Genomic DNA, 144,179 nt, shown 5'->3' on the forward strand with positions numbered 1-144,179 from the left:
TAGCCAAACCACCCTAGAGGTACACCCTCACGTGGCCTGCTGTCGCGCAATCGTGACGAAACCCGTGCGCCACCGCCCTCGGGCCGGGGAGAGGGGCGGGGCCGCAGGCCGGGCTGGCAGGCTGGCCGGCCGAGGGCGGGGCCGGGGCCAGGGTCCAGCTCCGGGCCTCCGCGGCCATCGCTGCCTGCTCGGTTCCTTACCTTCGCCCGGCCCCAGCCCTCCCGAACCGAGTGGAGCCGGTTGGCGTCGGCAGCGTCGCCCCGAGGGGCACCGCGGCTTCAGGGGCTGGGCCTCCGCGCAGCGCAATGACAGGCGGCACGAAAGCTCTGTGAGTCCGAGGCCGCGGCCGTGGCCCTGGGCGGCGGCGGGTCCGGGCCGGGTCCGCTCATGGTGCCGCCACGACACCATCCCGGGGCAGGAAGGCCAGGTAAGTAGGCACAGGAGGGCCGCGAAATCACTCGGAACCGAAGCCGGGGACCGAGGGCCCCGAACGGCCCCACTCTTCAGCCTCTGGTAGCAGCCGAGGTGCTCTGACCGAGACGGCCAGTGTCTGGGGACCTATTGAGGGGAGGCTGACAGGGTCGCGCGATCCCAGAGTAGACTCTGGTAGTTGAGGAAGCTGCCCGGCGCCGCCGCCTCAGGGCTTTAATCTCCTTCTCCCGGGAGACGTCACTGCCTTAACTTTTTTTTTCCCCTCCTCGGAAAAAGGAAGATTCCCTGGAACAGCTGTTTCCCCACCCACCTCGTGAATGACTATTTCAGATCGAAATAGTAGACACAGTGACGGGGGTGGGTGGGGGAAGCGTGGAGGATCCTTCTCTTGACCATGTGAGGTGCTTGGAAACGTGCCGTCAATACTCAAAACAAATCACTTCCTCTCAAATCTGCCAAGTCCACTCAAGATCAGGGACGGAGACGACACTTAGAAACAGGCGCGTGTCTAGACACTGTCCCAGGGTTGGGTACCTCTGGAGAGAGTAGCAAGAGCGGCGAATCCGGTTCTGTCTTTATGAAACTATTATGAAGCTGTTCTTCACTAGTTAAGTATTCTTAAATATGCTGTTTGTTGAATTTTGCTTTTTTTTCTTTGTACCGTGTTCTTTGAGTATAATTTGAAATGTATAGTACATAACATAAAAGTGTAGAGAAAAATGTCAGTTATATTTCACATACTTTGATATTCTTTCATTGGCTTTCATTTTAAAGATGAAGAGTGAAAAAGAGCTTATGAGTCTTATTTTGAGTGGTCGATGTTTTCACAAGCATTATTCTGTGGTGATTTTTAGGTGCGCTGAGTTCTTCACCTCCGTTTAGACTCAGATCTGCTAAGTTTTCAGGCATTGCTCTTCAAGATCTCAGAAAGGCCTTTAAAATAAGGTAAATTCAACACTTAAAATAAACCAAAACAAAAACTATATGACTTTGAACATTAGCTTAACAAATATCATACTTCTGTTGTACTTACATTCTCATTTTTACATGGTTATTTTTTTAAAGATCCTTTCTAATGTGATCTGTATTTTTCTAAAAACAGACTGCAAATGGTGTGTGTGTTTATCATGAACCGAATGAATTCCCAGAGCAGTGGTTTCACTCAGCGAAAGCGAATGGCTCTTGGGATTGTTATTCTCCTACTTGTTGATGTGATATGGGTTGCATCCTCAGAACTTACTTCGGTATGTAAGCTTTATCTAGGAATGATGCTGTGTTACTGAAATATCATCATATCTCTAGCCATTACTGTCTCTCATGCCCACTTAAGTGATATTTTGAATATTGATAAATTTTCTTTTATAACGAACTAGCATGCATTGGAGAAGGAAATGGCAACCCACTCCAGTATTCTTGCCTGGAGAATCCCAGGGATGGAGGAGCCTGGTGGGCTGCCATCTATGGGGTCGCACAGAGTCCGACACGACTGAGGTGACTTAGCAGCAGCAACAGCAGTATCAATTCAAGTTGAAGCTGAACAGATACTGTTTTAATTGTTTCAGTTTTCTTAAATCCTTAAAAGGAGATTATTTAGAAAATGAGATACATGCCTATTTTCTTAATATTTGTGGGTTTTATGTGTTTTTTTCCCCCTAAATTTATTTCCTTTTTAATAAATACTATTTTCTAGTGGAACAACTATCCAGGAGTCACCATTTAGTAGAAAGTGAAAATACGTTTGGACAAATGAGCGAATGTGATCTGAGTTTTCATGTATGGTCACTATTATACACATACATGGGTTCATGGACATTTATGTGTTTGCTGCTTTAAACGTTCTTGTGAAGTATATGTATAGAGTGATTGCCTGTAATTAAATTTTCTTTTGTTTTTATTGATGACCTATTGGTAGTAATGTGATATTTTGAGTTCACAAGCTAGTTTTTCTTTCCACTTGTACAGGTACTTTATTTACTTTGGTTAATGATCCCTGCAAAAATTTATTTTCAGAAATTACTGTGTTTCAACTTACATGTTGCTATCTTAAGGCAAAAGGAAGAGTAGCATTTATAAAATGAACTTAAATGTCAAAGGAAGCAGTGTGATACTGCTGGTCATCCCACGTGGTAGCTAAGTAAATAGTTGACATTGACATTGTATCTGATGAATAAATTTTTAGCCTTTTTGGAATTAGACTCTGGAATACATTAGGCCATTGATTTTTCACTCTTCTACAACCTTTTTTTTTCTTCTAAGATTAGCATTCTGTAGTTTAACTACAAAGAACTCTCTTTAATGTTGATAGGGAAATAAGCTTATCTTTAAAATTTTATTTTAGTTTTAATTAGTTTGGTTTTTACTTATCGTCTTGGTTACTTCCTTTGACATCACAACATGAGGCTGGTAATGGCTATAAGTCTTACTTTGGGTGATGCCAATTTGAGCGCTGTAAGTTCCTCATCAGTCTTTACGTAGTTGTTGAATATCCATGTGATTATTGTCCAGATAGAGTATTTAACTAGAGGTTATAAAATGTTGATTTTTCTAAGGGTCATTTCTTCTGCATTTATTAGTTGGGATTCTTTAAGGAGAACTTTTCTGCAACTACTATTTTGTTATTCTGAAACATGGTTCATATAGGGAAGTTTGGATAAATCTTTATTCCTATTCATTTTAAACTAATGTTACCTAGCAACTTCCAGAAATAATCATTGAGCATTTTTTGTATATCATTATACATTTATGGATTTTTGTATGTTTGATGTGTTTTAAACATTTGTGGTTATTAATTACTATATGTAAAATTAGATAGCCAAAGGAAATTTGTTGTATTTGCTATATGACACAGGGAGCTCAAATCCACTGCTCTGTGACAACTTAATGGATGGGATGGGGTGAGAGGTGGGAGGGAGGTTCAAGGGGGTGGCGACATACATACATACCTAAGGCTGATTCATGTTGATATATGGCAGAAACCATTACAATATTGTAAAGCAATTATCCTCCAATTAAAAATAAATTTAAATTTAAAAAAGAAATAGAATTGTGCTTATTATCCCTTTGATGCTTAAACTGCCCTATCTTTGGCCAGTGGGAGCACCTTTAAATTGTCTCTAGTGTCCTTTCAGTAGGACCCCATCCTGTTTGCCTTCTGACACAAAATGTCCTAGACTTATCTCATACATTCCTGCCCCATACTTGGATTTGACCCTTTCTTCAAGGATCAGTGGTTTTTTTGTTTTCAAAATGGCACAGATTATCATCTGGATTCTTGAGGTGCTCATTTCTTCTGGGTTATTTTTTTCTAGGGCTTTCAATGCACATAACTAGGATTTTTTTTTTTTAAATAAAAATTATGAGTTCTTTCTGATATTTTCAATTTAAATGATGATTACAAGGATATCATATTAGCGCAGGGAACTATATTCAATACCATGTAATAACTTATAATGGAAAAGAATTTGAAAAAGAATATATGTTTTTATATATATATATACACACACACATACACACAAAACTGAATCACTTTGCTGTACCTCTGAAACTAACACAGCATTGTAAACCAACTATACTTTAAAAAAAATCAAGCAAAAATGATAATTGCAGGGTTTTTTTTTTTAAAATAACTTCCTAATAACTTTAAACTTCATGCAGTTTTCTTATTAGCCCATATTTTCTCATTGGCTTTCTTTGTGCTGTTTCCTCTGTTTGGGCTATTATTTAGCCTTTCAGATATGGATCAAGAATAGCTTCTTTTGGAAAACTTCTATAACCTTCAAAAGGATCTTTCTTTGGTACTCCCATGGTACTCGGAACGCCGCTGTCATGGTATTAGCATATTACACTGTGTATTTTTCATATCTATATCTATCTATATATATAAAATCTGTATTTTTATATCTCCTCTCAGGAAAGCATGTCTTATTTTGCCTTAGCCCCTAGTATAGATACTGTTGCATAGTAGGTTTTCAGTTAAACTGAAAACTTTTTATTGCAAGTTGTTTAAAAATATTATGCTTTGCATGTAAGAAAAAGACAATATTCAGAAATGAATTCAAAGTATTTTTGTAATCTCTTTTGATCTTTCCAAACAAACATTTAGAGTTAAAAATCATGTAATAATCTTATTTTATTGGCAATGAGTAATAAGGTTTGTCTCATAGTTTGTGTAACTGTTTTCCTCCACAGTATGTTTTTACTCAGTACAACAAACCATTCTTCAGCACCTTTGCAAAAACGTCTATGTTTGTTCTATACCTTTTGGGCTTTATAGTTTGGAAGCCATGGAGACAACAGTGTACACGAGGATTTCAAGGAAAGCATGCTACTTTTGTAAGTTTTAAATTTCCAGTGTTTGTTGGAGAGGATGTTTTCAATTTTTCAAAGTACTAGTTTCTTGAAAGATGTCAGATTTTAAGTTGTTCAGTTAAATGAGTGAAAATAGCATGATATAAGAAAAACCTACTTTTGTCCATACCTTAAAATGTTTCTAATTAGCATGGTGTCAGAATATTTTGTGAGAGATCAAAGGTACATAATCAGTTTCTTTCCCTTACCTCATGATATCCCCTGTGTTGTTAAATACTGTTTAACTAGCCCAAATCAATTAATATGGAGAAAATAATGGAAGAGAAGGGATAAGAAGAGTATCTAGAGTTTTGGTCATTTGCAGACTAGATGAATATCATCTAATTAGTTGATTATAGAAGAAAAATAATTCAAAGTTTGTATGTTAAAATGAAAATAACATATTTCAGGGCATTTTTCAGATGTTTGGCTAATCAAATCATATTCTTTCATTAATGTGACACAACATACTTGTCTTTAAGTGTTGGAAAAAATTACAGTTTATATAGTGATATATCTTCCTTGTAGTGGAAACTGAATTTTTGATAATGAAGAATATAAAACTATCTCTTACATTAATTCTTTTCTTTTTTTTTTTTTAGATTCTCTATCCCTCTCTTTCTTTTTAGAATTGTGGTAACATATACATAACATCCAATTTACCATTTTAATCATTTTTTTATTTCACCCTATTTTTTATTGTACTCAAATATATATAACATAAAATTTACTGTTTTAACCATTTTAAAATGTGTAGTTCAGTGGAATTAAGTTCATTTATTTTGCTGTGTAACCATTACCACTATCCATCTCCAGAACTTTTTTGTCATCCCAAGCAGAAACTCTGCTTGAATGCCCACTCTTTCCTTCCCCCAGCTCCTGGTAACCATTGTTTTATTTTCTATTTCTATTAATCCTTTTCTTTTATGTGTACTACTTTTTGTGAATTAAAACAATATTATTCCTTGTCTTACCTAATGAATGCATGCTTGAGAAATGAACTTTTTAAATTTTTATCAGGCTTTTCAGTAATTTTTGAGGTAAAAACTAGAAATTATACTCCTGTTTACAAAAACTTACCAAAATTATGAATGTGTATATTCCTTACTTTGTAAAAATTAAGATGTATACTTTATAGAAATGCATGTTCATTGTAGTATTACATGTAGGAATATGTTACATGTGTATTAATACATGTACATTGTTGAAAATTTTAAAGATATAAAGGAACAAAACAAAGAAAATAATAAATTCTACCATTCAAGGAATAATCACTGACAGTATTTTGGCATATATACTGCCATTGTTTTACATGTGTGTATTTTTATTTCACTTTTAATAAAAATGAAATTGTACTGTTGCATCTTGCTTTTTGTGCTTGATAGTGTATCACAAACAACTTTTTATGAAACTTAACATTGCTGTAACATTTCTCATTGTTAAGTATTTTTTAATTGCAATAGTAATAAAGTTCATTATTGGAGACAAATTATGTTAACAGGAAGAATAAGAATAATCTATTCGTACTCTTACCATTCTAAGACCACTATAAATATTTGATACTATCCGTAGATATCTATTTATATGTATATATTTAAAAGGATTTATAGCAGAAATAGGTTTGGTCTATATATATTGCTTTCTAACCTGACTTGATTTTTCATTTACTATATCATGAATACTTTTCCAGACTAATAAATAAGCATTTGTTATCAATGTTTTGTATTTTATTTAACTAACAATTTTTAGAGTGTTGTCACTTTCTCTTTTGTTGTAAATAAATAGGAATGCCTTTGTGTTCATATGTAGTTATTTACTTAGGCTGGATTCCTAAAAGCATAATTGCTAGGTAAAACACTAGTGTCATTTTATAGCTTTTGATTCCTTTCACTAAATTAGCATCTATAGTAGTTTCACTTGATTCATGTCTGTTAGCAGTGTATAAGATTGGACTATTAGCAAAACCCTGATGATTTGCCAGTAGGATAAGTAGGCAGTGGTATCTTTTTTAATTTGCATGTTTTTGGTTACTTTTTTCATGTATTTGTTGCATAGTAGAATTCTGTGAGTTGTCCATATCTTGTCCATTTTTCTACATTGACTCTTCCTTACTGATTTGAGCTGTGACTCACATCAGTTCTACTTTGTAACATGAGTTTAATTGAATTTTATGTCTTATAATTCGTAGTTTGCAGATGCTGAAGGGTACTTTGCTGCTTGCACAACAGATACAACTATGAATAGTTCTCTGGTAAGTGTTTCTTTTCTCATCAGGGAGAGACTGGGTGGAGTTGACCATGGCGGGAAGGACCGAAATAGCTGTGATAGCACCACAGCTATGTTAAGATAGTTATATCTCCATGTTAGGTGCTCTCCACAAGAGTTGTAATTTGGTACTTTCTTTCCTTTGAGATACCTGGGGCCTAGAAGCAAGCAATTCAGCCACCTCTAAGGGGAGAAGGGAAGAGGAAATTAGTTAAGGAGTGAAAAGAGAAAAGGAAGTCCCTTGTTTCTTACCAGCTTTGCACATCATGTTTGTTATATTTTATCACTTAGAAGCAAATGCATTTACTTGAAACAGACTCTATAAGCAGATTGTATATTCATTTCACAAATTTTTAAGAGCGTTTAATATGTTAAACACTTCTTCTAGACTCTTGAAATACAGCTTATGTTCCAGTGTGTGTTTGAGGAAGGGAGAGAGACAGATAATAAAGAAGCTTAAAAGGAATTAACATAGTCACTCTATTTAAGCGTTTATAATCTTGTTGGAGACAGTATGCAAAAATACTCTTCTTAGATCATTACTAGGGTATCTATTTAAAATGTATCATTCCAAATGTGGTATTCTATTTGAGAAAGATTTTAAACTTACTCTAAAATTTAATACCAATTTATGAAGCACTAGCTTGGTGACATTATTGACAGTACTGTTTTTTAGTTCATCTGGCTCTTAGAACTATGGTTGCTTGCAAGATAGGTTACTTGATGCAGTGTAGGGTTTGTTAAACTTAGAGAAAGTGTCATTTCTTTTCTCTCTGGGATCTTTAGTGCCAACAAGACTAATGATTGGGAATTCCCTGATGGTCGAGTGGTTGGGACCCTCTGCTTTTACTACTGAGGGTATGTGTTTGATCTATGATCAGGGAACCAAGATCACAAAGCTGCACAGTGCAGCAAAAAACAAAACAAAACAAAAACAAATCACAAAATAACAACAGCGAAAAGAAAACTAGGGAGAGAAAACACAAGACTGTTATCAGTTGTCTCTGTCAGTGTAGAAGACAGAGTTGAAATGGCAGCCTACTCTTCTACTCCTGCTGTGCTGGGCTCAGTCGTGTCTGACTCTTGGGACCCCATGGACTGTAGCCTTCCAGACTCTTCTGTCCATGGCATTTTCGAATACTGGAGTGGATTGATCTTCTTGATGTACGGGTCAAACCCCATCTCTTGTGTCTCTTGCATTGCAATATTGCAGATGAATTCTTTACCCTTATGCCACCTGGGAAGCCCTGCTCTTTTGCTAATTTTTGCTGTTATCTGTAAGAGAGACATGTCAAATTGTTCTAGGCCAAATGCTGTAATGCAGCAAAGAGACTCTATTTCCAAATCCTGTTATCACTTCATTTACTGAATATTTTTAATTGACAGAGTCTGTATCAGGAGTTAAATAAAAATAAAAAATATTTTATGTTTATTTAAGAAACAGTGTGTTTGAAGACTGGTACCTTGAATACAGATCATCTGAGAAACATTTGCAAAAACAGTTGAGGCATTTAGAACTACTTAAAAATGTAGAAAGAAAGCTGAGCACTGAAGAATTGATGCTTTTGAACTGTGGTGTTGGAGAAGACTCTTGAGAGTCCCTTGGACTGCAAGGAGATCCAACCAGTCCATCCTAAAGGAGATCAGTCCTAGGTGTTCATTGGAAGGACTGATGTTGAAGCTGAGACTCCAATACTTTGGCCACCCGATGCGAAGAGCTGACTCATTTGAAAAGACCCTGATGCTAGGAAAGATTGAGGGCAGGAGGAGAGGGGGATGACAGAGGAAGAGATGGTTGGATGGCATCACCGACTCAATGGACATGGGTTTGGGTGGACTCCGGGAGTTGGTGATGGACAGGGAGGCCTGGCGTGCTGTGGTTCATGGGGTTGCAAGGAATTGAACACGACTGAGCAACTGAACTGAACTGAACTGAAAAATGTAGATCTTTAGAGTATGGTTAGACAGACCTGAATTTAATTCTGTTGTCTACCACTCAATTATTTTATATCTCAACTTCTAGAAAAGTTCCTTTAAAATTCCACTTTATAAAGTTGTTGTGAGGACTAATGAGAAATATAAGTTGACCTGCTCTAGACATGATAAGTAAGAACTGATAAGAGGAAGCTATTTTTCTATCTATTATTCTAGTTAAGATTTTTAGGAGTTTTTGGTGTTAGGTGACTCAAGAAGTAAGGGGAAGCAATTTGGCAAATTTGTATACATATTATACATGTGATTATCTGTTCATTGTCTGCCTTCCCCATTAGACTGACTGATCACTGAGAACAGAGATTTTGTTTCTATTCACTGTTATATCCCCAGGACCTAGAACAGTACCTGACACAGTAGGATCTCAATATGTGTATCTTAAACGAATGAATGAAAAGGAAGGGAGATAATCTCTTAGCTGAGAGAGGTCTGTTTTTTATGACATTTAAATGTTAAATATCATAATGTGCCAGTGCTGTCTGATTACATTTCTAAACTTTAAACTTGTTCTTTCTGTCTTTGTACCTGAGTGGGTCATTTGAGTTTCTTTTTTAAGTCTTGAAAATGCATTTTGGGAAAATTATGCTGTATAAGCATAGTGGTAAAAGGCTCTGTTTTGGGTGGTATCTGTGTCTATAGACCATTCACTTAAATTTAGCCAGTGTATATTATACTTGCTGTTTATATTTGTTTCTGTTTTTGCTGTATTCCAGAGTGAACCTCTATATGTTCCTGTGAAATTTCATGATCTTCCAAGTGAAAAACCTGAGAACACAAACATTGATACTGAAAAAAGTAAGCAAAACTTAGAATTTCATGACTTAGAAATGAATGAAAATTTTAGCTTTTCATTCAAGCCATTCCAAAACTTAGTGGTTCTGTGGGTTGCCTGAGATCACCTGGCAGGTCTTCTGTTCCATGTGGTATTGGCTCAACCTGTAGTTGTCTGGTAGTTTGACTGGAAATTTTCATTAATTCAGTGGCAATAGCTTCCAAAATACCAGAAATCTCTATGGTGTTATTATAAACATAGATTTATTTTTTAATGAACAATATCTTCTTCAACAAGGTCATCAAAGATGTTGATAGTGAATTATGGGAGTTTTGCTAGTTGTGAACGTGATAAGGAAAGCCAGCTTCAGTGTAAGGTGCAGAACTTATCCATGATATTCTCTTCCAAGTAGTGGAATTGTAGAAGAATGTTCTGCATGCTTGACTAGGAAAATAATGCTCATAAATTGAATATCTATGAGGAAAAATCCAGATAAGGTTTTACTATAAATGCCGGGCTGGATGAGTTACACGCTGAAATGAAGATTGCCGGGAGAAATAACAACCTCTGATATGCAGATGATCCCACTCTAATGTCAGAAAGTGAAGAGGAACTAAAGAGCTTCTTGATGAGGGTGAAAGAGGAGAGTGAAAAAGCTGGTTTAAAACTCAGTATTAAAAGTTATGATCATGGCATCTTGTCCCATCACTTCATGGCAAATAGAAGGGGAGAAGATGGAAGCAGTGACAGATTTCCTCTTCTTGAGCTCTAAAATCATTACTAGGTCCTAGTCAGAGTCAAAGGTCTTAGTCAAAGCTATGTTTTTTCTAGTAGTCATGTCTGGATGTGAGAGTTGAACCAAAAAGAAAGCTGAGTGTGAAAGAATTGAAGCTTTTGAACTGTGGTGTTGGAGAAGACTCTTGAGAATACTTTGGACTGCAAGGAGATCAAACCAGTTAATCCTAAAGGGAATCAGTCCTGAGTATTCATTGGAAGGACTGATGCTGAAGCTGAAACTCCAATACTTTGGCCACCTGATGCGAAGAACCAACTCATTGGAAAAGACCTTGATGCTGGGAAAGGTTGAAGGCAGAAGGAGAAGAGGGCCACAGAGGACGAGATAGTTGGATGGCATCAGCGATTCACTGAACAGGAACTTGAGCAAACTCTGGGAGATGGTGAGGGACAGGGAGGCCTGGCATGCTGCAGGCCATGGGGTTGCAAAGAGTTGGACATGACTTTGTGACTGAACAACATAAATGCTAAAATAATATTCATACTATATCCTGAATCAGGCAGTTGTGTGTGTATACAGTTGAAACTTTATTTGAATATTGGTCTCATTTAAAAATCTTCAAAATGGTTTATAAATGGAAACATTTTTCCTGCAAACTCTTTTGAATAAGCAGAGCTGTCCCATATAATAACGTAACTGGTTTTTTTGGACTGTTCAAATGTGATCATAGATTTATTAAATTATATGCATTTATCATTATATTAAAGCTTGTGACTTTTGTTGGGTGTGAGGGAAATGTTTAATGATTTTGTACTATGCTTTTCCTTTTAAGTTCCCAAAAAGTCTCGTGTAAGATTTAGTAATATTATGGAGATTCGACAACTTCCATCAAGCCATGCATTGGAAGCTAAGTTGTCTCGCATGTCATATCCTACTGTGAAAGAACAAGAATCCTTACTCAAAACTGTGGGGAAACTTACAGCAACTCAAGTAGCAAAAATTAGCTTTTTTTTTTGCTTTGTGGTAAGTCTTCTCTTTATTATATGTTTGGAATATGAATTTTAAGACAGTATACATACCAACAATATACTATGGGAATGTAAGACAATTTAGGTTGCTTAATCACAGCTAAACTTAGTTACCTGTCATCAGAGGGAAATTAAGAGTATTAAAGTTAATAAATACTAGTCATATGTGAAAGAATTTAATAAATACTGTACATTGCAACTACTCGTATATATTTAGAATTTGAATAATGACTAGTTGTTTTATACTATGATATATGTTAATACAAATGCTAGTAAATATCCATAGAAGAGTTTGCATTGACTGCATTGATTTCTTCAAATAATTGCTTTTGTAGTTTTACTTTAAATTCGTATGTGTGCTGTCGCTTCAGTTGTGTCTGATTCTTTGCGAACTTACAGACTGTAGCCCACCAGGCTCCTCTGTCCATGGGATTCTCCAGGCAAGAATACTGGAGTGGGTTGCCATTTCCTTTTCTAGGGGATCTTCCCAACCCAGGGATCAAACCCAGGTCTCTTAAGTCTGCTGCTTTGACAGGCGGGTTCTTTACCACTAGTGCCACCTGGGAAGCCATATAAATGTGGTCAAAATTTTACAAGCATTCATAGTAAACATTTTTTCAGAATATTTTATTATATTATAGCTTCTCAATTATTTTGATATAGAAACCAAAAAATATGCTTAATGTTTCACATAAAAAATTCATTTAGCAAATAAAATATTATTTTAGGCTAATCTTGGGTTAGAAAACTTGTCTGAGTTAGTAAAAACTCTGATTTACAGTTTAAAATGAATTTTAATGCTCAATGTATTCCAAGGTGGTTTTGTATGAACCTTTAGGATTTAAATATATACTGAGCATTTAAAAACACTAGGTAGTGATGCAGTGCTAATGTCAATATTATTAGCCTGATTATTAGATTTTTTTTTTACATTACAGTTTTACTTCATATATACTGCATAGCCAATTTTTCACCATCCTCTGCCTGAATAACCTCTGTTTTAGTGATACCTTGATTAATATATTCAGGAATGCAAATCAAAGAATCTTTGGGAGTTGTAGTATGGTAACTACACATGTAATAAGGTTAACTTAAAGGCTCATGTATTTAGATTATGCTATTATGATTTCTGTTACCTTGTTTTAAATGTGTAAGGCAAGACTAAAATTAATTAATTTTATCTCTTAACTTTTAAAGGAGACATAAGGTGAAATGCAAAGACTCTATATAGTAAAAGTTTGAAAGGGGGAGGGAGATGAGAACCAGATTAAACAGATAACGTCTGTATGGGGGCAAACCGACTGTGGAATGGGTTGATTGTGTCAGGAACTTCACTGAGAGGAAGCACAGAGTTTATCTCTAGACAGTTTGACAGAAAGGGGAGAAGGAAACCTTTCTGATTTACACAGCTTGTTGGCTATTAAAAAGAAGTACTTCTCTTTATTGATAAAGTTAAGTTTTCCCAACTCAAAACTGAGAGAATAAATTTCATAGGCAGTAAGACATTGTTCTGTATCGCAGATTTACAGGTAGATATGCACCGATAATAACCTTTTAGAAAGATTGAAGTAAAATATATATATCACAAAGCTTACTATTTTAATGATTTTTAAGTATACAGCCCAGTGGCATTAAGGACATTCACACTGTTTTGCAAACATCTCCAGTGCCTGTCAGGAGAACTTTTTTCATCTTGCAAAACTGAAACTCTATACCCATTAAATGATAACTCCCCTTTCCCACCTCCCTCAGCCACTGACAGCTACCATTTTATTTTTTGTCTCTATGAGCTTGACTGCTCTGAGTACCTCATCTAAATAGAATTATACAACATTTTCCCTCTTGTGACTGGCTTATTTCACTTTATAATTTAATAAATTATTCTTCAAGGTTTATCTTTGTAGCATGTGTCAGAATATTTTTCTTTTTAAGGCTATATAAAAGTCCATTCTGTGTATATACCACAGTTTGTTTATCTGTTCATCCATTGATGTACATACACTTGGATTGCTTCCACTTTTAATAGTCTTTTTTGAAAAATCAACCTTAAGTAAATTATTAATATAAGAGCAGGGAGCTATGTTAATCTTGAGTAAAGGCATTTCTGTAGGAAGTCAGAGTAGTATAGTCCAGGAATTCAACTTTTTAGAAACCTGACTCAATAGAGTGATAACCTTAGTTGAGGTCTAGAGCAGTGCTATTCAGTAGAAATATAATGTGAGCCTCAAATATAGGTCATATATGTATTTTTAAATTTTCTAGTAGCCACATTAAAAAAAGAGAAAGTTATTTTTTTCTTGTATCCTTATTTGAGAATTATTTGAAATTTTAGGTGTTTTAGAATTTTGCCAACCATAAATGAGTTTTTGTATTCCATCACCTCCGGGGCCCATAATGAGGCTTTGTACTTAGTATGATGTCTTTCATCCTTGGCCTTTGAAACACCTTATGGGCCTTAATAAATTCTTTGTTTTTCTTTTACTGGAGTATAATTACTTTACAGTGTTGTATTAGCTTCTGCTGTGCAGAGTGAGCCAGCTATATGTACACACATACCCCTCTCTCTTGAGCCTCCCTCTCATCCGCTGCATCCCGCTCCTCTGGGTCATCCAGAGCACTGAGCTGAGATCCCTGTGCTGTGTGGCGGCTTCCTGCTAGCTGTCTGTTTTACACGTGCTAGGGTATGTACGTCAGTCCTAACCTCCAGTTCGCCCCACCCTCCCTCCTGCTGCATCCACAGGTCCGCTCCAAGTCTGCGAGTTTCCACCCTGCACGTAGGTTCATTGGTACCGTGTTTCTAGATTCCGTATTATTCGTCAATATATGACATTTGGTTTTCTCTTTGTGAGTTACTTCACTCTGTGTGACAGACTCTAGGTCCATCCACACCACATAAGTAAAGTTAATTTTAATACTATATTTTTATTTAATCCACCGTATATAAAACACTTCAACATACTATTGATATAAAGATGATTGATGAGATAGTTTGCATTCTTTTTTTGTACTAAAATCTTCTAAACATTTAAATTTTTAAATATTTCTTTTTCTATTTCATTTCAATTTCTGTTTTTATTTCAATTTCTAAACATTTCAACTCAAGCTAGCCACATTTCATTTGCTTAATAGTGACATGTGCCTACTGGCTAGTGTATTGGACATTGCAGTTCAAAAGGAGTTAATAATTACTGTATTTGCCAACCCTCCTTTAATTCTTTTGTCTCATTAGGGCTTATGGTGTTACAGCTTTTTTTCTGTAAAATATAATTTAGGTCTCACAGGCTTTTACGTTAGTTTTAAAATTAATTACTGCTCATGAAATAATGAAGTATTATATAAATTATTTGTGATAGCTCAATTATTCGTAAGTGGTTATCCTCAACTCTGAAATAATGAAGAGAAACATTTTAACAATAATTTTTACTGGAGGGTAATTGAGGTGGTCGTCCTTTGTGATGAGGCTGCCTTGAGTTTGAGAGCCAGAGAATGGAGTTTGGGGAGAACTGGAGAGTGGGAAGGTTTTTCTGGAAAGAGTTCATAGCTTATGAGTAGTTAGAATCTTTGAGTTTCTACCATCTAAATGGTCTGATTAAATTTCTTTATCTTGCATTAGCAGAGAGCAGTTAGATTGTTTGGAAAATGAGCACAGTATTTAAGTATTAAACTGGTAAGGAAAGTAGGTCAAGAAAGCTAATTATCACCTGATAAGCATTACCTATTCTTGCAGAAAATCTCCAAAAGATAATTAAAGGGCAGAATCTTCTGCTTCTTGTTTAGTGCATCAACTACAAGCAATTGTGGCTCCTATTGCCACATATATTTGATATTGCCCATCATACCAGTTGCTAACCTCATTTTGTTATTTAGATAGTCAAGTGAAATTAGGATGTCAGAAGACTACAGATGGAATCAGAGTCTCTGCTGTGCTTTCAGTCTGGCTTTAGCTTTGAGTACAGTGTAGACTGAATGGAGACTTCTAGGCTCTCAACCATCTGCTGCCTCTTAGCAGTGTGCTAAGATCATGTGTCTATACTGCTTCTTTGAAATATAAATGCTGATAATCATACCACTCACTTAACTAAAAGTTCTGAAAGAGATCAGGAGATGTCCCTCCTTAACAGAGACAAGTCATTGTCCAGCAGAACATGATTATCCAGTCCTTCTGTTTAAGCAACAGAAAACAGGTAGACAAGCAGTTAATTTACTTAGACCAACAATCTGCTTCTTAATGTATGCTACATTAGGGACACACATGCACATGTGTCCCAGGAGGCATATGCTAAAATGTTCTTGGTAGCATTGTTTGGTATAGTCAAAAAATGTCCATCAACAGAAAATGGATAAGTTGTTGTAAATTGCATTAGAATATCTGATGGCAGTGAAAATAACTTTATATGCACATACACACAAACATCAGGCTTCATCAAAAGAGGCCTTATTTCTTATTCTTTAAATCAAAATGGGCCCAGCATTGGGAATATAAGGATACTCTGGCCTTGATGAGCAAAAGGGAAGAAAGAAGGGGAAAAAATTCCCATAACTGGAAAACCTCCTTTATTATATCCAAAGTTATGAGAACTTTTGGTATTATGTCTCAAAACTGAGAATCAGAGAAACAATCACAGTTAGCCAGTAAATTCACAGTATTCTTGGACATTCTAAAATTTCCAAAGTGAATACAGCCTTTTGTCTGTATCAGTCTGGCTAGTTCCATCCCCTTAAGCATCACCTGTTCAATCGATTTCTCTTAAATTTGATTTAGATAAATTTAATACTATCAGTGCTTAGAGAAATCAAATCTCAATGTTGATTTGATATTCAATTTATCCTAATATTTAAAGAAGCCTGAAAAGTGCTAATTTTTAACCAATTTGTTCATTTCTTAAGGAAAATTGGATAGCAAAGATTTTTGGTCTGATGTAAGTGTTTGTCTTCTTTTTAGGCCTGTGATTTTTCAATGCAAAACAAAATTGAAACTTCTTATAATAGTATTTAGTGGGAGAAAAGAAGGAGGGGACTATAAATTATAATGACAAATACAAATAAGTAATTTATTAGGTTTCATTATTTTCTGTTTCTTCAGTGGTTTTTGGCAAATTTGTCATATCAAGAAGCACTTTCAGACACACAAGTTGCTATAGTTAATATTTTGTCCTCAACTTCTGGTAAGAAATTTGTCTTATCTGTATTATAACTCAAGGCCTATTTCTGATATATATATGTAAATATAAATATTTTTATCTTGTTATGAATTATTTCATTCTTTTTAACATATATTAATGTATTATAACTACTACTTAATCTTTAAGTTTAGTACCATAACCTTGTACTGTTTATATTCCTTCTAATACTTTACAGTATTTTCCATGCAACAAAAATACATTGTATATAAAGTTTTACAGGCTGACCCTTTGTATTGTAGCTATCTTTCCTTTCACATATTCTTTCTAAGGATATTTTTTTCGAACCTTTGGCTAAATATGGTTGCTTATTTCAGATCTATAATTTGCCCTATGAAAGGTGTTTTATTTTTAAAATTGAATCACCTTCCAGGTCTAGAAGATAAAAAAAGGATTTTTGAACTGTAAAAGTAACTTTAGCACACATGCTTGATTATGATGAGGTCAGAATGTTACTCTGAATGCTGAGTCTAACTCTCTTAGTAGTTTTAAAATAAATAGGACTGTACTTGATCTGTATTGGTGAGATAAACAGTTTAATTTGGAGACTGTTTCCATGTATGATCTTTGAACATTTCAGCCTAGGTAGCTGTAGTTGTATTCTTAGTCATTTAAAAATGACAAGATTTAAAAGTTAGATAATAAGTAATTTACTTATTTAAGCAATCAAGTTGGTAATAAATAATTTTGACAGTATTTATTTAAGGTAATGTATCTTTTTAAAAATCTTTTTCTTTCCACAGGACTTTTTACCTTAATCCTTGCTGCAATGTTTCCAAGTAACAGTGGTGATAGATTCACTCTTTCTAAACTTTTAGCTGTAATATTAAGGTAAGAATATAGTATAATAGCTAGTTTGTTCTTCTTAAAAATGCAGTGTTTAAAGCATTTCTGGTAGTGATAGAGGACTGTTTATATTATAATATATAGGCAGAGAAAGATGAAGATAAAAGAAAGTTTTAAATGAACATCAGCTCTGCATCACATCCTTGGCTAGTTTTAGTTTTCAAAACCTTCCTAGGGTGCATAACTGAAGGGAGGATCTTAAAGGGGCTTTGGTTCCCATTCATGAGACTATGAACTAAGTATTATGCTGGCATTCACGTTTAACTGCATGTTATCCACCCTCATAACCTCCCAAATTTCTGTTTCCTTTTCCTAAAGCAAGCTTCCCTTTTTCTTTAGTTTTTAGTTTTTACTTCTCCCATTTATAGAAATCTAACATGCAGTCTTCTCTGATTGTCTCAGCCTTAATCTTTTAGTTATTTTCTGTATAAACCATCTGGCAAGTTTGTATTACTATTTGTGATAAAGTACATAAGTACCATTAGTAACTAATTTAAATCTTTTCTTTTTATTTGACTTTGTATTTATTTGTCTTGTCTTCCCTGGGAGCTTGTAAACCATTGAAGGCTAAATCCTTGTTTTCTGCTTCTTTGTGTTACCAAAGGCCTAGCATAGGGCTTTGCTTATAGTCAGTACTCAAAAAAGATATATTGATTTGATGAAACTCTTGTTTTTGTAAGAGAAAATCAGAGATCAGAGAAGGTACCAGAATAATTTACCAGAAAGATTAGTGTTTTTGAGCTATCAGAGCTGGCTTTGAATCAGAGCTCTGTTTTCCCCTGGCCACTTCCCCTTAACTCTCTGAGAGGATTTCCTTGATGACAAAATGATGATAGTATCATCTAATTTACAGTTTTGTTTTAAAGTTTGGAAGGATCTATATAAAAAGTGATTATTATAGAGACTGGTTCTTGACAGTCACATAAGTGGTGTTTCTCTCTTTTAGATACAAGGGCAAATTGACAGTGGTAGTTTTCATGGGCTGTCTGGTTGAGCCAACTGATTTACCATTTAGACTTCATGGATGCTAGAAATTTATTCTTTTACGTGACTGACTCATGATTTAGCCAGATGAATTTTTACACTAGGAAAATACAGTATATTTATATCAGGGAAGTAATGAGGTTTATCCAGCTTTGTTCACAATTCATGCCTATTTCTAATTTTTCTTTGCATTGTCTCAATAAAAGTAGAAAGATGCACAGAAATAGAAAGACACTTGGTGGGAATGCAAACTACTTGGTGGGAATGCAAACTAGTACAGCCACTATGGAAAACAGTGTGGAGATTTCTTAAAAAACTGGAAATAGAACTGCCATATGACCCAGCAATCCCACTTCTGGGAAAACACACTGAGGAAACCAGATCTGAAAGAGACACGTGCACCCCAATGTTCATCGCAGCACTGTTTATAATAGCCAGGACATGGAAGCAACCTAGATGCCTATCAGCAGACGAATGGATAAGGAAGCTGTGGTACATATACACCATGGAATATTACTCAGCCGTTAAAAAGAATTCATTTGAATCAGTTCTAATGAGATGGATGAAACTGGAGCCCATTATACAGAGTGAAGTAAGCCAGAAAGATAAAGATCATTGCAGCATACTAACACATATATATGGAATTTAGAAAGATGGTAATGATAACCCTATATGCAAAAGAGAAAAAGAGACACAGATGTACAGAACAGACTTTTGGACTCTGTGGGAGAAGGCGAGGGTGGGATGTTTCGAGAGAACAGCATGTATATTATCTATAGTGAAACAGATCACCAGCCCAGGTTGGATGCATGAGACAAGTGCTCGGGCCTGGTGCACTGGGAGGACCCAGAGGAATCAGGTGGAGAGGGAGGTGGGAGGGGGTATCGGGATGGGTAATACGTGTAACTCCATGGCTGATTCATGTCAATATATGACAAAACCCACTGCAATGTTGTGAAGTAATTAGCCTCCAACTAATAAAAATAATTGGAAAAAAAAGAAAAGAAAGACAATATAAGGCTCCATGAGGACGGGAATCACATCTCTCTTGTTCATTGCTTAACACAAACTATTGCTCAATAAGCAACAGTTGAATGAAGAAATAACCTCTGATTTCTCTGCCTCCTTTATTTGGTCTTATTTTATCCATTAAAATGATGGAATTATTTATTTAAATATTTAAGAATAATTTTATTATTAATTTTGATTTTACCTGGTGGCTTGGTGATAAAGAACCCGCCTGCCAATGCAGGAGATGCAGGTTTGATCCCTGGGTCAGGAAGATCCCCTAGAGTAAGAAACGGCAGCCCACTCCAGTATTCTTGCCTGGGAAATACCATGGACAGAGGAGCCTGGTGGGCTGCAAGCCATGGGGTTGTACGGTCAGACACAACTTAGTGACTACACAACCATAATAATAGCAAGAGTTATTACTATTGCTAGGTTTATATGGATTTAATACACGTACATTTTAAAAAAAAGATTGAAGGAGGGATGACAAATTGACTTTTTCCTAATTGAAAGGCAAAAGATAGCATAGCAAGTTAGGAACACTAGACTCTGGAAGTAGACTGCCTGCGTTTCAATCCTAGCTATGTGATTTTGGTCAAGTTACTTCATTTTTTTGTGCGTTAGTTTTCTCATGTGTAAAATGGGGATGGTAATGATAATAATACCTTCCTTATAAGGTAATGTCAGTCATTTTATGTGGATTAAATTAATTAATACAACTACAGCACTTATAGTATGCGGATATTATTCAGTATTAATTAAATCATGAATTCTTTGATGGCTTGACCTAAAGTTAAGATTAGTCTTTATTACTTGTAAATAACTTTATGATTAGTCTTTTAAAGGAATTTATTATGTTACTCATCAGTAATGACTGTTATTTCTCATAGCATTGGAGGTGTTGTGCTGGTAAATCTGTCAGGATCTGAAAAATCTCCTGGAAGAAACACAATAGGTAAGTATCTGACTCTGAATTCTTCCTGTTAGAATATACAAGAAAGACCTGTGCATATCATCGTGCGTGTGCACATACACACACTGCATGCATATGCACACATGTGCACACACATACACACAGGGTGGGCACTAATAAGGTTTTATTAAAAAAGTTTTTCCTTTGGAAATAATGTAAGAAAATTAAAAAATAGAACACAAAACTCTCATATAACCTTCACTCAGATTCTCTTAACTGTTTATAACATACATAGCTACAGTACAGGTTTAAAAATCAGGAATTAACAGCTATTACAGTCATTTTTATTTAGTCTGTAGGTTCTTTTCAAATTTCACCATTTTTTTCCCACTAATGTTCTTTTTCTGGTCCGAGATCATTTGTTGCATTTAGATATCATATCTCCTTGGTTTTCTTTAAACTGTGACTATCCCACTGTCATTTTTTGTCTTTCATAGCTTTAATATTTTTGGAGAATACTGTCCCCTTTTTTTGTAGAATGTCCTTCAATTTATTTTTCTGGTATTTCTTTACAGTTAAACGTATATTGTGCATTTTTGACAAGAATACCATGGAAGTGATACTGTATCGTGACAAATCCATCATATCAAGAAGGCTCATGATATTTATTTGTTCTATTACTAATGACATTAATTTTAAAGTGATGTCTGTCAGGTTACTCTAGTGTAGTTCCTAGTTTTTCCCTGTGTAAGTAGCATTTTGTTAGAGATACGGGGACTATACATATATCCTGCCCATCATGCTTGCAGCCACTAATTTTGTCATTCACTTCTGATTTTTACCTGAAACAATTACTACTATGGTAAGCACTTAGTTTTTGATCCATTGTTTAGATTTAGCAGAAGAATCCAGCTTCCTTGGTTTCCTTCTGTATACTTTCTTTAGATATTTAAAGTCCACTGAATAGAATAATGCTTTCTAAACTATTCCTGGATAGTGCCCAGGGAGCTGTGTCTCTTGAACTGTCTTAGCTCTTTCTCACCTAGAGTAGCTCTGTATGTTTAAAACAATGTATGTGTTTTGTGTGTGAGATTTTGTTGACAGACTTTCCTTTATAGCATTAATAAATAGATTTATTGAAACGTTGAACTTTTGGATAATTGATTTAAAGTATTGAATGTGGTCACTTGGCAAATAGCACCTTATTATAGGTGTTTTTAAAGGCTTACTTAAATGTTTTTGAGAGTGAGTTAATATATTAAAGAGAATCAATATTATGCAGGAAGGAACTGCTAGTCGTACATTATGTTAGATATTTTAGAACATTAAAAAGTATAAATTATGTGTTTGCAGTTGTCAAGAAGTTTTTTCTTTTAATCGATATATATGATTGACAAAATGAAACCCCTAGAGAATAAAATCATACTACATTCAACTGTAGTATTAAATTGTCTAAAATAGAAGACAAGCAGGATGGAAGTTCAGTGGAGTAGAAGGAGGATGCTTGGTGACAGTGTGGGACTTTAATAGAGTCTTGAAGATGGTGGTAGAATGTGTATTAAAATGATACACGGCAGAGCGGAGAACGATATAAATAGCCTAGAGTGGGAGAAAACATTGTTAAGTTGGCTATGTCAGATTTCAAAATTGTTTATGTAGGGGAAGATAGGAAGTATGCACTTCAAAATTAAATACCAAAGTGTTGGTATTATAACATGTATAACTGATTGGTTAAATCATCAAGGTGAATGATTTTGTATTTGTTGGTTTATACTTTAAAGTCCTTCCTATATTCCTGGAGGACATGGATAAGGTGGGTTATACTTTATCTTTTCATATTTGAATAGCACTTATTTCTTGAAATAGGACTTGACTGTGCCAGATTTTAATTATGTGTTGAATGAGTTCATTAACAAATACTTTATTATATTGACTTTTACAGGTTCCATTTGGTCTCTTGTTGGAGCCATGCTCTACGCTGTTTATATTGTTATGATTAAGAGAAAAGTAGACAGAGAAGATAAGTTGGATATTCCAATGTTCTTTGGTAAGAATATGTTTAACTTGTTGAGGCTATGTACTCTGGATGATTAACTTAGGGTTTTGTTTTTGTTTTTTGGAGGGAGTAGGGAAGGCTCCCTTCCCTCTCCCCCATGTAATTCTTTAAAACTGTTAGACTTTAAAGATTATGAAGTCCATTCTCAGTGTTTTTCTCTTATCTTGGTTCTGCATAATTGTGGACCTGGAGGAAATGTTCACTCTCCCAATGTGAGGTAAAAGAAATTCTTCTAATGTACCTTTTTCAGATTAATATCTTTAACCTGTAAATCAGATATTTTCCTTATTGATATCACTGGTTATACTGTTATAAGCATGTGAGGGTTTACCTATTGTGTTATACATTTTGCCATTTTTGAATTGTTAGAAGCATAGGATTGGGGAAACTGCCCCAAAATGATGTCTAATACTAGTTCTGTCTATGAGCTGATTTTTACTAAAAACTGTAGGTCAGTTGTGCTTTAAGACTCAGACTCTTTTATGACATAGATTTTTTAAATTACCCAATTATAGTTTCTGGCATCAATTCTTAATTTTGGTAAATGCCTAATATAATTTATGAATTCTTATTTGTCTGAAATGAGCTCAGTAAAGAAGTCCGATATCTAGGATTACAAAAGAAGAGTACATTGACATGATATGTTCCAACATCAATAGATAGTGGAGCCTAGGGATGAGAATTCAAAGTACAGCTTACAGGAAACCAGGAGACCTGGACTCTAGCTGTTGTAACTTCATTTATCTCATACTCATCTGAAAATGAGAAGATTATACTAGGTTAGTAGCTGATTTATGAAGGATCCTGGGAAGATTGGAAGGAAGTGGAGTTGCATGTGTGAGTTTGGTTCCCAGACTGCTCTGCTGCTTCTACTGAAGCAATTCTGCTTTGTTGTTTTTTAGCATTATAAATTAATTTGTAGAGATGATTTTTCTACTAAAAGTTTGAATATCTGCACCTAATGATTAACAAAAATAAAACCTTTGAAAACTCACCAGACTGGGTGATCACTCAAGTCCTTTCAAGTAGAGAATTCCTAAGTATACCTTAAATATGAAGGTAATTTTAATGACATCTTATTTTGAAGTCATAGAAAAGTCCATCTGGAATGAATTGAAATGCTAACATTTTGCAGGGTTTTTTTTTTTTTTTTTTTTTTTTTTTTTTTTTTTTTTAAAGATTGGCAGCTTTGAAGAACAATTGCTTCTTTACTCTTACTGGAGAGTATGTGTAGACATACGCCATGATATGTAAAGCGATATGAATTTGACCTGGGCTTTAGAATAGACAGAATTAGAGAAGAAGTAGTTAGAATTGGGATGTGGAAAGTTCTTTGGGCATCACGGTGTGAGCAGAGCAGAGCAGGAAATAGTGAGTAGATCCAGTGTGCTGGAGCATTCAGTTGAGGAAAGAGGAGAAGCATATGAGGCGTATGAGACTCTGCAGAACTGGTGAAGTGATTTGGACCTTTTATCTCTAGATCCAAAGGTTGTCACTTCATGTGGAATTTCACAGGCTTCAAGTTCAGGGAGCAAGAAGAAATCTGCTTCTTGATAATGCCAAAGTGAGAGTGAAGTTGCTCAGTTGTGTCTGACTCTTTGTGACCCCGTGGACTGTAGCCTACAAGGCTCCTCCATCCATGGGATTCTCCAGGCAAGAATACTGCAGTGGGTTGCCATTTCCTCCTCCAGGGGATCTTCTTGACCCGGGAATCGAACTCAGGTCTCCTGCATCGCAGGCAGACGCTTTACCCCAAAGTTTGGTGTTTTAACTACAACGATTTTTTAATGTTATACAAGCCTTTTGTGTGTGTTTTGTTTATTTTTATCACTAGGTATCTTAAGTCGGTTTTCCTAGAAGCAGGATATGAGACAGTAATTTGGTGTGGGAGATTCATGGAAGGGATGCTCTGCAGGAAAGACTGACAAGGGAGAGAATGAAGCAGACCAGAGAGGGGGCAAGAACCATGTGATCTCTGGTGCAGCTGAGGCTTGGCCAGCTTGTCATAGGTCCCTGGGCAGGGAGCATAGGGGAGCAGAGGCAGTCCTCAGAATTGTCCTAGCCTAGAGCCATTAGGGTTTGGTTGCAGAGGGTGTAGAGTGGGGAGAGGGTGGGATCTTTTGGGGAAAGACAGACTTGGTCACTTGCTCTCCAAGACAGTCCTTCAGAGAAGGCAGGTACTGTAAGTCTTAGTGACAGATAGAGTGGGTGTTCCAGCCCTATTACAATTTAACTAGGCATCCTAAATACAAGTTTATTATTTAACAGCAAATATATAAAATATATATCTACTGTAATTTAATTTTCTTTTAGGAAAGCTCTATAATTACCTTTGGATCTCACAGTGAAATTGTGATGTTAAATTGTATAGAAAGTCCAATAAAGACTACTATAAAATTATAACATTTGTGTCTTTACATTTCCATGTGTGTAGTCATATATAAACTCACATTTCTATATTTAAAATAATAGTTAGCATTTGTTGACTGTTTACTCATGCCATGTATTGTGTTATATTTTTATCTAATCTTCCTAGTAACCTAATTAAATATTATTTTATACTTGTAGATTGGAAATCCGAGGTTTGCAAGAGGTTAGCATGTTGCCTAAAGATTACAGTAGGAGTGAATGGTAGAGTGGGACTGGATCCCAGGGCAGTCAGACTGCAGAGCATGCATTTAACCACTAAATGGTATACCCTTCCTTTACACACAGTCCATGCTTAGTTCATGCTTACATAGCTATTTGTGTGTGTATGTAATCTCACAGACCAGCTTATGAGCTCTAGGAAGGCAGGAAACAAGAATTATATCTTTTTTTGGAACCTTCCTCCATTACCCCTAGCATAGCATGGGTGCTTTAAACATAAATAGAGATTGAATCAGAAAGTAAACAGTGTATGCAGTTCCTCATAATAATTTATGCTGAACACATGTGCACACACATATGCACAAGTTACTCCTTCTAAGTTCCAGGACACTATATTATCATAATCTAAGGTTGACAGCCAATCTTTTTGAATCACTGTAAATGTTTTTTCTTCAGTAGTTGTTCTATGCAGTAGGGATAGTTGAACCTTGAAGACTCCGTGATTCCCAGTCACTTGATAAAGTTTTTGCTTGTGTTCATCTCTCTGCAGGACTTAACTTAAAAACAAAAGTAATAGAACTTTCAGTTAAGGAAACCTAATGAAGCTCATTATGGGAAACCTAATGTTTTCTGATTGTAGAGCTGCAATTTTGAAAGATTGAAGTAAATCACAGTTACTAACTTTTGTCTCTTTTATATGTGTTTAGGTTTTGTAGGTCTCTTTAATCTGCTGCTCTTATGGCCAGGTTTCTTTTTACTACATTATACTGGATTTGAGGACTTTGAGTTCCCCAATAAAGTAGTGTTAATGTGCATTGTCATTAATGGCCTTATTGGAACAGTGCTCTCAGAGTTCCTGTGGTTGTGGTATGTACTGTTTATTACCCCGTGATTTATTAGTTATGAATTTATTGACTTTTGGCTAGTTTAAGCATTTCTATTTTCTGTCTTCTGATGGCCCTTCCTATGCACTTTCTCACCTTATACACTTACAACTTAACACAGTAACTCCGTTAGAGCAGGAACTTCTTTTTTTTTTAATTTATGTGTTCCCATTGCATAGAGTAGTGGCTTGCATATAGTTCATAAACCTTTGTTGAATGATTAGATGAATATGAATGACCTATATTTATAGAACTGCTTTATAAAGTAGAGTGTTATGCAGATTAAAGGCATCATTTTCTAATGGACACTCACACTTAGGAGATGTGTGTTCCAGGTATGCTACGTGAGTTCTAAGTGAGAATCTGGGAACTTTGCTTATTCAGGCATCTTTGGAATGTCTGATTGTTCAGACTTTTGTTTTGTTTATTCTCAGGACTTTTCATATGAGTGAGGCAGATATATAAACCCTAAGCTTTAGGGTTTGATTAATTTGAGATTTTAACATACTTTGATGTAATATCAACTATGTTGATATGTGATAATAATCTTAAAATAGTTTGAAGACAATATCATATATAGTGTTTAAGAAAACCTTCAAATATGGAGCTTAACACTTAGTTCTATTTCCATCTAATAGAAACTTAGAAACACAAATTGTACTTAACCTCCTGAATGAATTTTATTACATACCATTTAAAACTACTGATTGGTTTTCCCTTGCAAAAGACTGCAACAAAAACAGCCTTTTCCATGAAGTCCTGCTTAGTGCTCTGCCTGCACTTCTCTCCCTTCTCCAGTTAAGGAAGTATCTCTTTCCTTGATGTCCTCCACTCTCACTCCCTTTTATGTAGTACTTAAAGGTTTAGTTTATGTTGTAGTAATTCATGTAATTGAGTTTTCCTGATAGCTCAGACAATAAAGAATCTGTCTGCAGTGCAGGAGACCCAAGTTCAATTCCAGGGTCAGGAGGATCCCCTGGAGAAGCGAGTGGCTACCCAGTCCAGTATTCTTGCCTGGAGAATTCTAGAGACAAAGGAGCCTGGCAGGATACAGTCCGTGGGATTGCCCAGACTGAGCGTGAGGTTGTTAGGCTGAGTAACACACACACACACACACAATGTATGTAATTATCTTAAATTCCTTTGTTGATCTAAAACCCTTTGGTATCAAAATCTATTTCCTCATTTGTTCAAATTATTTTAGGTACTCATTATTTTTTTTTAACCAGAAGGACTTGCTTTTTTAATGTGTTAATATGTATCATATGTCTTGTTCTTTTATCCTATCACTTTTGTTAGATCATTTCTCTTGTCTCTTTCCACTCTTGGTTCTGGGCTGATGAAACTACTTACTGGTGATGTTTTGAGTTTACTTGGTTGAGCCATAAGGAATTGTTGATCTTCAACCATTTTTGATGGCTGTTTGAGAGGGTTCAACTCAGTGAACCCTATGCTTTAAATGATTACGCACTCGCTGTATTTTAATAGAAGTTTATATTCTGTACTAAGTTTAGTTTAAATTAGAAAATTTCAAAGCAAAGAGTTCTTACATATTTGAAAGAAATAATTTAAAAAAATTTTGGATATTAGACTAGAGAAAGGTTTATTATATGGTTCACATTACATTAAGACTTATAGTAAACATGGACAATGCCACTTTCAAATATTAAAATACTCATTCCTTATTGAGAGCTTTATTTTAATAAATATATAGAATAGAGTTCATTATGCCAGCAGATTTTAATGTAGGCTTTGAGAATGAATAAATACGAGTTGTGACATATGTATGGAGAAGGCAATGGCACCCCACTCCAGTCGCTTGCCTGGAAAATCCCGTGGACAGAGGAGCCTGGTAGGCTGCAGTCCATGGGGTCGCTAAGACTCTAAGAGTCAGACATGACTGAGCAACTTCACTTTCATGCATTGGAGAAGGAAATGGCAACCCACTCCAGTGTTCTTGCCTGGAGAATCCCAGGGATGAGGGAGCCTGGTGGGCTGCCATCTATGGGGTCGCACAGAGTCGGACACGACTGAAGTGACTTAGCAGCAGCAGCAGCAGTTACATATGTAAGCTCTCTTATGTCAGCATTCTAAGTTTGCACACTTGGAAAATTTTACTCTTAAATAATAAAATAACATGTTTTGAAGTATTCTTTTTTTGTTCCATTTATTTTTATTGGTTGGAGGCTAATTAGTTTACAGTATTGTAGTGGTTTTTGCCGTACATTGAAAACATGAATCAGCCATGGATTTACATGTATTCCCCATCCCAATCCCCCCTCCCACCTCCCTCCCCGCCCCATCTCTCTGGGTCTTCCCAGTGCACCAGCCCCGAGCACTTGTCTCATGCATCCAACCTGGGCTGGTGATCTGTTTCACCCTTGATGATATACATGTTTCGATGCTGTTCTCTCAAAACATCCCACCCTCGCCTTCTCCCACATAGTCCAAAAGTCTGTTCTGTATATCTGTGTCTCTTTTTCTGTTTTGCACATAGGGTTATTGTTACCGTCTTTCTAAATCCACACATATGCGTTAGTGTACTGTATTGGTCTTTATCTTTCTGGCTTACTTCACTCTGTATAATGGGCTCCAGTTTCATCTATCTCATTAGAACTGATTCAAATGAATTCTTTTTAATGGCTGAGTAATATTCCATGGTGTATATGTACCACAGCTTCCTTATCCATTCGTCTGCTGATGGGCATCTATGAAGTATTCTTTTTTATATTTAACTTTTTTAAAATTCAAGAGAGTAATAAATTTTTTAAAATGTAAAAAATGGATTATAATGAAAAGATAATCTTTCCCTTCTACCCCAAATTTCCATTTCTCTTTCTCAAAGGCAACCACTGTTAATTTCTTAGCCTTCTACAATACAGAATTATCTGTACATACAGAAGTGTGTATCAGTCTCTTGATCCTTCCCCCTCCAATTTGTTTTATTTTTAACATGCAAACTATGGGTATCATTCTATACTTTTCTTCGTTCCCACAAATTGTTGTCTTGTAAATCCTTAAATATCAGCCACTAGATTCGTTTTTTAAAGCCTGTGTAGTATTCTAATCTGTTATGCTCCAATCCATTATGTAACATAATGCATAGAACATAATGTGTTTTACCAGTTCCTTCTTGAGCGACGTTTTTGTTTGTAGTCTTTTGCTTTGAAAGTAATATGGTTTTAAGCATCCTTATATATGTTTTTGCATATGCATGTAATTATTCTATAGGATAAATACTGAAAAAACTGAATCAAACACATGGACTTCTGATTCTGATAGAGAGTTACAAAATATTCTCCACAGAAGGAACACAGTTTATGTTCCCAAGTGTGTATATGAATCTTTGTTGTTGAAAAAACTGGACACTCAAAGTCATATATTATGATCAAAGCTATTTGGGCTGGATTTTTCAGGACTTCAAAAAAGTTTTATTTTTCAGATATACTTCTAAACTCAAGCACTTAAGAGTACTTTTAGTAACAACTCAGTAGCAGTAAGTTAATCTGTAATGGAACAAATTTCATGTCCCTTAAATTCTAGGTGTTATTGTAACTCAAAACAATTATAAGAAGCATATCTATATGTTTTATATCATTTTATATCTTAAAAATGATTAAATTACAAGTCATAATCTACATGTATGATGATTTCTTTCTTTTTAGGAAGGCAAGATTATCATATGTTAACTATAAATAGACAACTAACTTTAGCATATATAATCATGTACTGAGTAGCATACTAAAGATTTAAAAGTGCAGTTGTAAATTTTTTTGGAAATTAGAGATGTGTACTTGTCACTCATTGTTTATTTAAAAAATTTTTTTCAAGTGCACCATTAACTCCATATACTGTACTGCTAGTGTAGATGTGAGGTTATCCACCTAGTCCTTGATCTCAGCATTTCCTGAAGTGTACCGAATGGATAATAGATCAAATGAATTCAGCCATCAGCTAATTGGGAAACCTGCTATAAGTCAAATGGGTTTTTTAATACTTCATCTCAGACTCGATCTGATATTGTTTTGCACTATGAATCTCTAAGAACAAATGTATTTTAAAAACTCAGGACTTCCCTGGTGGTCCAACAGCTAAGAATCTACCTTCCAATGCAGGCAGTGCGGGTTTAGGGTCCCTGGTCAGGGAACTAAGATCCCAAATGTTGTGGGGCAACTAACCTCACATGCCACCTCTAAAGAGCAGCCCACATGCCGCAACAAAGAGCCTTCGAGCCACAAAGAAAGATTCCACATGCCGCAGCTAAGACCTGACACAACCAAATAAATAAATAATTTAAAAAAAACAAACCCTCAGGGACTTCCCTGGGGATACAGTGGTTAGAACTCAGTGCTTTCACTGCCAGTCCAGGCCTTGGTTCTGGTCAGGGAACTAAGGTGCTGTAAGTTGTGCAGCCAAAAAAAAGAAAAGATCAGTAATAATTTTTTAAACCCAATATTTGATCCCCAAATACTCTTTTCACAGAGAAACTTATGAATTGTGGGCTCTCCCTTGAATTCTGTTTACACATCAATAAGAACTAATTGTCCAGCCTCTGTTGAACACTTAAAGTGACACACTTTATCAAGAGTCAGCCTCCTTTATTTCAGGACAATATTTTTCACCCTAACAGCTAGAATTTACTTACCTATAGTTTCCATAGTTCTACAGTCCTAACTATATATATTATGGCTTTATAGTTAATTTTTATACATTCAATATTCAATACAGTGCTTTTTTTCATTTTTTTATTCAGTTATATAAAATTATATGCAGTTGATATGTCAGACTTTGATACTAACATTGATAACTCAATGTGAGAATAAAATGAAGAGCTTATGTTTTGGTTATATCAATTACTAGAAAAGTGAAAAACAGCAAGGAAATATCCTTAAAAAATACTCAGTTCTTTTTTTCTGATACTAAGCCAAACCAAAAGAGCAACAAACATCTAAAGACTACTTAATTTTTAATAAGGACAAGATATTTTTGCTTTAATGACAGACTCACCTGTTGGTTATCACTTTCTTACTGTGTTATAAGTTATTGTCCTGAACTTTTATTATAGCTGTTTCTTTCGTTATCTAAGTGTCATTATCATGAAACTAAGAATTTTTCTGACAGTTTTATAAAAAATGTTAACAAAATATGTTATACATCCAAAGTTGAATATTTTCTGTAAGCAGATTTAGAAAATGGTATAACATCTTTTGAAATTTGTATATTTATATATTGGATTTTTAATATTTGAAGATGAATTTTAAGAATTATCCTAGTAACTTTATTTTTTATTATGTTAGTCCATCCTAAGCTTTTATCCTGATCTCTCTTGCCTATATGGTAGGATAATTTTTATTTTTTAAGACTTTTTGGTTGTGAACCATTTTTAAAATCTTTATTGGATTTGTTACAATATTGCTTCTGTTTTATGTTTTGGAGTTTTGGCCACAAGACATATGGGATTTTAGCTCCCCAACCAGAAATCAAATCTGCACCGCTTGCATTGGAAGGTGAAGTCTTACACTGGACCATCAGGGAAGTCCCCCTAGGATAGATAATTTTTGATCATTGTTTTTCGTTGGTTCTTTTGTGGTTTTGGTATGGAAATGTATATTTTCTTTCTTTCTTTTATTTTTTTAGGGGCTGCTTTCTTACCTCATCATTAATAGGCACACTTGCACTAAGCCTTACAATACCTCTATCCATAATAGCTGACATGTGTATGCAAAAGGTAAGGTAAACTATTTATTAGATATTTTAAGTATATTATTAAATCAGAGCTAATAATGAAAGTTAAGGGATGTGACTAAATTATAAAGATGACCATGAATAATACTTGGTGCCTTCTCTTCCAAGCTGTTTTACTACACAGAGATATAAAAAGTACCAAAGAAATGGTCATCTTTGTACTTTAGTCGCATTTAGTTTTTTATTTAAAAAACAATTCTTTGTTATTTAATTTTGTTTTCTGATTCAGTAGATTATTTATTTGCTGTGGAAATCTCTGTAATTGAGAATTAATTATTCTACATATACCATGATTTTCAAAGTGTGCATATTATAAAATATATATAACACTAAAATCATACATCATATCCAGGCCTTTCCACATCTTCAGGTCATAATCTTGAATATCAACTAAAATTAGTGAAACTAGGGAAATGATACTTATCAGAGGATTTTGGTAGCTGCTGTGTAAATGTACTTTACTATACTGATATTTTGAAAAATCAGTTTTTTTGCAGATTTGAAAAATTAAAATTGAAGGTTAATTTTATTTTTGAATTTTTTAAGAAGACCTGTAATAGCTAATTTAATTTTAGTAAATGATACTGTAATTTGTTCAAATACTTTAAGATGGAGGCAAAACAGAAGGGAAAATACATGTATATATAATTGATTAGAATAACACACCGACAGTCATTTCTTGATTGCACATCAGGCATTTAGTTAAATGAGTAGGCTGGGCCTTTGGTGGGAATTGAGGGCAGAAGATACATTCTGGAAAAAGTAGCAGGGTGTGTCCCAGAGCTGCAATAGAAACATGGTGGGAGTAACTTACTTTCTTAGGTTTTTTAAATTCTAATAGTCAAGCGTATTTATATATATCAATAGTTTCTGAAATTTTTGCATTCATTAACTTTATTTATTGTGCTTAAGATACATATTTTTTTTAACTTATTGATATTTGGTATAATAGGAAGCATCCTTGATTGCATTCAGACTTATATTCATATATATTCAGAAATTAGACTTTTTTTTGTTTACTTGGGCAGTTTTCATTTGATAAATGTCTTCATTTTTTTAAAAAAAATTTGTCCTCATAGCTTGCTGGAAATCAAATTAGAAGTTTTTTATTATTTGGCAACACAAAAATAACTGCATTGTTAAAAGTGAACTTTGCCTGTAAAAGTCATCTAGAGTTTTATCTACCTTTATGAAGTTTGGTTTTTTTCAGTAGGATTTTTTTAGTTGAATAGTCATGATATCATTCTGTCATCTATATTTGCGTTTTTAACTCTCATTAGTCATAAGTTTTTTTATGCTGTACTTTTTCTGTTCTTGGGTCATTTAAATTAATCATGGTTTTTCTAGATTATTAAATATCCTGCAAATATTCCAAGAATATGTTATACCAATAGTTTGATAACAGTGTAAAGGGTTTTTAGTACTGACTGCTGGGTATTCTTAGGCTGACTCAGCCTGTGTGTATGTACCATATGAGAGGAATGTGCATGCTGAAATTTGTCAGTGGTTTTCCTTGGGTTTTCCTGGTGGCTCAGAGGTTAAAGCATCTGCCTGCAATGCGGGAGACCCAGATTCGATTCCTGGGTCGGGAAGATCCCCTGGAGAAGGAAATGGCAACCCACTCCAGTATTCTTGCCTGGAGAATCCCATGGATGGAGGAACCTGGTGGGCTACAGTCCACGGGGTCGCAAAGAGTCGGATACGACTGAGCGACCTAACTAACTTTCCTTGTGTTATGCATTATGAGTCCTTCGTAAATAAATAATTATTTTCACAAAACTCCTTTACTCTGACTAAAGCTAATATGAAATGAAATAGTATATGTTTCCCACAAGAGAGAGTCTTGCCTTTGATTCTAAAGCTCATTTCTTTAATACTTAGATAGGGTAAGCAGTTTTTTTTTTTCCTATTTTAAAGATAGGAGTTACTGTTTTTGTCATTTGAAAGCAAACTACCAGTGTGTTGCAGCTGAGTCTCAATAATTAATCAGTGTAGGCTTTTTTTGGCAATTGTTTTTGATCCTAAGTTGAATCTAGGTGGTAAAGGAAATAATTTTTTTTAAATAACTTTATGGGATCTCATTATTTTTAATTTTCTTGATGACCCAGGTAAAATGATGGTTTGGAGGGTTAAGATTAGCAATCTGAGAGCTCCTCACCACTGAGGCTTTGCCTGTCTCCTTTGGCTCACATTTCCTAGTAAAAGTATTGCTCTTTGTAGTCTTTATTTTATTTAGTCATGATTTCCTTTGGAATCTTTTTCTTTTCAAGCTATATTTCATCTGTAAATTGTTTGCCAAAGTTTCACTTAAGAGTTTCACCTGTTTTCAGTACTGTCATAAGAAAAGACCCATACCATAACACAGCATCACAGCTATAGCATAACTTAGTTTTTTATAGATGGGAGTTTTTTAAAAAATGACTTCAGAAACTAGAGAGGAAGAATCAACTTGAGAATAGTCAGTAAAGAACAAATGGGCAGTGTGATATGTAAGGCAGATGCTTAAAAATTTGTAATTCTGTTTCTGATGTACTCTGCCTAATAACTGAAAAGCATGCTTTCCTGTCTTTCCTTTAGGATATTTTCTAAGTAAGAGGTATTTATGTTGGTAATTGAAGCAAGTGATTAGTCTAAGTAAATCCTTATATTTAATAATAACATTCTTAATATATTGTCAGTGCTTAGTATTATTTTCTTGGTGTTTTAATTTATTTGTCCAAGTTATCACAAATAGAAAAGTTGTGTTTAAGGGAAAATTGTCTTAATGATAATTGTGGGTTTTTTTTCTTTTTTCCTATCTCTTATTTTTAGGTGCAGTTTTCTTGGTTATTTTTTGCAGGCGCTATCCCTGTATTTTTTTCATTTTTTATTGCAACTCTCCTGTGCCATTACAATAATTGGGATCCTGTGATGGTGGGAATCAGAAGAATTTTTGCCTTTATATGCAGAAAACATCGAATTCAGAAGTAGGTTAAGTTCCGATATAAATTTTTCAAAATGTTTGCTAAGTAAGTTGGGAATCATACCATGCTGACCTAGCTTTTAGAGATTCTGTGAAGAATTTTTAAAAGATTATAATATTATATATACAATGCTAGTTAAAAGAATTTGTTCAGATCTATGGGTGATAGGATAATTTCTTCAAAACTGCTGTTTTTAAAAAAAAATGTTTTAATTCACAGGTGAAATCAAAGTGCTTACAGTTTTGCTGTAACAAATTTAAATGTAGAAAACATTTATTGATGTGAACAAAATTCATAATAAAATATGGTAACATTGCCTCATTTTCTTTTTTTTTTTTTTTAAGAGAGAAAGCGTTTTATATTCTCTAAAACATTATATTACAGAATGGAAAGAACTTACATTCTGTAAAGAACTTGGGACAGTCTTGCTGTAGTCTTGGGTCTGACCTCAAGCATTAGCCAGTGGAATAGATCATTTGTAAAAGTTCCTTTCAGGTGTAAAGCTTTCCTAACTATTGTCTTTTTTTCTTTTTTTTTTTTTTTTAAGGGTTCCAGAAGACAGTGAACAGTGTGAGAGTCTCATTCCTATGCATGGTGTTTCTCAGGAGGATGGAGCTAGTTAGCTATAGTCCAGGTTTGTATGTTAGTGGACATTAGCACTGAATAAGATTCTTATTCTTTTAAAAACTGTATTTATTTTTATTTTTGGCTGTGCTGGGTCTTCGTTTGCTGTGCAGGCTTTTCTTTAGTTGTGAACGGGGACTACTTGGTTGCAGTGCGCAAGCTTCTCATCACGGTGGCTTCTCTTGTTGCAGAATAGGCTCTAGAGCACACAGGCTTCAGTAGTTGTAGCATCTGAGCTCAGTAGTTGCAGCGCCTGAGCTCTCGAGCACAGTCTCAATAGTTGTGGCACGCAAGTTCAGTTGCTCCACAGCTTGTGGGATCTTCCCAGATCAGCAGTTGAACTCGTGTCCCCTGCATTGACAGGCAGATTCTTTACCACTGAACCACTAGGGAAGCCCAGGTCCTTATTCTTGTATTGCTCAAATACAGAATCAATTTCCTAGAATTAATTTCTTTGAGAGTTGATACAGCTTAGAGGCTCTAAGAGTCAAACTGCCTGGGATCCAATTCCAGCCTTTGTGTGTACTAGCTGTGTGACCTTATGCAAGGTTCATAACCTCATTGTGCCTCAGTTTTCTTCTCTGTGAAGTGGGGTTGCAGAAGAACCTTCCTCACAAAGTTATTAGAAGTATTAAATACTTGGTAAGTTTAAAACACATGAAATATGGTACCTGACCCAAATAAGTGATTCCCAAGCATATCCAGTCCTTTCTTTATGCATGTGTGTGTTTACCATAGCTGGCATGATACATCCAACATATCCTGATTCCCTGACTGTGCTTTTTCACTTAACAATGTTTCGAGAACATTTTTTTTTTTTAATTTTAAGAAATAGTATCTTTTATATTTCTTACATGACAGAGTTTTGTTGTGTTTTGGCTGCTGTGTCTTCACTACAATGTGTGGGCTTTCTCTAGTTGCCGCAAGTGGGGGCTACTCTCTGGTTGCGATGCATGGGCTTCTTGTTGTGGTGGCTTCTTTTGTTATGGAGCACAGACTCTCGGGCCTGCAGCTTTCGTAGTTGTGACACATGGGCTTAGTTGTTCTATGGCGTGTGGGATCTTCCAAGACCAGGGATCAAACCTGTGTCCCCTGCATTGGCAGGCGGATTCCTAACCACTGGACCACCAGGGAACCCCTGATTGATCACTTTTTATTCTAGATTTTACTCTTAGGATGGCTGTACATGCAATAGTGTGAAGAGTTAAGAGTTCTACAGAACTTCTTGTTCAGTACAGCTGTCTCCTGCCCTGCCTATACTGCTCTCATTTTTTTCCCCACCCCGAGGAGTCCCTTTAAACTCCTCATTGATTCTTTCTGTATTTTCCTCTCCATCTAAGTACCATGCTTACACTTCTGCTTCTTGCTTTCTCAGTTTCAGGCATCTTCAGTTGATTTTCCCACTATGGCAGTATAAGATAGGTTACTTTCAGCTTCCCCCTCCTCTGCTCCCACTCCACTTGCCTGCCTTCCTTCCTCCTCATCATCCAGGATAGTTACCGTGTGGTTTGGATAGATATGTTATCAGTGTTTACCAAGTTATGACCATATCAATGTTATTTTTCCTGAACCGTGTAGGATTGTGCCTGGCATTTAACCAGTCTAAGACCCTTTCTTCCTACCCCTTTTAGAGGATTAACCTCAGATCTTCTCCTAGGATAGAGAAGAGGCACTTGACTAGCTGTGAAAAGTGAGGGGAGGGCATCTGAGTATCTAATTGCCTTTTTCTATAAACTTTGTACCAATTTTAATACATTTTTAGTTGTACATTTTTTTTTTGTTTTTTAGTTGTACATTTTTAGTTGATGCTGAGCAGGCTGAACAGGGACCTCAGATTGGAGAAGGCAATGGCAACCCACTCCAATATTCTTGCCTGGAGAATCCCATGGACAGAGGAGCCTGGTGGGCTGTTGTCCATGGGGTCGCACAAAGTCAGACATGACTGCAGCGACTTAGCATGCATTTTTAGTTGTTTCTTTACCTCTCCCTACAGAGATACCTGGTTGCATTTCTTCATTGCTAACTAAGAATTAGCTGCTATAGTCTTGTCTCTGTTCTTTGTCCATGTGGTTTAAACCTTTAAAAGAAAATCCCTTTATTGTCTTTTTCCTGAGGTTTTGGAGACAGTAGAACTAAATATGTATTTTGCCATATTTAAATTTTTTAAAAAGGCAAATAGGTATTTAAATCTTTTTTTAGAAAATATGTTATTTATTTACTTATTTCACTGTGTTGGGTCTTAGTTGCTACACCTGGGATCTTTCGCTGAGGCAGGTGTGCTTCTCCCTAGATGCGGCACATGGGCTCTCGAGTGCACAGGCTCTCTAGTTGCAGGGCACACCCTTAGTTGCCCCACAGCATGTGGGATCTTAGTTCCTTGACCAGGAATTGAACCTGCATCCACTGCATTGGAAGGTGGATTCTTAACCACTGAACCATCAGGGAAGTCCCTTTTTCAATCTTTTGAATGCTTTAATTTATGCATTTTCCCTCCCTGGTATGCTGTGTATCATTTTCATACTCACGTTCATACCCACTCTCACCCAGAAATTTTTGGAAGTGAGAGTGGGATAAAGAGAAGGTAGTGAAGACTAAAGAAGATAGACTACTATAGAGTAGAATAAGATAGGCCGGGTTAGAGGAGTCTTTGTCTCCACAGGGATAATGGTATGATGTATTATGAGTAAAACTGTTATTTTGTGATTTTAAAATAGCATTAGATGTCAGTGAACATGTAGAACTCACATAACATCAGTTCTTAGTACTCACCTCAAGTTCTAGTATCCAGTTATTAAGTATATAGACTGTATTTGATATATATTTCAATGTTAAGATAATTTGCTTTTTAAAATATAAATTAGAAAATTAAAGCTGACAGTTGTAATCTAATGATGATTATGTGTTTATTTTTATTTTTAGCTTGGTGATGGAATAGTATACAGCGAAGAGACAATCTCTGGCAAGTTTTTGTAGAAAAATGTTTCAGTGCCTAGTCTGAAAAATAACAGTTTCAGTTCTTTGGAACTCTAAAACATATTTTCCTCATATCTTTTGTCTTCATTTTCATAATGAAGTACTTTGCTATGTAGCTGTGTACGTACCACTACAGTTATAGGAAGTTTCAGTCTACAGTCCATCTAAAGGACCAACCTGCCTTATACATCTCAAGGAATTCAGCTGATAAAATAATTTGAACTAATCAAAGGATAAAATTTTAATGTTCTGGAGACTTTATTTTCACATATTATTTGTTAAATGCTGGACTATATTAGGAAAATGTTTTCAGAAATCACTTTAAGTATATAGATCAGTGTTTCTTACAGGTAAAATGCTCAAATAAGCTGCCTATAATAGGTACGAATTATATTTTTGAGTTTTGTAGAATATTACAAATTAACAAAACAAAAAATGTTTAATTTATGCAACAGATATGTTCATACAAATTTGGTAGGACTTTAAAAAGAATCAACGTTTGACAGATCTGTTTCATTTACACTGCATATACTGTATTATCCTTTCATAGCATTAGGTGCCTTGTACTTTAAATCTGTGACAAACCATGACGAATTTTTAAAGGGGAAGTATTACTGTAAAATGAAGAATTATGTATTTCTAAAGGCTGTAATGCTGTAAGTTTAATTGATAAAGCTCTGCTTATTTAGAGTTTTGAAGAAATATCCTCTCTTCAATTAAACATTTTCATAATGGAATGATGTAAATTGAAGTGATAAAGTATTATTAAAATAAAATGTTTATATATATGTGTGTGTGTGTATTATAGATCTACCAATTGGTTTCTGGTTTTTTCGTATATGAATATACAAAATTGTACTAGAACTAGATGCCTCTTTTTAAAATAACTTTAGTTTTCCTAAATAAATTTTTATGGTTAAAAACCAAAGACGGAAGGCAAGAAGAAATTCTACTTTAAAAATTACAGTTGAACTTTTCCTCTATCAAGATTAAATTAATTATAAAATACTCCTGATTTAACTCTTAGACCTACGTCCTTATTGTGCAGCTGCTCCTGGACTTTACTCACTGTAGACCTCAGAGGATGAATGTATGTCCCAGGATCCATTCAGTCTTTTGATTAATCAGAACCCATTTCCTTCTCAAGTTTTGTGAGACTAGTTCATTTCTCTTTAGAATTTCTTAAGAATTGAATTATGATTTTTATGAATATGAATTAAGAATATGAATTATGATTTTTAAGAATTCCCTTTGTAATGCTTAGCTTCAGTTTGTCTTATTCACAATCTTAAAATTGCTTTGGTGTTACTATAAGTCTAAAGTGAAGTTTAGCTTGTCCTGAGAACTTTTATATTACGTTAATTTAAAAGACTTGTTTCTTGCTAACATTAAATTTAAAAAATAGACATGTGTTCTCCTATTTGGTGCCACCAATAAATCTTATGCTGAAAACCATAATTGATTTTGTTAGCTTGACACAGGTTAAAGGCATGTAAAGAATGTGGACTTATAAGAAATTTTATCCTGGAAAGAACTACTGAAGTAACACTTAGGTTACTCAAAGGCTAAGTTTGGTTGAAGTTTGTTGTCTGTATGCCTTTCTACTTTCTATTTCTGCTGTTTTGACAGTTTGCCGGTACCTCTTGGCAATTACAGGATGAGATAGTTGAAACAGTGATGGTGAAATTAAAACTTTAAATTATTCTCTAAATATGGTAGGAAAATAAATTGAAGTCAGAAGTTTTTAGTTGTCCATGTGCTCTATGTTCATATGCCATACAGATCATGTGTTGTCACTCAGGATTCCAAGAAGTAGTAAACCTTGTTAATATATTGGAAAAATCTTGAGAGGGTCTTCTTCCCCTTGGCTATTATGCTTTTTATCAATGAACAGCCTCTTTAGAAGGAAGCTGTGTTATTGCTTACCTGAAAGTATGAATTACTACTGCTTTGCAGTATTATCTTCTCTCCTAGTTATATTTATCTTAATGATTTTTATATTTGAATACTGTAACCATGGCAAATGAGCAGTTGAGGACTTCTTTCCTGCATCTTTGTAGTTGAGGGTTCATCTTCTCAAGAAATAGTTATGGTAGATTACTTCCATGCTGTGATTACCTAGAAATCTAGGTGTCAGGGCTCTAGGGTGACAGCAGTCACATTGTGGACCTTTGTAAGTATTGGGAGAAGCTACACTGAAGTATTTGCTAATGTCCTTCATCTCTGTTGGAACAGTGTTGGCCTGTGATTATATTTTTCTGAATCTAAAGACCAAAATAGAGATTTCTAATACCTTGTTTCAGTCTTCTACTTTTCTTCCCATACATAATTTAAATCCCATTATTGTATAATGTTTCAAATTATGACCTTGATGAAAGGGAGTCTGCTGTTTTGTCAGACTTTCTGTTAAATGAACCTCAGAATCTTTATTAAAACAAAACTGAAAAATGAGGCAGCCTTAAAAGCTTAGGTGAATGCTTTTTGAAACTTAGAAAAGCCATTAGGGGTACATAAGACACCTATAATTATTCCTGTAAATAAATTTTGATTTTTAAAAAATTTATTTTTTTATTGACTTCTATCAGCCTGATTAACCCCTTAAACTGATTTTTCCACTGGCAGGGAATGAATAAAATTCATTGTTTCTATAGAAGTGAGCTCACAAGGTAAAATGAATATTCTCAGAGTTACACAGTCTTATTTCAGGAAGGATGCTAATGCCTACTTTATAGTCAGTTTTGCAGAGCCAGTTTGGGGATGTAAGGTATGTCTTCTACGGAATCCGAGGTTCTTTGTAAGGCACTTTGGTAGGGTCTGTAACACTAATTCTCAGTGTGCTGGCTGAGGAAACAAAATGTCCTTGAAGGATAAAGTAGGAAATTAATTTTAAAATATATTTCTGAGAATCATATTAGCAAATAAATGAAATGTTATTTTTATATCAAGCAATTCTAGTTGTTGTAATCCTGCATCATTTCTGCCTACTTTCTTTTTGAAATAGTTATTACTAAATAATATTATAGAAGAGTGAAAAAAAAAACTAAGAAATGACTGTTACCTGTGACATCTGCAGATGTAACTTAATATGGCTAACAACTGTGTGCTGGCTTTTCTTCAGTAGACACAAGGCATACGTGCAGAATTTGAAGGTAGGGTTCTACTTTAATATGTCATGTACCAAAGATTCCATTTAGATAAATTGAGGTACATTTTTTACATAGACTTGCAATTTTTAGACCCACCCCATTTCCTTTTTTGTACTGTTAGTTTCATTAATCTGTGGAAAAATTAATAACAAGTATTTCATAGTTCATACTCTATCTGTACTCTATAGGAAATTTCCTTTTAAATATTGGGAACCTTTAAAAAACTGGAGATAGAAAAGGGATTCATTATAAATTTGAAGCAAATAATGACCATTGAGAATTTACTGTTATATTAACATAAAACTTTTTTTTTTTTTGCCATAAGGCATCAAGATTACATGATAATTGAAATCTCTATTTTAATTTTAACTCATTTTAATGATTACCTTATTTTCATTGTGATTTTTTTGTTTCCTAAGAAAAAATTGTGCTTTATGTATCTTAGAAACTTATCTTTTAATGTCATTGCATTTATAAAACAATGCTTTCCTATAGAATTTCCTATATGAAATATGAATATTAGAATGGCAGCTAATGAAATCATTGCCATATATTTAAGGGAAAATTGCATATGAAAAGAAATTAGTATTCTCTAGTTAGGCATATTTGCCAAAATGCTAAAATGAAATGGCAAAATCTCCAATGAGAACATTTTGAATTTTTGTAACAAATGATTTTATTTTTCATATGGGGGTTTGGAGTGGAGAAGTACTCAGATGATGACAGGATTTCCTTCATGATGCTAATATTTTAAAGGTGGAAAAGAAAACCATCCAAATTGAAACTTTGCACAAGGTAATTCACTAAATTCCTACTTGGTTTTCTTATACCTAGTTTTAATTATGGAAAATAATAATAAAGTCAGGCACTGGTATTTGTTAACTTCAGTGGATCTTTGTAAGACAGGCAGAGATTTCTGTTTCAACAATTTTATTTATTTTAGACATAAGGTGAAACAGCCTCAGAATCTTACTGCCAGTATTTGTTTATTTAGAATAACTCTCAATTTTCTTTTTTTCTCAACAAAAAAATTGAGTGTCAATCAGATCATGTAACATCCAAAGCAAAATTTTGTTGAAGGCTATCTGTGTCATGATATTCTGGTATAAAGGGTAATACACTAAGTTCTTTTGACCTCTGCAGTAGTTTAGTGTAAAATTATATGTATTTTAATATATGTGTTCCAAGTAGGGTTTTTGAGAGACAACGTGCTAAAAGAGCAGTGGCTCTAAAGCTTGAGGATTTCACCAGCATCACTTGCAGGGCTTGCTGGTCCCCCCTCCACAGTTTCTGATTAAGCACTGTTAGAGAAGGCCTGGGAATTTGTATGTCTAACAGTTTCCAGGTAATGCTCCTGTTGCTGGTCCTAGGAATCATTTGTGAATCATTATCCTGAGGAAACAGTCTTGTTCTGATGGGTGGGGCCATGCTCAGTAAATCCAATTTTCTGTCTCCTTTGGGTGGGGCTGTGTTCCCTCCCTGTTGTTTGACCTGAAGCCAAGTGCTGTTGGAGGTAATGAAGATAATGGCTGCTGCTGCTGCTAATTTGCTTCAGTCATGTCTGACTCTGTGCGACCCCATAGATGGCAGCCAACCAGGCTCCCCTATCCCTGGGATTCTCCAGGCAAGAACACTGGGGTGGGTTGCCATTTCCTTCTCCAATGCGTGAAAGTGAAGTCGCTCAGTCGTGTCCAACTCTTAGCAACCCCATGGACTGTAGCCCACCAGGCTTCTCTGTCCATGGGATTTTCCAGGCTAGAGTACTGGAGTGGGGTGCCATTGCCTTCTCCAGAAGATAATGGCAACCTCTTTCAGAAGGAGGATTAGAGATTTACTGAGCATGGCCTCTTCTGCCAAGAGAATGCACTGGTCATAGCAAACACCCTCTTCCAACAACACAAGAGAAGACTCTACACATGGACATCACCAGATGGTCAATAACAAAATCAGATTAATTATATTCTTTGCAGCCAAAGATGGAGAAACTCTATACAGTCCGCAAAAAAAAAAAAAAAAAAAAAAAAAAAGCTGGCAGCTGACTATGGCTCAGATCATGAACTCCTTATTCCCAAATTCAGATTTAAGTTGAAGAAAGTAGGGAAAACCACTAGACCATTCAGGTATGACCTAAATCAAATCCCTAACAATTATACAGTGGAAGTGAGCAATAGATTTAAGGGACTAGATCTGATAGACAAAGTGCCTGATGAACTATGGGCAGAGGTTCATGACATTGTACAGGAGACAGGGATCAAGACTATCCCAAGAAAAAGAAATGCAAAAAGGCAAAATGGTTGTCTGAGGAGGCCTTATAAATAGCTGTGAAATGAAGAGAAGCCAAAAGCAAAGGAGAAAAGGAAAGATAAACCCATTTGAATGCAGAGTTCCGAAGAATAGCAAGGAGAGATAAGAAAGTCTTCCTTTTATTTCCAGTATTCTGGGAGGTGGGTCATAGAGGATCCTGCTGTGATTTATGTCGGAGAGTGTTTTGCCTATGTTCTCCTCTAGGAGTTTTATAGTTTCTGGTCTTACATTTAGATCTTTAGTCCGTTTTGAGTTTATTTTTGTGTATGGTGTTAGAAAGTGTTGGAGTTTCATTCTTTTACAAGTGGTTGACCAGTTTTCCCAGCACCACTTGTTAAAGAGATTGTCTTTTTTCCATTGTATATCCTTGCCTCCTTTGTCAAAGATAAGGTGTCCATAGGTTCGTGGTTTTATCTCTGGGCTTTCTATTCTGTTCCATTGATCTATATTTCTGTCTTTGTGCCAGTACCATACTGTCTTGATGACTGTGGCTTTGTAGTAGAGTCTGAAGTCAGGCAGGTTGATTCCTCCAGTTCCATTCTTCTTTCTCAAGATTACTTTGGCTATTCAAGGTTTTTTGTTTTTCCATACAAATTGTGAAATTATTTGTTCTAGTTCTGTGAAAAATACCGTTGGTAGCTTGATAGGGATTGCATTGAATCTATAGATTGCTTTGGGTAGAATAGCCATTTTGACAATATTGATTCTTCCAATCCATGAACATGGTATATTTCTCCATCTGTTTATGTCCTCTTTGATTTCTTTCATCAGTGTTTTATAGTTTTCTATGTATAGGTCTTTTGTTTCTTTAGGTAGATATACTCTTAAGTATTTTATTCTTTTTTTGCAATGATGAATGGTATTGTTTCCTTAATTTCTCTTTCTGTTTTCTCATTGTTAGTGTATAGGAATGCAAGGGATTTCTGTGTGTTAATTTTATATCCTGCAACTTTACTAATGTTCATTGTGGCACTGTTTATAATAGCCAGGACATGGAAGCAACCTAGATGCCCATCAACAGATGAATGGATAAGGAAGCTGTGGTACATATACACCATGGAATATTACTCAGCCATTAAAAAGAATTCATTTGAGTCAGTTCTAATGAGATGGATGAAACTGGAGCCCATTATACAGAGTGAAGTAAGCCAGAAAGATAAAGAACATTACAGCATACTAACACATATATATGGAATTTAGAAAGATGGTAATGATAACCCTATATGCAAAACAGAAAAAGAGACACAGATGTACAAACAGACTTTTCGACTCTGTGGGAGAAGGCGAGGGTGGGATGTTTCGATGCATGAGACAAGTGCTTGGGCCTGGTGCACTGGGAGGACCCAGAGGAATCGGGTAGAGAGGGAGGTGGGAGGGGGGATCGGGATGGGGAATACATGTAGCTCCATGGCTGATTGATGTCCATGTATGACAAAACCCACTGCAATGTTGTGAAGTAATTAGCCTCCAACTAATAAAAATAAATGGGAAAAAAAAAAAAAAGCCTTCCTCAGTGATCAATGCAAAGAAATAGAGGAAAACAACAGAATGGGAAAGACTAGAGATCTCTTCAAGAAAATTAGAGATACCAAGGGAACATTTCAGACAAAGATGGGCTCAATAAAGGACAGAAATGGTATGGGCCTAACAGAAGCAGAAGATATTAAGAAGAGGTGACAAGAATACACAAAAGAGCTATCCAAAAAAGATCTTCAAGACCTAGATAACCACAATGATGTGATCACTCATCTAGAGCCAGACATCCTGGAATGTGAAGTCAAGTGGGCCTTAGGAAGCACCACTAGGAACAAAGCTAGTGGAGGTGATGTAATTTCAATGGAGCTATTTCAAATCCTAAAAGATGATGCTGTGAAAGTGCTGCACTCAGTATTACAGCAAATTTGGAAAACTCAGCAGTGGCCACAGGACTGGAAAAAGTCTTTTTCATTCCAATCCCTAAGAAAGGCAATGCCAAGGAATGCTCAAAGTACCATACAGTTGCACTCATCTCACACACTAGCAACGTAATGCTCAAAATTCTCCAAGTCAGGCTTCAACAGTACGTGAACCATGAACTACCAGATGTTCAAGATGGATTTAGAAAAGACAGAGGAACCAGAGATCAAATTGCCAACATCTACTTGATCATCGAAAAAACAAGAGAGTTCCAAAAAAAATCTACTTCAGCTTTATTGACTATGCCAAAGCTTTTGACTGTATGGATCACAAAAAACTGTGGAAAACTCTTTAAGAGAAGGGTATACCAGACCGCCTGACCTGCATCCTGAGAACTCTATATGCAGGTCAGGAAGCAACAGTTAGATCCAGACATGGAACAACAGACTGTTTCCAAACCAGGAAAGCAGTCCATCAAGGCTGTATATTGTCACCCTGCTTATTTAACTTATATGCAGAGTACATCACATGAAATGCCAGGCTGGATGAAGCACAAGCTGGAATTAAGATTGCCAGGAGAAATATCAATAACCTCAGATATGCAGATGACACCACTCTTATGGCAGAAAGCAAAGAAGAACTAAAAAGCCTCTTGATGAAAGTGAAAGAGGAGAGTGAAAAAGCTGGCTTAACACTCAACATTCAGAAAACTAAATCATGGCATCTGATTCCATCACTTCATGGCAAATAGATTGGGAAACAGTGAGAGACTTTATTTTTTTGGCTCCAAAATCACTGCAGATGGTGAGTGTAGCCATGAAATTAAAAGACATTTGCTCCTTGGAAGAAAAGCTATGACCAATCCAGACAGCTTTTTAAAAAGCAGAGACATTACTTTACCAACAAAGGTCCATCTAGTCAAAGCTATCCTTTTTCCAGTAGTCATGTATGGATGTGAGAGTTGGACTATAGAGAAAGCTGAGCGCCAAAGAATTGATGCTTTTGAACTGCAGTGTTTAAGAAGACTCTTGAGAGTCCCTTGGACTGCAAGGACATCCCACCAGTCCATCCTAAAGGAAATTGTCCTGAATATTCATTGGAAGGACTGACGTTGAAGCTGAAACTCCAATATTTTGCCCACCTGATGTGAAGAACTGACTCATTGGAAAAGACCCTAATGCTGGGAAAGATTGAAGGCAGGAGGAGAAGGGGATGACAAAGGATGAGATGGTGGATGGAATCACCAACTTGATGGACTTGAGTTTGAGCAAGTTCCAGGTGTTGGTGATGGACAGGGAAGCCTGGTGTGCTTCAGTCCATGGTGTTTCAATGAGTTGGACACAACTGAACTGAACTGACCCTGAGGAAAGAGCAGTAACTTTGAAGGTGGTATCCCCTTGTTCTCCATTAGTGGATTTATTGGGAGGCATTTAATCCAGATAGGTCTGCATTTCCTTAGCTGTAAAATGGAGGTTAGTGCTACCTACCTGGGACTGTAGGAAATGAGATAGCCAAGTTGGAGATGCCCCGTCCCACATGCCTGAGACTCGATAAATGCTGATTCCTTTGGTTCATTCTTCCCTTCCTATTCTCAGGTGGAAAGTAAGGGACTAAACTTAGCATCTTCTAAGTTCCTGTGAACTCTCATGTTCTATGTGTCTGAAAGTTTTCTAGTTTAAGAGACAATGCCAAACAGTGTTTGGGTGCTTTGTAGAGTGGTGTGGTGGTAACATTGCATAGACCATAGTTTTGTTTTTTGCTTTTGTTACAGCTCAGCATCTAAACTCTAAAAGTTTGCAGTCAGATTTATAAAGCAGCATTGAAGAAGTTGTATCTGAACTTGTGATGGTTTCTGGATGCTGAGGGTATCAGATATATGGGTACACTTTTCTAAGTAAATGGCCTTGTTAAATCTGCACTATGTTGCCTCCTATAAGGCATTCTCAAATATATAGTTTTCATTATTTCCTTTATTTTCAGACAGTGTTAAATAAACTAGAAAACAAATTCAAGCTAAAATTGTAAGCATATAATTTTTACAGCATGAAATTGTTCAATGTTTTAAAAATAATTACTAGTGTATTATTCACTGTTGTGAATTTATAATCTGAAAACTTGGGGATGCTCAAAGTACTGGGCTAAAATACTATTAGGTGTGTTGTGCTGTTTAATTTCACCTTATTAAAGACAATAATCACAACTAGGGTCCTTTTGCCTCCCCTCTCACCTACCATCTAAATCTATAGAGTAAATATGGGGATGAGTACATATAACACAACAAAAAGCATATGCGGCTAATTGGTTGGAGTTTGGAGACATATGTGGAACTTGAATAAAGCACTTGCATCCATCCAGAATGGTCTCCTTACACTGCAGACTGCTGGGGGCCTGCAAGATGAGCACTGGAGACTGGGGTGGGAGAGCTTTCCCCTTATGTTGTAGGCTCCGACTGCATTTGAGATACCTATTTTTAAAAACGTGGGCAGAAAGAGGCTAGTAAGAATGCACATAGGACATTGAAATGCTAATTCCCTTGGTTAGTATAACATGAAGTATCTGGTAGTGGCAAAACAAAAAAAAAAGTCAAATGTCAGAATGCAATGTAAGGTAAAACTTCATCTAGTGTAATCTAAAGTGGGTCTTCGTATTCAGATTAGTGTTAAGAGATTAGGCAGCAGTATTTTTGTGGGACCAAGAATATGTGTTTATTTCGCATTGCTTTATAGTCAGCCTGGTACATTCTTGTGGAAGTTTGTTGTGCACCCTAGATATTTTCTATGCAGTTGACTCTTGAACAGCATAGGGGTTCACCTGCATGTAATTTTATCATCGCCTTCCATACCCGCGGTCCCACCACATCTGTGTGTTCACCAGCCGCAGACCTTATGGTCCTGTGCTGTGCTGAGCTTGGTTGATTTGGTCGTGTCTGACTCTGTGACCCCCTGGACCATAGCCCGCCAGTCTCCTCTGTCCATGGGATTCTCCAGGCAAGACTATGGAGTGGGTTGCCATTTCCCCCTCCAGAGTATCTTCCCAATCCAGGGATAGAACCCATCTCTTGAGAACCACCATCTCTGAAGTCTCTTGCACTGGTAGGAGCATACTTTGCCACTGGCATCACTGGGGAGCCCTTATAGTCCTGTAGTATTTACTGTTGGACAATATCCACGTGTTAGTGAAGCTGTCCAGTTCAGACCTGAACAGTTGTTCAAGGGTCAACTGTATTAAAATTTTATATATTATATTCTTAATCCCCTTTGGCTAGTAAACTAAAGCTGAAATTATCATGTGTCAACAAATTGTGGTTTGTATTTTTACATTAGACAAGAATGCATCGTTCTGGTCAAGTTGCCACATTTTTTTATCTGATAGTTCTGTATTGAGTGATCAGTAACTAAGTGCAAATACTCCCATTCCTATAGTAGAGATCATTTTATATAAAAGTCACCTTAATTACTAGAACCAGAAGGCCAGAGGTAATGAAAAGTACTTTGGGAAGATGAAATGTTAATGATAAATTAAAGGGAATAATCTTAGATAGATTTTCTTAAGTATAATTTAATGCAGACTTTTATCTCAGATTTGTTATTAAACTGATAATTTTATTCTTCCACCTGTTTAATAAAATGTATATTTTTAGATTTTCCAAACTTGGCATATTTAAAATTTAAATATAAAAATTAATTCTAATTACTTATGTTATAAATTCTGTTCTAATACAAGGTCAGAATTATCCCAATTTTGGAGGCAATTTGAAACATTGCTTATTTTTATACTATATGATTTGGGAAAGATTATAGACTGAATAACCTAATGTAAAATATATATGATTTATTTTAATGCATTTGTGTAAAATCATTTGTATATTCTACTTACAGTTTGTAGTTTTTGTTTCAGTAAAAATACATGAAAAGTTCAGATATATCCTTGTGAAAATCACTATTTGATTTCTAAAGTTTTTTTTTTTTTTTTACACAAGATCAATTTAATGGGAACAAACTTTTGTTTACAAAAGCATGTGCTGATCCACAGAAGAAAACATTGCTCTTACTTGGGTCTCAATCTAGAATGCACAAATTCTAGTAAGTCAGTTAAGTTTTCTTTTATTGAGACATTTGCACTTATTCTTTCATGCCTGAATCTCCAAGATATATCTCCTGTGATAAAGCAGATCTTCCTGTAGAACAATGTGGTTCAGCTTTAAGAGACCGAACATTAAGCATGATGAGTTGCATATTATACTTGTCAAGGTCTAAACCCTGGTGGCTCAGATGATGAAGAATCTACCTGCAATGTGGGAGACCTAGGTTTGATCCCTGGGTTGGGAAGATCCCCTGGAGGAGGGCATGGCAACCCACCCCAGTATTCTTGCCTGGAGAATCCCATGGACAGAGGAGCCTGGCGGCCTACAGTCCATGGGGTCTCAAAGAGTCGGATACAACACAGCATAGCACAAAGCCAACTCACGAGGCGACGTTTTTGAATAATTACTCTTGGGAAGGTTCCCTGTAGGAGAGCCACATTCTATCTCATAGTAAGGCCCTTCCAGTGAGTTTTCCTCCAGACTTCAAACAACCCACTATTTTACTGAGTATTATAACAATCATTTCCACCCAGAAAACAAAAACTACTCAAGTATTTTAAACAGGGAATTTAAAACAAGATTGATGCTCTTGTGTTAAAAGAGCTAAGAGAACCAGCAAAAGACTGAAGCAGCTTGGAAGTAAGCATCAGCAGGAAGCCAGTCCTCTCTCTAGGTTGGTGGGACAAAGCCTGCAGCCAGGTCTGCAGGAGAAAGGTAAACCTCAACAGAGAAGAGCAGGAGCTGTTCATGTGAGACAGCTAGAAACAAGGCAAAGACTCCATTTTCCCTTTTCTTTCTGCCACTGACTCCCACTGCAGGACTTGCCTGGGAGCCAGTTGCCACAAGAGCTTGGAAATTGGAGCCTTTGGATATCAACTTGTCTGAGTTAGAGAGCAGAGGTCATGCAGGCCAGAGTTGGCACAGGTACTAAGTAGCTGGCTTGCACTTGGAGGCCCAATTGTGTGGAAAACATATATCTCTAAAAAACAGAGTGACAGTACGTGCAGATGTCATGTACTGTGACAAAAGTACGAGAAACACTCTGAAACAGGATTGGTTTTGTTCATCTCAAGTCCACTCCAAAAAGAGGAATTGGGGGAAAATGCCTGCCCTGGACATCTGTCATCATTCCTGTCCCTCCACCTCAATTTCTCACTGCCATCCTTTCCCCTCTTCCTAAAAAAACTGGCTGCTTTAAAACCAAACATAAATATAGAACATGAAAAACATTTTTTTAGTGACTGAGAGTTTAAGAACTAGAGCATTCAGGATAGTGTATTCATGGAAGTGTTGGAAAGAGGAACTAAAACATTTCTTAATTTCTTGAAAGACTCTTGAAAGACTGAAAATAGAATCTTAAGGAGATAGTGTTTTCACAACTTTGCTCTATTTAAAACTCTTCATCTCAATTTTTTTTGAAAAGCCACTAAGCACTTGTCAATTCTCACCATTAGAGATAAATATTTTAAACTGGTTTGCTAACCATAGGATCATTGTTTTATAGTTGGAAGTTTCTCTACAGAATATTTAGTGATAGAATTGGGGTGACCATATATCCCAGTTTGTAGAGGACAGTCCTGGTTTATATCTGTTGTCCTAGCATAATCATTAAGAAGGCTCCAATGAAGAATATAATTTACATTCAGTTAATGATATGCTGGGCTTCCCTGGTGGCTCAGTGGTAAGGAATCTACCCGTCAATTCAGGAAACACAGGTTCTATCCCTGAGCTGGGAAGATCCTCTAGAGAAGGAAATGGCAATCCACTCTAGTATTCTTGCCTGGGAAATCCCGTGGACAGAAGGCTGGTGGACTGCAGTTCATGGGGTCAAAAAAGAGACACAACTTAGCAACTAGACAACAACGATTATATGACTGCCCTAATGTACTCTATGTTTCCTGACAAGTAGGCCACGGACAAATTTCACATTCTCTTTCTCCCAGTCTAGTGTCCGTTACTCTATATCTGTGTGCTTGCATGAAAGAAGCCATGTTGAGCAACGATCTTGGGTCTTTTGATCAGGAAGATAATTCCTGTCTCAAAGCAGTTTTCCTCTTTGAAAAGAATGCTAGGATACTTCATGGAGGGTAAGTGAAGAACCTGATTATCTGCTTGCTCTATTGGCCCAAATTGTTCTTTCTAGGGATTTAAACCAGTTATTAAACAAATTAACAAGCAAATTTTTATTTTTCAAATTTATTGAGGTATAATTGAAAAACTCAGTTGTATGTTTAAAGTGTGAGGATTTGATCCATGTATACATTGTGAAAGAATTTCTACTATAAAGTTAATTAACACATCCGTTACCTCACAGTTATTTATTTTTTGATGAGAAAGCTCAAGATCTACTCTCAGCAAATTTCAGTTATACCATAAAGTATTATCAACCATAGTCACCATGCAATACATTAGATCCTTAGAACTTAACTCATTTTATAACTGAAAGTTTGTACCCTTTACCAACTTCTCCCCATCTCCCTCAACTCCTAGCCCTTGGAAACTACTGTTCCACTATTTGTTGTTTTCTTTTTAGATTCTACATATGAGTGATACCATGCAGTATCTGTCTTTCTTCTGTCTGGATTATTTCACTTATCATAGTGCCTTCCAGGTTCATCTGTGTTGCAAAGGGTAGGATTTCCTTCTTGTTGAGGTCTGAATAATTTTGCATGTATATATTATGCACACACACATATATACAGACATTTGGGTTTACCTCAGTCATTGTGAATAATGCTGCAACGAACATGGGAATACAGATATTACTTTGAGATAGTGATTTTGTTTTCTTAGGATATATATCTAGAAGTGGAATTGTTGGGTCATATGGTAGTTCTGTTTTTTAATTTATTGGGAAACTGCTTTAATATTTTCTATAGTGGCTGTTGTACCATTTTACATTTCTGCTAACAGTGTACAAGGGTTTCCTTTTTTATATATATTTACCAACTTCTCTTATCTTGTTTTTTTTTATAAAAGCCATCAGTCTGTGAGGTGATATCTTATTGCGGTTTTGATTTGTATTTCCCTGATAATTAGTGGTGCTGAATTTCTTTCCATATACCAGTTGAACACTTGTATGTCTTCTTTGGAAAAATGTGTATTCAGGTCCTTTGCCCATTTTAAATTTAAATTATTTGATTTCTTTTGCTGTTGAGCTATATTAGTTCCTTTTATGTTTTGGCTATTAAAAAAGCCATTTTTGACAACCCCACAGCTAACTGCATGCTCAACAGTGAAAAGCTAAAGGTTTTTCTTCTAAGTTCAGAAAGATAAGGATGCCTATTCTTACCACTTCTATTTAACATAATACCAGAAGTCCTAGTCAGAGCAATTAGAGAAGAAAGAGAAACGGCATCCAAATCAGAAAGAGAAGAATTAAAATTGCCTGTGTTTGCAGATGGCATGGTCTCATATATTGAAAAAAACCCTAAATATTCCATAAAAACTGTTAGAATTGATAAATGCTTTCAGTAAACCAGCTGAGTACAAAAATTTATATGTAAAAATCAATATTACTAATTAGCATCCTTTTTTTCAACTTGAAGAACTCCCTTAACCATTTCTTGTAAGGCCAATCTAGTGGTAATGAACTCCTTCAGCTTTTGTCTCTGATATTTTATCTCTTCTTTAATTCTGAGGGATCAGTTTGCTGGGTAGAATATTCTTGGTTGGCAGCATTTTCAATATATCATCCCAGTCTCTCCTGGTCTACAAAGTTTCTGCTGAAAAATCCAGTGATAGTTGTATGGAGGTTTTTTACCTCCTTGATACTCCTGATGTGTGTAGGCTAACTGAGTCTGACCTTCAGGCAGCAGCTAGAAAAGTTAGGACTTTAACTATGCAGTCTAGGTGCTATCAGGAAGAAAACAAGAGCTGGGTGGCTTTGCTTGCTCTGTGCTAAGTCAGATGGAAAAGTCCCTGAAAGAGCTTGTGCACCCATATAGAACTGCCTACTTGTTTTGTGTGGTCTTGGGGACCTGGTGAATACTGAGCCCTGTCAGTTCCCAGAACCAGGTGACTTGGGAGCCAGTTCCTCAAGCAGTCATAATAATTGAATGCTAGATGTGTGGACGACTCCTTCCAGGAAGACGCTAGAGACTTGGTTTTACTGGGGAATGAGCCAGGGGAGATGGTGTGGGATGTACCTGCTGCTCTCTCAGACTCCTGGGAGGATCCTAGTTGACTTCATGCAGGCTGAATAGAAGCTGGATCCTCAGACAGCATGTGGCTGGGAAAGTATGCAGTCAGATTCCTTTCAAGGAGACACTGAAAGATGAGTACTCTTGTCTGTTCCCTCCATACTGAGCCTGGAGGGGATAACTGTGGAAAATGCTTGCTGCCCATTCAAAAACTGCTGTTTTGTTTTGTTTTATGTAGTCCTGTGAGACTCATGACTGATGAGTTCCACTGACTTTCAGAACTAGATGATTTGAGGCACCGTCTCTCAGAAGCCATAAAAAAGTTGTAGTTCTAGATGTATGTACAAGCTCCTTCCGGGGAGAAGCTGGCAACTTGGTTTTATTGTCTGAGCAAGTCAGAGGGAGACATGTGTGGGGGGGAAGTATCCCCTGGCACTGATAGGCTCCTGGGAGGATGCCAGCCAGTACCCAGATGTAGCAGCAGCTGGAATAGCATGCAGTCAGACTCCTTCTATGGAGAGAGTGGGAGATGGGCACTTTTGCCTGACCTCTCTGTGTTAAGTCTGGGCGTCTAGCCACAGGAAATGCTCACATGCCTATTTAAAACTGCTGCTTTGTTTACCATGGTCCTGTGGGACCTGTGAATGCCATGTTTGGTCAGCTTTTAGAGACAGGTGATTTAAGGACCTGTCCCAGTGTGGCAGCTATAAAAGTCGGGGCACTAGATATGGGTCCAAACCCTTCTCTTCATGGAGAAGCTGGTAGTTGAGGGTCCTCTCCTGATTGTAAGGCATTGTGCCAGGGGTGGGCTTTATGGCAAGAGTGTGTTTCAACCTTTCCTGCCCATTTTGTTGTATTAACCTCCCAGTGTATTGTAGTCACTCACCTAGTTTCTACATTCTCTTGGGGGGAATTAATCCATGTGTAGCTGTATGTTTGTTGCATCCATGGGAGGAGGGAAAGTTAGGAGCCTCTTACCTAGCCTTCTTGGTGATGTCCACAATGTGACATTCTTAAGGGGCCTTTGGGCTGCTCAGACATTCCTCTTGCCTGAGCATCTCCACTTGAATCTGGCCACACACATTTAGTTTTAAATTGGCTTTGAGGAGAAACATCTAGAATGAAATCTAACTACATAGACCCAAATTACCCCAAGAACTAAAGGAATCTAAAACATACAACAGGTACTGCTTTCATAAATAGTAAGGAAAAAAAAAAAAAGGCTTAACGGGTAAGTAACAACTCTCAAACAAAAAGCAGGTAATCATGCTTTTGTTAAATGATAGACTACTACATCATCTCTAAATGTCTTAGAGTATTCCAGAATGGCCTGGACCATAATCCAGATGGTGAGTTCTTAAAATATATGTATGACTTTGGTGAGTGCATTTAAAACTTGCTTTAATAAGGGAGCAGTTATCATTTCCTAGACCAGGAGACATTTCTGGTTTTATACCCCCAAAGAATGCAGATAGTTAAGCCTAATACAGAATGACAAACTCCATGAGCCTATGTAGGCTTAGAGTCTTACACGTAATGTATTTCATGAACAGTGTAGAGAATGTGATCAGATACTTTAAAAAACATCAGTTATTAAACTTCTATAAATATGACACAGAGAAAAAAAGACTGGTCTTGACCATTAGCATTAGTCTGAGCTGCACTAAACCCAATCTAAGAAAAATCCCAGAAGTTTAATCAAGAATGTATTGGAATATTTCAACAATCAAATTAAGGACACAACTATGAGACCTTTCCTTTTGGGTACATTTAATTCAGAACTATTAACCCTATTTTTCTGGATAGTATTGAGAAACCACTCAATCTTGGATGTGCTTGTATAAACCTGAATTTCCAACTCAGATCTTTTTCTTTCTTGACACTTACTTTAGATGGATTACTTAAACATACCCACTTGAAACTATTTCTTAGCTCAAGTCCTGCTGAATACCAGTGTCCCATGAGATTAATTCAGTGAGTTTTCTGAAAGAAAACAAAGCATAAAACCAAAAGCTAATTCCATGGTTGAATAACTTGGGAAACATGCTTACATGTCCCTGCCTCACTGCAGGATCATATGAAAGATTTAACATCCTATGTAAATAAAGACTTCCTGAAGGAGTTGAGGTCCAATTTGCAGTTTTCTTCAAACTTATTTGATCACTGATTCCCCCCACACCCACCCCATAAACTCTTGCTCTTTTTGGCTAAACATCTATGCCTTTATGAAGAGATACTTCCTTTCCACAGAATAAGGTTTAGAAATTGCTGATATTGAAGATATCAAATGATTGACAGGAGGTCAGGAATCTTTATGTATTTTTGTGTTGTTTGAGTTTTCGGTAGAAGAAATGTTTTCCTTGTGCGTTAATGAAGGTACTGAATGCACAGCATGTTTTCCTAGCACAGATGGCCAATTTGAGATCCTCTGGCAAACAACTTTGTGTCCCTAATAAACACAGAGTACTTTTACCCTCAGCTTATAGTAAAACCTCACACAGCATGAAATTGATAAGCAGTTCAAAAATAATGTCTCCTATCCTTTTAAAATTAGATTCATAAAAACCCAAGGAACCATTGCAATTACTGCCAAAATGTTTCAGAGAGCACTAGGTTAATAGAAGCTGGAGAGAAGTGGAAAGGAGATAGATGCTCGTCACCAAGGATAGGCCTCTATTTGCTATGAGGATTTATAGGGGTGGCACTTTGTTATTGGGTATTCATTTTGAAATTGGAATTGTATTTGTTGAATTTTAATCATAAGCAGGAAAATACATCTTCCTGAATGTAAGAAAACACAGTAGCTAATTTAGGATATAAATGTAAAATTTGCTCTTAGCATGTGGCATGCAATCATAGGAACACTAACTTTATGATACAGTATTTTTGTTTGATGAAATTTTGCTTTAAAACATGTTGGGTTTAGCAAGGGAGAGGAAGGGGATGAAGGTCAAGACCTGGTCGTTTTGCAGATGATTACAAGACACACATATACAAATGTGCACACTGATTCATTAAAATTTAACCTATATTTCATTCAGCAGGAATGTTTGATATTAGAAATAATTCTACTTGCATCTTAATCTTGCTTCCTCAATGAGTATGTTAAGTGTTTTGTAAAGTTTACCTTTAAAAACATCATAAATATATTAAACAGCAGTTCCATAGTTGAAAGTGCTCATTTAATTCAACAAATACCTGTGTGGATTCCTACTGTTGGCAAAGCTTCAGTGAACACATTATGAATAAGATCATCTTTAATCTCAAGGAATTGATGATGTTTTGAAGGGAGATGATGATGAGAAAAGTACCAACGGTAACAAAACAGGTTACAGTAGTAGTTTATGTAGGATTGAAAGGAAGCCCATCAAGCGAAAAGGAAAAGCTTCACACAGAAAGTGGCTCTTGAGATGGACATTAAAGGTTGAAGTCAGACTTTGAGAGATATAGTTAGTAGGCAGAAGATAACAAACGGTTATAGAATTGTTATAGAAGATAACAAACGGTGCATAGAATTGGAATAATTTGTGAATGAGGAAAAGCCAATCACCAAGTTTAGCAAGCATTGTATGGAATACATTTTGAAGAATAATGGGAAATAGAGCTAGGAAAGCAAACTGTGAAGTATTTGTATCAGTCAGCTTGTGTGTGCGTGTGCTCAGTCGTGTCCGACTCTTTGCGACCTCATGGACTGTAACCCACCCGGCTCTGTCCTTGGAATTTTCTAGGCAAGAATACTGGAGTGGGTTGCCATTTCCTACTCCAGGGGATCTTCCCAACTCAGGGACTGAACCTGTGTTTCTTGCGTCTCCTGCATTGGGAGGTGGATTCTTTATCAGTCGGCTGAAGGAAATGGCAACCCACTCCAGTATTCTTGCCTGGAGAATCCCATGGACGGAGGATCCTGGTGGGCTACAGTCCATGGGGTTGCAAAGAGTCGGACACGACTGAGCAACTTCACTTTACTTCACTTAGCAAAGTTAGACTGTGGTTAACAAAGGACTCCAAATCACAGCAATGAAGCAAGCTTATTTTTCATTTACATCAGTCTTCCATTGTGGGTTGCCCGTAGCTCTGCTCCTTGCATCTTTCTGCTGGGTCCCAGCTGAGAAAGCAGCCCTTCTATCAAGTATATTGGTTCTAGCTGAGGGAAAGAGAATATAGCAGAGCTCTGCAACAGGCCTCCCAGTGCCTGACTGAAAGAACCATGTGTTACTTCACATGTTCATTGGCCAAAGCACAGGATATGGCCAAGTCTGCCATCACTGGGGTAGGGACATATAATCCACTTACAGGAAGGGACAAAAGATACTTTGAACAATTTACCAAAGGCCTAAAAGTCAAGAATGGGTTTTTTAGACTTAGTTCTTTAAATGTTTAGGAGGTCTGGCAGGTTTCTGGATAAGAGTGTATAGTTTGATTTTTAAAAAATCAGGGCATTTTTTGTATTGCTCCCACATGTATGTGTGAGCATGTGTGTATGTGTGTGTGTGTACACATAAAAATTCATTCTCTGGGTACATGCTTGTTATAAAGGTGGGTTCCAGGATTCCAGAAGGTCTGATTCAGAGGGCCAGTAATCTGCATTTCTCGTTAATCTTTTATTTTTTATTATTATTTTTAAAATTTTTGATTGGAGAAGACTCTTGAGAGTCTCCTGGACAGCAAGGTGATCAAACAAGTCAATCCTAAAGGAAAACAACCCTGAATATTCACTGGAAGGACTGATGCTGAATCTCCAATAGTTTGGCCACCTGATGTGAAGAGCCAACTCACTAGGAAAGACCCTGATGCTGGGAAAGATTGAGGGCAGGAGGAGATGGAGACGACAGAGGATGAGATGGTTGGATGGCATCACCGACTCAACGGACATGAGTTTGAGCAGACTCCGGGAAACAGTGCCATTCCCAGGACAGGGAAACCTGGTGTGCTGCAGTCCATGGGGTTGCAAACTACGGATGCGACCGAACAACAACAGTTGCTTTACAACGTGGGGTCGGTTTCTGTTACACAGCAAAGTGAATCAGTTGTACGTACACATGTATCCCTGCTTCTTTGGATTTCCTCCCCATTTAGATCATCATGGAGTGTTGAGTAGGGTTGAGTAGGGTTTCCTGTGCTATACAGTAAATTCTCATTGTGTGCATGTTCAGTTGTGTCCGACTCTGCTACCTCATGGACTCTAGCCCACCAGCCTCCTCTGTCCATGGAGTTTTCCAGGCAAGAATACTGGAGTTGGTTGCCACTTCCTACTCCAGGGGATCTTCCTGGCCCGGTGATTGAACCTTTATTTCCTATGTCTCCTGCATTGGCAGGTGAATTCTTTACCACTGAGCCACCTGGGAAGCCACCGGTTTCTCTTTAGTTGTCTATTTTGTACATATTAGTGTATATATATCAGTCCCACTCGCCCAATTCATCCCACCTTCCCTTTTCCCCCTTGTTATTCATATGTTTATTCTCCACATCTGTGTCTCTATTCTGCTGTATAGATAAGATCATCTATACCAGTTTTGTCAGATTCCACATAACCATCTGAGCCACCAGGGAAGTAGTTATGTGCGTTAATATACAGTATTTGTTTTTCTCTTTCTGACTTACTTCACTCTCACAGTCTCCAGGAGTCTGTGTTTTAAGCAAGCTGTCTGACAAACAGTACGTGGATGGACGATGGACCGCCTTGTAAGAAACCTGGGACTGAGGAATGAGTGGGGAGAGCGCAAGTGCAGACGAGGGGGTCAGTGAGCGAGGGGTATCCGGTTGTCTGTGGGTTCAAGGCCGTGATGCACTTACGGTGCACGCAGTAAGCGGCCAGTCCAGAGGAAGACAGACACGCTAACAGAAGCAGAACTAGAACCACCCAAGAGGAAATAGTAAAGAGTCATGAAAGGGACAAATCGCCTTAGGACGTGAGATATCAAGGGATTTTGCTCTTCACTGAGAGAAAGTGAAGCCCGTCTGATGCAAGAAAGAGTTGCAAGCTAGAGGAAGGCAGAGGTTATAATCTGGAAGTCACAGGAAATGCCATGTTTTTAAAGAAGCTGTTGAAGAAAAATGTCTACTAAAACCTTAAACATAAATTTGTTTTTGCCTTAGGCCAGCAGGGGGCACTATGGTAGCACATATGCTGATACTAATAGTTGGGCTCAGCTTTCTAGACTCCCCCACCCCGCAACACCAGTTCTTACTGAATAGGATTTTTTTAAGATTTTTTTTAAATTTAAACTTTTTATTTTATGTTAGGGTATAGCTGATTAACAGTGTTTTGCTAGCTTCAGGTGAACCGCGAAGGGACTCAGTCATACATATACATGTTTCTGTTCTCCTCTCAGTTCCCCTTCCCTTGAATAAGATTCTTAGCCCGACCTATAGTGCAGTCTTTTGGGAGCTTCATTGATTACTTTTATAGCTATGAACCTTCATAGAAGGAATTTTTAAAGTTTCTCTTTAATTATTAAGGCATCTAGGGGTTTTTTTGTTGGTTTTTTTTTAAGCTGCCAATTCCCATAGTCAAAAAGAAATTAATTCTGTAGAGCTTAAGGGAATTATTACCCATTTATTGACTTCACTTGAGGCATAGAGTGGAGATTAGAAGAGAGAGGAGAAAAGACAAAGGAGAAAGAAAAGTGCATGACTCTTAGAAGGGGAATCTCTGGGTTACAGGATTCTTTATACATTTTGTTAGATGGTATCTGCCTTCCAGGGACTGTGCCAATTTATTTTTTTCACTAATAGTGCAAGGATCTTATTACTTAATATCTCTGAAAACCTGCTGTATAAATAAGCTTTTTAATATTTACCACTCTGACAGAGGAAATATGAAGTGTGGGGGTAGTTTTAAGATGCATTTTTTCTCTTGTGGGAGGAGAGATTTTTTCACATTTTAATCTTATTTTTACATTTTTTAAATGCACTGTATTTTCATGTCTTGTCCCCAATGTATTACTGTTCTTCCACTTATTGATTTGTAGAAACTCTTTTTATGAGATAAAAAGATTTAGTTGACAGTAAAATAAATAGTGCTTTTCCATAAATAATGATGAATGATTTTCAAAGCATTCCCTGACCCTACCTGCTCACTTGATTCACTAATCACATAACTTGTTAACAAAACAAGTTGTGTGTCTAAGACTACTGTGTTTTGTTTTGTTTTGTTTTTCTGGCTGCATCATACAGGCAGGCCCTCAGTAGTGAAAGCATGGAGTACTATGGGACTCCACTGGACTGCCGGGGAGTCCTCAAACTACTGTTTTAAGGCACCTTTGGGTAGTCTGTAGAATTGTTTTCCTGAAGACTGGCCCATTTCTTTCATTTTATAGTTCATTTTAATATGGAGAAAAGCCACAAGTTAAATGGTGACAAATCAGATGAAAATGCTGGTTGGCACATTTTTGCTGATTGAACATTTCCCAATGGCTGGCGGTGCTCTCAGATTCCCAGTGCTTCAAATGGAGCATTTTCAGGAAATGTCTTGGATGTGCTGGACCCACGGTGATGACTGTCAGGATTTAGCAGGCCCTCCCATAGATAACCATGAGAGCCTGGCTTTTGATATCCTGCCATGTCAGGTAACTAGATTCCTTCGTAATTAGATTATGTTATTTCATAGCAGCTTGAGATATCATTCATATGCCACCCAATCTACTCATTTGAAGTCCACAGTTCAGTGGTTTTTATTCATGGAGTTGTGCAACTATCACCATAGTCAATTTTAGAATTTTTCATCCATCCCTTTGATGTTCCCCTCCCATTCCCCTGACCTCCCTATCCTAATCAATCGCAAATCTACTTTCTATCTTTATATGTTTGCCTATTCAGGGCATTTCATATAAATGGAATCATAATATGTGGTGTGACTGGCTTCTTTCACTTAAAATAATGTTTTCAAGATTCATCTCTGTCATGGTGTGTATCTGTACTTCATTCCCTTCTTTGGCCAAAAGACGTTCCATTGTATAGAAATGCTACATTGTGTTTATCTGTTAAGCAATTGATGGACATTTGGGTTGTTTCCATCCTTTGGTTATTATGAATAACACTACTATGAATATTCATGCATAAGTTTTAGTGTGGATGTAGGTTTTCATTTCTTTTGGGTATATTCCTAAAAAGAAGAATTGTTGAGTCAAGTGGTAACTCTGTGTTTAATGTTTGAGAACCTACCTGACTGTTTTCTACTGTGGCTGCACCATTTTACATTTTTACCAGTAATGTGTAAGTGTTTCAATTTCTCTACATCCTCAACAGCACTTGTTTTTCTTCCTTCCTCCCCTCCTCCCCATTACAGCCATGTCACTAGGTTGAACTGCTAACTTATTGTGAGGTGTTTTTGTTGTTTTTAGGGTCTATGCTTTAATTTTTTTGTTGTTGTTGCAAAACATATATAAGATAAAATTTACCACTGCAACCATTTTCAGTGTACATTTCAGGGGCATAAAGTGTGTTCAGTTATTGTGCATGAGTGTGGCTTTGATTTGCATTTCACTAATGACAAATGATCAGAGAAGGCAATGGCACCCCACTCCAGTACTCTTGCCTGGAAAATCCCATGGACGGAGGAGCTTGGTAGGTTGCAGTCCATGGGGTCGCTAAGAATCGGACACGACTGAGCGACTTCACTTTCATTTTTCACTTTCATGCATTGGAGAAGGAAATGGCAACCCACTCCATTGTTCTTGCCTGGAGAATCCCAGGGATGGGGGAGCCTGGTGGGCTGCCGTCTATGGGGTTGCACAGAGTCGGACACGACTGAAGTGACTTAGCAACAGCAGCAGCAATGACAAATGATGAGCATCTTTCCTTGTGCTTGTCGGTCATTTGTATATTTTCTTCAGAGAACTATCTATGTAAGTTTTTTACTCATTTTTAAATTGTGTTATTTGTTGTGTTGCTGAATTGTAACTATTTTTATATTTTGCATAATGGATTTTTATGAGATATGAGTGCTAAGTTGCTTCAGTTATATCCTACTCTGCGACCCCATGGACTGTAGCCGGCCAGGTTCCTCTGTCCGTGGGATTTCCCAGGCAAGGATACTGGAGTGGGTTGCCACTTCCTTCCCCGGAGGATCTTCCCAACCCATGGATCGAAGCTATATCTCTTACATCTCCTGCATTGGCAGGTGGGGTTTTTTTTTGTTGTTTTTTTTTTTTAACCACTACCGCCACCTGGGAAGCCCCCTAAGTGGTTGGCAAATATTGTCTCCCATTCTGTGAGTTTTCTTGTAACCATTTTGATAGTTTTCTCTGATGCAGAAGAGTTTTAAATTTTTGATGGAGTTTGATTTATCTGCTTTTTTTTCTTTTGCGGCTTGTGTTTCTAGTATCATATCTAGGAATTCACTGCCAAATCTAAGATCATGAAGATTTACCCCATGTGTAAGAGTTCTATGGTTTGGTTCTTATGTTCAGGTCTTTATTGCATTTTGAGTTAATTTCTTTTGAAGATTTATTTCTTTGTGACTGTGCTGGCCTGCTTAGCTGCGCCCTGGCGTTCTCTAGTTGTAGTGAGCAGGGGTTACTCTCTGTTGCGTGTGAGGGCTTCTTATTGTGGTGCTTTCTCTTGCTGCAGAGCGCAAGCTCTAACATTTTGAGTTAATTTTTTTTTTTGGTATAGTGTGATGTAAGGGCATATACTTTTTAAAAATTCCATATTACATGTTAAAGAAATAAGGCAATTCCTATGAAAAGCAATTTGACAATGTCTATTACAAATGCATATCCTTCCCAGTTCCACTTCTAGGAATTTATCCTACAGAAACACCTGAAGGATATATGTATAAGGTTATTCATTGAACCTTTTTTAAAAAATGCAAAGCCTCATGACTAACCCAAATGTCCAGCAATAGAGACTGTTTACATAAATTGTGGAACAAATAGAATATTATGAGGTCATAAAAGAGAATGAAGGAATCTCTTTATTGACAATTTGGAAGGTTCTCTGAAAAAATAGTATTCACTGAGAAAAAGCAAGGTTTAGAACAGCATATCTTGTGTGTGTAAAAAATTGGGATAAGTATCTATGTGCATATTCCTAATATACATAGAAAGAAACTCTGCAAGTTTTTATAAAAATAAAAAATAGTAGATTCCTGCAGTCAAGGTGGACATTGGGTCCATAGGCAAGTGAGGGAGACTTATTCCTATTATATTGGATTTACTGTTAAAAGATGGAAATGTATTCCCAAACAATTGGATAAATATAAGTAAATATATATTTATTTACATATAAGTATATGCACCTTCTGAAGAAAAGGGGGATGGGGTAAGAAAGCCACATTGTCATAAGTATCACTTATGAAGTTTCCTGCAGTTGAAACACACAGACATTTTCTAACCTGGTTTTTTTGTGACTACTAACATATTAAATACAGTCAAACTGTTGCTTATTAAGTTAAGAGTTGTGGTCTGTGGCCATGAAATGAGCAGCATACTGGTCCCCAAGATGCTGAACTGAAAACTCTGACCTCATTCACACAGTAATCAGCCAGCATCACACAAAAGTTTTACACATCGAGGATTCCAAAGAGAAAAGTTGTCTGGAACCTCTGTCACTGAAAGAAGACAAACCTATATGAATACACAGCATCATTGTTTTACCAGTAAGGACCTTGACACTCAACTAGTTACATTCATGTCACCAGGCAATGGGTGGTGGGTGCCCTTGAAAAGCATAACCCTCCCTACCACATTCATGTCTGTCCTTTAGCCTGGAGAAATCAGAGATAAAAACCTCATCCCTGAAGTTCCAGCCATGAAATTAAAAGACTGTTGCTCCTTGGAAGAAAAGCTATGGCCAACCTAGACAGCATTCTAAAAAACAGAGACATTACTTTGTCAACAAAAGTCCATCTAGTCAAAGCTATGGTTTTTCCAGTGGTCATGTATGGATGTGAGAGTTGGCCTATAGAGAAAACTAAGCACTGAAGAAATGATGCTTTTGAACTGTGGTGTTGGAAAAAACTCTTGTGAGTTCATTGACCTGCAAGAAGATGAAACCAGTCAATCCTAAAGGGAATCAGTCCTGAATATTCATTGGAAGGACTGATGCTGAAGCTGAAACGCCAATACTTCGGCCACCTGATGTGAAGAACTGACTCATGGAAAAGACCCTGATGCTGGGAAAGATTGAGGGCAGGAGGAGAAGGAGACGACAGAGGATGAGATGGTTGGATGGAATCACTGACTCGATGGACATGAGTTTGAGCAAGCTCCAGGAGTTGGTGATGGACAGGGAAGCCTGGTGTGCTGCAATCCATGGGATTGCAAAGAGTCGGACATGACTGAGAGACTGAACTGAACTGAGGTTCTACCCAAATTGATTCTAATGGCAATTTTTGAGGACTTGCTCTTTAAAAAAAAGAAATTTATTTTGTACTGGGGTACACCTGATTACCTGATAAGCAAGCAATGTTGTGACAATTTCAGGTGAACAGCAAAGGGACACAGCCATTTATACACATGCATCCATTCTCCCCCAAACTCCCCTTCCATCCAGGCCGCCACGCAACACTGAGCAGAACTCCACGTACTGAACAGTAGGTCCTTGTTGGTTATACATTTTAAACATAGCAGTGTGTTTATGTTCATCCCAAACTCCCCGACTATCTCTTCCCCCACCTCCCCAGCAACCATAGTTTCATTGGAGAGCTTGCTCTTGTCTTTAAACATTTCTAAAATTGTCTCTTGGCAATTTTTTCTCAACTCTTGTGGTTGAGAAAAACAGTTGTGGTCGTATTCTGTTTTTGCTGAGAGAGTGCTCTCCTCTTCAATGTGGAATTCTCCATTGAAAATACAGTTCCCCTTTCTGACTCTTGTGGTTAGTACTGCAACAGGAGCAAAACTGCTCTCAGACACATGAACTTGAGGCAGGAAACTCCAGAACCCACAGTGGTGCCCATGTGCCTCTTAATTCTTTCAATGTGTAGTAGACCAGACGGCCTGTGGTCTCGTGTGCTTGTTAGAGATTCTGAAAACTGGATTGGCATTCTGGGAACAAATATCATACATGCAAAAGTTGGAGGTGCATAGTGTAAAGAAGGGGTGAGCCAAATTCCTTCCAGTTTTATTCTCCTTTGAGTATGAACCAAAAATATCAACTTTGTAAGTGGGAAATGATGAAAAATCACAGTCCTCAGAGAAGTTATTGGGGTAAAGGAGGGCAGGTCTCTAAAATAAAATCAAACTTGAGAAAGCAAAATAACTCCAGTAAAATGAAAGAAACTGATCTTAGAGCTATAATAAAAATACACTATACATATAAAATATTATATTTATAATAAAATACACCACAGTTCTTTTCTAATCTGGATAGAGAGACATCTTTAAAGAGACAAACTCCACAGTAAACCTGAGTCATCAGAAAAGCTCTCAACAAATGAATGACTTCTTTCAAAGACCTAGGATGAGTGAGCTCAACTATAACCAGCAACTGAGAGGAAAGCTGTCTAGCTCAGTGCAAAGATGCAGACCTTTTCATGCTGGAAGTTCTAGGTACTGTTCATCCCTGCTCAGGTGGCAGCGAGGTGAAAGGACTAGTGGGAGACTTTGAAGTCTTGGCTTACTATTACTAGAAGTCCCTTTTCTTCTCCAATGTGGCAGGAACTATGAAGGGAAAGGGACCTGCTATGAGACAGCTGGCAGTTGGGAGGTCCCATCTGAAAATCAGGAGTGAACTTTGGACAGAAACGAGGCATGTAACCCCACTGTGTTGTTCCCATCTTATGGTTGACCACGGGCGTCATTTCTACTCCAACTGGAAGTAGAGTTGGACTTTTACTTTATTATTTAAAAAAGGGTCATTCATTATACTTTCAGATTGGTGTCACTTTTACTAACTGCATTTCAACCTCTGTGTTTGAAACTTGGAGACAATTGAAAACATTTTGTCACCTCCTATCTCCATGTGTGTGGGTTTAGTCACTCAGTCATGTCTGACTCTGCGACCCCACTGACTGTAGCCCATCAGTGCTCTCTGTCCATGGATTTCCCAGGTAAGAATACTGGAGTGGGTTGCCATTTCCTCCTCCAGGGGATCTTCCCAGCCCAGGGACTGAAACTGTATCTCCGGTGTCTCTTGCATTGCTAGTGTATTCTTTACCCACTGAGCCACTGGGGAAGCCCCTATCTCTGTAAGTCACTAAAATGTAGCCAGTTTTGTCTTGGTGGAGTTAGCCTTTTACTTTCATTTTTGCAGGGGGCTTAAGAGGGAAATGGAAGGACTCTTGTTTAACCTGCTCAGTGCAGGCTTCTTCTTATCTTTCATAAGTGAACCACCAGCCTCTTTCTAAAAATCTCCAGAGATATGAGCTCACCTCTGCCAAAGGAAGTCCAATTCATTGTTGGGTAACTCTCTGGTTCAACGCATTTCCTTGCATTTCACTGATATTTGCTTCCTTGGTGTTGCCCCACTGAGCAAGGCCAGTTCCTTCTTCTCATGATGGCCCTTGAGATAGGAAAGACAGTTCTCATCTTTTGAACACCCTGTGAGCTATTTACAGTCTAGGCAAGTGGTCCTTTTCCTGAGATTGTGGCCCCATCTGCCATGCTGGTCTTCAAGCTGTCAGTCTCACCCGCAGTTAAAGTCTTGCACCTTGTTTCTGGGCTTCCCTGGTAGCTCAGCTACTAAAGAATCCACTTACTTCTGGATTTATCCAAAAGCAGCTTTACTTTTATCAGTCACTTGTTGAAAAATGAGCACAGGGTCCCTGTTCTATTAAAACCAATTTCAAGCCAAGGTTTTTTTTCCCAGTCAGCCCTCACTGGTCCATAAAACCTCATGACTCTGTCTCTTAACAAGTTTGTTCTGCTCTGGTGAGGCCAACCTGAGCAGTGGTTCCCCAACTCTGCCATCTGTGCTTCTGACCTGAGGCTTCTTGGTGGTTCATAATCCAGCAAGCTTCAAATTGGCTTCTCCAAGATCATAATTCTGTGTGGCCTTAAGGTTTTACCTTTTCCATAAACCCCATCCTGGACAACACTGGTTTACAACAATTGTGACATGTATTTTGAATTCTTTCTCGTAAGTGAACATCTCAGATAAGGTCCTCTGGGAAACAAACTTTGAGATGGAGATTTGTGTATAGGAAATTAATGGGGAATATTCTCAGACTGGGAGGAAGTAAGGGAAGAAAGATCAGACAGAGGGAAAATTTGAACTGTGATGCAGTGTCAACAAAGGCTTCAGCCAAATCATGGATCTGGGGTGGGCCTGCCCTCCTTGCAAGGCAGGGGCAGCCTTTTTTTTTTTTCTCTCTGGACCAGTCACTGAATGTAAGCTGTCCCAGGAAGAATCACAAGCCAAGCAGACAGCTTCATTGTCCTGAGAATAGTTTCTGGGAAGGGATCTCTGAGTCCTCAAGAAGCAACACTCCAGGAACTGGGAAACGAGTGCCCCAACCCTGAGGCAGAATTTAGGTGACAATCCATAGCATCTCTGCAATGTACAATTAATAACATCCTAGTTTGCACTTGCCCAGATACACGTGAGTTGAGGTAATTGCAAAGTACCCCCTGGTAAGAACCGCTGTTTAGCCCTTTGGAGGTGGCTCTTGGGGCCGAGAATTGGGATGTTCATTATAACCTAACACAGCAGTGCCTACTGAGAGGGGACTGGCAGATATGGGTCATAATAGCTAAAGAGAGTTAAAAATGTCACTAATATTGTATGCAGTGCAGATGAACTTTTTGCCTTAAAAATTAAGAAATTTCTATAACTTGATTGTAAGAGAAAAAAAATGTGTGAATAAAATTCAATAGATTCCAGACTTTGGAGAGTTAATTCATTTAATTTTACTGATATTATTACTGTGTATATTTATTGACAAACTACATACAGAAAAACACACAGATCCCAAGGGCACAGCTTGATAAACTTGGGTGAGTGCACTCCCCTATCCACTCCAGTATTCTTGCCTGGGAATTTCCACAGAGGAACCTGGTGAACTACAGTCTGTGTGTGCATGTGAAGTCGCTTCAGTTGTGTCTGACCCTTTTCAACTCTACAGACTGTACCCTGCCAGGCTCCTCTGTCTATAGATTCTCCAGGGAAGAATACTGAAGCGGGTTGCCAGCCCTCCTCCAGGGGATCTTCCCGGCCCAGGGATCAAACCTGCATCTCCTGTGGCTTCTGCATAGCAGGCAGAATCTTTGCCATGGAGCCACCAGGAAAGCCCAAACCACAGTCCATGGGGTCACAAAAAAGAGTTGGACATGACTTAGCAACCAAACAACAATTCAGTACCATATCATGAAAGACAAGTTCACCATTGCCCAGAAGTCCCCAGGTGACCCCTGAGAAGGACAACCTCTGTCAACCTCACCATGGTTAGTACACTTGCTCTAGATGCATTTATAAATGGATTGCACAGCGTGTAATCATCAGCATCTGCCTTTGTTCTCTCTATGTTTTGTTTGTGAGAGTCATCTGTGTAGTTGAGATCCACTCATTCTTCCTATTGTAGAGTATTCCATTATAAATATACCACAGTTTGTTGCCAACCAGGGTTCTTGGACTCTTTAATCAGTAGGAATTGATAAAAAGCCAGACAAGAAATTTAGACAAGGTTTTACTGGAACTGGTGCTGAACCAGAGGGGACGAAATACCAGTAAGAGTTACCCTTGTTCACTCCCTGAGTTGGGGAAAGAGGTCAGCTGGTCCCTTACATGGGATGAGGGTGGGGGTGTGTTCAGGGGGTGGGCTGGAGGGGTGGCTTAGGTGGTTCTCTCACCCCTTTGGTGGTGGTGTGCGGGGGGCATGGGCAGTTGCCCTGCTTTTTGCTCCTGACTCCGTAGAAGTAGCCATTGGAGTTTTGGTCTTTTTTATAGCTTGTTCATAATTTGCCCCAGCTGGGCATGCATGCAGTTGTTTTTTGTCCTTTATAGTCTCTTTGTATTCTGGTACTCAAGGAGATGTTTGTGAAGGTGCCAGCACCGCAGCAATTGGCCCCAGGCCCCAGCCTGTCTCCCATCCACTCTACAGTACCTGGACATTTGGTCGTTTCCAGTTTGGGGTTCTTTTGAATAATGACGCTATGCACATTCTTGTACCTATGTTTCAGTGAAGAATTACATACACTTCTGTTGGCCCTTTGTCTAGGAATAGAACTGCTGAACTCTAGGTATACATATGATTGGTTTTCACAGATAATGCCAGTTGTCCAAAGTGGTTGTACCAACTTGTAACTAACCAGCAGTGTATGTGAGTTCTAATTGCTTCACATCCTTGCCACCATGTACTTCTATCTGTTTCTTTCATTTTGGTTATTCTGATGGGTGGTCATGGTTTTAATTTGAATTTTCCTGATAACTAATGAAGCTGAGCATTCCTTTCATGTTTATTGGGCAATGCCCCTGAAAGATTGCTGAAGTCTTCTGCCCGCTTTTTTTATTGGGTTGTCTGGGCAAAGGATTCTTTGTGGTGTGACATCGAGAATATATACTTATTAACCTGTAAAGATACCCATGATAGAATAAGAGGAAAGCAAGGATTATAATGGTAATAATGCAGCTGATTTAGTAAATCATATTTTTAATTTGGGCTTCTCAGGTGGCACAGTGGTAAAGAGTCCACTTGCTAATACAGGAGGTGTAGAAGACATGGATTCAATCCCTGGGTCGGAAAGAGCCCCTGGAGGAGGAAATAGCAGCCCACTCCAGTACTCTTGCTGAGGAAATCCCAAGGACAGAGGAGAATATTGAGCTACAGTCCATGGAGTTGCAAAGAGTTGGACATGACTGAGCACACCCACATTTTAAACTTACAATTATATAAACTTGAAGGATAATGCACTAAATTATAAACCACAGCTCACTCTGGTTGGGAAGATTACAGATGATTTTAGCTCTCCACAGCTCCCCTTATTTGTTATTGTGTAAATTTGTTTCAATAACAAGCATGGATTACTTGTATTATCTGTAAAAACAACAAAGCTATTTTCATTGGGAAACAAACAATCAAACCCAAAGAGGAAACAAAAGATTGTCAGCATGTCCTGGTTTGGCTTAGCCATCAAACCTCCTTCCATCTGGGACATTTAGACGCACTGAGGGAAAGTGTCCTTTCTGAGCATGCTTTGAAAGTTTGGGTTAGAAGAAGAGAGTGTAAAACTGAAGGATAGTTTTCCCAGGCTAATAGCCATGTGCTCCCTGGCCCCCGCTGAGCCCAGGAGATGATCCTGCCATAAAGACTGGCTAATTACTTAAATTGCCTTTCTGAGTGGGAGTGAACCTTCCCAGCACCAGTGACTAAAAGTATTTGGTCTGATTGCTGGAGTCCCTGCTGTGAGCTGGGATGAGGAAAGCGCATTATTACACAGTTTAAGGGTAATGTCTTTGTTTACATTTTGCAAGGCAAACAGGGTTACTTCCAGTCTTTAAAGCCAGAGTTCTACAAAAACCAGGAAGGGGAACACGTGATCCTGCCTCCTTCCCTGTATTGTCCATTCATTATGTTTGGTCCTACTAACCCATAAACCAAAAACGTAATGTCAAACCAACCCACCTACTAGTACACAGCTTTAAAAATTTTGTGAAGCAATTTCAAATTTTTTAAAAAGCTGCAGGAAAAAAAAAATGCTCCAGGACTTCCCTGGTGGTCCAGTGGTTAAGCATCTGCCTTCCAATGCAGGGGATATGGGTTCAATCCCTGATAGGGGAGCTGTGATCCCACATGCCATGGAGCAACGAAGCCCATGCATTGCAACTAGAGAAAGCCTTCATGCCACCACAAAGACCTAGCAAAGCTAACAACAACAACAACAACAAATTGCAAGTATAGTACACATTTTTTGTTCATTTTTTCCTCTCAATAATTTGAGAATAAGTCACCCACAAGATTCTCCACCATTCCAAATATTTTAGTGACTGCCGAGAAGGGCCTCCTCCCACATAATCACGATACACACATTAAAGCTGGTAAATTAACACTGACATGTTCAGTTCAGTTCAGTTCAGTTCAGTCGCTCAGTCGTGTCCAACTCTTTGCGACCCCATGAATCGCAGCATGCCAGGCCTCCTTGTCCATCACCAACTCCCGGAGTTTACTCAGACTCATGTCCATCGAGTCGGTGATGCCATCCAGCCATCTCATCTCTGTCGTCCCCTTCTCCTCCTGCCCCCAATCCCTCCCAGCATCGGGGTCTTTTCCAATGAGTCAACTCTTCACATGTGTTACCACCATCCAAATTCAGGTTTTTTCAGTTGTTCCAATAATGTCCTTTATAGCCAAAAGCTGTGGTTAATTAAAGAGTTACACGTTTTATCACTGGGTTTCTGAGGACTATGTTGAAAACCTGCACCTCTTAAAGAGCAGAGCAGCTATCAGCCAGGTCTCTCTCCCCTTCCCCTGCTGCCTGCCCCTCTCCCCTCCTCCCAGGAGGGAGGCCACAGGCTAAACACTGGGCGCTTGCTCTGGAGGGTGAAGATGCAGGAAGAGGACTGTGTTGCTGTCCCAGCAAACAAGGTCAGTCTCTGCATGGGAAGTGGGGTCGGGATGAGGTGCCAGAGAATCCTCTTGGGGCAGGGACAACACCCAGCGAATGTCAGCGTAGCCCCATGTAAAATTCCCCATCTCCACCGTTTTCTCTTCTCCAAACACTGTAGTTCCCTCTTATCCACAGGAGATAGTTCTAAGACCCCTAGTGGATGCTGGAAACCACAGATAGGGCTGAACCCTACACGTGCTATGTTTTTCCTATAGTAACAGGCAGGTAGTGTTTACACCCTCTGTTCGTGGGACGAAAATTCACCTCCAGCTGGGACACCACAGGACTGTAGGAGACTTCATTACGTTACTCAGAACAGCACCATACTTTAAAACCTCTGGATTGTCTGTCTCTGGAATTTTCTATGTAATGTCGACTGCAGGTAACTGAAACTGCAGAAAGCTTAACCCCAGATGAGGATGGACTCCCGGCTTCTACTGTTGTCTCTTCTTCCCTTGACCCCTCTACTTGGTTCAGCCCCCGTTTTTTATTTTTACAAACTTTCCCACCATTTTACTAAGTTTCTCTGTTGCTTTGAAACTTCCTTCCCTAAGAAAACCAGGGAACTCTTAAAAGTTGTCTATGGAAAGGTGGGAAAGTGAGGAACACAGTTTGCTCTCTATGGCTTTTTAAAATGTAGTCTTTATTTTTTAAAGTTATATAAATGTCTTGCCTGCATGCTCAGTCACTCAATAATGTCTGACTCTTTGCGACCCGTGAACTGTAGCACTTTAGGTTCCTCTGCCCATGGGATTCTCCAGGCAAGAATACTGGAGTGGTTTGCCGTTTCCTTCTCCAGGGGATCTTCCCGACCCAGGGATCAAATCTGCCTCTCCTGCATTGGCAGGTGGATTCTTTACCACTGAACCACCTGGGAATCCCAAGTAATATAAGACAATATATAACAACCAAATTAGACTAAAACCAGACATCCCAGCTGTTTATAAGTCTACTTTAAGGAGTAGGTAAAAAGGGCAAAATCTATCATGTTTTCTGTCTTCATTTTATTAAAATACTGCAGTCTCGATGGATTTGTTGCCTGTGTTTCTTTGAGAGTTCACCAGCACTGGATCTTTCTGGCAGGTGAGTCTCATGAAGACATAGGAAAGATTTCTCTTTTTTTTAAATTGTGCCAGGCAGCATGTGGTACCTTAGCTCCTTGATCAGGGATGGAACCTGTGCCCTCTGCTTTGGAAACACAGAGTCTTAACCACTGGACCACCAGAAAAATCCCCTATTTTTTTCTTTTAAATTCTTTCTAACTCTTCCTCCTCAGGCTCCTTGAGGGTGGGTGTTCTATAAAAAGTTTTGTCCTGTCCCACTTGTTGTTAACTTTCTTATGATCTCATTCAGTCCCATGACTTCAAGCCTGTGCATGATTTCCAAATCTACATCCTTAAAACTGACACTTCTAGTTGCCTGTCAAACTCAACCAAACTTCCTATTGATGTTTTATACCCTGAGAACAGCTCAGCCTACCAACTTCTGATATATTTATCTTTCTGCATCCCTTCCCCCATCACTTCTTTCTTCAGCATTTAATAAGCATATATTACTTTTTCTGTTTCTATCCTAGTATATTTTTAAAATTTTTAATTTATTGTGAAGTTTTCTTGAGAAACAGTTCACATGCAAAAAATTCAACCAGATATACTGTTCAATTTTTTGCAAATGGAGAGATTTGTGCAACTGTCCAGTTTTTAGACATTTCCATCAACTCAAAAAGTTCCCTTATATCCATTTGCAGTTATTTCTCACTCTAACCTCAGACTCAGGCAAGCAGTGATCTGCTTTAGTTCTATAGATTTGCCTTTTCTAGAAATGTCATGCGAATGGAACCATACAATATGTTCTTTTGTGTTGGGCTGTTTCCATTTAGGATAATGACTTTGAGGTTAATCCATGTTGCAGTATTAGTAGATTGTTCTTTTTTTAGTGCTAACTAGCATTTCACTATACAAATAGACCACACTTAGTGTATCTATTTGCCAGTTGATGGACATTTGGGTTATTTCTGGGTTTTGCTTGTTATGAATAATGCTACTTTGAATATTCACATGTAAGTCTTCCTGTAGACATATGCCTGCCTTTGTTCCTTTTCAGTAGATATTTAGAAATACAACTGCTATATTATTTATAAAGTGTATCTTCAACTTTTTAAGAACTTTTCTAACCATTCCCCTAAGTGTACCATTTTAGAATCTTGCCAATACTTGATGTTGTCAGTGTCTTGACTGTAGTTGTTGTCATAAATGGGTAGTAGTAGTATCTTATTGTGATTTTAATTTGCATTTTCCTGATGAGTAATGATATTGAGCCATTCATGTGTTTTCTTAGGTGATACGTCTACTAAAGTCATTTGCATATTTTAAAATTGCCTTCTAATTATTGAACTGTAAGAATTTTTTGCTCGATCTGGATGAAGATCCTTTATCGGATACATGATTTACAGATATTCTTCCCATGGTTTATCCTTTTGTTTTCTTGTTGATACCTTTTGAAGAGTGAAAGAAAGCTCTACATATTGTTGAAGTGCAATTTGTCAGTATTTTTTTTTATGAATCATTTTGGTGTCAATTCTAAGAGTTTTATGCATAACCCAAGACCACAAAAATTTTATCCTGTGCTTTCTTTTAGACATTTTACGATTTGACCTCTACACTGAAGTCTACGATCTGTCTATTAATTCCTGTGTCCCCTGTGAGGTAAGGACTAAATTTATTATTTATAATTGCACATGCCTATGCATTATTTAGCACTGTTTGTTGAGAAAAGCTGTCTCTTCTACAGCAAATTGTCTTGGCATCTTTCTTTTTTTGAAACTAAATTGTAGGGTGATATTTCTGTACTCTTTATTCTGTTTTGTTGATTAATATGTCTATCTTTATACCAATGCTATTTGATTAGTACATTTCATATCAAGTTTTGATATGAGGTAATATGAATCTTTTAATTTTGCTTTTCTTATTCAAACCTATTGGCATGTCTAGTTCCTTATATTTTCATATACAGTTTAGGATCAACTTACTAGTTTCTATAAAAACAGCCCTGGTCTATTTGGATAAGGATTGCATTTGAACATACAAATCAATTTGAGCAGAACTGCCATCTTAAGAATACTGAGTTTTCCAACCTGTGAATATGATATGTGTCTCCATTTATTGAAATCTTTTAAAAGCATTGTTTTGAAGTTCTCTGTGTATGGGTCTTACTCTTATTTTGTTAGTATTTTGCTAAGTGTTTTATTCTTTCTATGACTATTACAACTGGAATTTTTTCTTATTTTCATTTGTAGATTGTTGATTGTATTCTTCAATTTTGGTAAACACTACTTTTAGTAGGTTTATTGTACATTCTATCAAAATTTTGACATAACATATTTTATGAAGAAGGACAGTTTTACGTTTTCCTTTCTAATCTGGTTGCCTTTTATTTCTTGCTCAAACCTATTCCTAGGTAAAGGCTTCAGTAGCTTTTTAAGTAGAAGTGGTAAGAACAGGCATCCTTGTCTTGTTCCTGATCTTAGGGGGAAGACTTCAATCTTTCACCATTAAGTATAACACAGTAGTAGGATTTTTTAGAAGCTCTTTAACAGGTTTAAGAAGTTCTGGATTCTGTCTGCTTTGTGGAAATTTCTTTTGTTTGCTTGTATTTTAATCATGAATGGGTGTTGAATTTTGCCAAATGTTTTTCCCATAGCTGCTGAGATGATCATGTGATTTCTTTTGTCCTTCATTCTACTAATCTGATATATAGTATTAATTGATTTTTAAATGTTAAACCAACCTTATTCTCCTGAGGTAATTCCCACTTGGTCATTGTGTGTAATTAAAATATATGTATTTAGTTTCCTAATCAACTTTCATGAGGGATTTTGGTCTTTAGTTTTCTCTGCTTCTGATATCTTTGTGTTTGATATCTTGATGATAATACTGGACTCATAGAATGAGTGGTGAAGTATTTGTTCTTCATTCATTGCTATAGGTTGAGTGTGTCCCTTCCTCAAATTCATGTGCTGAAGCACCAATCACTGATACTTCAGATTATGACCTGATTTGGAGATAGGGTCTTCACAGAGGTAATCAGTGAGATTATTAGAAAGAAGGTGTAAGTGTTAGTCCCTCAGTCTTGTCTGACTCTTTGTGACTCCGTGGACTGTAGCCCACCAGACTCCTCAGTCCATGGAATTCTCTAGGCAAGAATACTGGAGATTATTAGGGTGGACCCTAATGTAATATAATTGGTGTCCTTATAAGAAGGGGAAATTTGGACAGAGGGAAGACAGATGGTGACTGCAGCCATGAAATTAAAAGACACTTGCTTCTTGAAAGAAAAGTTACGACCAACCTAGAAACAGCATGTTAAAACACAGAGACATTGCTTTGCCAATAAAGGTCCATCTAGTCAAAGCTATGGTTTTTCCAGTCATGCATGGATGTGAGAGTTGGACTATAAAGAAAGCTGAGCGCCAAAGAATTGATGCTTTTGAACTGTGGTATTGGAGAAGACTCTTGAGAGTCCCTTGGACTGCAAGGAGATACAACCAGTCCATCCTAAAGGAAATTAGTCCTGAATATTCACTGGAAGGACTGATATTGAAGCTGAAACTCCAATACTTTGGCCACCTGATGTGAAGAACTGACTCATTTGGAAAGACCCTGATGCTGGGAAGGATTGAAGGCAGAAGGAGGAAAGGATGACAGAGGATGAGATGGTTGGATGGTATCACTGTCTCAATGGATGTGAGTTTGAATAAACTCTGGGAGTTGGTGACGGACAGGGAGGCCTGGCGTGCTGCAGTCCATGGGGTTGCAAAGAGTTGGACACAACCGAGCAACTGAACTGAACTGAAGACAGTGTGAAGACATAGGCTGTAAACCAGAAATGTGAAAGCTGAGAGGCCAGGAACAGACTCTTCCCTCAAGCCTCAAAAGGAATGAGCCCTGCTGAGATCTTGATCTTAGACTTCCAGTCTCCAGACTGTGAAACAAGATATTTCTGTTGTTTAAGCCATTCAGTTTGGGATACTTTGTTATAGCAGCCCTAACAAACTAATATATATATTTTCTGAAAGGGTTTGTGTAGGGTTGGTATTATTTCTTTAAATATGTGATAAAATTTACCAGTAATGGCACCCAAACCTGGGCTTTTCTTGTGGGAAGATTTTAAATTACTAATTCATTTTTTAATTTGTTATTGATCTTTTCATATTTTTAGTTTCTCATTGGGTCAAGCTTGGTAATTTTTGCCTTTCTAGAAGTTTATCCATTTCATTGAAATTGTGTAATTTGCTGGCACTCAGATCTTCATAATATTCTCTTCTAATTCTTTTAATTTCTGTTAATCAGAAGTTATTTTGAGTCCTGATTTTAGTAATATGTATTCTATCTTTTTTCTGTCAGTCTAGTGAGAGTTTTATCACTTTTATTCATCTTTTCAAAGAATGAACTTGATTTTGTTTTTTATTTTTATTTATTTCTATTCTGATCTTATTGTTTTCTTCCATGCAATTACTTTAGGTTTGATATGCTCTTCTTTTTACACCTTAGATTATTGATCTTCTAATTTAAGCATTCAATGCTATAAATTTTCTTCTAAGCATTGCATTAGCTGCACTCATACATTTTAGTATGTTTGGTTTTGTTTGAAATGTTTCCTAATTAACCTTGTGATATCTTCTCTGACTCATGGGTTATTTAGAAATATATTTTTCAAAGCTCTGAAGGTTTCCAAAATTTCTGTTGCTGATTTTCAAGTTAGCTCTATTGTGGTTGAAGAATGTATTTTGTATGACTTTAATCCTTTTAAGTTTCTTGAGATTTTATAATTTAACATATAATTTACCCTGGAAAATGTTCCATGTGGATTGAAACCATTGTGCAATCTTCTATATTTGTTATTTGGGTACAGTTGGATTATAGTTATTTACACCTTCTGTATCATTATTCATTTTATTTCTAGTTTAATTGCTGAGAAAAGGGATTTGAAATCTCCAACTATAATTAACAAATTGTTTATTTATGATCTGCCAATATTTGCTTCATGTATTTAGAACTCCTATTAGGTACCTATATGTTTAGAATTCTTATAGACTCCTGGTGTTTCAATCCTTTTCTCATTACGTTATGTACCTCTTTATCTCTAGTAGTATTTTTTGTCTTAAGTTCTATTTTTTATGATATTAATGTTGGTATTTGCAATAACTTTGCATAGTATATATGTTTTTCCCATTCCTTTTCTTTCAATCTATTTGTGTCTTTGAATCTAAAACTCTTGAAGACAGTGTGTATAGTTGGAACTTGCTTTTTTAAAGCCATGTTGATGATGATTGGCTTTTGGTTAAAGTGTTTAATTCATGCACACTTATTATAATTTTTGATACACTCAGATTTATATATGCTATTTTTCTTTCTGTTTGTCTATGTATATTTTGTTCTTCTGTTCCTCTTTGGCTGCCTTCTTCTGTGTTAAACAAATATTTTTAGCATGTCATTTTAACTCCTGTGTTTTATTAACTGTTTTTAAAATTAATTTTCTTAGTGATGCTCTAGGTTACAATATATATGTAAATATATTACAACCTGCTCTAGTTTAATGACCATTTTGGTACAACACAACAACTTGGTTCCAATATAGCTCAATTTCTTTCTCCCTCTTTTGTGCTATTATTGCCAGGTATATTATATCTATATATGATATATGATATATATATCCAGCAGTACAGAATTATAACTATTGCTTTATACAACCACTTGTTAAAGGAAATTCAGGGAGAGAGAATAATACCTGTTTATATAGTCTTTTATGTTTACCCAATATTTATAATTTCCAATGCTCTTCATTTCTTTCTGTGAATTCAAGTTACAATCTGACATCATTTTCTTTTTAGCTTGAAAATCTTCCTGTAGTATTTCTTAGGAGAAAGTTCTGATAGCTATAAATTCTCAGTTTTTGTTTATCTTTGAGTGACTTTATTTTGCCTTTAATTTTGAAAGATAGTTTTGCTAGATATATTAGTTAAGAGTCTTTCTTTCAGCATCTTGAATATGTCATTCTACTGCCTGTGGCCTCCATTTTTTCTGATGAAAACTCACCTGATGTACATGTTGTTCCCCTATATGTGATAGTCATTTTTCTCCTACTGCACTCAAGATTTTCTCATTGTCTTTGGCTTTCAGCTATTTGACTATAATGTGTGAATCTCTGTGTTTATCTTACTTAGGTTTGTTGGGTTCCTTGAACCCACCAATCAATGATTTTCAGCAAGTTTGGGAAGTTTTCAAGAATTATTACTTTTTTAAAATTTTTTTTATTTTTTCCATTTCTGCATATCAACAACTTTCTTTATTTCTGAATGTCACAAACTTCAATCAGAATACTTTAAAAAATATTATTTTGCATGCACTTAACAAATCTGACAAAGGACAAGGAGCAAGTTAACTTGCATTATGCTATGGAGTTTGAACTGAACAGCCAATGAACACATATTTAAAATCATTAGGCACAGATAACCATGAACACTTCACTGCATTAATCAGATGGCATCCTACCTCTATGCACACGCTCATGTAACACTGCGAGTAATTACCCTGCAGCAGAGGCAAAATGGAGATGGAATCTCCCTAAAAAGCAAGTTTAAGGGATTAAATAGTGTCGTCATCATCATCATCATCACTACTGAGAACAAAGCTGCTGCCTGTGGACAAGGGCCCTTCCTCCTTAACATTCCCTAAACCACCCACAGTCCCTCTCTCATCAGAATCTTCAAACAATTTGTCACTGGAATCGTCGTCAAACAACTTGTCATTGGAATCATCATCTTCAAACACCTTTTCATCTGTGTCTTCATCTTCCTTTATATCTCCATCTTCCTCATCTTCTTTTCCATTCAAATCTTCAAATACCTTTTCATCTGCATCATCATCTTCGTCCTTTTCATCAGCATCTTCAAGTTCCTTTTCTTCTGCATCTTCTTCATCCTCTTTCTCATCCGACTCATCATCAAATACCTTTTCATATGCATCTTCCTCTTCTTCCTTTTCATCTGACTCTTCGTCAAACTCTTTCTCAGAGCCTTCTTCATCACTTTTTCAGAGCCGTCATCTTCGAATTCTGATTTTTCAGACTCATTTTCTTCTAACTCTTTTTCTGGAATGTTTTCATTAAATTCCTTGTCGGAGGCATCTTCCTCAAAACCTTTCTCAAGGCCATTTTCTTCAAACTCTTTTTCAGAGCCATCTTCAAACTGCTTTTCTGAACAGTCTTCAGACTCTTGTTCTGAGTCGTCATCTTCAGAAGCCACCTTTTGGGGGCTGGCCTCCCCCTCAGACTCCTTGCCAGGGCCTTCTTCTTCAGACTCCTTCTCACGGCCGTTCTTGTCAGGATCTGTTTTGAGTTTCTTCTTTTTGGATTCTCTTTCAGGGACAGTCTCCTTTGACTCTTTGTTAGGATTACCCTCTTCACGCTCTTTCTCAGGGCTGCCTTCTCCAGACTCTCTCAGGGAAGTCTTCTTCATGCTCTCTCTTGGGACAGCCTTCCTTAGACTCTCCTTCAAGGCAGCTCTCTTCAGATTCTTCTTGGGGACCTTCAGCTTCTTTTTCAGGGCCACCTTCTTGAGCATCTTTTTCAGAAGCAGCTTCTTCAACTTCTCCCCCATCTTCCATTTTTTCAAACTTCTTTTCATCTATAGGTTTTTCAAATGCCATTTCAGTTGTGGCTGCTTGAACATTTGTTTGAGATGTGCCAGGGTGCTCAGAAAAATGCCTAACTCTAGAAGGCCCTGCCCTTTCTGGAGCACCGATGGAATTTGAACACTGCAGGCCTCTGTTGGCCTCAGGAGCATTGAGGAAAGCCTCCCATCCTCTCAGCCTCTCCTCCCTTTCTCTTGTGGTCTCCTCCACCTGATAATCTGTAGTTCCATCCCACGCTTGGGCAGTGATTTGATGCCCACCAAACCACCTTCCATTGAGGGTTTGAATACAATAATCAGCTTCCTCTGGATCCCTAAAGGACACAGAGGCCACATCATCGGGGTGTCTATCAAAGAGAAGGAGCTTCCTAATTTGTCCAAACTTTGAACACTCTACTCGAAGGTCTTCTCTGATTTCATTCAACACCAGTGGATCATCCTCAAAATCCACTGGATGAAATGTGTTTTTGATGATGACAACTCACTCATGGCGCATTCGGGATGGGCCAGCTCATCTCTCAGGTCTCCAATCCAACTGCTTTTGTTGCATAGACAGCTTTTTCTTGTAGTCTTTGCACTTCTTCTTCTTCTTTGAGGCATCATATTCTCCCTTCAACTGAAATTTTCCACCTCCATGTGTAACTTGTAGCCTCTAATTTCATCTTCATCCAAAAGTTTTAATGCCAGATCCACAGATTCTCTCTTCAAATAACAGCAAAGTCCATCTCCTTTAAGATTTCCTTGATTATCTTTGTAAAGCTTGACCTTAAATTCTTCTGTTTGAGGATCTCTCATAATAATGCCAAACTTTGACATGAGCTGTATAAATTCATCCACTGTAATGTCTGGAGGCAAACCAGACACGTAAACATTTGTATTTCTGTCTTCTTCAACATGAAACCATCCTGATTCAGCCTTTCTCTTTTCTCCCTTCTTTTTCGGATCACTGGGTTCAGGGGGTTGTCTTTGCGGAGGTTCTTCTGCAGGCCTAGCACTGACATCTTGGACACTTGCAGTAGAACTAGATGCACCATCGTTAGAAAAGCCATAATTGGCCTGATATGTAGCAATGAAATCTTCAGTGATCTTGGGGAACCAAGCCTTCTTGTCGAGGTCCCAGTCGTACGGGGTGTCAGTCGGCTGCTGCCCAAAAGAATCGGTTTCTGCACCGGGATCTTTCTCGGTGTCGTCATCCTTGGTGTCTCTGTACAATTCTTGCATTTGCAACTGCTCATCAAACTCGTCGTTCGCATCCAAGTTGTTGCCGCTCATGTTGGCCACTTAGCCTAGAGGCAAGCTCCGGTCGAGTAAGAATTATTACTTTAAATTACTTTTTACCTCTTTTTCTCTCTTCTCTCTTTCAGGACTCCGAATTCATATATGTTGGAATTCTTTCTGTTGTCGTAAGGGTTTTTATGAGTCTGTTCATTTTCCTTCTGTCTTTCTTCTCTGTGTTGTTCTCAAAGGATAATTTCTATTAACCTACCTTAAAATTTATGAATTTTTCATTCTGTCATCTCACATCTACTCTCAAGCTCATTTTTCATTTTGTTAATCTTTTCAACTCTTAATTTTCATTTGGTTCTTTTTATAGTTTATATTTCTCTTTTAAGATTTTCTATTATCAGTTGTTATTATAATTATATTTTTCTTTAATTCTTTTAACATAATTCTTTTTCCTTTAATTCTTTGTGCATAGTTTTAATACCTATTTTGATGTCTTTGTCTGGTATTTTTAATATCTGAGCACAGTCAGAATTAATTTGTATTGACTGCTTTTATTCCTGACCATGATCACACTTTTCTATTACTTTGTTTCATGATTATTTTTGAGATCTGACATCTTAGGTAATACATTGATTTTCCCCCTGAGATTTCTGATTGCTACCCATGAGATTTTCTTTTCTTTCTTTTATTTTTGTACTTTTCCTATAAATGGTAGTCTGTCTCTTTGTGGAATGTGGCCACTGATGTCTTTTTTTTTTTTTGGCCTGACTTCCTTGGGGTCACCTCCGTGTCTGCTTAGTGATCAACCAAAGATTTAGGCAGAAATTGTGCTCACCTATCTCGAGTCTGTAAATGTTCTATCTCTGCTAATAAATATGTTTGTGGATTGGAGAGTACATTGAAAGTTAAGCCAGTTTTCAAGTCTGCCTTGCCTTTCACTCTACATCAAGCTCTCCCAAGTCTCTGCTGTTCACATGTAGTTCCCTAGTTAGTCAAGGATGTGTGCAGCCTTTTCTTAGCCCTCTTAAAGCTTTCTCATTTCTAGAATCTTCTGGTAAACTCTTTGGCTGGCCTGCCACTTGCCCTAAATGAAACTACAACTGCAGACTAGCAAATCTGTAAGTGTTCTCCAGTCTCTTTCTTTTTTCTTTTTCTTATAGTTCCACTACTTTAGCTAACAATACTACTAGTGAGGAGGCATCATCAATGATTCAGCAGGCAAAGAAGTGTGAATGGGAAAGTGAAAAAGTTAGTCCTTCAGTCACGTCCAACCCTTTGTGATCCTAAGAACTGCCAGACTCCTCTGTCTATTGAATTCTCCAGGCAAGAATACTGGAGTGGGTAGCCATACCTTCTTCAGGGGACCTCCCCAGCCCAGGAATCGAGCCCAGGGCGCCTACATTTGAGGCAGATTCTTTACCGTCTGAGTCACCAGGAAGCTCACAGGTAAAGAATCCACCTGCAATTCAGGAGACACCATTTCCATTCCCGGATTGGGAAGATCCCCTGGAGAAGGAAATGGCAGCCCACTCCAGTATTCTTGCCTGAGAAATTCCTTGGACAGAGGAGCCTAGTGGGCTACAGTCTTTGGGGTCTCAAAGAGTTGGAACAATTGAGAACAATGTATGCCCTACTAGTGAGAGCTCTTACTCTCTGCCCCAAATCAAGTCTGCCCGCCTGCAGCAAGGCTGTAGATTTTCTCACCCAGCATTGCCCTTGTAGTAAAATCTACTATTACTGCCAAGTGAGCTCAGTAGGAGATCAGAACTCCTCAGGCAAGAAGCTTCAGATTCCTGCTGTTACTATGTTTGAGTAGGTTTTCATAAATAAACACTTTTCAGTTTCTTGGGGGAGAGTCTTTCAACCCTTCCAGGCCACATAGCTAGATGTATCATCTGTATCATGTTTATAGTTTTATTTTTTTGTTTAAATCCTTAATCCTTCTGGAATTTTAATTTTGTTTATAGCTTGAGATAGAGGTCTTAGTTCATTGTTTCCCCCCAGATGAATAGACAATTTTCCAAACAACTTTTGGTGATTAAACCCAGACCCACTCTCATTTGGTTTGTATATAATTTTTGAATGAGATTAATGCTTTTTAAGTTTGTGTATGTTGGTGTAGTTGTGGAAGAAAATGGCAAGTAGGTCCTCAAACTGAGTCAACTCAATATGTAAAGATAAAAGAATCTATATATGATAAATGAAAGTAATCTGCAGAAAACTTCCCAGAAATTACTACTGTTTAGACTAGATTTGGAGCTGAGTCATGTCTGAATGTGGTCCATTTGTGACTCTACTGATTTTGCTTTTACACATTGTCTACATCTTTTCCGGCATAAAACTTCAGTCCAACATTTTGATTTGAGCTTTTCTATTATCTGGGTATACTTTTGACAACCATGCAGGGTTCTTAGCATGAGAATCCAGCAGCTCCTTCTCAGCTATCTAGCTATGAGTTATTGGCTCAAGAAGAGGAATGAGATGAGCCTATTCTTTTTTTTTTTTTAATTTATTGAAGAGCATGGTTGATTTGCATTGTTAATTTGTCTTGTACAGCAAAGCAATTCAGTTATATACATACATTTTTTTCACACAATGCGAGACGATGTGATCCATGGTTTATCACAGGATGTTGACTATAGCTCCCTGTGATGTACAGTAGGAACTGTACAGTTGTTTATTCATTTTATATATAATAGTTTATATCTGTTAATCTCAAACTCCCAATCCGTCCTCCCCTATCTCCCCATCCCTCTTAGCAATCACAAGTCTGTTCTCTATGTCTGTGAGTCTGTTTCTGTTTTGTGGATAAGTGCATTTGTTCATATTTTAGGTTCCCCATATAATGATATCATATGGTAGTTGTCTTTTTCTTTCTGACTTACTTCACTTAGTCTGATGATCTCTAGGTCCATCTATGTTGCTACAAATGGCATTCTTTTTAATGGCTGAGGAGTATGGTATTCCATTGTGTGTATATACACCACGTCTTTATCCATTCATCTCTCAGTGGACATTGAAGGTGTTTCCATGTTTTGGATTTTGTAAATAGTGTTGCTCTGAACGTTGGGGTGCATGTATCTTTTCGAGCTATGGTTTTTTTCTGGATATATGCCCAGGAGTGGGATTGCAAGATCATATAGTATTTCTATTTTTAGTTTTCTGAGGAACCTCCATCCTGTTTTCCATAATGGCTATACAAATTTACAATCCCACCAACAGGGTGGGAGGGTGATGGAACCTATTCCTGATGCTCATAGAATCTTCCTCTTGGTCATCATGTTAAATGTCTCCATGTATATATTAATAAGAAATATTTCAATAGAGCTAGTACTTGGAAATATTTTTTTTTTCTCTTGAGGGGATAGGAGGATGGACTTACACTGGAGGCTTCATTCTTCTTTATTTAGCCATCTTTTAGGACCAAAGGTTTCTACTTGATTCCTTGCAAATTCTTATGGCCATGATCTTGCCTTACAGAGAGATCCAGAAGAGACCAAAGGCTGCAAAAGAGTGGGTAGCTTTGGAGACACTTCCAAATAAGTTCCTGTCTCTAATATTTTGAATGAGGTTGGTCTTAGTTGCTGTTGTGAATAAAATTGAGATGTTAGCACCACTGTATAGTAAGATGGGATGTATCTCTCTTGGCCCAGAACAGTTTCATTCCAAAAATACCATGACAGGGGCTTTCCTGGAGGTCTAGTGGTTCAGCATCCTGCCAATGCAGGGGACACAGGTTCCATCCCTGGCTGGGGAGGAGCTAACAGGTTGCAAAGCGTCTGGTCCTGTGCACCACAACTACTGAAGCTCTTGGGCCCCAGAGGCTGTGCTCTGCAACGAAAGAAGCAATGACAATGAGAAGCCTTCATGCTGCAATGAAAAGTAGCCCCTGCTTGCCACAACAAGAGAAAGGTTCTTGTGCAGCAACAAAGATCTAACACAGTTAAAAAGAAATAAAATAAATCTTAAAAAAAAGAAATACCAAGACAAAAAAAAAAAAAATTGTCAATCAAGTCCCAGTAGAAGACTGCCTAACTGCTTAAGTCTTCCCAGGAGTAACACACATTGTGATGAGATTTGTAAAAATGTTGCTACATGATGACACAGGCAAATTTCTCAGAATCTTACCAGATTATTACCTTAGACGTCATAACATACATTTTTTGTCATTAAATGTATTAATGACATTTTGTAGTTATTTAGGCTTAGTCAATATTTGAGTACTGATTCTCATATCACCAGTTCTGATTTTAGACCAAGCTTGTCAAATTCTTACAAATTTTTTAAAAGATTTATTTGCTTTTGTCCGTGCTGGGTCTTCACTGTTCATGTGGACTTGCTCTAGTTGTGGCGAGTGGGGGCTACTCTGTAGCTGTGTTGCACGAGCTCTTAATTGAGCGTGTGGGCTTCAGCAGTTGTGGCATGTACGCTCGGTATTTGAGGCTCACAGGCTCTAGAGCATGGGCTCAGTACTTAGGCACATGGTCTTAGTTGCTCCTCAGCCCGTGGGATCTTCAGGCCCAGGGATCGAATCCATGTCCTCTGTATTGGCAGGCAGATTCTTAGCCAGTGGACCACCAGGGAAGCTCTTTATATTAATACTTATGTAAGGAAAAATCAACTTTTGGCAGTGATCTTTCGTTAAAGACCCTCCCCTCCTGTGACAATTCTTTGTTCATATTTATAAGGATATGCTTAAGCACCGTGACTCAACGTGAGAATGTGTCCTAGGGGGAAAATGGGGTTTATCTCTTAGGCAGATAAGTCTATCTCCATGATAGTTAGTGACAGTGGACCTTCTTTTGTTGTTGTTTAGTCACTCAGTTGTGTTTGACTCTCTTGCGATACCATGTACTGTAGCTGGCCAGGCTCCTCTGTTCATGGGATTTCCCAGGCAAGAATACTGGAGTGGGTTGCCATTTCCTTCTGCAGGGGATCTTCCTGACCCAGGGATCGAACTTGTGTCTCCTGCATTGATAGGCAGATTCTTTACCACTGAGCCACCAGGGAAGCCTGACAATGACATGAAGCATATCATATATAACATATACTCAGTAAATGATGCTATCAATATTATTGTCATAATCATTATTATGTGATTATTATTTTGTGATGTCACTAATGTGAATTTGCTTCAAGGGCACAAGCCACCCCTAAATGAAATGGTAGGGTCAGGCTTTTGATTTTGTCAGCTCAGGCCCAGGTAGACCCTAATATATGTCACCTCATGTGCCACCACTACACTGGAGTGCTTGGCCCCAACCTGGAAGCCTAAGCCAACTTGACTCGTTGCACTGTTATTGGAGTTCAGTACCTAATGCTGAGAGATGTTGTGTGGGATAAAATAGGCCTTTCAGGGGGAGATTTACATCCAGCGCCATGATTTTCTAGCTTTCTGAACTTGGCAATTAGCTTCATCTCTCAGAGAAACAAGTCTCATCTGTAAAACAGGGATGATGGTACCTTGCAGAATTTCTGTTAAAATCTGAGATAATATGTAGAAAGTACTTGGTTTACTGTAAGTGCTACATACTGGCTTTATTTAAACACCCTAGTGTTTAGTTTAATGACCCCTATCTTGGCAGTTTTATGGAAGGATTTAAAGAAAAATATAATTGCAAAGTATTTGGTACATAATATACCCTTAACAGGGCTTTCTTGGTGGCTCAGCAGTAAAGAATTTGCCTGCGATACAGAAGACACAGGAGATGTGAGTTGGTTCCCTGAGGCAGGAAGATCCCCTGGAGGAGAACATGGCCACACATTCCAGTATTCTTAGAGAATCCCATGGGCAGAGGAGACTCGCAGGTTACAGTCCACAGGGTCACAGAGTCAGACACGACTGAAGCAGCTGAGCATGCACAGACCCTTAACAGTAGGTAGACTCTTGTGTAAATTACAAGGAATACAATTATTTAATGGGCTCCTTTAAGCGTAACTCAGTTTGGAGTTAAGGGACTTGTTTTAGTCTTGGTACCTAGTACTCATTAGCTGTGTGCTTTTGAGCAAAACATTCTGGGCCTCAGTTTCCTCACTCAAAAATGAGATACTTGGGTAAGTAAGAAAGTAAAATGTCCCTTTTTATACGAAAAAGGATATTTTCTAATGCCTTATAAGGAAGGAGCTTTGGGATCCTGGGGAATGTTCCAGAAGCCTAGCTAACACTAACAAGTTAGGGTCATTAACTTTGCCAGATGAATGAATTTGTTACAAATGAAAGTGGAAGCAAAATGGTTTATGCTCAGCCAGGTTAATTCACTGAGATATATTTTCTGTGCTCCTGAGTCCTGGAAAAAGTTGCACTGGGCTCTTCTGAGATCCTCCAAAAGAGATTTTTAATGGAGTATTACGTGTTTTGCTTCCTTCTCACATCAAAACATTCAGCATACTTTAAATTTAGAAGCAGCCTTTCTTCCTGGTGTTAAGCATGCAGTGAACACATCACCTCAACCTTTTTTCTATCTATGAAAGAGCAGTCTGAACCCACCTGCTGTTTTCATTAAAAAAATATATATTTATGGAAAACACCTTTTTGCTGGTCAGAAGATCAAGTTTACCTTGAAAGAATCTTTCCTTATAATTAAAAAGCTGATAATGACATGCTCTTCAAAGCATTTCTTTGAATTAAATACCAGTTGAAATGAGTTGGTGGTGAATGAGAAAGCTTTTCGGTTTGGGGAATTTTGAAATAAATGCTATTAATGGATTATTTAGATGCCTTAGCTGACAGCGACATTTTTTATGATTCACTTATTTGTTTTGGTATGCTCAGTGCCTGGCACTTAGTAGCTCTTGAAATGTTTGTTGATTAAATAAAGGAATAAAATATCTTCTCATGGTCTCCAATGAGAATAGCATAAACTGTCCTCTATGCATTAATGGTAGATTCTGTTTTTGATACAAATTAACTAGGCAGAGCACCTGGGCTTTGGGAAATTGGGTATGGGGGTAGTTAGGTTGGGATGACACTGGCTCGACCTCTAGGCCTCTTCCTTCAGAAAGGAGAACAGGATGGGATAGCGTGGAGGAGAGCTTATCAACCCATTGTTGTGGAATTTAGCATGAAGTCTTCAGGCCAAATAAGGCCTGTTGGTCACTTCTCTCAGTGGCTTGGTACTAGGTGGTTACGTTTGGTATTAGGTTTGGTTATGGGAGCTGTGTGGGATTGGCTGAACTATTGGAAAGAAGTGGAAGTCACAAAAGGGAAAAATATGAGACTGAAAATGCTTCTATATGTGGAATGGAGCAAGTGACTGATCCTCGACCTCTCATTTGGAACTTGATGCTGCTCTTTGTACTGGTCACTTTTCCTCTTGAAGATGCCCCTATGTTACTGAGTCCAAGCATGTATTACTTGCCATATAACAAGCCAGTAAATCAAAAGACAAAGTGAGGTGTTGGGGCTTTTTCTTCAGAAAGCCCACAGACCAACAAGATGGTGGACTAGTGTCCTAAAGAACCATTTTACCTGTGTTAAAATTCAGGCTTCTTTTATACTAAAAAGGGAGGGGGTGTGGCTGGTGTTTGCAAATTTCTTGGTCCCTGAATCCTCTGTTCTTACAGCTGCCCACCTAAGTCCAGTCACAATGTTTCTGTAAACCTCCAAATAAGACAGACGTTAGCCTCTGCTCTGCAACTTTTTGTCTCTATATGAATAGAACAGTGTTATACCTTTGATGGTCAGAGCCGTGAGTATGGACTGTCTTGCATATTTCATGCTATAGGCCACATTGTTTAACAAGAGATACAGAACCAGCATGACTAAGCACAGGCAATAGAGAACAAGGGTTATAGTCGAAGAACAGATCCAACATGGAGTCAGGTTTGTTTTCCTGTTGGAGAAGACTCTTGAGAGCTCTTTGGACTGCAAGGAGATCCAACCAGTCCATTCTAAAGGAGATCAGTCCTGGATGTTCATTGGAAGAACTGATGCTGAAGCTGAAACTCCAATACTTTGGCCACCTGATGGTAAGAGCTGACTCATTGGAAAAGACTCTGATGCTGGGAAAGATTGAGGGCAGGAGGAGAAGGGGATGACAGAGGATGAGATGGTTGGATGGCATCACTGACTCAATGGACATGAGTTTGAGTAAACTCCGGGAGTTGGTGATGGATAGGGAGGCCTGGTGTGCTGCGGTTCATGGGGTTGCAAAGAGTCAGACACGACTGAGCAACTGAACTGACTGACTTGTTTTCCTGTTATACCTTCTGTTCTAGAAGATCAAGAATGTCACTTTATCCTTAGCAGTGAGTATTGCTCTTGGTAGCACAAGGGAACCAGGGTCTGGATGGTATGAAGTATAAGGAAGAGTGTTATACTAGAAGTCATAGCTCAACTGGGAAGCTGTGTGGCTTTGGGGAAATTGTTTAACCTCTCTGGATCTCTGTGACAACATCTGTAAGGAGAGCAGTTTGAGTAGGTGATCTTTTTTATTCATCAACATATACTCTTCTCGGTGCCAGGCACTAGGCCAGCATGGGATCTCAAGTTGAGTCAAACACATTCCTGGCTCTCATTCTTGCTGCTAAGGGCGGTAAGTAGAGTTGATAAAAAATACCAACAGGTAAAGAGAAGGAAATGACTACTTCTGTTTGCTAAGGCTAGGGAGATAACATTTTAAGAGTAGAAATTCCCAGGACATTTATTAATTCTATCATCATTGATTTATTCCAGAAATGTTGACTGGGTGCCTACTGTATACAAAGAGTGGGAAAACAGCCTTTAAAAAAGCAAATAAGCTCTTAACCTCATTCAGTTTAATCTTAAACTGGGGATAGTAGGGGTGGTTGGGAAGAAGGACTAATCATAGGTAACATTTAGTGAACATTTTGTATTGTCTCATTTAACACTCCGCAGCACACCCACAGTGTAGCTTTCTCATACAGTGAGAAAACTGAGGCCCACAGGAATGAAACCATTTGCCAAGCTCACACTACTAAAGACTCAAAACCTATCTCCATCTGTCTTCATGGTTCCAGCATTTAACTATGACACAATTTTGAGGGAGGGGAGCCTTTGCAGGCCGCAAAGTGGTCACTTGTTTTGCTAGCACAGGCTACTTCTTTGAGTAACAGCTGCTCTCTTTGTAGGAGATCTAACCCCACCCATTGCAGCCCACGCATTTCATGAACAATCCACATCCCGCCCCCCATGTGCTTCAGGGAGGAGGTCCTGACTGGGATGTGGGCTATCGGAGCATGTGTCCTGGGCGCAGTGATTGGCTTAGCGACTGGTTTGTGACCAACCTGCACCAATTGGAATCAGTGTCTGGGCTTTTGCTGGAAATGTTTTTTAAAAAAAGGTCTTGCTGTTTTCCTTGGGATCCTTGGACTGTGGACTGTAAGCCCAGAGCAAGGAGGCGATGGCCCACTTCACCACCAAGGGGGGAGGGTGCCTGCCAGAGAACACAGTGGACAGACAGGAAAGCAGGGCAGAGCAGCATTTCCAGACAACATCATTTGAACCCTTGGATCTCGTTTTGCTTGAAATGGGAACTATTCCTATACTTTTCAGTTCTTTGAACTAAGAAGTTCCTTTTCTCCTCAGACCATCTGGGCTACTGTTAGTTGCAACCATGAGTCTTGAATAATATAGTTTCCCAGAGTGTGTGGAGAACATTTCTTTCTTTCTCCTTTTCTCTACCGACCTCACCTAAACTTTTGCTCCTGAGGGTTAAGAGAGTGTACTCTTTCCACTGAATCTTTTGCAGGGTGCTGTGTCTCAGAAGCCTCTCCCCAGGATCATATATTCCTACTCACGAAGGGATGCCAAGCTTCACACACGTGAGGATGGGCAGCCTCCCTCTTGAGCATAACCCAACATCTTTCCCTTTGTGCACCCCAGGACCTCTGCTTCCCAACTCTGGTCCTCTTTCTCATCATGCTGGGACCCTGAACACAGCTCCTCCTGACCTTGGGGTTTCACTGAGAGTCTCTATAAGCTCACTGTTGGTAGCAGTGAAGATGGAGGCTGAAGATGACCAGGGGGAATGGCTTCTTCTCTAGTTGTAGTATCCAGGCTCTGAATCCTAGATCCCCACCCCCAGAGAGCCTGCCTAAAGCAGCCCGGGTCATTAGAGCCTGAAGGGCCAAGGAGAAATCCTTCCCGCCTTCACAGCTTGGACAGGGGTCTCAGCTGTGAAAGATACACTGCTCTTACACGTGTTAAAGTGGTAATATTCAAGATTATTGCAATGGAGTTCAACTCTGTTGCAATGGAAAAGAGTGACTGAGCTCAAGTCCAAACACAACAAGAACAAGTGGGGTTTAGAGTCAACAAGCAGAGTGAAAGTGCCAGTGGGTGGGCAGTTACTAACAGGAGATGTAAAGGGTAGGGGAATTCTTACTGAACCGAACTGTCGGGATTCTTGCTGAAGACTGGCCAAGAATGTAGACACAAAGGTAGTTGATGAGAAACTTGATCAAATATTAAGGATGATCAGATACCAAAGGTGTGGGGATGATTTAACATGATCCTTTGCCAGGGCTGTCGGGGACAGGGCCCAATAACTAGACTGTGGGAAAGAGGGTTCAGAGGAGCCTAATTAAAATTCGGTCAGGGAGAGAGTCTTCGTCACAGCCATGGCCTTGGATGGTTTGGTATCCTTCTTGCCATCACAAGGTCTCTCCCTCTTCCAGTAGACTCAGGGTTGGAATTATAGCCAGTGCTTCATAATGGGATGCTCAGAATGATCTGTTGGAGGCTCCTGTGTCTAGAAGTTTCTGTAACAGAGTCACCAGCTGCATTATTTAATCAAAGACTTTGAACTCTACCTCTGTACAACTGAATTCCCAGCTCTGTGGCTCTCTGCACTCAGCAGATGCCTCTGGAGATCTCAGGCATTCAGTCCCCATCAACAAAGCCCCATTTAACTTGAGACCATTAGTGAGCCCACACACTGATCCTCTAAGATACTCTCTCCATCTTTTTGCCTTTGTCCCCACCTCCCTTGCAGCACGTAGTATGGTACCCCAGCCAGGGATGAAAGCCTTTCCATTTTTATGAAAGGAAACCCAGAAACGAGTCTCAATTTTTGGCATGGAGCTTCACAAAGCATCATTGATCGCTACTGCACTGTCTACCAGACGATGTGAATCTGAGCTCTGGGGGCATCCGCTGTAGCATTTGGGTTGAACCCAAACCTCCAATAAAATCACTCTAGAAGCCTGACATCCCTTTCTAGAAATGAAGCCATCCTTTTCAGAAATGTTCTGTAAAGGCTAGCTTTCAGGTCAACATCCATGATGTCTGAGAGAAAGCTCTGAAGGAAGTCCAGATTTAGGGAGGGTGGGTGAGTCCTGGGAAGAAGGAACATAGTGTGGCAAACCCTATTCCAAGGATAGCACCCTGAGAGTCACCCCGAAACTAGCTATGGATGGAGAGCTACATGTGTCCTGAAGGTCCCATCACGTTGAACCCCACAATGTTTAGAGTGCTCTGCCCCCTTCCTAAGTGATTTAGAAAAGATATGATCACTGGGGCAGGGTTCCTCTCCCAACAGGCCGGGTTGAACTCTCCCAGTGGCTGGCAGCTGCCCTGTGGGGAGGGAAAGAGCTGCAGAGGATGGATTGCTCAGGGACACAGGCTCATTGTGGAAGCACCAGACTCACTCATTACATGTGTAAGATACACCCTAGGGGATTCCAGGAATGTGTCAAACAGGAGAGAAAAATTCTGCAAGACCTGAAATTCTTGACTGTGCAACTTTTGCTTAAAGTTTAGGGAGATTCAGAGCTAGCTAATGCTAACGTGATCACATCAGGCTACCCTGGGGTGGCTGCCAAGCCTAGGTCACCCTGTGGCTGGGGAGAGGGGTGCTGGGGGTGTCCTGAGATATGTATTCATTCTTGGCAGAGTGAGTCTAAGATGCCAACTGTTTCTCTCCATGCCCTTCTCCTTTGCATGTTTTTCATACACTAGATCACTGAAGGATGGTGCCGGCATTGCAAGAGGACTGGGCTGAGAGCTCCACATCACTCATTATCAGAGAAATGCAAATCAAAGCCACAATGAGGTACCATTACACGCCAGTCAGGATGGCTGCTATCCAAAAGTCTACAAGCAATAAATGCTGGAGAGGGTGTGGAGAAAAGGGAACCCTCTTACACTGTTGGTGGGAATGCAAACTAGTACAGCCACTATGGAGAACAGGGTGGAGATTTCTTAAAAAACTGGAAATAGAACTACCATATGACCCAGCAATCCCACTTCTGGGCATACACACTGAGGAATCCAGATCTGAAAGAGACACGTGCACCCCAATGTTCATTGCAGCACTGTTTATAATAGCCAGGACATGGAAGCAACCTAGATGCCCATCAGCAGATGAATGGATAAGGAAGCTGTGGTACATATACACCATGGAATATTACTCAGCCGTTAAAAAGAATTCATTTGAATCAGTTCTAATGAGATGGATGAAACTGGAGCCCATTATACAGAGTGAAGTAAGCCAGAAAGATAAAGAACATTACAGCATACTAACACATATATATGGAATTTAGAAAGATGGTAACGATGGCCCTATATGCAGGGGAGAAGAAGAGACGCAGAAGTACAGAACAGACTTTTGAACTCTGTGGGAGAAGGGGAGGGTGGGATGTTTCGAAAGAACAGCATGTATATTATCTGTGGTGAAACAGACCACCAGCCCAGGTGGGAGGCATGAGTCAAGTGCTCGGGCCTGTTGGGCTGGGAAGACCCAGAGGAATCGGGTGGAGAGGGAGGTGGGATGGGAGACCGGGATGGGGAATACATGTAACTCTATGGCTGATTCATATCAATGTATGACAAAACCCACTGAAAAATAAAAAATAAAAAAATTAAAAAAAAAAAAAAAAGAGGACTGGGCTGAGCTGGGGTGCTCTTGGGAGGGGTGGAGGTGGGCAGGATATGGAGTTATATCCAGACCCCTAAGAGGAGGTGGTCTGCCAGGTATGCCTGCAGAGGGCCCCACACAAAGTGGTGAGGAGAGTGCTCAGAGCCACAGGGACACATGTCTTCTCCTGGGAATCTTTGGGATCAGAACATGAATGAGACCAGTGAGGAAGAAGACCCTGTCTTGTAAGTGTCAAGGGTGTCCTAATTTATTTTTCTTACTGGTCTCTCAGGAAACCCTGAAACTTCTCCACCAAGGCCTAAAAGGCCTCTATTAAAATGCAAATGAGATTTGCTGAGGGCTTCCCAACCAGCCCTTATCAACAATTGGCTGCCCCTTGGCTGCCCCTCCTGTCCAAGGAGGGAATTAGCACTCAGAAGGAGACGGAGGCAGCTAAATTTGAATCGGAACAGATGAGAAAATGGTCTTGTCTGGGTAAAGCTGGGCATGTGGATAAGTTAGGGAAGCCAAAAGGAAATGGCATGGGTGATTTTTAGGGACATAGAAGAGAGATGAAGAGAGAACTCAGACCAATTTTACCAGTTTTTGGATTCACTTGGGGTGAAACTATTTGTGTTACTTAGCACCAGCCCTTCTGAAGGTGGTCTGATGCAGTCTGGAGTCAGTTTCCCTTCAGAAACACAGATTTTCCAGAGCCTCAGGAGTCCAAGTTACACATGATCAAGTGTAGTGTCCACACCCCGCCTCTCTGCCCCCATCAGCTGTCTTCTTGGCCCTTTCTGATGAACAAGCTTTGTTCACATGCATCCAAAGATGCATTCTGGCTGACCTAACCGCATGATTGTAGCCTTGAACAGAAGGTGGTCTTTTTTTTTTTAATTTATCTGACCGGACTCAGTCTCAGTTGCAGCATGCAGGGTCTTTAGTTGCAGCGTATAAACACTCGGCTGAAGCACGTAGAGTCTAGTTCCTTGGCCAGGGATAGAACCTGGGTCCCCTACATTGGGAGCACAGAGTCATAGCCACTGGACCACCCAAGAAGCCTCTGAACAGAGGTCATCTGAAGACCCCTCATATAGAATCTCTGGCCTGCTAGCCAACTGCAGTAGGCCCTGTATTATAGACAAACCTTACTTTATAAACAAGTAACATGTGAAGTGTGGATATTTCCACCAGCAATGATTTTCAGACTCAAACTCAAATTACATTTTTAAATGTAGACTTCCTTTTGAGTTTTCTGAGCACTGCCCCCTCCCCCCGCCCCCCACCACAACCCCCAGTGTTTTTCATGAAGGTACATCTCTCTGTCTCTGATAGACACAGACACAGACACAGACACAGACACAGACACACACACACACACACACACACACACACACACACACAATGGTGTGGTTTTTGTGAGTCTCTGCTACTGGACAGTTATGCAAGAAAAAGTAAGGTATGTTTCGAACATTCTAAATTGACATTTCCCCCCTAATTTCAGGGCATCTAAATTGATCCTCCAATTGATTCTTAATTCTGCAAAGACAAATCAAATATTTAATGTTTAAAGTTGGCATATAAGTTTTATATCAAATTTACAACAGAGTTGTTTATACTCTACAGCATTTTATAGAACATTGGAGCCCATTGGATAGTCAATATGTTGTGTTCATTTATGATAGATTTATAAGGAAAGAAGCTTAATTTTGATCTTTTAATATTATAGATTTCATTATATATTGCTGGTTATATATAAAATTTAGTTGATATCAATTTCTTAGCAAGCATGATACCCTCTGGCTCCCTCTCCTCCATATCACACTCTCCTCCATCTAGCTAAATTCTGTTTTCTAGTGTTAGTGTTAGGGTGAAATCAAGGACTTCCTAGGTAATCAGCCCAAATTGGGATCCCTTGAAATACATGAGAAGTAGTGCATTTTGAACAACAGAATCCAAGAAAGTGATATTTTTGAGACATTCTTAATATCACCAAATATGAACAAATTCTTAAAATCCATCTCTCATGAATTCCAAGGGCCCTCAGCCTTTGGAATTCATCCTTACTGCCCAGAGTCTCAGGCCGGGAGAAAGCTGTGGCTATCTGGAATGCCACCTTTGGGCATCTCCTGCCTTGCTGTCCCTAGATTTCTTGTTTTTGATTTCTTTGGTTTGGCTTCCTCTGTTGTTTTCCAGAGTACCTGGTGGGTGCATGCTTGCAAGAAAGAGAAAATAAGCAGGCTTGGCCAAAACCTTAAAATTGAAATGAACCCACCCCTGAATGTGGGCTGTTTTCTGTGTGGTCACCTTTGAGCTTTGCTTCTGTTAATACCTCAGTGGGGATGCATGTCATAAGACGAGGGCAGTTAGAATTCTTTGTTCATCCCAGAGACAGGATAGGTCTTGAAGATCCTTGGAAACATGGATGTCATCACGTAACATGTTAGTCCTGAGGAATCAGGGCAGCTGTTGATAGATCTGAAATGGTGGAACCCTCTAGAGACTAAATTAGGGGCTGGTATTTAGCAGTGCAGAACAATACCAAAACACATTCTTTTTTCCCTTGAAGATTGGTTTGAAGTGGGGGAGACTCTTATGGGGACAGAAACCACATGCTAGGCTGTAATTGAGTATAATTATTGCCCTGTGTGCAACAAAGTGCTGGACTTGAGACATCCTACAGAATCCCATTAATTTCTTGATTGAGCTCTACAAAACAGTGCCCCCAACAGGGCCAGAAAGAGCTGCATTTAATCTGCCTGATCTTTAAATGAAGAAATCACTGGCTGTCCAGTTGGTTGATGTTGTTTCCTCCTAACTTTGGGGCATTGATCTGTAATCCAGGGCTGCATTGCCAACACACTTTATTAGTGTGTTTATCTGTGGTGGTATCTTCTTTGCTTTGGAATAATCCCACACAAGAAAACTGAAGTAGACAATGAGATCATTCATAGGAATGAGTCAAACACCCTAAATGCTGCCAGAATACAAAATAAGTCTTTTGTAATTATCTGGTTATTTCAGGTGAGAGGTGTGGAAACAGCTTAAATTATTTGGGCAATTACTTTCCCCTTTTTATTCAACATGTATAATGGCCCAGACTTCAGAAACACCACCCAAAAGGCTCTCATACATCCAGGACTCTGCTTTATATGGAAGAATGTGGGAATGTGACCATTCACTCCTAAATATCACCCTCAAAGTTTATTTCCCAAAGATAACTTAATCATGCTAAAGTGTTTCAAATATTAACATTAAAAATCTTTCCAAAATATTTATGTCTGGTGTCCTGCCAACGTACATATAATCCATGGGGCAGAAGTTAATTTTTACTGATTAAATTTGTCCAAACTTCCAAGGTCATTGTCTTAATCATTAAATCTCACAGTTCAGGCTGTCACTGTGAATAGGAATGGAACCTGGAATGAATGCATACTGTCTGCAAGATTTTGTTGGAAGAGGCACTTTCTAAGCAATTGAGCCTACATGTTAACTTTTGTTTTCTACTATATCTCTTTTGGGCTTCCCTGGTGGCTCAGACTGTAAAGAATTCACCAAAATGGGAGACCTGGGTTCGATCCCTGGGTTGGGAAGATCCCCTGGAGGAGGGCGTGGTAACCCACTCCAATATTCTTGCCTGGAGGATCCCCATGGACAGGGGGCCTGGTGGGGTACAGTCCATATGGTCGCAAAGAGTCGGACATGACTGAGCAACTAAGAACAGCTCAGATCTCTTTCTCCTCTAAGTAGAAACAATGCCAAATCTCTGGTTAACTGAGGGTCCCTTATCAGCTACATTTCAGTGAATTTAAGTGTTACTTAATTGTAGGTAAAAAAAAAAAAAAAGTCGAATGGCTATGTAGCTCCAATGTCTCCTGTTACTAGACCAAACCTGGGTCTTTTGGTCCATGTGCATAGCAAAGCCAATCTACTGACATCAGGTTGTGGTGAAGGAAAGTGCAACATTTATTGCCGGCACCAAACAGGGAGTACAGGAAGCTAATGCTCAGAAGTCCCAAACTCCTTGTTTAGTTTTGCATGTATTAGTTTTCTATTGATGTATAATTAATTACCATCAACATAGTAGATCTAAAGAACATAGATTTATAGATAGAAAAAACAAATGGTCACCAATGGGGAGAGGGGAGGGGTTGGGGACAAGACAGAGGAAGGGAATTAAGAGGTACAAACTGCTTATTGGGGTTGACCAAAAAGTTCATTCAGATTCTCCCATAACATCTTATAGAAAAATCAAAATGAACTTTTTGACCAATCCAGTATATATAGAATAAACAAACTATAAGGGTATATTGCATAGCATGAAAACAGTCAATATTTTATAATAATGGTAAATGGGCTCTAACCTTTTTTCATATTTTTCCCATTATGGTTTATCACAGGGTATTGCATATAGATCCCTGTGCTATACAGTAGGATCTTGTTGTTTATCCATCCCATATATAATAGTTTGTAACCCAGGTAGTTCAGTGGTAAAGAATCCACCTGCAGGAGACACAGGAGATGTGGGTTTGTTCCCTGGGTCAGGAATATCCCCTGGAGTAGGAAATAGCAACACACTCCAGTGTTCTTGTCTGGAAAATTCCACAAACAGAGCCTACTGGGCTGCAGTCCCAGGAGTGGAAAAGAGTCAGACATGACTATGCATGCCTGCCGGTCATATAATAGTTTGCATCTGCTAATCCCACGTTCCCAATCCATCAATGATACCTCTATAACAAATAATAAAAAACATCAATTTATTACTCAGCTTCCCTGGATTAGAGTCTAAGCAGAGCTTAGTTGGACCCTCTGCCCAGGGTTTCACAGGATTGCAACCCTGGTTTCTAGCATCTCATCTGAAGTCTAGCATCCTCTGCTTGGCTCCCATGGCAGAGTTCATTTTCTTGCAGCTATGGAACTCATGATGGCCTGCTTCTTCAAGGTCAACAGGATAATCTCTGAGACTTCAAGTCTCTGACCTCTAGATTCACTTCTTGAGGTATAACTGATTAGATCAGGCCCACCAGGCTAGTCTCCATTTTGATGAACTCAGAGTCATTGATTTGTGTCCTCAATTATATCTGCAAAAATCCATTTGCCTTTACATCCTAATATAAACTCATCAAAGGAGTGACATTCATTATATTCACAGATCCCACTCACACTCAAGGGGAGTACATTATACAGGGTTTGTATACTAGCAGCAGGAATCTTAAATGTTATCTTAGCATTCTACTACACTGTATTTTTCTAACTTTTGAGAGAATGTTTAGAGGTTAAATCATTTGTATGTGGTAGTAAGTAGGAATAAGAATTTCCATTACAACACACAATTTTCCTGAAAACCCTCATATTCTGCAAAATCATAAACTAAAAATAAAAGGGACCATGGGGAAAAAAAAATAAAGTCAAGGGACGACCACTCAAAACCTATGCTACTTTTTAACCAGAGCACTAAAAAGGCAATAGGAATCCTACTAAAGCTGCCCTAGTTTAAAAGGCAGTCCAAAAAAAAAAAAAAAAAGGCAGTTTAAATGCCCAATACATGATGATATATTACAACAAATATAGAACTCTATCTAACAAAAAATTTAGCATAGTCTAATAGAGGAGCAAGAAATGACGGAGGTTGCTAAGTACAGCAGTAATGGAACATCTGCAAAGACTGGGGAACCCCCACAACAGGCATGTTACTAGATTAGGCCAATAGAGAAATATGAACTGAACTCTGTGTACACAATTATCTTCCTTTGAACTGGGCTCTTTTAGCCTATTTTGCAGTCAGCTACAATTCTTACATTGCAAAACCTTGATCTTGCTGGGAAACATTCACAGTAAAAATGGCTTCCACATTACAGTGACCTGATGTCTTTATTTACCAATAGCGTTCGACCTAAGTCAGTTCAGTTCAGTCACTCAGTTGAGTCCGACTCTTCACAACCCCATGGACTGCAGCACACCAGGCCTCCCTGACCATCACCAACCTTGAATTTACTCAAACTCATGTCCACCAAGTCGGTGATGCCATCCAACCATCCCATCCTCTGTCGTCCCCTTCTCCCACCTTCAATCTTTCTCAGCATCAGGGTCTTTTCCAAGGAGTCAGTACTTCGGATCAGGTGGCCAAAGTATTGGAGTTTCAGCTTCAGCAGCACTCCTTCCAATGAATACTCAGGACTGATTTCCTTTAGGATTGACTGGTTGGATCTCCTTGTAGTCCAAGGGACTCTCAAGAGTCTTCTCCAACACCACAGTTCAAGAGCATCAACTCCTCAGAGCTCAGCTTTCTTTATAATCCAACTCTCACATCCATACATGATTACTGGAAAAACCACAGCTTTGACTAGAAGGACCTTTGTTGGCAAAGTAATGTCCCTGCTTTTTAATATGCTGTCTAGGTTGGCCATAGCTTTTCTTCCAAGGAGCAAGTGTCTTTTAATTTCATGGCTGCAGTTACCATCTGCAGTGATTTTGGAGCCCCCCCAAAATAAAGTCTCTCACTGTTTCCATTGTTTCCAAATCTATATGCCATGAAGTGATGGGACCGGATGCCATGATCTTAGTTTTCTGAATGTTGAGCTTTAAGCCAACTTTTTTGCTCTCCTCTTTCACTTTCATCAAGAGGCTCTTTATTTCTTCACTTTCTGCCGTAAGTGTGGTGTCATCTGCATATCTGAGGTTATTGATATTTCTCCTGGCAATCTTGATTCCAGCTTGTGCTTCTTCCAGCCCAGAGTTTCTCATGATGTACTCTGCATATAAGTTAAAAAGCAGGGTGACAATATAAAGCCTTTTCCTATTTGGAACCAGTCAGTTGTTCCATGTCCAGTTATAACTGTTGCTTACTGACCTGCATACAGCTTTCTCAAGAGGCAGGTCAGGTGGTCTGGTATTCCCATTCTTGAAGAATTTTCCACAGTTTATTGTGATCCCATATAATCAAAAGCTTTGGCATAGTCAATAAAGCAGAAATAGAAGTTTTTCTGGAACTTTCTTGCTTTTTCGATGATCCAGCGGATGTTAGCAATTTGATCTCTGGTTCCTCTGCCTTTTCTAAAACAAGCTTGAACATCTGGAAGTTCACGGTTCACATATTGCTGAAGTCTGGCTTGGAGAATTTTGACTATTACTTTACTAGCATGTGAGATGAGTACACTTGTGTGGTAGTTTGAACATTCTTTGGCATTGCCTTTCTTTGGGATTGGAATGAAAACTGACCTTTTCCATCCTGTGGCCACTGCTGAATTTTCCAAATTTGCTGGCATATTGAGTGCAGCACTTTCACAGCATCATCTTTTAGGATTTGAAATAGCTCAACTGGAATTCCAGCACCTCCACTAGCTTTGTTTGTAGTGATGCTTCCTAAGGCCCATTTGACTTCACATTCCAGGATGTCTGGCTCTAAGTGAGTGATCACACTATTGTGATTATTGGGTCGCGATTGCACTCATCTCACATGCTAGCAAGGTAATGCTCAAAATTCTCCAAGCCAGGCTTCAGCAATACCTGAACTGTGACCTACCTGATGTTCAAGTTGGATTTAGAAAAGGCAGAGGAACTAGAGATCAAATTGCTGACATCAGTTGAATTGTCAGAAAAGCAAGAGAGTTTCAGAAAAACTTCTATTTCTGCTTTATTGACTATGCCAAAGTCTTTGACTCTGTGGATCACAACAAACTGTGGAAAATTCTTCAAGAGATGGAAATACCATGCCATCTGACCTTCATCCTGAGAAATCTAAGTAAGTAAGTAAGTGAAGTCGCTCAGTGGTGTCCGACTCTTTGTAACCCCATGGACTGTAGCCCACCAGGCTTCTCTGTCCATGGGATTCTCCAGGTAAGAATACTGGAGTGGGTTGCCATTCCCTTCTCCAGGGGATCTTCCCAACCCAGGGAACGAACCTGGGTCTCCTGCATTGCAGGCAGATGCTTTAACTTCTGGGCCACCAGGGAAGCATACACATCAAAAAGCAACAATTAGAACTGAACATGGAACAACAGACTGGTTTCAAATCAGGAAAGGATTACATCAAGGCTGTGTATTGTCACTGCGCTTATTTAACTTTTATATAGAGTACATCATGAGAGACTCAGGGCTGGAAGAAGCACAAGCTGGAATCAAGATTGCCAGGAGAAATATCAATAACCTCAGATATGCAGATGACACCACACTTACGGCAGAAAGTGAAGAAATAAAGAGCCTCTTGATGAAAGTGAAAGAGGAGAGTGAAAAAGTTGGCTTAAAGCTCAACATTCAGAAAACTAAGATCATGGCATCCGGTCCCATCACTTCATGGCAAATAGATTTGGAAACAATGGAAACAGTGAGAGACTTTATTTGGGGGGGGGGGCTCCAAAATCACTGCAGATGGTAACTGCAGCCATGAAATTAAAAGACACTTGCTCCTTGGAAGAAAAGCTATGGCCAACTTAGACAGCATATTAAAAAGCAGGGACATTACTTTGCCAACAAAGGTCCTTCTAGTCAAAGCTGTGGTTTTTCCAGTAATCATGTATGGATGTGAGAGTTGGATTATAAAGAAAGCTGAGCTCTGAGGAGTTGATGCTCTTGAACTGTGGTGTTGGAGAAGACTCTTGAGAGTCCCTTGGACTACAAGGAGATCCAACCAGTCAATCCTAAAGGAAATCAGTCCTGAGTATTCATTGGAAGGAGAGATGTTGAAGTTGAAACTTCAATACTTTGGCCACCTGTTGCAAAAAACTGACTCCTTGGAAAAGACCCTGATGCTGGGAAAGATTGAAGGCGGAAGGAGAAGGGGAAACAGAGAATGAGATAGTTGGATGGCATCAGTGACTTGGTGGGCATGAGTTTGAGTAAACTCTGGAAGTTTTTGATGGTCAGGGAGGCCTGGTGTGCTGCAGTCCATGGGGTCACAAAAAGTCGGACATGACGGAGCAACTGAACTGAACTGTTCATGGTGTTCTCATTGCAAGAGTGCTGAAGTGATTTGCCATTCGCTTCCCCAGTCGGCCCCATTTTGTCAGAACTCTCCAGCATGACCCATCCATGTTGGGGAGCCCTGCATGGCATGGCTCCAGGTTTCCTTTAGACAAGGCTGTGGTCCATGTGATCAGTTTGATTAGTTTTATGTGATTGTGGTTTTCATTCTGTTGGCCCTCTGATTTTAAGGATAAGAAGCTTATGGAAGCTTCCTGATGGGAGAGACTGACTGAGGGGAAATTGTGTCTTGTTCTGATGGGGGGGAGGGGCATGCTCAGTAAATCTTTAATCCAATTTTCTGTTGATGGGCGGGACTGTATTCCGTCCTTGTTGTTTGACATGAGGCCAAACTATGGTGAAGGTAATGAAGATGATGGCAACCTAATTGAGCTAATTGGTGTTATAGAAACCTTTGCTGCTGCAGAAGATGCTGTAAATAATTTACATTTCTCCTTTGTTGCTCAGTTCAGTTGCTCAGTTGTTACGACACTGTTTATTGGATAGTCTCTCATTTCTCCTCAAGTTATTTTTTAAATTTTGGTGTTATTTTATCAAAATATACATGCACATCCATCAAATAGTTTGTCTTGCTGTAAAAAATAGCCATCCTTTGTGTATCTGCCACCATTTCCTGCTACTCAAGCAAATATTTCAACTGTTATTGATTCTTTTGGTATCTACTGGTATATCTCTAAATAACATGCTTATATTACTTTCTTGATTTTTTTTTTCTTTCAGTTTTAGCCATTGTTGACTTCTTGTTAGATAAGATAAAGTTTTCACTTATGATCACTTTTCTGCCTTGTCCCAATCACACAAAACACCCACCAACCCTTGTTCCGCCTGACATGGTTCTTTTGTGATTTCTCTTTAAGCTGCATGCAGGATTTGCATTGGTACAACTATGTAATTGCTAATCATACCCAGTTCATGTAGTAACTGTGTGATGATTTTTCCTCTATGCCCAACATCTTGTATTGCCTAGACCAAATAAGTGACTTTAAAAAAATTAGTATAATTTTATGCAAATATTAATACAAAACTAAACATTCCCCCAGGTGTGAAAATCTCTTTCCATGCATTTAAACACATTAGACAAGAATGTTAATTTAATCTTCTTTCAGAATCAGAATCTTTCCTACTTTGTTCTGGATTGGCTACTCTCTAGCTTTGGTTGCCATCTCTTTTTTTTTTTTTTTAATTGAAACATTTCCTTCATCCCTGGCCCCTTCATAGGGTACCAGCATCCAGGAGATTTATTAATTAGCATTTTAAGTTGGTCTTTATTCAGTGAAAGAGGAGCAAGAGAGCTCTCGGCAGGTAACACAAGAATATGCAACAGTGGTTGCCATCTCTTAAACTGCCCTCTTGAAGCTTCCATTCATCATCTTTGCTGTGTACATTTGAAAATGTTTTCTTTTCCCCACTTAACTGAGAATCTGAGTGTTTATACAGTGTTAGGTTGAAAATCGTTTTTCTTTGAATTGTGAAAACTCTGAGCCATTGTGCGCTTAGTCGCTCAGTTGTGTCCAACTCTTTACTACCCTTTGGACTGTAGCCCACCAGTCTTCTCCGTCCATGGAATTCTCCAGGCAAGAATATTGGCGTGGGTTGCTGTTTCCTCCTCCAGAGGATCTTCCCAACTCAGAGATCGAACCCAGGTCTCTCCTGAGCCTCCTGCATTGGCAGGCAGGTTCTTTACCACCGCTGAGCCATCAGGAAGCCTTTGACCCATTATCTTCTTACTTTCAACAATGCTGTTGAGAAACCCAATGCCATTCTGAGTCTTGTGTCCAAATAATTTTATGAAACTAGTTTTTGAAATTTTCTTTCTGGAAACTTGCAGGATCTCTTTTTCATCCCTGGTGTTTCAGAATTTTATGATGCTAGTATCTTGCCATGGTACCATTTTCAATCTTTATGCTTAGCATTTGCTAAGTTCCTTTGATATAGAAAGACATATCTTTCAATTCTTAGAAATCTTCTGGAATTAATTCTTAGATAATTTCCTTCTCTTCATTTTCTTTTTTCATTCTGGGAATTCCTGATATTCAAATGTTGGATCTGCTAGATTGGTCTTTTTGTTGTCTCTTTGCTCTCTTCTGGGATTTTACTTTTTGTTCTGAACTTATGTTTGTTCCTCTGTAACTGGTAATGTAGCATATGCTTGGCTTTTCTCTTCAAAACTCCTTTCCTCTTCCGTCATTTGTGTAGTGGCACAGATCATCTCCTGTGGTGGTTATTGGTGCTGTTTCCAGGTATTTCTGGTTCTTCCTCCTTCTGGGCATGTGGTGCCCTTGTGGTTGAGTAGGCAGTATGATCAGTCCTGAAGAATATGTTGTGAATGGATATGGTGTGTGTTATGTCCAGGCTGGAGAATTGAATTGCCAGTGCTTGACTCTACAGAACTCTCTCTCTCACGGTGATCAGCAGTGTTCCAGAGGATGGTTACTTCTATAGTCTGAGTCCTGCAGTGTGGGTGATGTTGAGCAGAGCCCTCTGTGGACCATAGTGGACAAGAACAAAGCATGGATATGTTGGGACTGTCTCTTATTGGAGCAAACCCAACACATTCTGAAATCACCTGGGTACAAGAGGAACCTGGAATATCCATCCCTCTTGCCAGTAATTTGTTCAGGAATATGGACCTAAGAAAACCATCTATTTTTCCAAATTGGCTCTTTTAGACTAAGGGAACAGAGTTTGTTTGATGGGTGGGGAAGAAGGACTCTTCTCTTTCTGTCTTTCTCCATCTCTATTCCATCTATTGAGAACACAGATTCTATGAATCATAGAATCCTATGAATTCTAAGGGGATCACCCTTAAAATAAAAAATTCAGCCTGTATTTTAGAAGACAGAGCTAAGAATCCTTGGGATCCTTGAGGAGACTATAGAGGACCTGGATCAACCACCCCTGAGGTCTGCCTGGTGTTTTACCTTCTGGTTGTGAAGGTAGCTGTGTCTTTACTGCTTGAGCCACTTTGAAGTTGGCCTTTTGTTACTTAAAGTTCAACACATCTAATGGATAAATGGAATAATACCACCCTCAAAGTTGGAGAGAGAGCTCTAATTAAGACAAGATGCATATGGTAAGAGTTATTTCTTTATCTCTGCTTCATGTGTTTAAAATTAGCCTTGTCCATTAAAATCATTAAAGGAGAGAAGCTTTAGATTAAAGCTAGTGAACGATGTCACCCTTTGTACATCTAGTTCCTGTGAATGGTTAGGTGTGATTTTGCACTGTTCTTTTATGCTTATTTAATTACACTCACCTTGTTCCAAAAAGGATCTGAGGTAGCTTGTTATTTGGTTATCACAGCCTTAGAGTTTGGAAGGATTTGTCTAAAGCAAAATCACAGAGAAGTCACTAGAGTAGTAACGAGAGCAAATATTAAAATTCCTAGGGTGCTGGGAATTTGACTTAAGGCTGCCTTCCATTTCCCTGTTTCCCTTTTTGTGTTGCTTTTAAACCCATTTCAAAGACTCACCTGCAACAAAGAGAGGAGAAATGTTTGCTGAAGGTCACAAATTAGATGAAAGTATGGTACAATGCTGAAGAGCAAGGGTTGGCAAACTCTAGCTCATAGGCCAGATACAGTTGGTCACCTGATTTGGTACTACCAGAGAACTAAGAGTGGTTTCTACATTTTTAAATAATTACAAAGACAAAAAAAAAAAACCCACACAAAAAAATAAAGACACAGGTTATATGTGGTCACAAAGCCAAAAATAGATACTCTTCAGCCATTTATAAAAAAAACAAATGTTGGTCAGAAAAGGCAAAAACTTCAATTTAAAAAGATACATGCACCCCTCTATTCATAGCAGCACTGTTCACAATAGCCATAGGTGCAACCTAAGTGTTCATTGACAGATGAATACGTAAAGAAGATGTGGTATATATACACGATGGAATACTACTCAGCCATAAAAAAGAATGAAATAATGTCATCTGCAGCAACATGGATGGGCCTAAAGATTGTTATACTGAGTGAAGTAAGTCCAACAGAGAAAGATAAATATCCTATGATATCACTTTATGGAGAATCCAAAATATAATACAAATGAACTTATTTATGAAACAGAAACAGACTCACAGACATAAAAAACAAACTAATGGTTAGCGAAGGGTACAGTAGGGGAGGGATGAATTAGGAATTTGGGGTTGACAGATACACACTATGGTGTATGAAGTAGATAAGCAAGAAGAACCTACTGTATGACACAGGGAACTAGATTCACTATAATGGAAGCTCTGAAAATAAATATGCATATAAAGCTGAATCACTTCGCTGTGCACCACAGCTTTATAAGTCAATTGCAATTTTTTAAAGAAGATGCAATAAACATAGTACATACAAAAAAATTTTTTTTGTCAACAATTAGTCAAGAGCCCAAGCTCTAGAACCAGAGTTTGAATCCTAGTAAGACCCCACTTCACATCTCTGAACCTCAATTTCCTTATCTGTAAAATGAGAATAATGCTTCCAGCGTCTCAGGCATGATGAATGAACCTGGGTTGGCAGGGCCCTCCTCAAACAACCAATATAGAACTTACTTACCTCTATGATTTGTTGTTGTTGTTGTTGTTGTTTGCTGTGCTGAGTCTTCACTGTGGTGCGTGGATGCTCTAGTTGTAGCCTGTGGGCTCTTCAGCCGAGGTGTGTGGACTTAGTTGCTCTGTGGCATGTGGGACATCAATTCCCTGACCAGGGATTGAACCTGCATCCCCTGACTTGCAAAGCAGATTCTTAACCACTGGACCACCAGGGAAATCCCACTTATTTCCATGATTTCTATTTATGCAAAGGCATCTGGTACCTCTTGGAGCAGGCTTCCCCCATCCACAGTGGAGCTGCACAGGGATCGTGATCTCCTGCATGTTGATGGCCCCGTGGCCTGTCTCCTCACTCTGCTCTCAGCTATAATCAGGCAATCACTTCTGCCGTTGCGTCTGATCAAACAATTTTGCCATTTCTCATTCTCAGACATTCTGTATTTTTCAGAGTATTTTGTGAAACTCACATATTTTCATTAAGAGTTGATAATAGACTCTCACAGTGAAAGATTTTCCAAGTTCATGATTGATGACAGTGCAATAGGGAGCTGAGTGGCTCTCGTTGCCGGCTCAGGCAGGAATCTGCTTGGGGCAATCACGGGACCTCTCAACAGCACCTTCCAACACCCATCAGCTTCACCGCCTGCCCAGAGCCGTCTGGAGACAGCCCCCTCCTCCTCTGGGAACCACTGCAGAGGAGGCAGCCTGGGTTTGGGATGGTTTTCTCTCTATTCTAGAAGTGGAGCATCCTGGCAGAAGGCAAGTTGTGGTAATTCATAGTGTCTAGGAATTTGGTCCCCTTATTTTTATATAATTCAGTGGTGGCAAAGGATGAAAATCATGTATAGTTGTGTTCTTTTGTTTTTTTGTTTATCTCTTCTTAAAAATTTGTCTCACATTCTGAAGTCCGAATGTCTTGCATCCTTGAAGACAGGGCAGAGAGCGCTCCTCTGGTGGTCTGGTCCTGGAGCTGAGATGTGACGCAAGCTGGGAGAAGCTGGTGGGGCCAGGATCCCACCTCTGAACAAGGACATCTTGTGGGAATGGGCAGCTGTTGACCTGTCAGTGACCCAAGCAACTTAGTGGAAGCAGCATATGGCCTTACCTGGGAACTCTGGCTCCACTCGCTTCTCATAGGAACACCATCCTTCATGCTCCTGGGAGTGCGCCCAGCCTCTGCCAAGGCAGGAAAGACCTGGGAACTCTTTAGGGGACTCTTGTCATTCTGGAGTGGGAGACAGTCATTTTGACAGGAAGTAGGAGGCAGGAGGGAGAGAGTGGCACCGAGAATGTCATGATTTGATCAGCATTTGATCCACACACATTTGATCCAGCAACAGTGATGGCAAAGGTGGCAGTTTCTGCCCATATGTGCATAGTAAAGTCTCCGAGAAGCTTTGCAAGGTGGAGAGCTTGACAACCTGGAGCAGAGGAGACTAGAGTCTGTGAGTGTACAGGCTGTCCAGATCTGATTTCGGAGGGGACAGTTTTACTGGGGGAGGAGTGCTTGTTCCCATGACACCTCATTGGTGGGGCTTGTGTCATGGAGCCCCTCCTCTCCTCTGTGAATGGGATTCCTTGATCACCTTTGTTGTTGTTCAGTTGCTAAATCATTTCTGACTCTTTGTGACCCCCTGAAGTGCAGCACGCCATGCTTCCCTGTCCTTCACTATCTTCCCGAGTTTTCTCATACCCATGTCCATCTAGTTGGTGATGCCATCCAACCATTTCATCCTCTGTTGCCCCCTTCTCCTTCTTCCCTCTGTCTTTCCCAGCATCAGGGTCTTCTACAGTGAGTCAGATCTTTGAATCAGGTGGCCAAAGTGTTGGAGTTTCAGCTGCAGCATCAGTCCTTCCAATGAATATTCAAGGTTGATTTCCTTTAAGATTGACTGGTTTGAACTCCTTGCTGTCCAAGGGTCTCTCCAGAGTCTTCTCCAGCACCACAGTTCAAAAGTATCAAAGAAAAGGATCCTTAAGGGGTGCACCCTGGTTAGCTCAGCTGTGGGAATGTATGTCTGGCATTGACCTTTGCTAACTGATTAAAGTTCTGTCTGCAGGCAGCCCAAGGGCATTTAGGTGTGGTGGAAACAGGCTGGAATTTGGGAGTCAATCAGAGGTGTCCTCTTTTATCCTTAAACTTATGTTATTTTTCAAAGAGGCATTTCAAATGTATTGTTTTCCTGTTTACGATCAGATTTCTATTCATTTGTGTGCCAGGTTATCTGGCAATAAATGGATACCAACCTGCCAAACAGCCAGCTATCCTCCCTCTTGTTTTCCACACATTTGAAGAGCTGGCTGAGAATGGGCCTCTGGTCTCCATAGCGGTGCTGGCGCTGCTCCCAGGAAGGAAGGCTGTGAACAGAACAGAGAGGGAGCTTCTTATTGTTCCGTTCAGAAAGGGCATCACAGACAACAGGTATAGGGGATGGTCCTGGAGAAGGCAGCAGAGCCCCCAACCAGTGTTATGTCCGAGAGAGCCGCCTTTTGCTGTGGGGAATCCTGACTGGGTTTCCCTCCCTCCGAGAGTCTGAGACCCTAGGTAGGCCTTGCCTTTGTTTTGCTTGCCTGTTAGGCTCCCCTGGGTTACCCTTCCACTGCCCCTCAGCTGAGGGACTGAGAGTTGTCGTTGAATAGAAGGGAAGGAGTTAAAAAAGTGAATTTCTTCAACTTCAGAATCAAACAATGCCTCCCAGTCTTCCACATTCCTTTCACAGCCCCCTGGAAGAATACCATGCTTTTCCTTGATGTACGCACTGAGATTATTTAATGTTTCTACCATCAGGGAGAAGGTATGTTTAATTTTCTCTAAAATATAAGTGATTGATAGTCATGCTTTTGAAGCTTTGAACAGAGAGACAGATGTTTAGAATTGTTCTCCCTAGGTGTTGGAATTCCTGGAGCTGCTCCTGTTTTGTAGAATAGTCATATTGGAATAAACTTAGAGAGTTGCTGGACTCCTTTGCTCCCAAACAGCCTTATCACTTCCTTCTGTTAAATTTAATTCTCTTCAGCTTCTTGATGCGTAGTTAGTATGTGCTAAAGCATAGAGCATCACAAATCAAAGATGCTTTCATAGAAGGAGTGGTTGTTGTTTATAGTCACCAAGTTGTGTCTGACTCTTTGTGACCCCTTGGACTGTAGCCTGCCAGACTTCTCTGTGCATAGAATTTTCCAGGCAAGAATCCTGAGTGGGTTGTAAAGTAATTAGCCTCCAACTAATAAAAATAAATGGAAAAAAAAAAAGAATCCTGAGTGGGTTGCCATTTCTTTCTCCAACAAGGAATGGAGTGGATTACAATTCTTTCACTCTTTTCTTGTGGTTCTCAAGTGCATTAAAATGGACCTCAAGTCATCCACAGGGCTAGTCAGAAGAAAAATTGCTGAGGCCTAAGGATTTGCATTTCTGGCAGATTCCCAGGCCTTGGTGATGCTGTGATTCATGGATCACACTTTGAGAACAAGAGCGTTAAAAAGATTGTAAGTTCCTCTCAATTTCTTTTCTCAACAAAACCCGTCAAGTGTTTTGTTCTCCTAAGGGCTTCTGAAAACATTCCCAAAGGGCATATATTTTCCTTTCATTAACATAAAAATAATATTAATATATTAAACATCATGGACTTCCCAGGTAGCGCTGGTAGTAAAGAACTCACGTGTAAATATAGGAGACATAAAAGATGCGAATTTGATCCCTGGGTCGGGAAGACACCCTGGAGGAGGGTATGGCAGCTCACTCCAGTATTCGTGCCTGGAGACCCATGGACAGAAGAGTCTGGTGGGCTATGGTATCTAGAGTCACAAAGAGTTGGACACGATTGAAGCGACTTAGCACATATTAAACATCTGCAAGACTGCTTCCCAGGATGTGGCTGCCCTGAGCTTGCCTGGTTTGGGGACATGGCTGACAAACAGACCCCACTAGCAGGACAGCACTAGAAGCCTAAGGAAGGGCTGGTGTGTTTGTTCTCTTCCCAGCCATTACTGGACATCCTGAGAATCCTGACATTTTCTGCTTGCCATGCCCAGAGGATCATCTTTGTCTGGCTCTCGTTTTAGGGAAGGTGAGGGAAGCATGAAAGGAATGAAGATTCAGCTTCTGCCCCAAAGATTCTGGTGTGGAATTTTTCTATCCTAACCACTTGCTATCAGGCTTCTGTTCTACAGAGTTCAAACTATTTATACCTTAACCAAAAAAGGAAAACACATCAGTTTAGGTAACTGGAAAGACCGGAGGAAGACTCCCAAGCTCTTTTCAGATGAGATCTCTATCCATGTCTGTCCCTATTGGCACCCTCACCTGTCACCCAAGTGCCCACTGTGAGGAAAGAATTGTGGGCTCTGGGGAAGGGATCCTATTTCCATTCCAAAGGAAACTAGAGAGAAAAAGGAAACATAATGCCTTAACTTTCTTATGTTTATCCCTTCATTGAAACTGTTTTTCCTTCCTAATTCCTAACAAAACCTGTAAGTCATTCATCGCCCACATTCCATGAAGACTCTGATGCCCCAGCAAGAAGTAAGGTCCTTTTCTCCAAATGCTACCAGCACTTTACTGGGAGGCAGTGTGGTTATGTTAAACACCTGGGCTCGGCTGGGTACTGCCTGGACCCTCTGTTTTCCATGAGCAAGTTACCTCAGCAATCTGTGCCTTAGCTTCCTCATCATAATATGAACAGAATGTGTCCACCTCCTGCAGTTGTGAGAAGAATAAAATTAATAATATTAAAAGTGCTCAAATGGTGTATGGCACAGAGAAAGCCCTCAGCAAATGTTTTCCTTTAGTAATTTACTTTCCTTATGTTCACTGCTCATTTTCTACTCTGTTTTACTATTTTTGGTAAGAGAACCCCTGCATCCTTCTTTTTATAGGCTTGGCCCCCTTGGTTATGGAAAATGTTGTCATTGTTCAATGTGTGACTCTGCGACCCCATGGACTGCAGGGCTTCCCTGGTAGTTCGGTTGATAAAGAATCCACCTGCAATGCAGGAGAGCCTGGTTTGATCTCTGGGTTGGGAAGGTCCCCTGGAGAAGGGATAGGCTACCCACTCCAGTGTTCATGGGCTTCCCTGTTGGCTCAGATGGTGAAGAATCTGCCTGCAATGCAGGAGACCTGGGTTCGGAAGATCCCCTGCAGGGAGGGCATGGCAACCCACTCCAGTATTCTTGCCTGGAGAATCCCCATGGACAGAAGAGCCTGGTGGGCTACAGTCCATGGGGTCAAAAAGAGTCAGACACGACTGAGTGACTGAGCACAGCATGGACTGCAGCAAGCCAGGCTTTTCTGTCCACTCTCCTGAGTTTGCTCAAAGTCACCTCCATTGAGTCAGCGATGCTGTCTAACCATCTCATCCTTTGCCGACCCCTTCTCCTTTTCCCTTCCATCTTTCCCAGCATCAGGGTCTTTTCCAATGTGTCAGCTCTTTGCATCAGGTGACCAAAGTATTGGAGCTTCAGCTTGAGCAACAGTCCTTCCAATGAATATTCAAGGTTGATTTCTTGGACAGAAAACAACCTGACCCACAGCTGTAGATTTTGTTGATGCCATGGTGTCTAATGACACCCGATGCTGACCCAAGCTTGGTTAGAGAAACATTTGTTGATGGGCACTGCCAACTTGTATCCCACCTTCTCCAGTCTCCTCCAACACCTCAACTTCCTTCCATAACCTGCTAATGAAGTGCATCTGGACTTTTTAAAAAAGAGGCATCTTAGGTTGGCCTTTTCAGGGTTCATCTTTCTCTCCCAAGACTTCTTGATATGTCATTATATTTACTGCCAACAATTAAGGTTTTAAAATCCTCGAGGAAGCCAAGCATTCTAGTTTTCTTGGTGCCTTTTAAAAGTGCTTCCAACTTCCTATATCTTTATGCCAAAATGTGAATTTGTCTATTACATTTCACATTTGACTAAAGGAAAGACAGATACCTTCTCAAGAATTCATACAAAATATGGAGAAATTGGAGCCATTGTGCATTCTTGGTAGAAATGTAAAATGATACGGATGCTGTGAAAAACAGTATGGGAAATCCTTGAAAAATTAGTTTTACCACATGAGCCTGTGATTTCACTTCTGGATCTGTACCCCCAAAGAATTGAAAGCAGGATCTCCAAAAGATATTTGTACACTTGTGTTCATAGTAGCATTATTCCCAGTAGTCAAAATGTGGAAGCAACCTGAGAATCAATCAACAAATGAATGGATGAAAAAAATGAGTATATACATACAATGAGACATTATTCAGCCTTAAAAAGGAAAGAAAATCTAACACATGCTACAAGATGGATGAACCTTGAGGACATTATGCTGAGTTAAATAAGACAGTCACTAAAGGACACACACTGTATGAGTCCACTCACATAAGATACTGAGAGCAGTAGTTGCCAGGGGTGGGAGGAGGGGGCAATGGAGGTTTGTTTAGTGGGTACAGACTTTCAGTTTTGCAAAACGAAAACCTGTCACCAAGAGAAAATGCAGGTTGCAGTGGGGAGAATTCCAAAGTATTTTCTGAGGAAAACAAAGGAAACCAGGGCAGGCAGTTATGATATGAAAGGGGCAGTTATGGGCTGTTGGCATTAGAGACAATTATGGGCTCAACCTGAAAGTCCTTTTACAGAACACGGAAAAAAAAGGGACAGAATTGAGAACATTCTTCCATGAGCATCATTCTCTCCAAGCTTGGGTGATCCTGGATTTCCATACAGTGGATTTTAAGCCTCTCAGACATGTCCATAACTTTTGTGCATCTCGTGTTTTCCCAAATAGACAGTATTCTTGGGGGCTGGATCCACATCTGATTGAAACCAAACAAGGCTCTTTCTTTTATTTTTTTTTTTTTAGGCAATAAATTGTGACTTCAAAGCTATGTCAGCATTACATATTGTCAAAGATTCTTTCCACAATGTATGTATCAGATAGAACCTGAGGATCTAAGACAGAAAAGATAGAAAAAGGAGATATGTGTGAAGAACTTGGCAGAGATAAGGGTGTTAGTGCTAGAGGCTTCTTTGAGGAATGGTATCAAGGAACAAGGAAGAAAGTATTTGGCGAAGTGAGTTGTATAAACATGCTTTTGCAGAGGCAATCCAGAGTATTTTTCATCCTAAATTCCTTAAAAGGCTATGCTTTCTGTAAAGTGCAGGCCACAAACAGGATTGCCAACATGGAATCTGCCATGTCCTCTCTTCTTGGTCAGTAGGATTCAGCGTTTCTCAGGTTCCTGGTGTATTAGGAAACTGGGGGTCCCTAATGTAGTCTGGCTTCTGCACCTGTTTTGAAGTGTCTTTGACACTGCTCACACCAGAGTCCCAGCATAGTTCTAATAGTAAAATCCTGTGGCCATTCTTTTTTTAAAAAAATATTTATTTATTTGGCTACACTGGGTCTTAGTTGAGACAGGGAGGATCTTTGATCTTCATTTCAGCATGCAGTGTCTTCAGTTGCTACATGAGAACTCTTAGTTGCAACATGTGGTATCCAATCCAGGACCAGGGATTGAACCTGGCCTTCTGCATTGGAAGCCCAGAGTCACAGCCACTGGACCACCCTAGACCACCAGGGAGGTCCCCTTATGGACTTTCTGAACGCCTTAGACCAGGGGTTGGCAAGCTTCTTCCATAAAGGGCCAGAGAGTAAATACTCTATCAGGCTTGTGGATCCTATGGTTTCTGCTGCATCTCCTCAACTCTGCCATTATACTGTGAAAGTAACTGCAGTGGATATGTAACTAAATGAGCATGGCTGTGTTCCAGTAAAATTTTATTTATGGACAATGCAATTTACATTTCATATAATTTGCAGATGTTTAAAATAGTCTTTTCACTTTTTCAAAGCATTTAAAATAGTGAACACCTTTCTTAGCTTTCGAGCCATACAGAAAGAGGTGGTGGGCTGAATTTGGCTTGCAGGTCACAGTTCAATGACCCCTGTTTTAAAGCGCCCCATCTCATCCTGTGTGCAGCCAAGGTTGAGAACCTCTAGCCTATAACTTTTAGTTTCTCAAACCGTCGTCCTAATTCATCATTGTATCCCTATATGGTACGAAGGTGGTTGATGAAGTTTGAATGAATTTATATTTTCTAGGTCTTTGGTTCAAGAACTCAAAGTATAGGCTACTGCTGCTGCTGCTAAGTCACTTCAGTCGTGTCTGACTCTGTGCAACCCCATAGACAGCAGCCCACCAGGCTCCCCCGTCCCTGGGGTTCTCCAGGCAAGAACACTGGAGTGGGTTGCCATTTCCTCCTCCAATGCATGAAAGTGAAAAGTGAAAGTGAAGTTGCTCAGTCGTGTCCGACTCGTAGTGACCCCATGGACTGCAGCCTACCAGGCTCCTCCATTCATGGGATTCTCAAGGCAAGAGTACTGGAGTGGGGTGCCATTGCCTTCTCCGAAGTATAGGCTGGTTCTCAACTTTGGCTGCACATAGAATGATGCCCAGCATCTCCTTGCTGATGGGTGTTTATTGAAATGGTTAGTAAATGAGATATCTAGGGAGCAGGGCAGGTTGTGCTTGGTAGAGATGAGGGACAGAGTTGCAGGTGCTTCTGGGATTCATGGCAGGTGGGGGTGTTGGGGGGCTTTGATGGCCATGGAATGCACCATTCTGACCTCCATCTAGAGAAGCTTCTGTGGGGAGGGTAGATGGTAGATAGTCACCAGCTGATATACTTTCAGATTTAATGCTAGAGCCATGTTCTCCACAGGCTACTCCTGTTAACTGAAAAATAAAAGAGCATGACCAAAAAGCCGAGAGTTATGTTTTATTTGGAGGACAAAACTAAGAACGTAAACCCAGAGCAGTGCATCTCAGAGAACTCTGAGTGACTGCTCCAAAGAGGCAAGCAGGGAGCCGGGATATAGGCGTTTTTGCAGCAAAAATTCAGGTAGTTGGCACATCAAAGATAGCTGTTAATCAAATAAAACGAGATATCTAAAGTTAATGAGGGATGTTCCTATAGCTCAGATAGTAAAGAATCTGCCTGCCATGCAGGAGACCTGGGTCAGGAAGATCCCCTGGAGAAGGAAACGGCAACCCACTCCAGTATTCTTTCCTGGAGAATCACGATGGACAGAGGAGCCTGACGGGCTATAGTCCGTGGGATCACACAGAGTCAGACATGACTAAGCAACTAACACACACAAAGTTAATGAGCTTAGCACTTTTCTACGTGTGGGAAGATGCAAGCATCTGGGCTCACTGGAATCATTCCTGTGACATGCACCTCAGCTCTCTGGGGCTGGCATCCTGTGCTTTCCTCACCCTGAATCTTCTCAGGGTGCATATCCGGCCGGGGTGGCTGCAGTGACTGACTGCTAGATGGTGGGCATCCTGGTTCCCTCAGGGTTTGCTGTCTGTCAGGGCGGCTGTTTGTGGTAACTTGATGGCCGTAACATCCTTTGTTTACTAACATGACAGGCAATATTTTAGTTCACACCCCCAGTCAGTATTGAGCATGACAGGGGCCCCAGAGCTAGGCCATTCCTTCCCAGTACAGGGCCCTTCTGGTGGGAGTATTTTCCCCAGGGCCTCTTCTTCAGCCTGGATGAGGTTTCCTGAGGACTGCACAGCAGTTCCATGCTCCTTTCACCCCATCCTGCCTTTCCCTCTGGCTGTTTGCAGGTGTCAGACCTGCAAGAAGGTCTGAAAGCACCCCTAGCTATACCTGATCCCTCTCTTCTTTATCCTTCATACACTTTTCCTCCAATAAATCTCTGCACAGAGGTCCTGGACTGATGTCAGGGAGGAGACTTTGTTAGAAGTACATATAGCTCATTTTACTCCAAGTTTGGGATTTCTTTCTTTTCTTTTCCTATCCTCTCCTTATTTATCTGAGGGTAGAATCAACAGGGTTGGCAAATGGCTATGCTGATTTTAATGGAATTGATGAGAGAATTGCAGTCAAGTGTGAAATTTCTTCCTGAGCTGCCAGGTATTCTTGGCTAGAGGCAGCTAATTCCTTAGGGAACTTTGATATTGAACTCATAGCTTCAAGTTAAAATTAATTCTCGTTCCATTCATTTGTGCTGAAAGGCCATATCCTTGAGGCAGGTGAGAGGCCTGGGAGCTGTGCTAGGTGTGGCTGTCTCAGGACTGACTCCAGCCAGGATTGGTGACCAGGGGATGAGAAGCAGGATGGGCTGGGCAGAGAGAAATGGCCCCAGCTTTTGTCTGTCTTCCTTGTCATTCTGTAGAACCTACTGAAAAAATAGAAACTAGATTTAAAATTTGTCTCTGGGGGAAAATGATGGACAGAAACCAGATGAAAGCATCAGAACTCTGCCAGGCGCCTGAAGTCTGCTACTAGACTTCATTCTCAAAGGGCACTCGTGGGGGACACTGGGTCAGTGGAGAAAGGTGGCCTCACACACTGGGTGGAAATGAGAGACCGCAGTCCCATCGCCTCCCCCTCCCCAGGGACATTTACTTAGTTTTGGAGCAATGAGCTGTTCCAGCTTCTACTCCCTAGTGGGTTGTGGGCTCCTAGGATGACTCTTATCAGTTAAGGCTCTGTGCTGGTGGAGCTTATAGATGCCGCTGTTTTTGTTTTTGGTTGTTTGTTTTTAAGAATTATTATGTTTTTTATTGAAGTATACTTGAGTTACAGTGTGTTCCTTTCTGCTGTATAGCAAAGTGATTCAGGCATACATATATACATTCCTTTTTAATATTCTTTTCCATTATGGTTTATAACAGGATACTGAATATAGTGCTAGACCTTGTTGTTGATCCATTCCATACATATTAGATTACACCTGCTAACTCCAACCTCCCACCCCATCACCCTCCCTCAACTCCTTGGCAACCACAAGTCTGTTCTCTATGTCTGAGAGTCTGTTTCTGTTTTGCAGATAAGTTCACTTGTGTACAGACACCGTTGTTGCAATGAATAGGGCGGGTGAAAGGAGCTGGCAGGGTCTGGCACTTGGCCATTGGATTGGCAGAGCTGGACGAGTCAAGAAACACCCCCAAGCTTCTGGTTTATGTGATGTGCATCCCTCGAAATTCCAGGAGATGAGTGCCTCTTCTCTGACAGTTTCACTCTGAGTCCGAGTTGATTGACTGGGCCTGAATCCTGTGCTCCCAGCTGTGTCAGACACCATGGGTGGAAGGGACTGTTTAGCAAGGACGTGGGGGTAGGGTTTTCAGAATGGGATGGGGGGTGGGGGACAAAGCTACCACTCTTCTCTTCCTGTAAAAGGCACAGGTCAAAGGCTGAGCCTTCAAATGAGATCAGAAAGCACAAACATTTGGAAGGTGGGTATCCAAAGTTCAGGTAAATAGGAATGAAAACACCTGTGGGGAGGCGAGGACAGGAGAGGAGCTCATATCAGAGTCATGATGCAGAGCCCTACTGAGTGCTGTGTCTACCAGGACCCTTTCACTTAACCAAGAGATCTTACTTAGCAAGTTTAAACAATAGAAAGGCTGAAGGTAGAAAGGCTCCAGGCTGCTTCCTGCTGGAGTCTTCCAGGACCAGGGTCTGTCTGCCTCCCAGCCTCTCACTTTGCTGTCTGGGCAGGTGTCCAGACACGACCCCTGCCCCATCCCCACCGGATCACAGGGTGACTGCAGTGGCTGTACCAATGCTGGCTTCCCCTTGGGTCCCTCCCCTTTGGAAAGTCGTGGTAAAATGCATATAATATAAAATGCACCACCTGAACCATTTTCTTTGGGGGGGTAGTAGTTTTTATTATTTTAATTGAATTGTAGCTGTTTTATAATGTTGTGTTAGTTTCAAGAGTACAGCCCAGTGATTTTTCCTTTTTCAGATTCTTTCTCCTTATAAGTTATTACAAATATTGAGTAGCGTCCTCTGTGCTATAACATTAGGTTCTTGTTGGTTTTCTATTTTATAAAGAATCTGCCAGCAATGCAGGGGCCACAGGAGATGCAGGTTCTATCCCTGGGTCAGGGAGATACCCTGGAGGAGGGCATGACCACCCACTCCAGTATTCTTGCCTGGAGAAATCTCATGGACAGGGGAGCCTGGTGGGCTACAGTCCATGGGGTCTCAAAGAATCAGACATGACTGGAGCAAGTTAGCATGCACACACACACACACACACCAGTGTGTATATGAACCATTTTTAAGCACACAGTTCAGTGGCATTAAGTGCACTTACACTGTTGTACAACCATCACCGCCATCCATCTCCAGAACTGTCTTAATCTTGTAACTGTGAAACTCTGTCCTCTACTAAACAATAATGCTCCACCACCCCTCCCCCAGCCCTGGCATCCACCCTTCTACTTTCTGTCTCAGTGATTTTAACTCTTCTAGGTGCTCATATTAAGTGGAATAATACAGTGTTTGTCTTTTTGTTTCACCTGTTTTTGCTATGACCCATGAATTAAGAATGCTTTCAACATTTGTAAATGGTTACATTTTAAATGTTCTATAAGTAGCTATATAATATCCTCAATTTATATTTATATAATATCCTCCTGGCTTGCAAAGCCTAGAACAGTTCCTAGCTACTCTTCACAGAAAACTCACCAATCCCTGGGGCTAGATCATTGGTTTGCCAACAATTTTCTGGTGCAAACGCATCTCTCCAGCCTTCCTCCTAACTCCAGTGTTGCCCAGAGGGTCTGCTCTGCTTTGCATAGTGGCAGCCACATCAGCTTCACTAGAGACAGTGGTCTCAGTCAGAACCTTGGAAAACCTCTGAGCTAGACGTCTTATAATACCAAGTTCCTCTCAGATCTAGCCTCCCAGAGCCCTCTCTTTCCAGCAAATTCAACGCTGAGAATGAGACTCAAAGTTCATGTGAAGACTCTGTTTTTTTTTAGTAGTTTGATGTTAAAAGAAATTGGAAGTGATATACAAAATGAAGCAAATATTAATTCCATAAAAATAGGGAAAGAAATCTTTTTAAAGTGAGAAGGATTGGAACATGCCACCCCCAAAATACTTCTCAAAAGAATTTTTCTGAGTTGAGGGCATTTGAGTTCCTGAAATCCCTTATCTGCCTAGAAGCAGAGCCTCCCAAAAGAACTCAGTTGTCATAAATCCCTCCCCCAGGAAGCAACTCTAATCCTTTCTCAGTGAAAAGTGGCCACCACATCTGGACAGACATTTGTCACAAAATTATCAAATCTCCCAACTGTTCTCCTAAGGACCCATTGATCTTAAAAAAAAAGCAAAAGTAAACCATGTGTGTATCCATAAGTGTGCTTTCTCCTTACCACTTCTTGGAAGTCATTTGTTCTCCCAGAAGTACCCCTCTCTCCCTCCCCATTCTCCTTCTAGATGCCTTTGTAGAGGAGGAAAATATCTTTTTCCTCTACCCTCCTTAATTCTCAGCCAGAGCCCCTGTAATGAGAGACAGATTTGTTATGAGAAAAGCCTCCAGAGTTATTATTTTTTTGGTTTATTTTTGGCTGAGCTGGGTCTTCAGTCCTGAGCGGGCTTTCCTCTAGCTGTGGTGAGTGGGGGCTGCTGTCTCGTTGTGGCACGCAGGCTTCTCGTTGCGGTGGCTTCTCTTGTTGCAGAGCACGGGCTCTAGAGCGCACAGGCGCTTCAGTAGTTGCTGTCCATGGGCTTAGCAGTTGTGCCTCCCAGGCTGTAGAGCGTGGGCTTAACAGTCGTAGCACACAGGCTTAGTTGCTACGCCTTGGACCAGGAATTGAACCTGTGTCTCCTGCATAGGCAGACAGATTCTTTACCACTGAGCCAACAGGAAGGACTTACAGAGTTATTTAACCCAAGTTTTACATGGCATGGGATGCTTCATAAGGAAGTGGGGCCAAGAAAATGGTTAAACTTGAACATTTCTGGATTTGATAGAGATTGGAATGTTCTGGGGAAATGTGATAGACCCACAAAGGGTATGAGCTATGTGTAGTAAACAGGGGGAAATGGCAAGCCCTGTTCATTCAGGTTCCAGAGACAAGGTTGCTCCTTTATTGTTTATGGAGAGGACATCTCACTCCTCACAGCTTTATGACCTACTTTATTTTTTTTTCCATTTATTTTTATTAGTTGGAGGCTAATTACAGTATTGTAGTGGTTTTTGCCATACATTGACATGAATCAGCCATGGATTTACATGTGTTCCCCATCCCGATCTCCCCTCCCGCCTCCCTCCCCATCCCATCCCTCTGGGTCTTCCCAGTTCACCAGCCCTGAGCACTTGTCTCATGCATCCAACCTGGGCTGGTGATCTGTTTCACCCTTGATAGTATACTTGTTTCAATGCTGTTCTCTCTGAACATCCCACCCTCGCCTGCTCCCACAGAGTCTAAAAGTCTGTTCTGTACATCTGTGTCTCTTTTTCTGTTTAGCATATAGGGTTATCGTTACCATCTTTTAAAATTCCATATACATGCGTTAGTATACTGTATTGGTCTTTATCTTTCTGACTTACTTCACTCTGTATAATGGGCTCCAGTTTCATCCATCTCATTAGAACTGATTCAAATGAATTCTTTTTAATGGCTGAGTAATATTCCATAGTGTATATGTATCACAGCTTTCTTATCCATTCGTCTCCTGATGGGCATCTAGGTTGCTTCCATGTCCTGGCTATTATAAACAGTGCTACAATGAACATTGGGGTGCACGTGTCTCTTTCAGATCTGGTTTCCTCGGTGTGTATGCCCAGGAGTGGATTTGCTGGGTCATATGGCAGTTCTATTTCCAGTTTTTTAAGAAATCTCCACCATGTTCTCCATAGTGGCTGTACTAGTTTGCATTCCCACCAACAGTGTAAGAGGGTTCCCTTTTCTCCACACCCTCTCCAGCATTTATTGCTTGTAGACTTTTGGATAGCAGCCATTCTGACTGGCATGTAATGGTACCTCATTGTGGTTTTGATTTGCATTTCTCTGATAATGAGTGATGTTGAGCATCTTTTCATGTGTTTGTTAGCCATCTGTATGTATGACCTACTTTAGAAGGAGGTCAGAAAGTCTTTTCCACACGTGCCTGTTCTCAAATTTCTTCAGCTTAAAATATTCAGTATGCCAAGGTGCCATATTTTGGGGTAGCATGCCTGAACCCTACCAGTTTGTAAACTCAAATCTCATCACTCATTTGGGTGTTCATGTCCTTCTGGGATGTCCCTATGCATTTAAAATTTAAAATCAGTAAACTCATATGTGTTTGGTAGCAGTTTAGGGCTTCCCTTGTATCAGTTTAATTTATTTGATGTCAGTTTAAATCACAGGCCCTCAGTGAACAAACTTAGAGTAAAGGAAAAGTTTTCTGTTCCTTAAAAAAGCAAAGCATGTTGTAAAATATTCTCTTTGGATATTTTACCTTAAAAACATAGGTTGGAGGCGCTTTGAAAAACTTCTTATGGCAAAAATAACATTTTGAGGAAAATCTTGAGAATCACAAAGTATCTTTGGAGAGCATTAGACCATAGGGTAAAGTTGTGGTGTCGATCAACATGCCATACCCCACCACCATGCCTTGGCTGTGCATCTCTGAACTCTGGGAAGGGCTGGCAGAGTTCAGAAAAGTGGGATTAAGGTTGTCAGAGTTTTTAACTTCCTCCCTGTTAAGAGGTGAAAAAGTTTCATTTTTGAAAAGAAAATAGATTTTCAGACCCCAAGTATTTTTTTCCCCCTTAAGGGCGAAACATTCACCTTACTGAATCTCTTTCAGTTTATTAATTAATTTACTTTCCTGAAATTTCTGCATCCCTTAGTAGACTGATGAAGCCCACCACTGTTCATATTCAACTAAACTGCATAATAGTCTCATTTATAATTGAATGCACCAAGGGAGCTGTCTTGGGCTATCCTCTTGACTTCTGTCTGCAATGGAGGCCATTCGTGAGTTGCCTGGTAACAGAAGGGCTGGAGGGAGTCCTCCTGACTGTAAAACCCAGGCTTTCAAGCACTTGAATGGCAGCAGGTGGACTGTCTTATCTGAACAGCAGCATTATTCCAGAAGCTCCTCACAATAAACTTTTGTACCAAATTAATTAAAGTCTTGATAATTCCATTCCAGCGCATTCCAATGAAAGTAATTTCAGATACATAATGCACAATGGGCTTCTCCACTTAATTTCCAAATGAAACATTCAGGATATTTAGTACCATTCACATTAATCAGCAAAACCATCAGAACCTCAGGCAGAAGAGGCCGACTTTGCCAGGAAGATGGAAAGAAGATCTGTGTGCAGTGTGATGACATTAGACTATTCAAATCAGAGACTAAAAGCTGCAGGCCCGCTCACCGTCCTCAGGAAAAAGGAGCACCCTTTTAGAAAAGAATATGGTAGAAGTTGCTGTAAATGAAAACTTATTCACTAGACACTTTGGAAAAAACCTTTATTCACTGTAATGAGTCAACTCTGTTGCAATAGAGGGAGAGAGATGAACCAGGGATTTGTAGCCAATGAGCAAAATCCTGAGGGCATCAGTGGATGGAAAATTACTAAATAGGAACATCAAGGGTAGGGGACATTCTTGCTAAATTGACCTAACAGGATTCTTGCTGAAAACTTGGGCACCAAGGGTGGAGATGGAGAACCTGATCAGGTATCAAGTGTTGGGCGATGACTCAACAAGATTCTTGTTAAAATTGGACTCTCCAAGGAAGGACACAAAGCCAAGGTCAAGGCTTAGTGGAAAAGAGGACTCAGAGCAGCCTAAGGAAGTTTGTTCAGAAAGAGTCTTTGTCATGAGACAGCATGGATGAATCTCAAAAACATTATGCTGAGTGAATGAAGTCAGAGACAAAAGACTAAATATGTAAGATTCTACTTACATTACATTCTGGGAAAGGCAAAACTATTGGGATAGAAACCAAAAATAATGGTGGCCTGAGGATGGGGATCTGGGGTGTGATTGATCCCAAAGGGGAATAAATGAACTTCATAGGGGAAGAAGTTTTGTCATTGCTCTTCAGCTATTTTGTGATGTGTTCTTGTTTAATCTGAGGCTTTTGTTTCATTTCAAAAGAATTCAAAGACAAAGTGATAGATAAGAAGTGGATTTATTTAGAGAGAAACACACTCCACAGACAGAGTGTGGCCCTTCTCAGAAGGTGAGAGCTTTGAAATATGGCATGGTTAGTTTTTATGGGCTGGGTAATTTCATAGGCTAATGAGTGGAAGGATTATTCCAGTTATCTTGGGGGAAAGGGAAGAGATTTCCAGGAAGTGGGCCACCACCCAGTTTTTTGCCTTTTATGGTCAGCCTCAGAACTGTCATGGCACTGGTGAATGAGTCAGTTTGCTTGGTAATGTGTTATTAATACAATGAGCATATAATGAGGCTCAAGTTCTATTGCAAGTCAGATCTTCTGCCATCTTAGATCTAGTTAATGCTAATCATTTTTTTTTCATGTCCTAAAGCCATGGCAGAAAGTGAAGAGGAACTAAAAAGCCCCTTGGTGAAAGTGAAAGAGAAGATTGAAAAAGTTGGCTTAAAGTTCAACATTCAGAAAACTATGATCGTAGCATCTGGTCCCATCACTTAATGGGAAGTAGATGGGGAAACAGTGGAAACAGTGTCAGACTTTACTTTTTTGGGCTCCAAAATCACTGCAGATGGTGATTTGCAGCCATTAAATTAAAAGACGCTTACTCCTTGGAAGGAAAGTTATGACCAACCTAGACAGCATATTAAAAAGCAGAGACATTACTTTGTCAGCAAAGGTCCGCCTAGTAAAGGCTGTGGTTTTCCCAGTGATCATGTATGGATGTGAGAGTTGGACTGTGAAGAAAGCTGAGTGCCGAAAAATTGATGCTTTTGAACTATGGTGTTGGAGAAGACTCTTGAGAGTCCCTTGGGCTGCAAGGAGATCCAAACAGTCCATCCTACAGGAGATCAGTCCTGGATGTTCATTGGAAGGACTGATGCTAAAGCTGAAACTCCAATACTTTGGCCACCTGATGTGAAGAGTTGACTCTTTGGAAAAGACCCTGGTGCTGGGAGGGATTGGGGGCAGGAGGACAAGGGAACGACAGAGGATGAGATGGCTGGATGGCATCACAAATTCAATGGACGTGAGTTTGAGTAAACTCCGGGAATTGGTGATGGACAGGGAGGGCTGGCATTCTGCGATTCATGGGGTTGCAAAGAGTCGGACACGACTGAGCGACTAAACTGACTGACTAAAAGCCATTTCATTCTTTTTTCTTTTTTTCCATTTATTTTTTTATTAGTTGGAGGCTAATTACTTTACAATATTGTAGTGATTTTTGTCATACATTGGCATGAGTCAGCCATGGATTTACATGTATTCCCCATCCCGATCCCCCCTCCCACCTCCCTCTCTACCCTATCCCTCTGGGTCTTCCCAGTGCACCAGGCCCAAGCACTTGTCTCTTGCATCCAACCTGGGCTGGTGATCTGTTTCACCATAGATAATATACATGTTTCAATGCTGTTCTCTCAAAACATCCCACCCTCACCTGCTCCCACACAGTCCAAAAGTTTGTTCTGTACATCTGTGTCTCTTTTTCTGTTTTGCATGTAAGGTTATCGTTACCATCTTTCTAAATTCCATATATAGGTGTTAGTATACTGTAATGGTCTTTATCTTTCTGGCTTACTTCACTCTGTATAATGGGCTCCAGTTTCATCCATCTCATTAGAACTGATTCAAATGAATTCCTTTTAATGGCTGAGTAATATTCCATGGTGTATATGTACCACAGCTTCCTTATCCATTCATTTGCTGATGGGCATCTAGGTTGCTTCCATGTCCTGGCTATTGTAAACAGTGCTGTGATGAACATTGGGGTGCACATGTCTCTTTCTGATCTGGTTTCCTTGGTGTGTATGCCCAGAAGTGGCATTGCTGGGTCATATGGCAATTCTATTTCCAGTTTTTTAAGAAATCTCCACCCTGTTCTCCATAGTGGCTGTACTAGTTTGCATTCCCACTAACAGTGCAAGAGGGTTCCCTTTTCTCCACACCCTCTCCAGCATTTATTGCTTATAGACTTTTAGATAGCAGCCATTCTGACTGGCGTGTAATGGTACCTCATTATGGTTTTGATTTGCATTTCTTTAATAATGAGTGATGTTGAGCATCTTTTCATGTGTTTGTTAGCAATCTGTATGTCTTCTCTGGAGAAATGTCTGTTTAGTTCTTTGGCCCATTTTTTGATTGGGTCACTTATTTTTCTGGAATTGTATATTTTTGAGATTAATCTTTTGTCTGTTGCTTCGTTTGCTATTATTTTCTCCCAATCTGAGGGCTGTCTTTTCACCTTACTTATAGTTTCCTTTGTTGTGCAAAAGCTTTTAAGTTTCTTTAGGTCCCATTTGTTTATTTTTGCTTTTATTTCCAATATTCTGGGAGGTGGGTTATAGAGGATCCTGCTGTGATTTATGTCGGAGAGTGTTTTGCCTATGTTCTCCTCTGGGAGTTTTATATTTTCTGGTCTTACATTTAGATCTTTAATCCATTTTGAGTTTATTTTTGCGTATGGTGTTAGAAAGTGTTCTAGTTTCATTCTTTTACAAGTGGTTGACCAGTTTTCCCAGCACCACTTGTTAAAGAGGTTACCTTTCTTCCATTATATATTCTTGCCTCTTTTGTCAAAGATAAGGTGTCCATAGGTTTGTGGATTTATCTCTGGGCTTTCTATTCTGTTCCATTGATCTATATTTCTGTCTTTGTGCCAGTACCATATTGTCTTGATGACTGTGGCTTTTTAATATAGTCTGAAGTCAGGCAGGTTGATTCCTCCAGTTCCATTCTTCTTTCTCAAGATTACTTTGGCTATTCGAGGTTTTTTGTATTTCCATACAAATTGTGAAATTATTTGTTCTAGTTCTGTGAAAAATACTGTTGGTAGCTTGATAGGGATTGCATTGAATCTATAGATTGCTTTGGGTAGTATAGTCATTTTGACAATATTGATTCTTCCTATCCATGAACATGGTATATTTCTCCATCTGTTTATGTCCTCTTTGATTTCTTTCATTAGTGTTTTACAGTTTTCTATGTATAGGTCTTTTGTTTCTTTAGGTAGATATACTCCTAAGTATTTTATTCTTTTTGTTGCAATGGTGAATGGTATTGTTTACTTAATTTCTCTTTCTGTTTTCTCATTGTTAGTGTATAGGAATGCAAGGGATTTCTGTGTGTTAATTTTATATCCTGCAACTTTACTATATTTGTTGATTAGCTCTAGTAATTTTCTGGTAGAGTCTTTAGGGTTTTCTATGTAGAGGATCATGTCATCTGCAAACAGCGAGAGTTTCACTTCTTCTTTTCCTATCTGGATTCCTTTTACTTCTTTTTCTGCTCTGATTGCTGTGGCCAAAACTTCCAAAACTATGTTGAGTGGTAGTGGTGAGAGTCGGCACCCTTGTCTTATTCCTGATTTTAGGGGAAATGCTTTCAATTTTTCACCATTGAAGGTAATGCTTGCTGTGAGTTTATCATATATAGCTTTTATTATGTTGAGGTATGTTTCTTCTATTCCTGCTTTCTGGAGAGTTTTAATCATAAATGGATGTTGAATTTTGTCAAAGGCTTTTTCTGCATCTATTGAGATAATTATATGGTTTTTATCTTTCAATTTGTTAATGTGGTGTATTACATTGATTGATTTGTGGATATTAAAGAATCCTTGCATTCCTGGGATAAAGCCCACTTGGTCATGATGTATGGTTTTTTTAATAAGTTGTTGGATTCTGTTTGCTAGGATTTTGTTAAGGATTTTTGCATCTATGTTCATCAGTGATATTGGCCTGTAGTTTTCTTTTTTTGTGGCATCTTTTTCTGGTCTTGGAATTAGGGTGATGGTGGCCTCATAGAATGAGTTTGGAAGTTTACCTTCATCTGCAATTTTCTGGAAGAGTTTGAGTAAGATAGGTGTTAGCTCTTCTCTAAATTTTTGGTAGAATTCAGCTGTGAAGCCATCTGGTTCTGGGATTTTGTTTCCTGGAAGATTTCTGATTACAGTTTCAATTTCCTTGCTTGTGATGGGTCTGTTAAGATCTTCTATTTCTTTCTGGTTCAGTTTTGGAAAGTTACACTTTTCTAAGAAAATCTTTAAAGGTTGTGCCCTGTTTCTCTCCCTCCTGTTTTAGTGGAGTAATGAAAAGTGGACTCATGAAGAAATTGGAAGATAAAAGTCTTGAGAAGATTTTTCAGTAAAGGTCATTATGTGTGAGAAGAAAGGAGCTAAGAAGACCACAGAAACTTTACTCTCCTGGTTAGCCTGTCATACTTGAGAGCCTGCTCTGCTTGTGTGGACTATTGTGGCCTTGTCTACAGAGGTCTGAGCTCTCATATCTCAACAGATCTGGGCTCAGTGCTTCTGGTCACATACGTATGATTAGGCATTGTCTGTTAGAAGCCGTGTTACTTTGTTTACCATAGGAGGTGGCTGGCTGGGCTGCCCTATGTTGCCACGCAAGCTGGAGGTAAATAAAAGCTCTGAGGAATGTCAGGGCCTCACCCCAAGTTTTTGCATCTCACAGCAGTGCCTCCCCTTGTCTGGCCCTATCCTCTCTTCCATTTTGCAAATCTCCTCTTCCCTATTTCATCTGCCATTTATCCAGCTACCTAGTTCTTTCTTCTTGAGTCCAGTTTATTCCATTTATCTTTGTGGTCCAGTATCAGACTGCCAATACTTTTGTAAATATGTGTCTGAAGCCCCTGTAAACTCTAAAAATCTGATGTATTTCCTTTCAGAAACCCACGGGTGCCCTCTGTCCTGTTCTTACAATTCCCTCATCAATAAGGCACAGGCAGGGCACTAAGTGATGAATCTGCCCTGCTGGGATTAGATTCTGACTTGGAGAGATGCTACAGAGGACAGGTCACATAAAGTTAAGTGGAAGGCAAGTGAAGTCACCTCTTTAACCTGGCTCTGAGAACCTGGGACCCAGAGCTTCGGGGTCAGGGACTCTGCCATCAAGTGAGGCTATTGTGATGTGTTATTAATATGCTAAGGGTCAGGCTAAAAACCAACACTGGAAACAGGCCTGATTTGCTTCTCACAGATATTCGTGTTGCCTCCAGCAAGAGTAGTGGGGAATTGAGAGCAACAGATGCTCTAGCATCTCCAGAGCAGCTCTTGGCTCCCTGAATCCTCCAGGGGAGACCTATGCCCAGTTTGGGGGATATGTATGCACGTGTGTCTGTGTCTATGTATGTTCAGTTGCTTAGTCGTGTCTAACTATTTGTGACCCCATGGATTGTAGCCGGCTAGGCTCCTCTGTTCATGGAATTTTCCAGGCAAGAATACTGGTGTGGATAGCCATTCCCTTCTCCAGGGGATCTTCCTGACCCAGGGATCAGACCTGGATCTCCTGCATTGCAGGTGGATTCTTTACCACTGTGCCACCTGGGAAGCCCGTATACAGTTTTGGAACAATGCTTAATAGCCCTGCCCTTTTATTCTTCCAGTAGGCCCTGCCTTTAGCTCACCTACCTGCTTCTGACCCCTGACCTGGGCCTGACCTTCAGGAAGATGTGCTCCAGACCACACACATGGTTTCAAGCTTCAGCTTCCTGTTGGTCTCTGTCTTCTCCCTCTGTTTTCTGGTTTCTTTGTGCCTGTTGTGTATCTCTGAAATCAGAGGATGAGTCTCGATAGCTCTCTAAACCTCTGGCTTGGAATTTTCCTGGTGAAGATGAATTTCCCTTTCTGTTTAGCAATTTCATTATTCAACACTCTGGTCTTTCTCCTTACTCCTCTGTCAGCCTAAACCTTTCAGAGAATGGTGGTTCTCTGAAAAAGGGTGGTTCTTCCTAGGAGAAAGTGTGGCAGCTGCTTTAGCCCAGATCTGGGGGCAGCTCTAGCTCATTTGGCTCCTTCTGTTTCCTGCAGTTTTGACTTGATGCCACTGAAGGTGGAGTGTGGTACTGAGGAGGTTGAAGGGGGAGCAAACTTGTTCTTCCAGCCTGAGCTGCTGCTTGTTGTGCAAACTTTCATGACCATATCTTATCAATTGATTCTCCAAAAGGCTTTGGTGCACCCCATCTTGCTTCCTTCTAATTGTCTTGTTCCAGTGCTGGCAGAATGTTTCAGTCATTCATGAGATTACCTTCCAACATGGCACCTCTCACATTCTCTGGCTTGAGTACTTGGCATTTATGTTAATTCCAACTACCACGTCCTTCAACTCCTCTGGTAAGATCAGTTTTTTTCAAAGTGGTGATCATAGGGCCATCTTGTACACTCTTCGTCTATCTTTCAACTTCTCCATCATGATAGGAATGGACTCCCTACTGGGTACACAGACATATTTGCTGTGTAACAATGTTAAATTTTCCTCATCAGCAACAAATTTATGTCCATTGTTGTGAATGTAACACAAAGATATGTGGTATTGCAATAAGGAATTGGACCCAGATGACTACAGTGTCAACTCTGGTGTCTTCACACAGGAGAGTGTGGTAAGACGTGCACAGGACACATTTGTGGTCACTCTTCAGTCCAGAGTGAGATGCAGACTGAGAAAAGGGTTGAGACTGGGGATGCTTGGGGAAGGGGTCTTCAGAAAATACTGTCACTCAAAATTCAACACTCATTTATGATTAAAACTCTCCAGAAAGCAGGAATAGAGGGAACATACCTCAACATAATAAAAGCTATATATGACAAACCCACAGCAAGCATCACCCTCAATGGTGAAAAATTGAAAGCATTTCCCCTGAAATCAGGAATAAGACAAGGGTGCCGACTCTCACCACTACTATTCAACATAGTGTTGGAAGTTTTGGCCACAGCAATCAGAGCAGAAAAAGAAGTAAAAGGAATCCAGATAGGAAAAGAAGAAGTGAAACTCTCGCTGTTTGCAGATGACATGATCCTCTACATAGAAAACCCTAAAGACTCTACCAGAAAATTACTAGAGCTAATCAATGAATATAGTAAAGTTGCAGGATATAAAATTAACACACAGAAATCCCTTGCATTCCTATATACTAACAATGAAAAAACAGAAAGAGAAATTAAGGAAACAATACCATTCACCATTGCAGCAAAAAGAATAAAATACTTAGGAGTATATCTACCTAAAGAAACAAAAGACCTATACATAGAAAACTATAAAACACTGATGAAACAAATCAAAGAGGACACAAGCAGATGGAGAAACATACCGTGTTCATGGATTGGAAGAATCAATATTGTCAAAATGGCTATTCTACCCAAAGCAATCTATATATTCAATGCAATCCCTATCAAGCTACCAACGGTATTTTTCACAGAACTAGAACAAATAATTTCACAATTTGTATGGAAATACAAAAAACCTCGAATAGCCAAAGTAATCTTGAGAAAGAAGAATGGAACTGGAGGAATCAACCTGCCTGACTTCAGACTCTACTACAAAGCCACAGTCATCAAGACAGTATGGTACTGGCACAAAGACAGAAATATAGATCAATGGAACAGAATAGAAAGCCCAGAGATAAATCCACAAACCTATGGACACCTTATCTTTGACAAAGGAGGCAAGGATATACAATGGAAAAAAGACAACCTCTTTAACAAGTGGTGCTGGGAAAACTGGCCAACCACTTGTAAAAGAATGAAACTAGAACACTTTCTAACACCATACACAAAAATAAACTCAAAATGGATTAAAGATCTAAATGTAAGACCAGAAACTATAAAACTCCTAGAGGAGAACATAGGCAAAACACTCTCCGACATAAATCTCAGCGGGGTCCTCTATGACCCACCTCCCAGAATATTGGAAATAAAAGCAAAAATAAACAAATGGGACCTAATGAAACTTAAAAGCTTCTGCACTACAAAGGAAACTATAAGTAAGGTGAAAAGACAGCCCTCAGATTGGGAGAAAATAATAGCAAATGAAGAAACAGACAAAGGATTAATCTCAAAAATATACAAGCAACTCCTGAAGCTCAATTCCAGAAAAATAAATGACCCAATCAAAAAATGGGCCAAAGAACTAAACAGACATTTCTCCAGAGAAGACATACAGATGGCTAACAAACACATGAAAAGATGCTCAACATCACTCATTATTAAAGAAATGCAAATCAAAACCACAATGAGGTACCATTACACGTCAGTCAGGATGGCTGCTATCCAAAAGTCTACAAGCAATAAGTGCTGGAGAGGGTGTGGAGAAAAGGGAACCCTCTTGCACTCTTAGTGGGAATGCAAACTAGTACAGCCACTATGGAGAACAGGGTGGAGATTTCTTAAAAAACTGGAAATAGAACTGCCATATGACCCAGCAATAGCACTTCTGGGCATACACACCGAGGAAACCAGATCAGAAAGAGACACGTGCACCCCAACGTTCATCGCAGCACTGTTTATAATAGCCAGGACATGGAAGCAACCTAGATGCCCATCAGCAGATGAATGGATAAGGAAGCTGTGGTACATATACACCATGGAATATTACTCAGCCATTAAAAAGAATTCATTTGAATCAGTTCTAATGAGATGGATGAAACTGGAGCCCATTATACAGAGTGAAGTAAGCCAGAAAGATAAAGAACATTACAGCATACTAACACATATATATGGAATTTAGAAAGATGGTAGTGATAACCCTATATGCAAAACAGAAAAAGAGACACAGAAGTACAGAACAGACTTTTGAACTCTGTGGGAGAAGGTGAGGGTGGGATGTTTCAAAAGAACAGCATGTATATTATCTATGGTGAAACAGGTCACTAGCCCAGTTGAGATGCATGAGACGAGTGCTCAGGCCTGGTGCACTGGGAGGACCCAGAGGAGTCGGGTGGAGAGGGAGGTGGGAGGGGGGATCGGGATGGGGAATTCGTGTAACTCTATGGCTGATTCGTGTCAATGTATGACAAAACCCACTGAAATGTTGTGAAGTAATTGGCCTCCAACTAATAAAATAAAATTTAAAAAAAAATAAAAAATAAAAAAAAAGAAAATACTGTCACTTATCAGCAACTTCAGAGGTGATGAAGATAAAAGAATTCAAGGCTCTTAGCTGCTAATTTCTCCCCAAACTAGGGCAAGAGTTCAAAGATTGGTATCTAGGAGCATCTCTATCAACAAACACTTGTGGCTGGAATCCTAGAGGTCAGCCTAAGTGGTATATCTGTTGCAAATTTAGAAATGCATAGATACATTTGGAAAGTCCAGTGGTGTTCTTTGTTTTTTTGTTTGTTTGTTTGTTTTTTGGCCCGGAAGATGGAAGGGCTTTATGGGAGAGAACTTATCCTAAGGGGACAGAGGACAGGAATCAAACAGGGACTGAGGACAATGGGTTAAGGAAGAAGGGGAGGTAGATTTTTTTTTTTGTAACAGCTTTACTGGGATATAATTCACATATTTTATAGTTCACCCATTTAAAGTTACAATTCAAGGGTTTTTGGTATATTCACAGGGTTGTATAACCATCACCACAATGAAATTTAAGAAGTTCCTGTCACCCGCTCAAAAAAGGAGGGTATCCTTTAGCCATCACGCTACAATCTGCCCAATTCCGACAGCCCTAGCAGACTAGCAGACTTGAATCTTCTGTCTCTGTGATTTTGCCTGTTCTAGACATATCACATAAATGCAGTCTTAAATGCTACTGACCTTTTGTGTCTTGTAGCTTTCATCTATCATAATGTTTTCAAGATTTATCCATGTTATAGTGCATTTCAGCACTTCATTCCTTTTTAGAGCTGAATAATATTCCATTATTCCTAGAAGGCCTAGAAGTTGCACTTTCTCTAAGGGAGGAAGTGGAGCACCCCCTCCACCACACACACAGGATTCTGCTGTAGAATGATACTCATGGAACCTAGACTCTCTTCTTCTCTAAGGAGAACTTCTCTCCACTCACATTCCTCCCCTATATTTGGGAAACCCCATCGAGGGGGGAGGCGTGTCTCACATGTGGATCTGGGCTGTCCTTGGAGCCAGACCTGACATCTCCATTTCCTCCTCGCCCACCGCTGGCTTCCTATGGTTCCATACTTCCTGGCTGCCTCTCTGGAGTAAACTGGCCTGACCCACTATACAAGCAATTACTGTGTCTTCTGCTCACACTTCTTCCGGTGCTGGAGGTCTTCATCTACTTCTTCATGTTTCAGTCACCTCCAGTTTGCGACTTTCATGAGGGAAACAAGGCCACAGTTCATGACACCTGTGCCCACTACGGCTTGAGGGATTGCAGCACCGTGATTTTCTGTTTCCTTTTGACATGCCTCTTTGTGGGATTCAGCATGAATCTAACATAGGGGAGTCAGAGGACAATCGGATAGGCATGTACCGGGCCCTACCCCAAGTTCTTCCTCCTGGTTAATATATGATTCCAAGGTCCCTCTCCTCAATGTATACCAAGAGAAATAAAAACACGTCCACACAAATCTAAAAGAAATCAAACAAACTTACTTACAAAACAGAAAAAGACAGATTCCTGAATGAGTCTATGGTTGCCAGAGGAGGATGGGGTGACAGATAGTTAAGGGAGTTTGGGATGGACATGTACACACTGCTATATTTAAAATGGATAACTAACAAGAACCTGTCGAATAACACAGTTATCTCTGCTCAATGTTATGTGGCAACCTGGATGAGAGGGGAGTTGGGGGAGAATGGATACATATATGTATGGCTGAGTCCCTTTGCTGTTCATCTGAAAGTGTCACAACATTATTTATTAGCTATACCCCAATACAAAATTAAAAGTTAAAAAAGAACACATGTGCACAAAAATTTGTACATGAATGTTTATAGTGGCTTTATTCATAAAGCCAAAAAAGCTTTAAAAAAAAAACAAAAACCAAAATGATGATCCAATCCACTGATGAATGGATAAATGAATTGTGGGATATATCATATTCCATCTCCACACCCATTCATGTTTTGACAGTTCGTAAATTTCTGAAACCTTGGCACCTTTCTATTAATAGCTTTGGGCAGAGTCTTCAGAATGACTGAGGCAGAATTTACTGCTAGTCTTGCAGGATGGTAGTTAGGGATAGAATTTGTTGGTTTATAGAAAATGAGAAGATTCTCACGCTCTTGAATTTATGAACTGAGATGCCCATTGGCTACTGACTTAAAGGAGGAAATATGAGTGATGTGTTCCCAGTAAGTAAATGAATCTGCTCTGTTATAGGAGTGGAGTGTTCACAGAGGGGAAAAAAAGGGATTGAGGATGTAAAAACATATAAGACATTGATAGTGAAGGGCTTTGGATGATATGAAAGTGTTTGAACTTTATTCAGTAGTGTGGACAGTCATGTGAAACTTTGTCCTGGGCAGGACCAGACAGACAATCTCTTCTGTCCAGGAGCTGGTAACTGCCAGAGCTTCTGTGTTCTCAACAAGGAGATTCAAGACAGTGAGATGACCTTTTTTATTTTTATTTTTGGAATTCAAGTATCATGGCCAAATAAGAACATGAAAAAATTCTCAAGATCATTAGCCATCAGGGAAGGAAATACATATCAAAACCACAGTGAGTTACCATTTTCCACCCACTAGGATGACTGTAATAAAAAAAGACAGATGATAACAAATGGAGATAGGAGAAATTGGAACCATCATACACTGGTAGTGGGCTGTAATATGTTGCAGCTGCTTTGGAAAAGTTTGGTGGTTCCTCAAAAAATTAAACATAGAGTTACCTTGTGACTCAGCAGTTTCACTCCTAGAGGATCACTTAAGAGGAATGGAAACATATGGTCACCTGAAAATTTGTACATGAGCTAGAAACACAGTTCATAGTAGTTAAAAAGTAGAAACAACATAAAGGTCCATCAGGTGATGAGTTAATAAACCAAATGTGACATATCCACAAAAATGAATGGAGTACTGATGCATACTATGACATGGATGAACGTAAAATCATTATACTAAATGCAAGATGCCAGACGCAAAAGACTACATATTGTCTGATGCCATTTATATGAAATGTTCAGAGTTAGCAAATTCATAGAGATAGAAAGTGGATTTGTGGGTGACAGGAGCTGAGAGGAGGGGAGAATTGGAAGTGACTGCTAATGAATTCTTCCTGGGGTGATGGAATTGTTCTGGAATTAGTTGTGATAATTGCACAGCCATGTGAATGTACTAAAAGTCATTGGATTGCACACCAATTAGAAATTTTAGGAACAATGTTATGACTAGCAGGGACGTCCCTACCCTTATGGTTAAGATGTGTGATAGACCAATTTTCTCATCTTGTTTGGGACTGTGGAAGTTCCTGGGATGTGAGACTATCACTGCTAAAACTGAGAAAGTCCCAGTCAAACTAGAACCAAAAGTGGGGTCTGGCTGCTCACTGCTCAAAAGCCGATGAAGAGGCCAGGTTGGTGGAAAGGAATCTTTGCTATATTTCAGATGCCGGCAACTTCGGAAGAAGGTGGATGCCTGTCCAAAGACTGACTCCCCACATCCCTATCCCCCAAACTGACAAGGACTGGGCAAGAGATTTTATAGGTTGAGGGAGGAGGCTACTTGCAAAAATAGCAGTCTGCCCTGTCATCTTGAAATTAGTCATCAGTGGTCTGACCAGCATCATCTTGTTTGTTTTAGGTACAGTTAATCTTCAGTTCCAGGATTGATTTCTTTCCATTTCCTTGAGGCCAGTTCTCAGAATTGTGGCCGCTTAGGTGATTGCAGCCATGAAATTAAAAGACGCTTTACTCCTTGGAAGGAAAGTTATGACCAACCTAGACAGCATATTAAAAAGCAGAGATGTTGCTTTGTCAACAAAAGTCTATCTAGACAAGGCTATGGTTTTTCGAGTGGTCATATATGGATGTGAGAGTTGGACTATAAAGAAAGCTGAGTGCAGAAAAATTGATGCTTTTGAACTGTGGTGTTGGAGAGGACTCTTGAGAGTCCCTTGGACTGCAAGGAGATCGAACCAGTCCGTTCTAAAGCAGATCAGTCCTGGGTGTTCATTGGAAGGACTGATGCTGAAGCTGAAACTCCAATACTTTGGCTGCCTGATGCGAAGAGCTGACTCATTTGAGAAGACTGTGATGCTGGGGAAGATTGAGGGCAGGAGGAGAAGGGGATGACAGAGGATGAGATGGTTGGATGGCATCACTGACTCGATAGACATGAGTTTGGGTAAACCCTGGGAGTTGGTGATGGACAGGGAGGCCTGGTGTGCTACGGTTCATGGGGTCACAAAGAGTCGGACACGACTGAGTGACTGAACTGAACTGAGGTCATGGCTACAGTCTGGTCATCACATAGTTAACTTCTTCACGCTGGTAGGGGTTTCAGTCTTATCCATAAGACAGCTCACAGAGTGTGGCTCAGAATACTGAGCTCTGGAGTATTCCATAGCCCTTGAGAAGGAACTAAAAGTCCTTGACTGTGCTTAATGGCTATGTAAATTATTATTTGGTCTCCTTTGACTGTTTTCCGAGCTTTCCTGGTGGCTCAGAGGTTAAAGCGTCTGCCTGCAATGTGGGAGACCTGGGTTTGATCCCTGGGTGGGGAAGATCTGAAGAAGGAAGTGGCAACCCACTCCAGTATTCTTGCCTGGAGAATCCCATGGAGGGAGGAGCTATTGTTTCTGGATGTTCTGACTTCTCTGATTAAATTTATTCTTTGGCTAAAGCTTCTCCAGAGACAAAAGGCAAACAGAGGACATGCAGAGAAAGGACCATAGGGTCCTGCTCTCTTTCAAAACTGCATGACCAGATCACCCTAGTGTGTGCTGAGATAGTGCTCATGAACGCCAGTGAAGAGAGGCCAAGTTAACATTTATGACTGAACAATTTCTTATGCACAGTGTGTTTGGCCTAAACTCACCCTATGAACTAGCCAAGGCAGGTTTTACTTATGTCCTATCTATAGACAAAGAATCAAGGCTCTTATGGGCATAGAGGTTTGCTTAAGCCTCTATGAAAAATAAGTGACTGAACTAGAAGCCAAGCCTGACCCCTAGTTTCCAATTCCAGGCTCTTTCCTATAAGTGGGTAATAGTTTGCATGTATTGGTGGTTCTGGTAAGCAAGGGCCTCACTTGTTTGGCTGGCTTTCTGGCTTCTGACTTCAAGGGTGCCTCTTTCCTCTCTCTCATCCTTCCCACTCCTGGAGGCTACATCCTATGGAATCTCTCCTAGACAGTGATGCACTTAGCATCCTCTTCAAGTCCATCTTCCCTGGTCTTCTGAAACCTCCAGAGGCAGGTGCTGGGTCTTGGCCATCTCTATTGGCTCTTACTGCCATATCTGGTAGAAGTTAGTGCTCAATAAGCCTCTTCTGAAAGAAGCCTGGCTTCTTCTGTTCCAGAGAACAAACGGGGATGACTATCCCAGATCAGAAAAGCTACTGTACCCATCTCTGCTCCCCAACTACTGTCACCATCTCTTTAGGCTGAATTGTTCTCCCTCTAGAGCTTTCTTAGGCTTTGTTTTCTCATTCGCTCATTGGTGGAGCTGGCACATTCTGTCTGTTGCTTTTCAGAATGGGTTCTAAGCACACTCCAAAGATCAAGCCAAGATTTCTGTGGTGATTTTGCATGGTGTGACTTCTCTTGCAGGTAGCCATCTGGGACAAAGTTGAGCCCAAACTGAGTGGATAAGAAAGGGGCAGCTTTCTTGGCTTTTAGGAATTCCATGGATATTATGACAAAAGACTTCATGTATACAAGGCCTGGGGCTCCAGCAAGGTCTCACAGGAAGGTTAGTAAAGCAGGAAGCACCAGCCTCCCATCCTGATCTGTCTTCTGGGAGGTTATATAAAGTTTGTGGGCCTCAGAGGGTTTCCTTAACCTTTCAGGTCAGATAATTACAGTTTCTTTACTTCCTTCTTAGGCTTTTACATATTTTAGATTAGATAATGGTTGGATAGTTTCTAACCTGAATTTCATAGAGGCTTAAGATTCTATAGAGATTGCTCAGGAAGAGAGATATATTTCCATGTGTTTATTTACTTTCCATATTGAGGTGCTGTGTGAATTATTTCTCAAAAATAGTTGCTACCCTTTCCTGGAGAAGATTCTATTTCCCTGCCATGGATATGCCAGGCTTGGTCATTAGATTACTTTTGGCCAACGAAATGAGAGTAGGAAGGACGTGTATTGTTTCTGGGAGCTTTGAGAGCCAGGGTATGGGTTTTTATATCCTCATCTGTAGTCTCTTTTTACTCTATAGTGAGATAAGCAGTGCTCCAGATAGAGGTAGATATGTCAGCTTTGGTTCTGAAATAAACAGGATATGGAGCAGATCCACAGTGGGCATGTAGCATGAATGAGAATAAACCTTGGTGGTTGTAAGGCACCGGAATGTTGGGCTCATATGTTATGGCAGCATAATAGGACTACCCTGACTGGTCCAGATGCCAAGTAAGATTATTATTTGAAAATACTTTATTTTGTTTCTGAAAAAAGGTTGGAAAATCACCAGTAATAAACGCTGGCTGACTATAAACTCCTTGATAAGAAAGACTTTGTCTTAATATCCTATGGTTGTTTGTTTACTCCATGCCTAGCTGGTGCCTGATAGAGTGTCTGGGTTTTAGCAGATATTTGGTAATTTGTTGAATGAATTAAATGAAAATGGTTTTGAAAAAATAAAAGGTATTATTGTTATCATTGTCTGTTGTACCTGTATTTTTCCTTTATAAGTCTTGGAAAATGCATTGGTCAAAAATCAATATAATATGCTCTGTAGTATCATTTTAATAATTATTATTTTCTTTGTTTAACAGGAAACTTTTTATTCTATATCAAACATTCCAATGTTGAACATGCAACTGATAACTAGGAGGCAAACAGATCTGACTCAGCCTATACAATGGTTTCAGTCCCCCATGGTACTATTTTGAATCAGAACTAGTTATGTCTGGTTAATGGCATTGGACCACAACAGCTAGGAAAGGGTGGACAGGGAACTTGAACTAATCATTAGAGTTGGTGCGAACTAGGGAGATAGACTAAGCTGCAAGGTCTAGCATAAGGCTGGGATGCACAACAGTCCTGCAGACAGACAGTAAAGGCAATGAGTAAGACAGTTCATGCAGAAAGGACTTGGAGCAGCACAGAAGCTGTGCCACGAGGCAGGCAGGCATCCCACCAGGCAGCAGGTGACCACTTCAGGATGCCAAGGGAGGCAATACTGCAAAGTCCACGCAGACGCTAAATATCAGGGAAATCTATCATCAGCCTTGTTAATGGAATGGATTCCAGTTTGCGAATTGGTGGGTAAGGTGAGGGGGATGCTTCCAAAAGTAAGACAGGATTCCAGAACAGACAAAGTGCTGGAAAGGGTGCAAGGTGGGGCTCAAAGTTTCAAGGCAAAGATAAGGGTTGAGAATTAGATTAACAACAAGGGTGACTTGATGTCAAACACTGGAGTATGGGATTAGAAAACTGACACAGACTGCAGGTGGGGCTCCAGTGGCCCAGGGATCCTAATTATGGAGGCAGATAGGTAGAAACAGTGAACCAGGAAGAACCTGGCATAGGTTATCCATAGGAAATGGAGTTATTAGTCTGTGCAAACCAATGATGGAGCTAATGCAATGAAGTGGATCTCTCTCCCTCAAAGGAATGTTGTAAGTGTGGCTTTGAGAAATGTGCTGTAAGCACACAGGGGCACATGCACACACAGAGAGAAGAATCCAGAAGATTCACCTGAAGTTTGTTTCATTTGTAACCACTGACAGATAGTGAAAGTGAGTGAAGTCGCTCAGTCGTGTCCGACTCTTTGTGACCCCATGGACTGTAGCCTACCAGGCTCCTCCGTCCACTGGATTCTCCAGGCAAGAATACTGGAGTGGGTTGCCATTTCCTTCTCCAGGGGATCTTCCTGACCCAGGGATCAAACCTGGGTCTCCTGTATTGCAGGCAGACACTTTACCCTCTTATCTACCAGGGAAGCTGACTGACTGATACCAGATACCAAATGTAGTTTTCCTCAAATAGCCCTCAAGATGGCCATTTGTCCCAGGGTTTATTAAGTGGTGACTGTCTTGAGATGAGTTATTTTTTTCTCTTCTTCTTTTAAAAAATGTTATGGAAAGTTCAAAAGGCAGTAGGTTGTCAATCAACCCCATCATGTACCCAGAAAGGGAGAAAGTTTAAGAGGCACATGGAAGGCTCTTGCAGCCTGGACTGTCTTTCTCATTGACGGTTTTGCTGTGCTGGGCTAAATTGCTTCAATCATGTCCGACTCTTTGTGACCCTATGGACCATAGCCTGCCAGGCTCTGCTGTCCATAGCATTCTCCAGGCAAGAATACTGGAGTGGGTTGCCATGCCCTTCTGCAAGGAATCTTCCCAACCTAGGGATCAAACCTGCATCTCTTATGTCTCCTGCATTGGCAGGGAGGTTCTTTACCAATAGTATTACCTGGGAAGCCCCCTCATGGACAGTTACCCATGTTTTATCCTTTTTGATCAAAGTCCTTGTCCACAAAGTCATTGGATGCCCTGTTTCTTGCCTTTAGCATCACCCTGCAGTTGGAATGTTACCTTTGACCATGATCCTAACACGCACTCCTCATTAGTACCATTTTCCTCTGGTATAGTCATGACTTAACACTAATTACTTCCACCACAAAGTTCTGCTTTGCCTAATCAGATCATATCACAGAAATGACATGTGCATTTTTCCTCCTAAAAAAAAAACAAGCATTTAGCTCTGGATGCAACCCCATGGACTGTAGCCTACCAGGCTCCTCCCTCCAGGGGATTCTCCAGGCAAAAGTACCAGAGTGGGTTGCCATTTCCTTCTCCAGAGGATCTTCCCAACTCAGGGATCGAACCTGGGTCTCCTGCATTCCAGGTAGACGCTATAACCTCTGAGCCACCAGGGAAGCCCATAAGACCTCTCAGAACCTGGGTAATCTTGGGACTGGTGCTTCTGTTTCTTGAAGGTAGAGGCTCTCACCCCTTGGAGTTGAGTTGACAAAGATATTATAGGCTGTTCCCAAGCTGCAGAACTATCGTGTTGGCAGAGCATGAAAAACTAAGAGTTCTAGCTCTTTCTGAAAAACATACTGGTCACAGTCAGCTGGACCTGAGTGCCGGCTGCCCCTTTTTGACTGATACAAGTTTTTACAGACTCTACCTCTCTCTAGTGCCTCTCGCCAGCCTCATCATTTGGTTCTGTCCACCTGCCTGGGCCCTGGAGGCATCTCAGCTTGTGAGTTGATGAAATAAGCATTGAGCTGAACTGCTTGATGGATGGTAGAAAAATCAGTAGATCATTAAAAAAGAAAATCCCATTTGAAAAATCTAAACAAGGGTGACCATAACGCTTCTCTACCTTGCCCTTTTCAGCTCTCTTGTGCTGCTTCTATATTTTCTGGATTCTTCTTCCTGTGATTGATGAATCCCCATGTTTACACGTTGAACCCCTGATCTTTCCTTTGGGTCCTCTCTTTGAGCTAGCCCTTGTGCTCCTGTGGTCCATCAAAAGCTTGATTTTTTTTTTTTTTTTAGAATTGAAGTCTAGTGGATTTACAATGTTGTATTATATGAACTTGAGTAAACTCCAGGAGATGGTGAGCAACAGGGAAGCCTAGCGTGCTGCAGTCCACGGGGTCACAAAGAGTTGGACAAGACTTTGTAACTGAACAGCAGTCTGTACACACACACACACACACACACACACATATATGGGAAGGGTAGAAGACAGGACTCAGGACACAAGGTTTCAAGG

At 39.4% G+C, this 144,179-nt stretch overlaps 1 protein-coding gene and 1 pseudogene across 1 annotated transcript; one reads left to right on the top strand and one right to left on the bottom strand.

The window, feature by feature from the left end:
* Positions 1–254: 254 nt before the first annotated feature.
* On the top strand, positions 255–39,128 carry SLC35F5 (solute carrier family 35 member F5). The gene is made up of 16 exons (XM_065931411.1): positions 255–427; positions 1,287–1,377; positions 1,535–1,676; positions 4,621–4,764; positions 6,968–7,030; positions 9,750–9,831; positions 11,377–11,567; positions 16,656–16,737; positions 17,496–17,583; positions 20,484–20,548; positions 22,449–22,553; positions 25,859–26,018; positions 31,673–31,763; positions 34,592–34,746; positions 35,291–35,377; positions 38,287–39,128. Exons 1-15 carry the CDS (start codon positions 388–390, stop codon positions 35,364–35,366), a joined length of 1,575 nt encoding a protein of 524 aa, XP_065787483.1. The 5' UTR covers positions 255–387; the 3' UTR covers positions 35,367–35,377; positions 38,287–39,128.
* Positions 39,129–79,927: 40,799 nt separating this feature from the next.
* LOC136163402 (17S U2 SnRNP complex component HTATSF1 pseudogene) lies at positions 79,928–82,377 on the bottom strand (annotated as a pseudogene).
* Positions 82,378–144,179: the final 61,802 nt, after the last annotated feature.

The sequence above is a fragment of the Muntiacus reevesi genome, chromosome 3, assembly GCF_963930625.1.
Source record: "Muntiacus reevesi chromosome 3, mMunRee1.1, whole genome shotgun sequence".
In the NCBI taxonomy this organism is placed as follows: Eukaryota; Metazoa; Chordata; class Mammalia; order Artiodactyla; family Cervidae; genus Muntiacus; species Muntiacus reevesi.

Bases quoted from the DNA above. Each gene is read 5' to 3' on its own strand.
- SLC35F5 (XM_065931411.1), top strand. From the start codon at position 388: ATGGTGCCGCCACGACACCATCCCGGGGCAGGAAGGCCAG. The intron at 17,584-20,483 runs GTAAGAATATAG...TATTTCTCATAG, and splicing joins CTTTTAGCTGTAATATTAAG to CATTGGAGGTGTTGTGCTGG. The intron at 20,549-22,448 runs GTAAGTATCTGA...TGACTTTTACAG, and splicing joins TCCTGGAAGAAACACAATAG to GTTCCATTTGGTCTCTTGTT.